Consider the following 144,179-nt stretch of genomic DNA (forward strand, 5'->3'; position numbering starts at 1 on the left):
TTCTGCACCTTTCTTGTCCTTAATCTCGATATCAAATTCTTGCAAAAGCAAGACCCACCTTAACAATCGAGGTTTTGCATCCGGCTTAGAGAAAAGATATTTTAATGCCGAATGATCAGTGAAGACAACAGTCTTTGATAGGACAAGATAAGATCGGAATTTGTCAAAGGAAAAGACGATCGCAAGGAGCTCTTTTTCTGTTGTTGTATAATTTAATTGGGCTCCTTGTAAAGTCTTGCTCGCATAATAAATGGGTTGAAAACGTTTCTCAACCCGTTGGCCCAAGACTGAACCAACCGCAAAATCCGATGCATCGCACATTAGCTCGAATGGTAAAGACCAATTTGGAGCTATAATTATTGGTGCGTTAACAAGTTTTTCCTTTAAAATTTTGAATGCCTTAGTGCATTCACTTGTGAAAACAAAGGGTGCATCTTTTTCAAGAAGTTTATTTAATGGCGTTGCGATTTTTGAAAAATCCTTAACAAACCGCCGGTAGAACCCGGCATGCCCAAGAAAACTTCTCACACCCTTTACGTTTGAAGGAGGTGGAAGGTTGGCAATGACATCAACCTTTGCTGGATCCACCTGAATACCAACACTTGAGATTTTGTGCCCTAAGACAATGCCCTCTTTAACCATAAAGTGGCATTTCTCCCAATTCAGCACTAAGTTCGACTTCTCACACCTGTTTAGCATTTTCTCCAAATTTAGAAGGCATGAATCAAAAGTGTCACCGAAGACTGAAAAGTCGTCCATGAACACTTCCATGCAATCCTCAATCATATCGTGGAAAATGGCCATCATACACCTTTGGAATGTTGCAGGAGCATTACATAGACCAAAGGGCATTCGGCGATATGAGAAGGTGCCATAGGGACACGTGAAGGTAGTCTTTTCTTGATCTTCTGGGGAGATGGGAATTTGAAAGTACCCCGAAAAACCATCTAGGAAACAATAAAAGCTATTTCCTGCAAGTCTCTCTAACATTTGATCAATAAATGGTAGAGGAAAATGGTCTTTTCTTGTGGCTTCGTTTAACTTTCGATAATCTATACAAACCCGCCACCCCGTAACAGTTCGTGTTGTGATAAGCTCGTCCTTATCATTGGTGGTAACAGTTATACCACCCTTTTTAGGAACACAATGAATCGGGCTTATCCACGGACTGTCTGAAATCGGGTAGATTAGACCCGCATCTAGCAATTTAATGATTTCCTTCTTTACAACGTCTTGCATATGAGGATTTAGTCTCCTTTGACGTTGCACCACTGGTTTGGAATTCTCTTCCATTAAGATCTTGTGCGTGCAATAAGAAGGACTAATTCCTTTTATATCATGGATTTTCCATGCAATGGCCGGTTTGTGGGCCTGTAACAAGGAAACAAGACGTTCTTTCTCATTTTGAGAGAGAAGTGAGGAAATAATTACCGGAAGTTTTGAATCTTCCTGAAGGAAAGCGTACTCAAGATGATCAGGGAGCGGTTTAAGCTCCAAAATGGGAGGTTCCTCAATTGAGGATCGACTCCGGTACTCGCTATCCTTACTCAGGGTTTCTATTTCCTCTTCAGTTGGTTCACACTCATTGGCCATCAAAAATGTGGCCATTACATCCATTTCTTCTTCGGTGAATTCATCATCTCCATTTGCCAAATCGTATACACCTGTTTCATCCGATTCGGGAGATTCCTGCAAGAACTCATAATGCGAATCTATGCCTTGCATAAAATAACAAGTATCATCCGAAGATTCGGGATATTTCAATGACTTGTCAATTGCAAAAGTCGCACTAGCTTCACCAATTCTAAGGGTCAACTGCTGGTCATAAACATCAATGACACATCGAGCAGTATTTAAAAATGGCCTACCCAAAATAATTGGTATTCTCTCATCAACTTCCATGTCTAAAACCACAAAGTCAGCCGGGAAAATCAGATTCCCGGTCTTAACTAACAAATTCTCTATTATTCCTCGAGGGAATTTTATAGAGCGATCGGCTAGTTGAATAGCCATTCGTGTGGTTTTGAGTTCTCCAGGGTTTAATTTAAGGTAAATTGAATAGGGCATTAAATTGATACTAGCCCCCAAATCGGCTAATGCCCTCATGCAATCAAGGTCACCCATTAGACATGGAATAGTAAAACTACCCGGATCTTGAAGCTTTTCAGGAAGTGTGTTAGACACCAGCGCGGAACATCTAGCATTTAAAGTGACTGATGAAACGCTTTCCATCTTCTTTCGGTTAGTAAGTAAGTCTTTTAGGAACTTAGCATACTTTGGCATTCCTGAGATAACATCAATAAAAGGCATGTTTATGTTTATCTGTTTAAACATATCTAGAAATTTTAGCCTTTCGGCTTCCAGCCTTTCTTGTTGTTGTTTTCTTGGGAATGGGAGCGGTGGTTGATATGGTTTCTCTACGGGTTTTTCCAGTACTTCCTTTTCAACCACTTATTCCGGCTCCTTAACCGGTTCATCGTTTTGGTTCAACGGAACGCTAAAATCAGAATTTTCGGGCATTTGTGGAGCATCATACGCCAAACCACTCCGTGTGGTGATAACATTGGCGTGCTCATTTCTGGGGTTCTTGCTGGTATCGCCCGGTAAACTACCGGGTTTTCTCTCACTCAGTAAATTGGCTAAACCACTCATTTGTTTTTCCAAATTTTGGATTGATGCTTGTTGGTTACGAAACTGATGTTCGTTTTTCTCGTTGGTTTGATTAATGTTGGTGACAAGCTGAGTTTGTGATGCTATTAACTTTTCCAACATATTCTCTAAATTTGACTTTTTCTCCTCCTGTTGGGGTTTTTGATAATAACCCGGAGTTTGTTGTTGGAACCCACTACTTGACCCTTGTTGAAAATTAGAATTTTGACCTTGAGGGTTGTAGGGGTTGTTAAAGTTACGGTTAAATTGGGCTCTACCCTGAAACTGGTTATTATTTCTTTGGCTTACAAAAGCCACTTCTTCTTTTTGAGCCATGGTTAACCCGGCATCACAATCTTTACCTAAGTGTAGACCACCACAGTATTCACAACCTACTTTCATACTGTGGATTTCTTTGGTGATTTTGTCCATGTTTCGGACAACACCGTCAATTTTTACACCTAGGGAGCTGAAATCATCATAAGCACCGGCGCTTTGGACTTGAGCATTTCAAGTAATTGGGCGTTCTTGATGCCACTCATGAGAATAATCGGCTAATTTCTCGATTATCTCATAAGCCTCTTGCTCGGTTTTGTCCATAATTGAACCTCCGGATGCTTGATCAATGGAAATTCGGGTTGCAACTTCGCAACCCTTATAGAAGATTTGAACCTGTTGAAAGGTATCCAAACCATGGTTTGGACAACCTCTAAGCATTTTGGAAAATCTATTCCATGCTTCGTACAAGGTTTCCATAGGCTTTTGACAGAACTGGGTAATCTCCTGTTGGAGTCTCGCTGACTTAGATGCTGGAAAATATTTCTTAAGAAATTTTTCCATCATACTATCCCATGTTCTTATCGTAGCCTCGGCTAATGAATCTAACCAACTTCTTGCTTCCCCGTGGAGTGTCCACGGGAAAAGTCTTAGAAATATATCCTGGTCAGTTTCTGGTTTTAATTTGAAAAGAAGACATATCTCTTCAAAGAGACGAATATGTTCGTTTGCGTCTTCATTAGGACCGCCACTAAATTGACACCTATTATTAATCATTTGAAGAATAGGTCCTTTAATTTCAAAATTTACCTCACCCGTGAGTGGAGTAATAGCACTACCTTGTCCGGTTCGCGTCGCTTTCATCCTGTCTGCCATTGATTGTCTTGGTACCAACGGTCTTTCTCCTTCCATTTCAAAATTTGGTGGTTGAACTGGTTTACCAAAGTCTGAATATCTAGGCTTGGTGGTACTTGATTCTGAATCAAAAGTTTCCTGCTTTGATGAAGATTCAAAAATATCAAGCACTTCTTTTGGAATTCTACCAAGCTTTCTATCCGGTTTTGTCAATGGTGTAAATAATGGAGATTCTGAACTTCGGGTATGTGGCATATGCAACCTATAATCTGCCAATCACACAACTAACAAAAACTATCACACATACCGATTCTACAAAATTAAAAATCAAAGACTATTAATAATTTAAAATAATTAAGAAACTACTTAATCACAAATTAGTTAATAATCCTATTTTGACACAAAACTGTCCCCGGCAGCGGCGCCAAAAACTTGATTTGCGAAATCGTGTCTATAATTTATCTTATGGAAAATACCGGTTTTAAAGATTGCTACACACTAACGGGCAGTGTACCCGATCGTGTAGTAGTATAGATAATGGTAAAATCCGTGTATCGTTCCAAGGACAGTATATCAGTCAAACTAGAAGTAGCAACTATATTATGATTAACTAAGTTAATTAAAGTAAAAAGTACAAGTTTTATGTTTTGTGGCTGTTTTAACGATTTAGCCAAATCAAAGAAGGTTAAATGTAAAAATAATATTTTTAGTCTTTTGGTTTATAAGATGCAAATAAATGCAAATAAAGCAATAAAGATAGTTTTGAATTAAATCAAAGAGATGAAATGTTCATCTAGATATTTTACCCTCGGTATTGGATGTAAATTAGATATTAAGCCCTGATTGAATAATTATGTGTGTAGTTATCTAATAGGTTTTACTAAGAGTTCTCTCGGATAAACACTCAAATACAATAACAAGCTCAAGGGTTCCCTTTTCACTATAGTTCTTGTATTTGTAATCAAATAACTATAAGCATGCTAATCACCTAAATCGACTCGCCAAGAGTTCTCTTTAGCAAGTACTCAAACTAGAATTACTAAGCGAGGGTTCCCTATAACTTAGACCTTTTCGTTTGTGACTAGTTGATCAACAAGATTAAAGACTTGAATAACAATTGCCTTTGCGTTCGCTCTACACAATTCATTCCTATTTTGTCTAACTGTTTTAATCTAGTTTACCCCCTTGGTCCGGTTTAGCAAACAATCAATCTAAGACAAGTTGATTGTAAATCAATATGATACATTAACAAGAGTTCTCTTTATCAACAACATATCAATTAACTAGATACAAATGGTTCTAACAACAATAAGCATGGTTCTCTATTCAAGCTTCAATCTAACACACATAATACATTCAATCAATAAGATTACATCCAATACCTTGGTTATTAATCTAGACAAACATTAATGAAACTAGCCAATAATCATTGTAACAGACAACAATTCACTCAAATTATAAACTGAAATCATTTCTGAGAACAAGTATATAACCTACAAGAACAAGAGTTCTTGGATGAAGAAGATGTTGATGGATGATGCTTTGATCTTTGGCCTCTTCAAAGAGGTTGGAATTCTCCAAATAGCTCTTCAAAATCGTCCCTGAAACTCTCTGTACGTAACTCTAATGAAACAGTCCCAAAAACTGACATTTTAAGGTGGAGAAATTAGGTAAAAAGCAGAAAGTTCGGTCACACCTACTTTGGGACGGCGTCCTAAAAGGCAGGACGGCGTCCCAGTTTATAGACCAAGACGGCGTCTTCCTTTGTGGGACGGCGTCTCCATATGAAGACCAGGACGGCGTCTTCCTTTGTGGGACGGCGTCCTGGATGTATTTTGGGCACTGTTTCGTTTTATTTTTAATATTAGTTCATTTGGACGAACTTTTATATAACGGAAGCCTTGTTTTATCATTTTAGAGTGCTATCTTGATACTAACTCGTATCGGGATCAACCGATGTCATAAATCATCGAAATTCTTTGCAAACTACTCTTCCGATACAAATTCGCGCATCTTGACATATCCCTTGTAGATCATCTTCATTATCTTCGAATATAGAGCATTTTTAGTGATATTGCGATAGATATATATGATGTAATTGAGCAATATCAACCCCGAAAACTCCGAAACACATACGCCAGTTTTTAGGACTAGCTGGTTACTACAGAAGGTTCATCCAAGATTTTTCCTGAATAGCAAAACCCTTGACTGCATTAACGCATAAAGGGAATAAATTTGAATGGAATGATGAACAAGAGAAAGCGTTTCAGTTATTGAAGAAAAAGCTAACTACGGCACCTATATTGTCATTGCCTGAAGGGAATGATGATTTTGTGATTTATTGTGACACATCAAAGCAAGGTCTCGGTTGTGTATTAATGCAACGAACGAAGGTGATTGCTTATGCGTCTAGACAATTGAAGATTCACGAACAAAATTATACGACGCATGATTTGGAATTAGGCGCGGTTGTTTTTGCATTAAAGACTTGGAGGCACTACTTATATGGGGTCAAAAGTATTATATATACCGACCACAAAAGTCTTCAACACATATTTAATCAGAAACAACTGAATATGAGGCAGCGTAGGTGGATTGAATTATTGAATGATTACGACTTTGAGATTCGTTACCACCCGGGGAAGGCAAATGTGGTAGCCGATGCCTTGAGCAGGAAGGACAGAGAACCCATTCGAGTAAAATCTATGAATATAATGATTCATAATAACATTACTACTCAAATAAAGGAGGCGCAACAAGGAGTTTTAAAAGAGGGAAATTTAAAGGATGAAATACCCAAAGGATCGGAGAAGCATCTTAATATTCGGGAAGACGGAACCCGGTATAGGGCTGAAAGGATTTGGGTACCAAAATTTGGAGATATGAGAGAAATGGTACTTAGAGAAGCTCATAAAACCAGATACTCAATACATCCTGGAACGGGGAAGATGTACAAGGATCTCAAGAAACATTTTTGGTGGCCGGGTATGAAAGCCGATGTTGCTAAATACGTAGGAGAATGTTTGACGTGTTCTAAGGTCAAAGCTGAGCATCAGAAACCATCAGGTCTACTTCAAAAACCCGAAATCCCAGAATGGAAATGGGAAAACATTACCATGGATTTCATCACTAAATTGCCAAGGACTGCAAGTGGTTTTGATACTATTTGGGTAATAGTTGATCGTCTCACCAAATCAGCACACTTCCTGCCAATAAGAGAAGATGACAAGATGGAGAAGTTAGCACGACTGTATTTGAAGGAAGTCGTCTCCAGACATGGAATACCAATCTCTATTATCTCTGATAGGGATGGCAGATTTATTTCAAGATTCTGGCAGACATTACAGCAAGCATTAGAAACTCGTCTAGACATGAGTACTGCCTATCATCCACAAACTGATGGGCAGAGCGAAAGGACGATACAAACGCTTGAAGACATGCTACGAGCATGTGTTATTGATTTCGGAAATAGTTGGGATCGACATGTACCGTTAGCAGAATTTTCCTACAACAACAGCTACCATTCAAGCATTGAGATGGCGCCGTTTGAAGCACTTTATGGTAGAAAGTGCAGGTCTCCGATTTGTTGGAGTGAAGTGGGGGATAGACAGATTACGGGTCCAGAGATTATACAAGAAACTACCGAGAAGATGATCCAAATTCAACAACGGTTGAAAACCGCCCAAAGTCGACAAAAGAGCTACGCTGACATTAAAAGAAAAGATATAGAATTTGAAATTGGAGAGATGGTCATGCTTAAAGTTGCACCTTGGAAAGGCGTTGTTCGATTTGGTAAACGAGGGAAATTAAATCCAAGGTATATTGGACCATTCAAGATTATTGATCGTGTCGGACCAGTAGCTTACCGACTTGAGTTACCTCAACAACTCGCGGCTGTACATAACACTTTCCATGTCTCGAATTTGAAGAAATGTTTTGCTAAAGAAGATCTCACTATTCCGTTAGATGAAATCCAAATCAACGAAAAACTTCAATTCATCGAAGAACCCGTCGAAATAATGGATCGTGAGGTTAAAAGACTTAAGCAAAACAAGATACCAATTGTTAAGGTTCGATGGAATGCTCGTAGAGGACCCGAGTTCACCTGGGAGCGTGAAGATCAGATGAAGAAGAAATACCCGCATCTATTTCCAGAAGATTCGTCAACACCTTCAACAGCTTAAAATTTCGGGACGAAATTTATTTAACGGGTAGGTACTGTAGTGACCCGAACTTTTCCATGTTTATATATATTAATTGAGATTGATATTTACATAATTAAATGTTTCCAACATGTTAAGCAATCAGACTTGTTAAGACTTGATTAATTGAAATATGTTTCATATAGACAATTGACCACCCAAGTTGACCGGTGATTCACGAACGTTAAAACTTGTAAAAACTATACAATGACATATATATGGTTATATATATAGTTAACATGTTTTTATTATAAGTATGTATCTCATTAGGTATTTTAACAATGAGTTATATACATAAAAATGAGACTATTAATTTAAGAAACTCGAAAACGATATATATAACGATTATCGTTATAACAACGTCTTACTAGGTACATATGAATCATATTAAGATATTGATACACTTGGTTAATTATGTTAAATGATAAGTAAATATATTATTAAGTGTATTAACAATGAAATACATATGTAAAAATAAGACTACTAACTTAATGATTTCGAAACGAGACATATATGTAACGATTATCGTTGTAACGACATTTAACTGTATATACATCATACTAAGATATATTATATATCATAATATCATGATAATATAATAATTTAACATCTCATTTGTTATAATAAACAATGGGTTAACAACATTCAACAAGATCGTTAACCTAAAGGTTTCAAAACAACATTTACATGTAACGACTAACGATGACTTAACGACTCAGTTAAAATGTATATACATGTAGTGTTTTAATATGTATTCATACACTTTTGAAAGACTTCAAGACACTTATCAAAATACTTCTACTTAACAAAAATGCTTACAATTACATCCTCGTTCAGTTTCATCAACAATTTTACTCGTATGCACCCGTATTCGTACTCGTACAATACACAGCTTTTAGATGTATGTACTATTGGTATATACACTACAATGATCAGCTCTTAGCAGCCCATGTGAGTCACCTAACACATGTGGGAACCATCATTTGGCAACTAGCATGAAATATCTCATAAAATTACAAAAATATGAGTAATCATTCATGACTTATTTACATGAAAACAAAATTACATATCCTTTATATCTAATCCATACACCAACGTCCAAAAACACCTACAAACACTTTCATTCTTCAATTTTCTTCATCTAATTGATCTCTCTCAAGTTCTATCTTCAAGTTCTAAGTGTTCTTCATATATTTTACAAGTTCTAGTTACATAAAATCAAGAATACTTTCAAGTTTGCTAGCTCACTTCCAATCTTGTAAGGTGATCATCCAACCTCAAGAAATCTTTGTTTCTTACAGTAGGTTATCATTCTAATACAAGGTAATAATCATATTCAAACTTTGGTTCAATTTCTATAACTATAACAATCTTATTTCAAGTGATGATCTTATTTGAACTTGTTTTCGTGTCATGATTTTGCTTCAAGAACTTCGAGCCATCCAAGGATCCGTTTGAAATGTCCCGTTCTTATTGATTAAAAATGTTCCATATTAATTGATTTTGTTGCGAGGTTTTGACCTCTATATGAGACGTTTTTCAAAGACTGCATTCATTTTTAAAACAAACCATAACCTTTATTTCATAAATAAAGGTTTAAAAAGCTTTACGTAGATTATCAAATAATGATAATCTAAAATATCCTGTTTACACACGACCATTACATAATGGTTTATAATACAAATATGATACATCGAAATCATTTTCTTGAATGCAGTTTTTACACAATATCATACAAACATGGACTCCAAATCTTGTCCTTATTTTAGTATGCAACAGCGGAAGCTCTTAATATTCACCTGAGAATAAACATGCTTTAAACGTCAACAAAAATGTTGGTGAGTTATAGGTTTAACCTATATATATCAAATCGTAACAATAGACCACAAGATTTCATATTTCAATACACATCCCATACATAGAGATAAAAATCATTCATATGGTGAACACCTGGTAACCGACAATAACAAGATGGATATATAAGAATATCCCCATCATTCCGGGACACCCTTCGGATAAGATATAAATTTCGAAGTACTAAAGCATCCGGTACTTTGGATGGGGTTTGTTAGGCCCAATAGATCTATCTTTAGGATTCGCGTCAATTAGGGTGTCTGTTCCCTAATTCTTAGATTACCAGACTTAATAAAAAGGGGCATATTCGATTTCGATAATTCAACCATAGAATGTAGTTTCACGTACTTGTGTCTATTTTGTAAATCATTTATAAAACCTGCATGTATTCTCATCCCAAAAATATTAGATTTTAAAAGTGGGACTATAACTCACTTTCACAGATTTTTACTTCGTCGGGAAGTAAGACTTGGCCACTGTTGATTCACGAACCTATAACAATATATACATATATATTAAAGTATGTTCAAAATATATTTACAACACTTTTAATATATTTTGATGTTTTAAGTTTATTAAGTCAGCTGTCCTCGTTAGTAACCTATAACTAGTTGTCCACAGTTAGATGTACAGAAATAAATCGATAAATATTATCTTGAATCAATCCACGACCCAGTGTATACGTATCTCAGTATTGATCACAACTCAAACTATATATATTTTGGAATCAACCTCAACCCTGTATAGCTAACTCCAACATTCACATATAGAGTGTCTATGGTTGTTCCGAAATATATATAGATGTGTCGACATGATAGGTCGAAACATTGTATACGTGTCTATGGTATCTCAAGATTACATAATATACAATACAAGTTGATTAAGTTATGGTTGGAATAGATTTGTTACCAATTTTCACGTAGCTAAAATGAGAAAAATTATCCAATCTTGTTTTACCCATAACTTCTTCATTTTAAATCCGTTTTGAGTGAATCAAATTGCTATGATTTCATATTGAACTCTATTTTATGAATCTAAATAGAAAAAGTATAGGTTTATAGTCGGAAAAATAAGTTACAAGTCGTTTTTGTAAAGGTAGTCATTTCAGTCGAAAGAACGACGTCTAGATGACCATTTTAGAAAACATACTTCCACTTTGAGTTTAACCATAATTTTTGGATATAGTTTCATGTTCATAATAAAAATCATTTTCTCAGAATAACAACTTTTAAATCAAAGTTTATCATAGTTTTTAATTAACTAACCCAAAACAGCCCGCGGTGTTACTACGACGGCGTAAATCCGGTTTTACGGTGTTTTTCGTGTTTCCAGGTTTTAAATCATTAAGTTAGCATATCATATAGATATAGAACATGTGTTTAGTTGATTTTAAAAGTCAAGTTAGAAGGATTAACTTTTGTTTGCGAACAAGTTTAGAATTAACTAAACTATGTTCTAGTGATTACAAGTTTAAACCTTCGAATAAGATAGCTTTATATGTATGAATCGAATGATGTTATGAACATCATTACTACCTTAATTTCCTTGGATAAACCTACTGGAAAAGAGAAAAATGGATCTAGCTTCAATGGATCCTTGAATGGCTCGAAGTTCTTGAAGCAGAATCATGACACGAAAACAAGTTCAAGTAAGATCATCACTTGAAATAAGATTGTTATAGTTATAGAAATTGAACCAAAGTTTGAATATGATTATTACCTTGTATTAGAATGATAACCTACTGTAAGAAACAAAGATTTCTTGAGGTTGGATGATCACCTTACAAGATTGAAAGTGAGCTAGCAAACTTGAAAGTATTCTTGATTTTATGAAACTAGAACTTTTGGAATTTATGAAGAACACTTAGAACTTGAAGATAGAACTTGAGAGAGATCAATTAGATGAAGAAAATTGAAGAATGAAAGTGTTTGTAGGTGTTTTTGGTCGTTGGTGTATGGATTAGATATAAAGGATATGTAATTTTGTTTTCATGTAAATAAGTCATGAATGATTACTCATATTTTTGTAATTTTATGAGATATTTCATGCTAGTTGCCAAATGATGGTTCCCACATGTGTTAGGTGACTCACATGGGCTGCTAAGAGCTGATCATTGGAGTGTATATACCAATAGTACATACATCTAAAAGCTGTGTATTGTACGAGTACGAATACGGGTGCATACGAGTAGAGTTGTTGATGAAACTGAACGAGGATGTAATTGTAAGCATTTTTGTTAAGTAGAAGTATTTTGATAAGTGTATTGAAGTCTTTCAAAAGTGTATAAATACATATTAAAACACTACATGTATATACATTTTAACTGAGTCGTTAAGTCATCGTTAGTCGTTACATGTAAGTGTTGTTTTGAAACCTTTAGGTTAACGATCTTGTTAAATGTTGTTAACCCAATGTTTATAATATCAAATGAGATTTTAAATTATTATATTATCATGATATTATCATGTATGAATATCTCTTAATATGATATATATACATTAAATGTCTTTACAACGATAATCGTTACATATATGTCTCGTTTAAAAATCATTAAGTTAGTAGTCTTGTTTTTACATATGTAGTTCATTGTTAATATACTTTATGATATGTTTTCTTATCACAGTATCATGTTAACTATATATATATATCCATATATATGTCATCATATAGTTTTTACAAGTTTTAACGTTCGTGAATCACCGATCAACTTGGGTGGTCAATTGTCTATATGAAACATATTTCAATTAATCAAGTCTTAACAAGTTTGATTGCTTAACATGTTGGAAACATTTAATCATGTAAATATCAATCTCAATTAATATATATAAACATGGAAAAGTTCGGGTCACTACAGTACCTACCCGTTAAATAAATTTCGTCCCGAAATTTTAAGCTGTTGAAGGTGTTGACGAATCTTCTGGAAATAGATGCGGGTATTTCTTCTTCATCTGATCTTCCCGCTCCCAGGTGAACTCGGGTCCTCTACGAGCATTCCATCGAACCTTAACAATTGGTATCTTGTTTTGCTTAAGTCTTTTAACCTCACGATCCATTATTTCGACGGGTTCTTCGATGAATTGAAGTTTTTCGTTGATTTGGATTTCATCTAACGGAATAGTGAGATCTTCTTTAGCAAAACATTTCTTTAAATTCGAGACGTGGAAAGTGTTATGTACAGCCGCGAGTTGTTGAGGTAACTCTAGTCGGTAAGCTACTGGTCCGACACGATCAATAATCTTGAATGGTCCAATATACCTTGGATTTAATTTCCCTCGTTTACCAAATCGAACAACGCCTTTCCAAGGTGCAACTTTAAGCATGACCATCTCTCCAATTTCAAATTCTATATCTTTTCTTTTAATGTCAGCGTAGCTCTTTTGTCGACTTTGGGCGGTTTTCAACCGTTGTTGAATTTGGATGATCTTCTCGGTAGTTTCTTGTATAATCTCCGGACCCGTAATCTGTCTATCCCCCACTTCACTCCAACAAATCGGAGACCTGCACTTTCTACCATAAAGTGCTTCAAACGGCGCCATCTCAATGCTTGAATGGTAGCTGTTGTTGTAGGAAAATTCTGCTAACGGTAGATGTCGATCCCAACTGTTTCCGAAATCAATAACACATGCTCGTAGCATGTCTTCAAGCGTTTGTATCGTCCTTTCGCTCTGCCCATCAGTTTGTGGATGATAGGCAGTACTCATGTCTAGACGAGTTCCTAATGCTTGCTGTAATGTCTGCCAGAATCTTGAAATAAATCTGCCATCCCTATCAGAGATAATAGAGATTGGTATTCCATGTCTGGAGACGACTTCCTTCAAATACAGTCGTGCTAACTTCTCCATCTTGTCATCTTCTCTTATTGGTAGGAAGTGTGCTGATTTGGTGAGACGATCAACTATTACCCAAATAGTATCAAAACCACTTGCAGTCCTTGGCAATTTAGTGATGAAATCCATGGTAATGTTTTCCCATTTCCATTTCAGGATTTCGGGTTGTTGAAGTAGACCTGATGGTTTCTGATGCTCAGCTTTGACCTTAGAACACGTCAAACATTCTCCTACGTATTTAGCAACATCGGATTTCATACCTGGCCACCAAAAATGTTTCTTGAGATCCTTGTACATCTTCCCCGTTCCAGGATGTATTGAGTATCTGGTTTTATGAGCTTCTCTAAGTACCATTTCTCTTATATCTCCAAATTTTGGTACCCAAATCCTTTCAGCCCTATACCGGGTTCCGTCTTCCCGAATATTAAGATGCTTCTCCGATCCTTTGGGTATTTCATCCTTTAAATTTCCCTCTTTTAAAACTCCTTGTTGCGCCTCCTTTATTTGAGTAGTAATGTTATTATGAATCATTATATTCATAGATTTTACTCGAATGGGTTCTCTGTCCTTCCTGCTCAAGGCATCGGCTACCACATTTGCCTTCCCCGGGTGGTAACGAATCTCAAAGTCGTAATCATTCAATAATTCAATCCACCTACGCTGCCTCATATTCAGTTGTTTCTGATTAAATATGTGTTGAAGACTTTTGTGGTCGGTATATATAATACTTTTGACCCCATATAAGTAGTGCCTCCAAGTCTTTAATGCAAAAACAACCGCGCCTAATTCCAAATCATGCGTCGTATAATTTTGTTCGTGAATCTTCAATTGTCTAGACGCATAAGCAATCACCTTCGTTCGTTGCATTAATACACAACCTAGACCTTGCTTTGATGCATCACAATAAATCACAAAATCATCATTCCCTTCAGGCAATGACAATATAGGTGCCGTAGTTAGCTTTTTCTTCAATAACTGAAACGCTTTCTCTTGTTCATCATTCCATTCAAATTTCTTCCCTTTATGCGTTAATGCAGTCAAGGGTTTTGCTATTCTGGAAAAGTCTTGGATGAACCTTCTGTAGTAACCAGCTAGTCCTAAAAACTGGCGTATGTGTTTCGGAGTTTTCGGGGTTTCCCACTTTTCAACAGTTTCTATCTTTGCCGGATCCACCTTAATACCTTCGTTGTTCACTATGTGACCGAGGAATTGAACTTCTTCCAACCAAAATGCACACTTTGAAAACTTAGCGTACAATTCTTCCTTCCTCAATACTTCTAACACCTTTCTCAAATGTTCACCGTGTTCTTGGTCATTCTTTGAGTAAATAAGTATGTCATCAATGAAAACAATGACAAACTTGTCAAGGTATGGTCCACACACTCGGTTCATAAGGTCCATGAACACAGCTGGTGCATTAGTTAAACCAAACGGCATGACCATAAACTCGTAATGACCGTAACGTGTTCTGAAAGCAGTCTTTGGAATATCATCTTCTTTCACCCGCATTTGATGATACCCGGAACGTAAGTCAATCTTTGAATAAACAGACGAGCCTTGTAGTTGATCAAATAAGTCGTCGATTCTCGGTAGTGGGTAGCGGTTCTTGATGGTAAGTTTGTTCAACTCTCGGTAGTCGATACACAACCTGAATGTACCATCTTTCTTCTTGACAAACAAAACAGGAGCTCCCCACGGTGATGTGCTTGGTCGAATGAAACCACGCTCTAAAAGTTCTTGTAATTGGCTTTGCAGTTCTTTCATCTCGCTGGGTGCGAGTCTGTAAGGAGCACGAGCTATTGGTGCAGCTCCTGGTACAAGATCTATTTGAAATTCAACGGATCGATGTGGGGGTAATCCCGGTAATTCTTTCGGAAATACATCGGGAAATTCTTTTGCAATGGGAACATCATTGATGCTCTTTTCTTCAGTTTGTACTTTCTCGACGTGTGCTAGAACAGCATAGCAACCTTTTCTTATTAGTTTTTGTGCCTTCAAATTACTAATAAGATGTAGCTTCGTGTTGCCCTTTTCTCCGTACACCATTAAGGGTTTTCCTTTTTCTCGTATAATGCGAATTGCATTTTTGTAACAAACGATCTCCGCTTTCACTTCTTTCAACCAGTCCATACCGATTATCACATCAAAACTCCCTAACTCTACTGGTATCAAATCAATCTTAAATGTTTCGCTAACCAGTTTAATTTCTCGATTCCGACATATATTATCTGCTGAAATTAATTTACCATTTGCTAATTCGAGTAAAAATTTACTATCCAAAGGCGTCAATGGACAACTTAATTTAGCACAAAAATCTCTACTCATATAGCTTCTATCCGCACCCGAATCAAATAAAACGTAAGCAGATTTATTGTCAATAAGAAACGTACCCGTAACAAGCTCCGGGTCTTCCTGTGCCTCTACTGCATTAATATTGAAAACTCTTCCACGGCCTTGTCCATTCGTGTTCTCCTGGTTCGGGCAATTTCTAATAATGTGGCCTGGTTTTCCACATTTATAACAAACTACATTGGCATAACTTGCTCCGACACTACTTGCTCCGCCATTACTCGTTCCGACACCATTTGTTCCTTTTGTTCTATTAACCCCTGGTCCATAGACCTCACACTTCGCCGCGCTATGACCATTTCTTTTACACTTGTTGCAAAATTTGGTGCAGAACCCCGAGTGATTCTTTTCACACCTTTGGCATAGCTGCTTCTGATTGTTGTTGTTGTTGTTGCGGTTATTATTGTTGTTGGGATGATTGTTGTAGTTGCTGTTGTTGTTGTTGTTGTTGTTGTTGGGCCGTTTGTTGTAGTTGCGATTGATGTTGCGATTGTTGGGATAATTGTTGCGATTGTTGGGATAATTGCTGTTGTTGTTGTATTGGTGATTCTTATCACCGTTTTCCTCCCACTTTCTTTTGACTTGCTTCACATTGGCCTCTTCAGCAGTCTGTTCTTTAATTCTTTCTTCAATCTGGTTCACTAGTTTGTGAGCCATTTTACATGCCTGTTGTATGGAGGCGGGCTCGTGTGAACTTATATCTTCTTGGATTCTTTCCGGTAATCCTTTCACAAACGCGTCGATCTTCTCTTCCTCATCTTCGAATGCTCCCGGACACAATAGGCACAATTCTGTGAATCGTCTTTCGTACGTGGTAATATCAAATCCTTGGGTTCGTAACCCTCTAAGTTCTGTCTTGAGCTTATTGACCTCGGTTCTGGGACGGTACTTCTCGTTCATCAAGTGCTTGAATGCTGACCACGGTAGTGCGTACGCATCATCTTGTCCCACTTGCTCTAGATAGGTATTCCACCATGTTAACGCAGAACCTGTGAAGGTATGCGTAGCGTACTTCACTTTGTCCTCTTCAGTACACTTACTTATGGCAAACACCGATTCAACCTTCTCGGTCCACCGTTTCAATCCGATCGGTCCTTCGGTTCCATCAAATTCCAAAGGTTTGCAGGCAGTGAATTCTTTGTAGGTGCATCCTACACGATTTCCTGTACTGCTAGATCCAAGGTTATTGTTGGTATGTAGCGCAGCCTGTACTGCGGCTATGTTTGAAGCTAGAAAAGTACGGAATTCCTCTTCATTCATATTCACGGTGTGTCGAGTAGTCGGTGCCATTTCCTTCAAAATAGTTAAATGGAACAAGTTAATCATACAGAATATTAAGAGTAGTTAATAGTATTTCGTAGCATAATATGAACTCATTTATAAAAGCTTTTTCTTCATATTAGCGTTTTATAAGTTTAAATTCGGGTAGTACCTACCCGTTAAGTTCATACTTAGTAGCTAATATACAATTCAACTACTACAATTCTATATGAAAAACTGATTGTAATAATATTTCACGTTCAAACTTTTATACAATATTTTACAAACTTACAATACCGCTTATTTTACATAAAGCATGAAATATAGCACACAATAACTTTGATACAAGATAGTTGTGAAGACAATTCTAGCTAGTACACAAGTCGTTCGGTAAAGGCAATAAAGACACGTAATTCATACGTCCAGAAACAAGTCATGCATTCTGGTTTTACTAGGACTACTTCCCATCCTTGGTCTTGTGCAACATAACCGTTATGGCCGTTGATAAGACAGCGTGTTGTAACGTCATCAAAGGGACGAGGGTTACGTAATGTCCAACAGTCCCGTAATAATCTAAAAACCTCATTTCTTACCCCAATTACCGACTCCGTCACTTGTGGAAACGTTTTGTTTAATAGTTGTAGCCCGATGTTCTTGTTCTCACTTTGGTGAGAAGCGAACATTACTAATCCGTAAGCATAACATGCTTCTTTATGTTGCATGTTAGCCGCTTTTTCTAAATCACGAAGTCCAATATTCGGATATATTGAGTCAAAATAATTTCTTAACCCGTTGCGTAAAATAGCATTTGGGTTCCCCGCAATATATGCGTCAAAGTAAACACATCGTAACTTATGGGTTTCCCAATGTGATATCCCCCATCTTTCAAACGAAAGTCTCTTATAAACCAAGACATTCTTGGAACGTTCTTCGAATGTCTTACAAACTGATCTCGCCTTAAATAGTTGTGCCGAAGAATTCTGGCCGACTCTAGACAAGATTTCATCAATCATGTCTCCGGGTAGGTCTCTTAAAATATTGGGTTGTCTATCCATTTTGTGTTTTTAAACTGTAAAATAGACAAGAGTTAGTTTCATAAAAAAATACTTATTAATACAAGCAATTTTTACATATATCATAAAGCATAAGAACACTATATTACATATATTACACCACACGAATACAACTATCTTATTCCGACTCGCTCGTTTCTTCTTCTTCGGTTTTGGTTCGTTTTGCCAAGTTTCTAGGGATATATGATGTTCCCCTAATACGAGCCGTCGTTGTCCACATTGGTTTAGAAAAACCTGGTGGTTTAGAGGTTCCCGGGTCATTGTTACAACTTAAGGACTTCGGGGGTTGACGATACATATAAAGTTCATCGGGGTTGGAATTAGATTTCTCTATTTTTATGCCCTTTCCCTTATTATTTTCTTTTGCCTTTTTAAATTCAGTTGGGGTAATTTCTATAACATCATCGGAATTCTTGTCGGAATCCGATTCATCGGAGAATTGGTAATCCTCCCAATATTTTGCTTCCTTGGCGGAAACACCATTGACCATAATTAACTTTGGTCGGTTGGTTGAGGATTTTCTTTTACTTAACCGTTTTATTATTTCCCCCACCGGTTCTATTTCTTCATCCGGTTCCGATTCTTCTTCCGATTCCGATTCTTCTTCCGGTTCCGACTCTTCTTCCGGTTCCTCTTCGGGAACTTGTGAATCAGTCCACAAATCATTCCAATTTACATTTGACTCTTCATTATTATTAGGTGAGTCAATGGGACTTGTTCTAGAGGTAGACATCTATCACATAATATCAAACACGTTAAGAGATTAATATATCACATAATATTCATATGTTAAAAATATATAGTTTCCAACAAATATGTTAAGCAATCATTTTTAGAGAAAACACGGTCGAAGTCCAGACTCACTAATGCATGCTAACAAACTCGATAAGACACACTAATGCAAATTTTCTGGTTCTCTAAGACCAACGCTCTGATACCAACTGAAATGTCCCGTTCTTATTGATTAAAAACGTTCCATATTAATTGATTTCGTTGCGAGGTTTTGACCTCTATATGAGACGTTTTTCAAAGACTGCATTCATTTTTAAAACAAACCATAACCTTTATTTCATAAATAAAGGTTTAAAAAGCTTTACGTAGATTATCAAATAATGATAATCTAAAATATCCTGTTTACACACGACCATTACATAATGGTTTATAATACAAATATGATACATCGAAATCATTTTCTTGAATGCAGTTTTTACACAATATCATACAAACATGGACTCCAAATCTTGTCCTTATTTTAGTATGCAACAGCGGAAGCTCTTAATATTCACCTGAGAATAAACATGCTTTAAACGTCAACAAAAATGTTGGTGAGTTATAGGTTTAACCTATATATATCAAATCGTAACAATAGACCACAAGATTTCATATTTCAATACACATCCCATACATAGAGATAAAAATCATTCATATGGTGAACACCTGGTAACCGACAATAACAAGATGGATATATAAGAATATCCCCATCATTCCGGGACACCCTTCGGATACGATATAAATTTCGAAGTACTAAAGCATCCGGTACTTTGGATGGGGTTTGTTAGGCCCAATAGATCTATCTTTAGGATTCGCGTCAATTAGGGTGTCTGTTCCCTAATTCTTAGATTACCAGACTTAATAAAAAGGGGCATATTCGATTTTGATAATTCAACCATAGAATGTAGTTTCACGTACTTGTGTCTATTTTGTAAATCATTTATAAAACCTGCATGTATTCTCATCCCAAAAATATTAGATTTTAAAAGTGGGACTATAACTCACTTTCACAGATTTTTACTTCGTCGGGAAGTAAGACTTGGCCACTGTTGATTCACGAACCTATAACAATATATACATATATATTAAAGTATGTTCAAAATATATTTACAACACTTTTAATATATTTTGATGTTTTAAGTTTATTAAGTCAGCTGTCCTCGTTAGTAACCTATAACTAGTTGTCCACAGTTAGATGTACAGAAATAAATCGATAAATATTATCTTGATTCAATCCACGACCCAGTGTATACGTATCTCAGTATTGATCACAACTCAAACTATATATATTTTGGAATCAACCTCAACCCTGTATAGCTAACTCCAACATTCACATATAGAGTGTCTATGGTTGTTCCGAAATATATATAGATGTGTCGACATGATAGGTCGAAATATTGTATACGTGTCTATGGTATCTCAAGATTACATAATATACAATACAAGTTGATTAAGTTATGGTTGGAATAGATTTGTTACCAATTTTCACGTAGCTAAAATGAGAAAAATTATCCAATCTTGTTTTACCCATAACTTCTTCATTTTAAATCCGTTTTGAGTGAATCAAATTGCTATGATTTCATATTGAACTCTATTTTATGAATCTAAATAGAAAAAGTATAGGTTTATAGTCGGAAAAATAAGTTACAAGTCGTTTTTGTAAAGGTAGTCATTTCAGTCGAAAGAACGACGTCTAGATGACCATTTTAGAAAACATACTTCCACTTTGAGTTTAACCATAATTTTTGGATATAGTTTCATGTTCATAATAAAAATCATTTTCTCAGAATAACAACTTTTAAATCAAAGTTTATCATAGTTTTTAATTAACTACCCCAAAACAGCCCGCGGTGTTACTACGACGGCGTAAATCCGGTTTTACGGTATTTTTCGTGTTTCCAGGTTTTAAATCATTAAGTTAGCATATCATATAGATATAGAACATGTGTTTAGTTGATTTTAAAAGTCAAGTTAGAAGGATTAACTTTTGTTTGCGAACAAGTTTAGAATTAACTAAACTATGTTCTAGTGATTACAAGTTTAAACCTTCGAATAAGATAGCTTTATATGTATGAATCGAATGATGTTATGAACATCATTACTACCTTAATTTCCTTGGATAAACCTACTGGAAAAGAGAAAAATGGATCTAGCTTCAATGGATCCTTGGATGGCTCGAAGTTCTTGAAGCAGAATCATGACACGAAAACAAGTTCAAGTAAGATCATCACTTGAAATAAGATTGTTATAGTTATAGAAATTGAACCAAAGTTTGAATATGATTATTATCTTGTATTAGAATGATAACCTACTGTAAGAAACAAAGATTTCTTGAGGTTGGATGATCACCTTACAAGATTGGAAGTGAGCTAGCAAACTTGAAAGTATTCTTGATTTTATGAAACTAGAACTTTTGGAATTTATGAAGAACACTTAGAACTTGAAGATAGAACTTGAGAGAGATCAATTAGATGAAGAAAATTGAAGAATGAAAGTGTTTGTAGGTGTTTTTGGTCGTTGGTGTATGGATTAGATATAAAGGATATGTAATTTTGTTTTCATGTAAATAAGTCATGAATGATTACTCATATTTTTGTAATTTTATGAGATATTTCATGCTAGTTGCCAAATGATGGTTCCCACATGTGTTAGGTGACTCACATGGGCTGCTAAGAGCTGATCATTAGAGTGTATATACCAATAGTACATACATCTAAAAGCTGTGTATTGTACGAGTACGAATACGGGTGCATACGAGTAGAATTGTTGATGAAACTGAACGAGGATGTAATTGTAAGCATTTTTGTTAAGTAGAAGTATTTTGATAAGTGTATTGAAGTCTTTCAAAAGTGTATAAATACATATTAAAACACTACATGTATATACATTTTAACTGAGTCGTTAAGTCATCGTTAGTCGTTACATGTAAGTGTTGTTTTGAAACCTTTAGGTTAACGATCTTGTTAAATGTTGTTAACCCAATGTTTATAATATCAAATGAGATTTTAAATTATTATATTATCATGATATTATCATGTATGAATATCTCTTAATATGATATATATACATTAAATGTCTTTACAACGATAATCGTTACATATATGTCTCGTTTAAAAATCATTAAGTTAGTAGTCTTGTTTTTACATATGTAGTTCATTGTTAATATACTTTATGATATGTTTTCTTATCATAGTATCATGTTAACTATATATATATATCCATATATATGTCATCATATAGTTTTTACAAGTTTTAACGTTCGTGAATCACCGATCAACTTGGGTGGTCAATTGTCTATATGAAACATATTTCAATTAATCAAGTCTTAACAAGTTTGATTGCTTAACATGTTGGAAACATTTAATCATGTAAATATCAATCTCAATTAATATATATAAACATGGAAAAGTTCGGGTCACTACACCGTTGAAGCTAGATCCATTTTTCTATTTTCCAGTAGGTTTATCCAAGGAACTTAAGGTAGTAATGATGTTCATAACATCATTCGATTCATACATATAAAGCTATCTTATTCGAAGGTTTAAACTTGTAATCACTAGAACAAAGTTTAGTTAATTCTAAACTTGTTCGCAAACAAAAGTTAATCCTTCTAACTTGACTTTTAAAATCAATTAAACACATGTTCTATATCTATATGATATGCTAACTTAATGATTTAAAACCTGGAAACACGAAAAACACCGTAAAACCGGATTTACGCCGTCGTAGTAACACCGCGGGCTGTTTTGGGTTAGTTAATTAAAAACTATGATAAACTTTGATTTAAAAGTTGTTATTCTGAGAAGATGATTTTTATTATGAACATGAAACTATATCCAAAAATTATGGTTAAACTCAAAGTGGAAGTATGTTTTCTAAAATGGTCATCTAGACGTCGTTCTTTCGACTGAAATGACTACCTTTACAAAAACGACTTGTAACTTATTTTTCCGACTATAAACCTATACTTTTTCTGTTTAGATTCATAAAATAGAGTTCAATATGAAACCATAGCAATTTGATTCACTCAAAACGGATTTAAAATGAAGAAGTTATGGGTAAAACAAGATTGGATAATTTTTCTCATTTTAGCTACGTGAAAATTGGTAACAAATCTATTCCAACCATAACTTAATCAACTTGTATTGTATATTATGTAATCTTGAGATACCATAGACACGTATACAATGTTTCGACCTATCATGTCGACACATCTATATATATTTTGGAACAACCATAGACACTCTATATGTGAATGTTGGAGTTAGCTATACAGGGTTGAGGTTGATTCCAAAATATATATAGTTTGAGTTGTGATCAATACTGAGATACGTATACACTGGGTCGTGGATTGATTCAAGATAATATTTATCGATTTATTTCTGTACATCTAACTGTGGACAACTAGTTGTAGGTTACTAACGAGGACAGCTGACTTAATAAACTTAAAACATCAAAATATATTAAAAGTGTTGTAAATATATTTTGAACATACTTTGATATATATGTATATATTGTTATAGGTTCGTGAATCAACCAGTGGCCAAGTCTTACTTCCCGACGAAGTAAAAATCTGTGAAAGTGAGTTACAGTCCCACTTTTAAAATCTAATATTTTTGGGATGAGAATACATGCAGGTTTTATAAATGATTTACAAAATAGACACAAGTACGTGAAACTACATTCTATGGTTGAATTATCGAAATCGAATATGCCCCTTTTTATTAAGTCTGGTAATCTAAGAATTAGGGAACAGACACCCTAATTGACGCGAATCCTAAAGATAGATCTATCGGGCCCAACAAGCCCCATCCAAAGTACCGGATGCTTTAGTACTTCGAAATATATATCATATCCGAAGGGTGTCCCGGAATGATGGGGATATTCTTATATATGCATCTTGTTAATGTCGGTTACCAGGTGTTCACCATATGAATGACTTTTATCTCTATGTATGGGATGTGTATTGAAATATGAAATCTTGTGGTCTATTATTATGATTTGATATATATATATATATATAGGTTAAACCTATAACTCACCAACATTTTTGTTGACGTTTTAAGCATGTTTATTCTCAGGTGATTATTAAGAGCTTCCGCTGTCGCATACTTAAATAAGGACGAGATTTGGAGTCCATGTTTGTATGATATTGTGTAAAAACTGCATTCAAGAAACTTATTTTGTTGTAACATATTTGTATTGTAAACCATTATGTAATGGTCGTGTGTAAACAGGATATTTTAGATTATCATTATTTGATAATCTACGTAAAGCTTTTTAAACCTTTATTGATGAAATAATGGTTATGGTTTGTTTTAAAATGAATGCAGTCTTTGAAAAACGTCTCATATAGAGGTCAAAACCTCGCAACGAAATCAATTAATATGGAACGTTTTTAATCAATAAGAACGGGACATTTCAGATTGAGCAGAAGAAGTTTGGTTTTAAGAAGGGTAAAGGCAAGAGTACATTTGATCCAAAGAAAGCTAAATGTTTCAAGTGTGGTAAGGTAGGTCATATAGCTGCTGATTGCTGGTCCAAGAATGAAGGAGGTTCAAATTTCAACAAACCTGTTGACAAAGCAAGAAAGTACAAGAAGATGAAAAGTGAAGCAGAAAAGTTGAAGAATAAAGAACAGGAGAAAGCATTGTACACAGAAGCATGGGAAGATGAAGATTCATCATCTGATGATGAAGAGGATAAGTGTCTGATGGCTATAATTGAAAAGGATAGTGGTTCTAGCAAGTTTGAGGAAGATTTGAAAGCTATTGAGAAGATGGATAAAGACTCTACTTGTAATAAAGGTTCTGCCTATAAGGTACAAAACTTTGTAAACTATCTTGATAATGAAAAAGTGAGAATGTTTCAGTATTTATTGCTTGATTTCAATTGGTGCTTAGAGGATAGTGACAGGTTAAGAACACAGATCTTTGAGCTTAAGAACACCATCAAAGATAAAGATGCTGAAATTAAAGTATTAAAAGAATGTGAGGTAAAACTTGACACATATAAAATGGCATATTCAGAAGAAACTAAAAGGTTAAATACTGAATTAGGAAGATCAATTAAAAAGGCAAACCATTATGAAAATATTTGCAAATCTTGGTGTGTTTCTTCCAAAAAGAATTCTGATGCTATTGCTAAACAAATTCCAAATGATGTCAAAGCTATACTTGGTGAAAACTACACATTAGATAATAATGTGGAAGTTGATCCTATTATATTTAAGCCTGACATTTTACCAAATACTTTTGTAAAATTTGATGGTGAGAAAAAGATTTTAACTAATGCTTTTGTAAGATCATCTGAGTTTGTAAAATCATTAGAACCTGTTAAACCTTCAGAGACTATAATTTTAGACTGCAGAAATCCATCAGAGTCTGAACTATTGAAACCTTCAGACTCTAACAGTTTAGTCTCTAAAAGTGAAAGTGTATGTTCTGACCTAGTATCTTACACCCAAGAATCAAGTAGCATAAGTGATACTGAATCATCTTCTGATAGTGACACTTGTCCAGATCCTAAATGGTCAACTAAAAGAAAGTCAGAGTCAAAACAAGCTAAGACTATAAAAAAACTGAAAAGGAGAATTTCAAAGCTTAATGAAAGATTAAAGGGTCATGAAAAATTCTCAAAATCATCTTGTTTTCCTGAAAATTTTAAAAAGGTATGGAAACCTAAAGTTTGTGAAAATAAAGGTGTTTTAAAAACAGTTGTGGATAAGTTGATCTGGATTGGTAATAAAGCTTTTGTCTGGAGGGTTAAATGCACTCCATCTGAACCCACTACAAAGTGGGTTCCCCCTAAGATTTAATCATTTTTCTTTTGCTTGTGTCTTGTGTAGCAGGGTAATAAGTGGTATTTAGACAGTGGTTGCTCAAGACACATGACTGGAGGCAAAGAGCATCTTGTAGGGTTTGTAGAAGAAAAAGGTCCTTCTGTGAGATATGGTGATAATTCAGTTGCAAAGACTATTGGTTATGGTACTGTTATTGCTGGAAGTGTTTCATTCAAGAAAGTTGCTTTGGTTGAAGGGTTAAAGCATAATATGCTAAGTGTAAGTCAGATTGCTGATGAAGATTGTGAAATCAGAATAAGAAAGAAAGCTGGAATTATTTATGATCCAAAAGGAAGACCAACTCTTGTTGCCTGGAGATTCCAAAATGTGTATATGCTGGATTTGGATTCTGTTGATTCTGAAATTGAAACATGCTTGTATTCTCAAACTGTTCCAGAAATTAATTGGCTTTGGCATAAAAGGTTATCTCATCTGAATTTTAAAAATATTAATGAGCTTTCCAAAAAGAAGCTTGTTAGAGGTTTGCCTCAGCAACCTTTCAAGAAAGATAAATCTTGTTCTGCTTGCATAATGGGTAAACAAACCAAAACAAAGTTTCCCTCAAAATCCCTAGCCACTATTAGTGATCCACTTCATATGCTTCATATGGATCTATTTGGTTCAATGAACACTAGTAGTCTAGGTGGGAAAAGATATACTTTGGTTGTTGTTGATGAGTATTCTAGGTTTATCTGAGTTATCTTTTTAGCTGCAAAAAGTGATGCTCCTGAAGAAATCATTAATTTAATCAAGAAAGAGCAGGTTCAAAAAGGTGTTCTTGTTAAACAATTGAGAAGTGATCATGGCACTGAGTTCAAGAATGTTACTCTAATTGAATTTTGTGAAGAGTCTGGAATTGGTCAAAATTTCTCTGCTGTTAGAACTCCACAACAAAATGGAGTTGCTGAACGAAGAAATAGAACACTTATTGAAGCAGCCAGAACCATGTTATGCCAATCAAATATTGCACTCAGATTCTGGGCAGAAGCTGTCAATACAGCTTGTTATACTCAAAACAGGTCATTAATTGTGAAGAGGCATGGCAAAACTTCCTATGAATTGTATTATAAAAAGGTGCCTACTATTCATTACTTTCATGTATTTTGATGTAAGTGCTATATTTTGAATCAAAGGGATCAGCTTGAGAAGATGAGGCCAAAATCTCATGAAGGTGTGTTCATTGGTTATTCTTCTATTTCTAAAGCTTATAGAGTGTATAATAAGAGGAGAATGAAGATTGAAGAATCCATTAACGTTTCTTTTGATGAAAGTCCCATTGAAATGGATCAATCATCTAGTTCTGAGCATTCTGCACTTGGTGAATTGTCTAATTTAATTTCTGGAAACAGTGTTCAGACTCTAGATTCAGAGTCTGAGACAGATGAATTTAATTTGTCTGGATTGAAAAATTCTACAGATAATGCTCTCACTGAAGAAGTTCAACAAGAAGATGAGACAAGTGTTACTCATGAAGATGATCAACCTTCTAATACTACTTTGAATCCTGTTGTTCCTATCAGAAAATCTTCTAGAAATATTGTTATTCTAAAGCATCTTGAAGATTATGTTGTAGATCCTACTGGTTTACCTAAAACTGGTTCTTCATCTCAGACACCTGTGTCTGATTTTGCAATTGCTAATTATTGTTTCTTCTCAAATTTTCTTTCACTCATTGAACCCAAAGAAGTAGATGAAGCATTGGCTGACAATGATTGGGTTGAAGCTATGACTGAAGAATTGACTGAGTTTGAAAGAAATGATGTGTGGGAATTGGTTCCAAAACCTGAAGGTAAAACTGCAATTGGTACTAAATGGGTTTACAGAAACAAGGTTGATAAAGATGGTATTGTGGTTAGAAATAAAGCAAGACTAGTGGCTCAAGGGTACAGACAAGAAGAAGGTATAGATTATGATGAGACCTTTGCTCCTGTTGCTAGAATTGAAGCAATCAGATTGTTTCTAGCATATGCTTCAGATAAAGATTTTGTGGTGTTTCAAATGGATGTAAAGAGTGCTTTTCTGAATGGTATATTGCAAGAAGAGGTGTATGTAAAGCAACCTCCTGGTTTCAAAAATAAGAAGTTTCCCAAGCATGTCTACAGATTGAAGAAAGCACTGTATGGTCTGAAACAAGCTCCCAGAGCCTGGTATGATACTTTGTCAACATTTCTTTTGGAAAAGAAATTTTCTAGAGGAGCTATTGACAAAACTTTATTCATCAAAAAGGAGAAAGGTGATGTGTTACTGGTTCAAATTTATGTTGATGACATTATTTTTGGGTCTACTAATCCAATTTTGAGAAAATGGTTTTCAGATATAATGTCTAAAGAATATAGGATGAGTAACTTGTGTACTTTAAACTATTTTCTTGGGCTACAAATTAAGCAGAGTCAAGAGGGTATTTTTATTAACCAAAGTAATTATGTTTCTGATATGCTTACCAAATATGGTTTTAAAAATTGTTCCTCTTTAAGAACCCCAATGAGTATTTCTGAAAAAACTTGATAAAGATGAATCTGGAAAACCAACTTGTCAATCAACCTATAGAGGTATGATTGGATCTTTGTTATACTTAACTGCTAGTAGACCTGATATAATGTTTGCTACATGTATGTGTGCACGTTATCAGTCAGATCCTAAAGAGTCTCATTATAAGGCTGTGAAAAGAATTTTTAGGTACCTGAAAGGTACTCCTAACCTGGGTCTTTGGTATGCTAAAGACTCAGGGTTTGATCTAATTGGTTACACAGATGCAGACTATGCAGGTTGTAAGTTAGACAGAAAAAGCACATCTGGTGGTTGTCAATTGTTAGGTGGTAAATTGGTGAGTTGGTCAAGTAAAAAGCAAAATTCAGTGGCCACTTCAACAGCAGAAGCTGAATATGTAGCTGCAGGGAGCTGTTGTGCTCAATTGCTTTGGATGCAACATCAACTATTGGATTTTGGATTAACTTTAACCAAAACTCCAATCATGTGTGATAATGAAAGTGCTATTGCTATTACTGAAAATCCAGTGTTTCATTCCAGGACTAAGCATATAGAGATCAGGCATCATTTTATAAGAGATTGTGTTGAGAAAGGCAAAGTGGTGTTAAAACACATTGGCACAAAAGATCAACTGGCAGATATTTTTACTAAGGCACTTCCTGAAGAGAGGCATTTTTATCTTCTTGAAAAACTTGGTATGCTAAATCCTTCAACAGAAATGTTGACAAGTGAAGATACTCTCTAATTATGTTGTTGTAAAAAAAAAAAAAAAAAAAAAAAAAAGGTAGAGTCTGATTTCCAGAGTCAGGATGACGTCATGTTTTCCAGAGTCTAAGGTTATTTACTTTCTTTTGTATTTTTGTGTATTTTTATTTTGTTTTAAAAAGAAAAAGGATTATTTTAAAAGGGGTAAACGGTAAATAAGTTGGAGGGTTAAAAGTAACTTTTTGAAATCTTGTTAGGATATAAATATCCCTCCATCTCTCTTCATCGATTTCAATTTTAAAACCCTAAATCCCTTTTACGTTCTTAACTTCAAAATTCCCTCAATTTTACTGCAATTTTCTTCGATCAAGCACAATGGCACGCACAAAGTATATTCCTTTTGTTCTAGTACCCACTCCAAACATGATCCGAGCTGTGGAGATTAAAGCCAACAAAGATGTTATGGTATCAGCGAATAATCGAGTTGCTTGCGACACTATTCCAGAGAATTTTGTGAATGAGGGCTATGAAGAGTTGATTGAGTTCATGCATAATCATCCACTAAGGGAAGCTTTCTTCAAAACGACCACAATGTATCCTGAATTGTTAGCTGAGTTTTGGTACACCTGTGTTGGTAATAGGGAGGCAAGAACGCTTACAGGGACATACAGGAATGGTAACAACACTCTTGTCCTTACTGAAAATCATCTAAGGTTAGCTTTAAACTTACCAATGCAAAACGATTATGTTAGAACAACTTCTAAATCAGTTGCTAGGTTAAGCTTTAATATGGTTGGTCAACAATTGACCGATTCAACTGTTAAAACAAATATGTTTTCACCTCGTTGGATGTTTTTATTGTCTAATGTTGTAAGGAGTTTGAGTTTCAAAAGTGGTAGTTTGACTGAAATCAATGATTTTGAGGCTTTCTTGTTTCATGCAATTGTTACTGGGAGGAATATAGATTTTGCCAGGTTGTATTTCAATGAGATGTTGTTGCTAGCTGAAAGAACACCAAGAGATCATAATGTTCCATTCATAAGGATTTTAAGTTTGATGATAGAACAGGCTATGACTCCTAATTTGTATGATGGGTTAAGGGTGTTCAGGGTTTATGAATTTACAGCTGTTCCTGAGTGTAGTACAAGGATGTTTCATAATCACATCAACAACAATGAAATTGGACTTACTCCAGCTATGCTTCAGTGGATCAACAATGGTCAACCAGCTCAACCTGGTCAACCAGATCAACCTTTAGATCATGAGCAATCAGGGTCTGAAGGGGAATCACATGCAGGGTCTGATCATCCAGGATCTGCAGGTGATCAAAACATTGATCAACCACTTATAGAATCTGATCATTCTGATTTTGCCCCCAGTTACTCCACCACACAATGTTCAACAAACAGAGCAGGCAGAAGGGATGGATGAGGAAATCCCACTCAATTCAAACCCACCTTCTCCCACTGCTCAAGAACAAAATTCTTCATTAAACAACCTTGTGAGCTCACCAGCTCATACTGAGAATATTCACATGTCTGCAAACCTAGTTGTTCCAGCACCCATAGATGCACATCAAACATCTATGAGGCAAGGTGCTGCAAGTACAACTCCACCACCTCTGCTAGAGGTTGGTGAGGGGAGTACTTTAACCCAGCCTGAACCTACTAGGATAGTGAGCTTGGATAACCTCATTACAGTTACTGAGCCAACCCCCTCAGATAACTTAACTCAAGTCCCAATCCTGGACTTATCAAACCAAACTCAAGACCAATCTATGGCTAAACCTACCTCAGACATTAGTCTGCCACCTCTCTCTCAAAATGTCCAATCCTTACACATTCTTGCACAGGCTGCCAATGCTTCATTCAGATCACAGGATGAAGTACAGGCCTCAAAAGCTTCTTTGTCCAAGGATCACCCTACTTCACAACAGGAAGGTGTTGAGGACATACAACCTTTATCAATCACAACTGGTTCTACATTGCAGGCTGAGGCACCAGTCACAGAGGTTGGCCTATCTCAGGCTTTGACTTCTATGGCTAAGAAGTTTGATGACAAGCTTCTGGGTGTGCAGTCCCAAGTTGATAAACTCCATTCTAATTTGGTTTCTCATGATGAGGTGTTGGAGGTTAGGAGGTTGGTTGGGAATGTGCAGGGTTCTGGTGATGTAGCAAGTTTAACAGTTATTGGTGATAGGTTGAGTATTTTGGAGAACAAGATGCAAGGTGTTGAAGAAGTTAAAGAATGTTTTGCTGGTTTTGCCTCAGATATCAAGTCTCTTAAGGATGATCAAGCTGAAATTTGGAGGTTCTTATCTGCTCTCTCTCATGATGATGTCAAAGAGGGGGAGAAGAGAAAGAGGTCATCAGCTGAAGGTGTTGAGGGGGAGTCTTCCAAAAGGGCTCATATTGAGGGGGAGTTACAGGTTGAGGGGGAGAGTAATGATGGTGAAAGAATGGAAACTGAAACTGAGGTGATTGTTAATCAAAATCAAGTTGAAACTGGAGTTGTTGAACCTGTTGTTGATGTTTCAATGGTTGATGTTGGAGTTATTGCTAGAGATGTTGGTGTTCAAGTTTCTCAAATTCATGATCAAGCAGTTGTTGCATGTGTGAATCAAACAGGTACAGATGTTGGTACAAGTGGTGGTGTTGTTCAACCAAGTGATGATATACAGGTGAATGTTCAAGAGGGTGGTGATGGCAATGATCAAGAAAATGTTGTTATGGTTGCAGCTGCTCAAGACAAATTGAGGTTTTTAATGAACAAAAGATTCAGGTTTAAGAGGTATGAAGGAGATGTAGTTAATGTTGAGATTGTGAAGTCAGAAACTGAGGTGAATTTGTTGTTGACTATGACTCATATGTCTGATAAAAGAATAAAGGTGAAAGTGAGTCATATTATGAGACTTGGTTTTTGTGAGTGGAGAGGTTTGGCAGTTTGTATACAAAGATGTGAAGGAGATAAGGAGATTGTTGATGAAGTGTTCAAGAAAGTGTGTAATTTAGTTCATCTTGTTTTTGAAGAAGGATTTATCAGCTTGAAGGATTATGAGGTTTTCTGTGGTATGTTTAATTTGGAGATGAAAGAAAGAAGGTTTAGAGGTCATGTTGGGAGATACTCTGTTCCAGAACATTTGCAGTTTATTGATGAAAGCTATGTTGAGTATTTGGATGCCTTAATGATCAAAACGACTGGAAATCTAAGAATGCTGATTAGAGTGGATCAGTTTGAAGGTGCAGATATTAATTTGTTGCTTGGATTGTTGACCAGGTGCACAACTGAACAGACTCATCCTTTTAGAGTTAAGTTGTTGAAACACTTGCAGGGTAAGTTGCCCATGTTGAAGAAAATGAGATATATGAAGAGCAAGTGTAAGTTGATTGAGAAGGAGCTTACAAAACTGAAGGAGTAGAAGAACAGGTAGTTTTGACATCATCAGATAGGGGGAGATTGTTGGAAAATGATCTGATGAGTCAAAATGTTTTTGCAGGAGTTTAGAGTCTGAATGTTAGAGTCTGGAGTTGCAGAATCTGTTGTGGTCAACGGTTTAATTACTTGATAATGAAGCTATGGGAATTCTGGAGATCTGGATAAATATTTAGAAGATCACGTTTTGATTTGATATTATCTCTAGAAGATAAACACTGATTTGTTTAGAATATTAATAAGTTTAAGTTTATCTTTTCCTATTTTCTAGTCAAGTAGTTTTGGAAACCAAATCATAAAGATTTGGTTTATCTTGTATAAATAGGGGTACGATGATTCTGTATTTTGTATCTTTTGAAGCACGAATACTTTTCTCTCTTATTCTATCAATTCGTGTTCTCTCAATTTCATGTTCATATAATTCTTATTTATTGTTTATTGAGAGTCTTGTGTTCATAATCAAGTTATTGTGAACTAATACCTGCAAATATAGACAACTCTAAAAATTAATTGTAACAAACAAACTGAAAGTAAACCCTAACCTTTCACCATGTCGATCGCCTCTAACGTCCAAAATCATCGATCGACCAGACGACCGAGTGAAACTTACTTTATCGTGTTGTAAAAAATGGATATAAGTTAAATGAAAACCTTAGCCCGTCCAAGACCAAATGTAGAAATCAAAACCTTTCCTCCATTTACAACATCTATGAACCTGAAACGATAAAATATAAAAATTAATAAAGTTGCTAAACATCAGTGTTTTCGAACATGATGGAATGTTGGTGATAATATGAACTAAGCCATGAGAAGTTTCCAAGATATGGTACTTCAAATACACACCAAAATTTTTATAACTAAATATTAATCAAAACCTACATAATATAGTTCTCGAAACGTAAAACTGTTAGAAAATAAAATAAATAAAAACCATCAACGGCTATAACTCCCAACGGCTCTTTAGGACCAACTAGCCGTTAGTTTTTTGTTTATAAATAGATTAGTATCTCATTGTAAAAACTAATTCAGCTTGTATCAATATAGTTCAATCAATACAAACGATCAATTCTTACAAGTTTTACATATCAATTCTTCAATTGTAACATGGTATCAGAGCTTTGGTGTTGATCTTGGATCAAAACACAAACTTAGCTTCATCATTTACCGATTTTTAGGCTGCCATGTCAAGAATTGATGGTAGCCCAGAAATACAGAAGCAGAAAATAAGCTTCTTGAATCAAGTTGCCATATCAAGAGATGATGGTAGCTCAATTAATCAAACACAGTGCAATGATTTCAAAATACAAAATATGAAATCTGAACAATTAAGGTTGAGCAAAAAATTACTTACCTTAGCGTTCTCTGTCAACCACCACCGGTCACCATCAGAATTGCAGAATTCAAAGCTTACCAAGAAGGTGCAAGGCTGAAGATGGCAAAGATGGGGACAACAGCGGCGGCCGGAGACAATAAAGCAGCTGAGGTGGCGACGACGGCCGGCGGCCACCATGAGGTTACCGACAACGGCGTCTTCAAACTCTCCCAAAATTCAAAAAAAGGTACTTCGAACTTTAAATCCTTGGATCAATCGTACAAATCGACCAAATGGGTGAGGGTGAAACCCTCAAACCCTAAGGTTGCATATAATTGCTATGAATCGGGTAGAGCTAGAACCCGAAACTTGAAATCGATAGATGAGGAAGCAACATTGATAAACCATAATCGCTTCAATTGTCTTGAAGAAATAATTGATAATAGGAATTTAGACCCAATTTCTGGATCTTCCAAAAAAGCAATCGATGATATAGATGATATGGTTGATAGGATGAACTGTAAACGGGTTGGGAAAATAAAAAAGTAATAAAGCAAAAACCTTATCACATGGCATTTCATCAGATGACCTTTCAAGAAATAAAGAGTTAAAAAATCACTTGTTGAATTTTTTGACTTTGATTATTTACTTAATAAAGATTCTCTTAAAAAATCAATTTGTCAAAAATCTTTAAATCATTTAAATAAATCTTCTCAAATTGGAAAAGCAAATGCAATTTCAAACATAAAAAGTAGTGAATGGATATTTGACTGTGGTGCTACAGACACCATGACATTTAAAAAATCTGATTTTTGCTATAACTCAAAACCTTGAAAAAATCAAATTCAGACGGCCAATGGTGGGGTGGTTCAAGTCAAAGGGGGAGGTACTATTGAAATTTCCCCAACCATTAAGCTATCAAACTGCCTATATATTCCAGATCTGTCCCATAAACTATTATCTGTTAGCCACGTTACAAATGAACTAAATTGCACTGTATTACTACACCCAACGTTCTGCATATTGCAAGATATTAGAACCGGGGTGATTATTGGACGTGGCACCGAACGGGGTGGGTTATACTATGTGGACGAAGTAACCCAACAAGGTACCGTGATGCTTGCACACGGAACACATGATAGGGAGGCTTGGCTATGGCATAGAAGGTTAGGTCACCCTTCCGCAAGTTATTTAAATCTTCTTTTTCCAAAATTATTTCCACCAAATACCGTTTTAACTTGCGAGACTTGTATTTTGGCAAAAAGTCGTAAAAATACTTTTAAACCTAGTAAAACAAGGAAAAATATTCCGTTTTCATTAATTCACTCTGATGTGTGGGGTCCTTCTCCAATTAATGGGGGCAAAAACCTTCGCTATTTTTTACTTTTTATTGATGATTGTACACGCATGACCTATACTTATTTTTTAACAAATAAATCGGAAGTGTTTGAAAAATTCTCTACATTTTATACTATGATTCAAACTCAATATAAAAGAAACGTACAAGTTTTAAGATCAGACAATGGAGGAGAATTTGTAAACACCTCTATGAAACAATTTTGTCAAGAAAAAGGAATTATTCATCAAACTTCGTGTGCTCACACCCCTGAACAAAATGGAGTTGCCGAGAGGAAAAATTGTATTATTTTAGAAATAACGCGGGCTCTCCTAATAGAATCAAATGTCCCGAGAAGTTTTTGGCCGGAAGCACTTGCCACAGAAACTTACCTTATAAATCGACTTCCGACCAAAATTCTTGATCTCCAAACTCCACTTCAAGCACTTTCCAAATTTCATGAACTCCCGTCTAATCTTACTATCAAACCTAGAATATTTGGGTGTTCTGTCTTCGTTCACATACCTAAACAAGAACGAACTAAACTTGACCCATGTGCTAAAAAATGTGTTTTTGTTGGGTATGGGGTAAACCAAAAAGGGTATAGATGCTACAGCCCGAAAAGACGTCACATATTCACTACAATGAATTGTGACTTTCTTGAGACTGAATATTATTATGGTCCACAACACACAAGTGAGGGGGAGATTGAAACTAATGACACTGTGAGTTGGTTAGAAAGGATTCCCTCATCAGAAGAAATAAATCACACTATCAACACATCACAAGATGTTGAAACCGAGAATCCAGCACACAACGAACCAAAATGTTCAAGTCAAACTGAATCGACTCAACAAACTCAAATTCCCGATGAACCAAAAAGTTCAAATCATGAATCGACTCAACAAATTCCCGACAAACCACAAAGTTCAACTCATGAATCGACTCAACAAATTCCCGACGAACCACAAAGTTCAACTCATGAATCGACTCAACAAATTCTCGAAGAACCACAAAGAAGTTCAAGTCAGGAATCAAGTCAACAAATTCTAGATGAACCAGCTGCAAGTCAAAATGAAGGTTATGTACTTCCTCCAAGAGCTAACAAGGGAGTTCCACCTAAAAGATATGATCCCGAGAAAGAAGCTCTTAGATCAAGATATCCGATGGCAAATATAGCAAAAGGAAATTTATCAGAAGAAGCAAAGAAATTCAATTCTGCGATATACTCTGAAGAAATACCAACTTCCGTAGAACAAGCGCTGAAATCAAAATACTGGAGAAATGCAATGAAAGTTGAAATGGAAGCTTTGAAGAAAAGTGATACATGGGAAAAATGTATTCTTCCCCACGAGAAGAAGCCAGTAGGATGTCGCTGGGTGTTTACAATAAAACACAAATCAGATGGCACAATTGAAAGATATAAAGCCCGGCTAGTTGCCAAGGGATATACTCAGACTTATGGGATAGACTATTCCGAGACTTTTTCACCGGTGGCTAAAATTGACACCATTAGAGTTCTCTTCTCTGTTGCCGCAAATAAAGGATGGCCCCTTCACCAATTTGATGTGAAAAATGCTTTTCTACATGGCGAACTTAAGGAAGAGGTTTATATGCAAGCTCCACCAGGATTCTCAGAAAACTTCAAAAACAGGGAAGTTTGTCGCCTTAAAAAATCTTTATATGGGCTAAAACAATCCCCTCGGGCTTGGTTTGGGAAATTTACCTTAGCAATGAAAAAATATGGCTATAAACAAAGTAATTCAGAGCACACACTATTTTTTAAACAAAGAAACCAACTGATAACTTGTTTGATTATTTATGTCGATGACATGATCATTACAGGAAATGACAGAGATGAATTTTTTAACTTAAAAACATACTTATCAAATGAATTTGAAATGAAAGATTTGGGAAGACTAAAATACTTCTTAGGGATTGAAGTTTTACGGTATCAACAAGGAATATTTATATGTCAAAAGAAATATGTGCTTGATTTACTTGCTGAAACAAGGATGATCGACTGCAAACCAGCTGAGACCCCTGCAATTCCAAACCAGAAGTTGTTTATCGAAGAAGGAGCTGAACTTGCAAATAAAGAACAATACCAAAGGATCGTTGGAAAGCTTATCTACCTTGCTCATACTCATCCAGATATCTCGTATCCAGTAGGAGTCGTCAGCCAGTTTATGCATCATCCTCAAGTACATCACATGGAAGCTGTGTGGAGAATCATCAGATACCTCAAAAGAACAGCTGGACATGGAGTTGTATTCAAAAACAACGGACTCCTTAAAACTTAGATATATACAGATGCAAGCTGGGGAGGTGAAAAAGGAGACAGAAAATCCACATCAGGGTATTTTTCCTCTGTTGGCGGGAACCTGGTTACATGGAAAAGTAAAAAACAAAAGGTTATAGCTCTTTCAAGTGCTGAAGCTGAATTCAGAGGAATAGCACGAGGAGTACAAGAAGCGTTATGGATTCGAAAGCTACTAACGGAGATCGGATTCCCACCAGAAGACACTAGTCAGATTTTTTGCGACAATGAAGCAGCAATTGCTATTTCAGAAAACCCAGTTCAACATGATCGGACAAAACATGTTGAAATCGACAGACACTTCATAAAGGAAAAACTCGAAGCCGAAATTATCTCTCTCCCATTTGTTAGATCTGAAGACCAATTAGCAGATATACTCACAAAGGCGGTCAACGGAAGAATTTTCAGTGAAGTCTTAGTCAAGTTGAATATCGGGAATCCCACTATTCAACTTGAGGGGGAGTGTTAGAAAATAAAATAAATAAAACCCATCAACGGCTATAACTCCCAACGGCTCTTTAGGACCAACTAGCCGTTAGTTTTTTGTTTATAAATAGATTAGCATCTCATTGTAAAAACTAATTCGGCTTGTATCAATATAGTTCAATCAATACAAACGATCAATTCTTACAAGTTTTACATATCAATTCTTCAATTGTAACAAAAACATCAGAAGTTAGGTTGAAAAAATGAGAAAACATAAAATCTCACTATGAATTCACACAACATTCAGTTACATAATTGAACAATTAATTTACCACTCAAATAGCATATCCTCACTTAGTCGTATATATAACATTAGTTTTAGCCAAAATTTCTTTTATAGCTTTGATTCTTATCACAAACATTTAAGAATACCAATTCCTATTTACACCAACTTTGAGATACCGGGTCAAAAAACATACTGTGTACTCGTTTAAGCACTTCAAGAACTGATGCAAAAGCACCATCATTTTCGCTTTCATCACTTCTCAATTCAGAAAGAGATTTAATCTTGTAGTCAAATTGTTTACAACCAGAGGCGAAAAAAAGATATCTTTCCATTAAGATCAAACTATCCTTGTGCTTCATCCATACATAAGTATTTATGATGTCAAAATTCAAATTGCTTACCTGTTCAATATCATCAAGGATCAGAATAACACTTTCTTCACTTTCTTGCCCCAGTAGCACATCAAGACCCTTCTGATGTTTTGTGGTGCAATCACGTTGTGCAATAACCTTAGAGTCAAAGTAAACCTTACCAGGATCGAGCAGATTTGCCATTTCTGATGCATAAGCACGCTCACCCATAGTGTAAATGTACATTTCATACACTTTACTTGCTTCTTTCAGGAAAGTGTGAACAAAAGGCCTCAACTTAGTTACCATGTGCATGAATGGCAATTTGAAAAGACCACCTCTCAATGCATCTGTCATTACAAATTATGAGTTACACACATAGTTAATATGATGTTACCCATTCTTGATGCAGATACGGGCCAGCTGGGCTATTTGGAAAGTGGGCTGTAGATGGGGCCTCTCACTTTGAATGTTTATTTCTAATACTTGGATGTGGACCGATTTAATTTGAGATGGGAATTGAAGACTTAACAGCTCGTGGAAATACCAAGTGTTGAAGTTTTTTATTAAGTTATCATTAAATAAGAGAGTTGTTTCAAATTCCAAGTTTATCTTTTATTTGTCTTCTTTTAAAATATCTATATATATTCTTGTAAGCTGTTACAATGGCAGTACTTTTTGTTTTTGAAGTTATCCTAAAATAAAGATTGAACCGTGAAGGTTTCATCAACATTAAACCGAGAAGGTTGAACACTCTATCTTTCGTTATTTGTTTAGCCTCGATCATATACTAGTCGTATAACTGAGAAGGTTGTACATTATTTGGTATCAGATTCCAGGATGGCTGAACATATTTATCAAGGAAGAACAAGAGGTGTAGGCAGTAGTAGAAATGCCAACAGAGGCAACTACATCGATCCCCGTGATGAAGAAATTGCTCTTCTTCAGCGACGACTTGCTAAACTTGAACGCCATCACAACAGAAAGTACACCAACTCCAAATGGACAGCTGATCGCGATGATCATTATAACCCATTTGGTCAGCAGCATCATGGATATCATAGGGAATATCGAGATGATCCCTTGCGTAATATATAGGGATGAAAGTCGAGGTCCCCATGTTCACCGGAGAGGCACATCCTGATGACTTTCTTGATTGGTTGAGTACGGTGGAGCGTGTGTTTGATGTAGAGGATCTTCCGGAGAACTTGAAGGTGAAGCTTGTTGCCCTCAAACTCAGGAAACACGCTTCACTTTGGTGGGACCGTGTTAAGAAACAACGGGATCTTTCCCGCAAATCTAAAGTAGCAACATGGGAGAAGATGAAGAGGCTCATGAAGGATAAATTTTTACCCGAGAATCATCGACAATAAGCCTTTATCGAGTATCATAAATTGCATCAGTAATCTATGAGCATAGAGGAGCTTATTCACGAGTTTGATAAATTACGTATGCAGTGCGATGTGAATGCAGCAGAAGAGCATATTATAGCGCGATTCTTAGGCGCCCTTAAACCTGAAATTGCTGATATGGTATGTTTACAACCCCATTGGACTTATACTGACGTTTGTAGGCTTGCTTTGAAGGTGGAAAGGGAACAACATAAAGGAAAGACTAGCGTTCCTTTAGTGCGAAACGCAACCCCGCCAAAGTCCACTTTTTCGCCTACGTATAAGGGAAAAGGGGAAACCCATACACTGACTCCACAGAAAAACACAAATCCGAAGTGTTATAGGTGTCAAAAAATGGGGCATTATGCACGTGAATGCCCGAATAAACGCACCATTACCGTATGGGAAGAAACTGATGCACCCCATTATGATTCTGATGATGATAAAAGGTATACGCAAAACTCAAAAAACATTGAGCAGGAGGAAGTTGTGTATGCCAAAAAAGGAGATGCACTGGTTATCCGCAGATCTCTTAACAGTTCAAACATTACTCCAACTGATGATTATTCATGGCTGCGTAACAATATTTTCAATACCAATGTTACATCAACGGGTAAGGCGTGTTCAATGGTTATCGATGGTGGAAGTTGTGCTAATGTTGTGTCTAAAAAGATGGTAGAAGAATTAGACCTTCAAGCTGAGGACCGAAACACGTACAATTTCTACACGGATGGGGTTAACATTACCCTTGCTCCCATAGACACACACAAAACAGCAAAAAAAGAGCCAAATATTTTCCTTAACCGTACTGTTTTTGATTTTGGGTTTGCGTATAGAGCTAGTCAGGTGGCGTTCGACTTATTGTCACAGCCTATAAAGACCGCAAAGACCGCGGGTCCGCAAGATGGGGTTAATATTTTTTTGGTACCACTCGATACCCGAAAGAAAGAGCTGAACGATTCAACATTGCTCCTCAATCACACTGCTTTCCAGCTCCCTACAAAGTCCAGTTCACGAACCTTTGCACATGTCATTGAAGAAACTAATGACGACAATTCACACAACCCACAACAAGTACTCCCATTATTACCCGAATTTTATGATGTGTTACCAGATGCTATTCCACCAGGATTACCACCAAAGCGCGAAATACAACATTGTGTTACACCCCTGGACATGTTACCATATCCTAATAATTGCACAGGTCCCACTGATGGGGTTGCTCAAGCAGGTGAAATCAAGTCCCTACACAAGCAGGTACATGGTCGTGTTGAAGCTCAATATGTCAGGTACAAACAGCGGGTTGATAAGCGGCGAAAGAATGTTGTATATCAGGAAGGTGACCTTGTTTGGATACATTTGAGGAAGGAAAGGTTCCCTGGGGGTCGTTATGGTAAGCTTAACCCGCGTACCGACGGTCCGTTTCGAGTGTTGAAACGCATCAATGACAATGCCTATAAAATTGATCTTCAGGGTCACTACAACGTCTCCGCTACCTTTCATGTGGCAGACCTCTCTCCATACGTTCATGACATCGATGACTTTGACTTGAGGTCGAGTCTCTCCAAAGGGGGAGGGGATGATGCAGATACGGGCCAGCTGGGCTGTTTGGAAAGTGGGCTGCAGATGGGGCCTCTCAGTTTGAATGTTTATTTCTAAGACTTGGATGTGGACCAATTTAATTTAAGATGGGAATTGAAGACTTAACAGCTCGTGGGAATACCTAGTGTTGAAGTTTTTTATTAAGTTATCATTAAATAAGAGAGTTGTTTCAAATTCCTAGTTTATCTTTTATTTGTCTTCTTTTAAAATATCTATATATATTCTTGTAAGCTGTTACAATGGCAGTACTTTTTGTTTTTGAAGTTATCCTGAAATAAAGATTGAACCGTGAAGGTTTCATCAACATTAAACCGAGAAGGTTTAACACTCTATCTTTCGTTATTTGTTTACCCTCGATCATATACTAGTCGTATAACTGAGAAGGTTGTACATTACTTTCTACAAAAAATAATCTAAAACACACTTTATCTTTACCTTGAGAAGGATCGTCAGGGTTCATCAGATATTGTTCTTCTTGCGTGATATCTAATATCCTAGTTGAATTTAGTAATGTGTGGTCTAAGTCAAGTACGAAAATAAGTTTTTTATGACGCATCAAATTCTTTAGATCGTTCTCACGCAGTCGATATATCTCCTCATCAGCAAGCCTCAGATCCTGCAACATCACAAGATTCCTTGATAACACAATTTCTAGAACTTATGTATGATTTAAGGATAAAAATATATAAGAGGAGATATTTTTGTTTATATAAAAAATGATAACCTTGTGATATATATACCCAAATGCGACACCTGACTGACTGTCCGCTTTCTCTCCACACTTTAAGCACATTCCTCCAATAAAACCAGGATGTGAGCACATATTCACATTCATTGATGCTTCTGATCAAGAAGATTAACAGGAACTTCAAAATTTGCAGATCAAGATGATATTACAGCCTAAAGTGGATTAAGTTCTACAGATTTCAGGACATACCCTAAGTAGTGGGGTATTTTATATGCTTCTCAGTATATTTTTTTTTATTTCTTAAAAAGACTTGGTATAGTCTTATTTTCTGGAAACCATAATACATACTAACGAATAGAATAAAAGCATCACCTATAACTTCCACTTGTTCAATATGAGATGTTGAACCACTTGATTCTTCTGTACTTCCCAATACGCTGATCTTCCTCCTCTTCGTGCTGTGAAAGATCAAACCATTTAAACACGGACAAAATGACCCGCAATTGATTGCTCGTGCGAGTGATGAAGAACATTAGCAACAACTATTTAGGCGGGTTTCGACCCAATATAAACAACATCAAACATCAATTCATACACTAAATCAACACATACAATCATGTAATCACATTATGATAAGTCTACATTATAATTTCAATCAATAACGTCACTCAAATGCGTGCAAAACAAGACATACACGTTAAAACTCCTTTTTCTGACCAAAATAAAGTGTTATCCAGCTTCTTAAAAGTTTAACATTGAAAAGTACTCTTCAATACGATTCCAACGATATTTGATTCATCAAAAACGGAGTTACGGTTTGAAAGTTACGCCCTTTTCAATTTTACCAAACGCTGACCAGTGCTCACTCGCGCGGATAAGGCCTCACTCATGCGAGTGAGTCCTCAACCGCATGGTTGAGCCTCAAATGCGTGGTCACTTGTGCGAGTGACTTGTCACTCGTGTGGGAGCTGAAGAACAGCTCCAGCACGCTGTTTTTCGCGTTTTTGACCCCCTAAATCTTGTTTTTTCCAAGTTCTAACACCAAAGCCACTTGAAAAATATCATATAAACTATATAGCAACTATTTCTAATATCAATTAAGCATAACAAACACAATTTATCAAGATTCAAGCTCAAAATTACATAAAACCCATTTTACACCCCAAACCCAATTTCTATGAATTAAACCATGAATTCAAGCACACAAACCTGGATAGATGCTTACAAAGATGATATAATTCAGTTCCTATAACTTCACAAATCAATTTCAAGCTTGGATCAATTTAGGGTTTGAGATGGTGTAGAGTTTAGGTACGTACTTGTTGGGAAAAGTCTAGAAAATGGGTGAAAGAAGCAAATACATACACTCTTATGTGTTAAAATATAATATCCCATAATACACGGGTATTTATCAGTTATCTAATATCTTTCATACCTCGTTAGAAGGCCCTAACGGAGTCCAAATTAAACAAATGAACCTGTTCTGTGACCCTTGTCACAAACTGGTCTTAACCAAATACACAATTAATTATAAACATACAATTATTAAAATCACTAATTACGCCCCTACCCAAGGGTACAATGGTCATTTCAACTAGGCCCAAAATGCGGATGTTACACACGTAACTGGCATCACATAGCTAGTCATAATGATTGTAACCGTGAAGAAACACTAGCCGGACCTTTTCGGGTAGACTGAAAGCACCGTGACGCCTTAGCCGGACCATCTCCCAGTTCAGCATTCCAAACCGACATATGGCCACCTTCCCGGGTCGAACATGCCATCCCGGAAGAAGTGCGCCGTCCAGGAACATACACCTCATCCCGGAGCGAGCATGCAAGCAAGTTGCATGCCACGTTAACCCGCGAATATAGGAAAGTTTGTTGGGATCTGTTATTCCCATGAAAATGACAGGTGCCACGTCACCCCTCGGAATTAGCAAAGTTCGTTATAACCATGAAAGGGACATGTGTCACGTCACCATTCCCTCATAAACATCTACAAATATGTGAGCAAGATCACCAATCACACAACACTGGATGCATTAACGTTACTCTGCCCAAATCAATTACGGTAGCGCTACTCCAGTCGTTAACTCAGTTTCGATCGGTGCACCGACCACCATCGGAATTAATCTTCGCCTTAAGATATTAACTTATTCGATCACAATCGAATAAGGTTAATTTGATCGATTGTTTTACGCCCTTGGAATCCATATTTCAAATCGGGGTTCGCACAATTATTGGAGTTAAAACATTCGATCTACTCTTTTCCCAAATCAAGCATTCAAACCCGAAATCTATTCATACTAGACGATTTTGGTTTGATCAGGCCTCAATATTTAGTTGCAAATTTATGTAATATTCCTTTGTCATTCTTTGATTTATTTTTTTTAAAAGGCAAACATACACACACACACACACACACACACACCCACCCCATTAACACGAATATTTACAACCACGAATATGTCCCAAGTGGGACTCGAACCCTCAACCTCTTGGTTGGAGGGCCACCACGATACCGCTGGGCCAAATGCCCTTTGGTCATTCTTCGATTTATTTAATCATCTATTACTTGAATAGAATTAATTTGGCGTTATTAATTAGGTTTGAGAAATAAATTTAGCAAAGGAAATGAGGATGAATGAAGTATTAGCAAATAACTAGTTGTGGAACCCTCGCTTCGCACCGGGAGCTCCGTTTTGAATGCGAGTTAAAAAAAAGTCTTACTGGTTGGCTTAGGGCGGTCGAACTTTTCCAGATCTATTTTGTAAAAAAGAATTTTTTTCGACATCTAACATTGAAGGGTTGTTCCTTTTGTAAAAGTTGCTTCTTTGGCCTTTTTTTTGTTTTTTAAAGTTAGTTGATCTATTTTGTAAAAAAGAATATTTTTCGACATATTTTGGTAGCATTGACGGTTTGTTCCTTGTATGAAAGTTGCATCTTTTATCGTTGAGGAAGGAAAAAAAAAAAGGTAGTTGATTTTTTTGTAAAAAAGAATTTTTTTCGACATCTTTTGGTAACATTGAAGGGTTGGTTCTTTTACGAAAGTTGCTTCTTTTATCGTTAGAGACAAAAAAAAAAGTGAAATGATGAAAATACTCCTGATTACTATTGATGAATAGTGCTACATGATTTTGTGTTTTAGATAGTAATAGTAAAGTAACAGTAATAGTAATAGTAATAGTAATTCAATTGAATGGTTGGATTAACATCTAAACATATCATCAAGGGCTAAGACTCATTATGCTTTGCTAATATTGATTTTGTTTCAATATGTAAATAATAAATATGTTGTAAATTTAGTAGTTAAATATGGATGGTAATTAGTCAAATATGGATAGTAAAATTTGTACTATATATATGTGCATAATGTAAGTTACAAAAACACACATATACATTAAATACATCACACCTCTTCAACCTCTTTCTCTCCTATATCTTCTACAACACATCTCTCTTTTATTGGTTCTTTCAATTTGAATATATTGAACCAGGCCACTAAAGGTAGTTATAAGCCTACTGAAATATAACACGTTATCAGCACGAAGTGCTCCGTATAATCAAGGTTTATCTAAGCAAGCACACGTCACTAATCAAGGTAAGAAATTATCTAACTTTTATTAACTTCACTAACATTTATATTTATGTTATTTAAGTTATATATGGTTGGTTATACCGCCTGAATTATATTTCTGTAATCTAACTTTTATTAACTTCACTAACATTTATATTTATGTTATTTAAGTTATATATGGTCGGTTATACCGCCTGAATTATATTTTCTGTAATCTAACTCTTATTAACTTCACTAACATTTATATTTATGTTAATAAGACCTCATGATTGTACGCAACACGTCATTTGACAACACGGTACTTTATGTACGCAACACGTCATTTGACAACACGGTACCATGGGTCGAGATTAATTCCGATCAATACGAATACGATGGGGCCTTTATATGTTATCTAACATTTATGATTACTTATGCAATTAATCATTATTTATTTCATGCATACTAATGTTTATTCTTAAAAGTAAATCTTAAAAGTTAAAATAAGAAAAAATAGTTTGTATTTTTATTAAAAGTAAATCTTAAAAGTTAAAATAAGAAAAAATAGTTTGTATTTTTATTAAAAGTAAATCTTAAAAGTTAAAATAAGAAAAAGTAGTTTGTATTTTTATTAAAAGTAAATCTTAAAAGTTAAAATAAGAAAAGTAGTTTGTATTTTTATTAAAAGTAAATCTTAAAAGTTAAAATAAGAAAAAGTAGTTTGTATTTTTATTAAAAGTAAATCTTAAAAGTTAAAATAAGAAAAAAAAATCTTGTCCTTTATATTACTCATACGCGTTTTGATATAGTGACTTTATTCGTTAACGTCAACTAACGACGTTACAACGGTCATATATACATAACGGTTGTTAACGTCAACTGACTACGTTACAACAACTATATTTTTCAAATATAAAATAAACATCTCCGTTTTCACATTTTCACAAATCAATCTTCATTTTTCAGATTACTACTCTCAAAAAGTTTTTGTAAAAATGATTCACACAAGGATGATTTTTCCTATTGTATTGGTCATATTAACTATCATCATTGTTGCTAATATACCACCGGGTGAACCTATATTCTATCCTGCCCTTGTGGTTTTATTATTTGTAATCATACCATTATTCTGTTGTTTGCTACTTATGAATTTAAAATGATTCTAATTTCATTTTATTATTTGTCTATGAATAGAAGTTGATTATGATTATGATTTATGTTATTCATCTTTTTGATAATAGAAAATGTCGAATTTGAAAAGGCTTAAATTTGCTCATTTAGAACAAGTGGGAACAACTACTTAACATTGGTTATGAATGTAGAAAAACATCTCGAATCAAACGGTATTTTAGAAACCCTGAATGAAATAACAATTATTCCGAACAAGAGAAAGCAATAGTAAGTATTTTTCTTAGCAAACATATTGACGAGTCCTTAGAATCTACATATTATATGATCGAAAATCCAAGTGTATTATGGAAAATACTCAAAGATAGATACGATATTAATTATCAAAAAAAATAAAAAAAATAATAATAACGGTGATCCATGAAAGAATAAAATTAAAGATATTAGTAGACGCTCTTATAAGAATTCCGGAGATTCTTATTAATGATCTAGTAACGTGGATCATCAGTCTAGTATTTCTTGAATACATGAACATCTTGTTTAGCTCTACAAATAAGTCCCAAAAGAAAAGAAAACGAGAGTGAATCTGTTGACAAATCTTGATTAAATTAACCCTGAGCTACCTTGAGACTTGAATGGTTTGAATTTTTTAAGATGCCTAGTTTTTTTTATGTATCGCTCATAAATAAATGGTTTTAGACCATAACGCATATGTTTTATTAAGTGTTATCTTTTATGTACTTCAGATTATAACTTGTTTGCAGGTAATATAATTTGATTATCTTGCTGAAATATAACTCATTATTTGATTATCTTATTTGAAGTTTTAGTATGAATCCTGCTGAAATACAACATCAATTAAATGGTAAAGACCTATGTATTGCAGATAGTAGTAACATACACACTATGATCAAATCTAAGAAATATATCATTGATTTAAATCAAATGAAGGAATTATAAATACTATATCAGCTCTTGCAAACTTGATATAAGGAACGAAAAAGGCAAAATTTCATATTACCAAATGGTACGAATTTTTTGGTAAACAATGTCTTGTTTTCTCCCAAATCAAAGAGAAATTTGTTAAGTTTCTCTGATATATATCATAATGGATATGATTATCAGTCAATGATAATCGAAAATGAGAAATATCTATGTAGCACCGAAAAGCGCATATGATAAAAAGCGCATATGATGAAAAGCGCAGCGCATAGGATTAAAAGCGCATATGATGAAAAGCGCAACGCATATGATTAAAAGCGCATATGATAAAAAACGCATATGATGAAAAGCGCAGCGCATATAATTAAAAGCGCATATAATGAAAAGTGCATATGACGAAAAGCGCAGCACATATGATTAAAAGCGCATATGGTGAAAATGATATATGATGAAAAGCACATATAGTGATTAATGAAAAGCACATATAGTGATTAACGAAAAACACATATGGTGATTAATGAAAAGCACATATGGCGATTAATGAAAAGCACATTGAGAAATAATCACCAATGTTTCTTGAAAGAATTCAAGGGTATATATATGGACCAATTCATCCATCATGTGGACCATTTTTCTAATAGACGCATCTAACGCATGGTCTCATGTTTGTGTGTTATCAAGCCGTAATATGGCATTTACAAAGTTTCTTGCACAAATTATTAAATTAAGAACACATTATTCTGATTACACCATTAAAAGGATGAGACTTGATAATGCTGGTGAGTTAACATCTCAAGCTTTTAATGATTATTATATGTCTACAAGGATTGTTGTTGAACATCCAGTTGCTCATGTGCATACACAAAATTGGTTTAGCTGAATCAATAGATAAACGCTTATAGCTAATAAGTAGACAATTAGAAATGAGTACAAAACTCTCAATATTTATATGGGGACATGTAAATTTACATGATGTGACATTAATTCGCATTAAATCAAGTGCAAGTTATAAATATTCTCCATTACCAACTTAATTTTAGTGGAGACCGAATATTTTCCATCTTAGAATATTTGGTTGTGAAGTGTATTTTTAATTGAACAATCACAACAAATGGTTCCTCAAAGAAGGATTGAAATATATGTTAGATATGAAACATCTTCAATCATAAGATATATTGAACCCATGACGGGTGATGTGTTTACAGCAAGTTTTGTCGATTGTCACTTTAATGAAACATTGTTCCCTATATTAGGGGGAGAAATGAAATATAAATAAAATGATGTTTCATGGTGTGAACATCAATTAAGGAATATTGATCATCGCACAAAAGAATGCGAAAAGAAAGTTCAAATATAATGCATATGCAAGAACTTGCAAATTAATTACTTTATGCATTTAAAGATACAAAAAATAAGTGACTAAATCATATATACCAGCAGTAAATGCTTCAGCTAGAATTGAAATTACAAAAGTTGGCAATAATGTCACTTCTGAGTCTTTGCTACGGCAGAAACGTGGGAGACCAATTGGTTCCAAAGATAAAAATACTCGAAAAAGAAAATCAGCTGATAATGAGGTAAAAGAAAGTGTTCAAGAAGAACCACAAATCAATACTCCTTCTGCAGAGGATATTGATAAATGTAAATACATAAATTACAATAAATTATGCAATATTATGAAACTGAAATGAAATAAAAAATCTTGATGAAATATTTTCATATAATGTTACAATGACATCATGAATAAAGATGATGATCTGGAACCAAAATCTGTCATTGAATATCAAAATAGACGTGATTGAACTCAACGGAAAGGAGCAATACGAGCTGAATTAGAATCGCTCAATAAAAGAAAAGTTTTTGGATCAATCGTTATCACTTTTAAAGATGTGAAACAATGGGATACAAATGAATTTTTATCCGAAAAGAAATGTGCAAATGAAGTTACAAGGCAAAACTTGACTTGTAACTCAAGATTTCCCACAAAGACCAGAAATGAATTAGGAGAAAAATTATCCTCCTATAATGAATACAATTACTTATTAGATACTTAATCAACCTGGTAGTTATTTAAATGCATCTCATGGATGTTGTTACTACTTATCTGTATGGATCACTTAATAATGATATATGAATATACCTGAAGGGTTAAGGTATCATAAGCATCTAATGCAAAACCCAATGAAATATATTCCATTAAATCACAAAGATTTCTAAATGGGTTTATACAATCGGGACGTATGTGGTATAATCGATTAAATTACTACTTGATAAGAAAAGGGTATACATATAAACTTATTTGCACGTGTGTTTTATAAAAACAATGTTCGGATATGTGATCATAGCTGTTTATATCAATTATCTTAAATAAAGAAATCTATGAAGCCATTCAACTTCTAAAGAAAGATTTTAAAATAAAAATAAAAATCAAGTATTACGTTGATTTACGTATTGAGCATATAACTAATGACTTACTTATACATCAAACAACTTATACCGAAAAGATTTTAAAATATTTTAATATGGACAAGACAAAAACCATTAAGTACTCATATGGTTGTTAGATCTTAATATTGATACTAATCCATTTCATCCTCTAGAAGATCATGAAGATCTTCTTGGTTCAGAAGTTCCATATTTTAGTGCAATTGGGGCTCTTATGTATCTTACAAATTATACAAGATCTGACATTTCTTTTGCAGTTAATTTGTTGACAAGGTTCAGCTCAGCCCCTACCAAAAGACATTGGAATGGGATCAAACAAATAGTTTGATACCTTCGGGGAACTACTGATTTACAATTATTTTATTCTAACAACTCGAAACAAGATTTGTTTGGTTATACAGATGCAGATTATTTATCTGATCTACATAAAGCTAAATCTCAAACTGGATATGTATTCCTAAATGGAGGCACCACAATATCATGACGTTCTCAAAACAAACACTTGTTGCAACATCATCAAATCATGCCGAAGTGATTGCGTTACATGAAGCTACTCGGGAATGATTTTAGTTAAGATCAATGATACAAATCATTATTGATTCTTGTGGACTAGAACGCTATAAAAGCCCAACAACTATCTATGAAGATAATACAGCTTACATAGTACAAATGAAAGAAGAGTATCAAAAATGACAGAACAAAACATAAATGCTGACGAGGCGCTAAAGCTATAAACGGTCTTAACGGTCATAAGTTTGATGGAAAAGAATGGTATATTGGTAAGGCTCAGAAAAAGACTGAAAGGGAATAGGAATTGAAACAACAGTTTGAGCAAACCATGAAGGAGACTGTAGACAAATCACATGGGTCAAACTTGTACATAAAAGATTTAGATGATACAGTTTCAGATGAAAACCTCAGATTCTTCTCATATACTCAAGATCTCGTAAAAGACAACCAGATTAAAATGAGATACGTTCAATCAACAACTCTGCTGATCTTTATACCAAAGCACTGTTAATCGCCGTTTTCAAAACATACGTTCACAATATTGGCATGAGGCAAGTTCAAAAGATGTGACGACTCAGCGTTGTCTACTTGAGGGGGAGTCAACTCTATGCTGCACTCTTTTTCCCTTAGCTAAAGTTTTATCCCACTGGGTTTTCTTTAGCAAGGTTTTTAACGAGGCAGTATTAATTGCTCTTTAAAAAATTACTATCCAAGGGGGAGTGTTGTAAATTTAGTAGTTAAATATGGATGTTAATTAGTCAAATATGGATAGTAAAATTTGTACTATATATATGTGCATAATGTAAGTTACAAAAACACACATATACATTAAATACATCACACCTCTTCAACCTCTTTCTCTCCTATATCTTCTACAACACATCTCTCTTTTATTGGTTCTTTCAATTTGAATATATTGAACCAGACCACTAAAGGTAGTTATAAGCCTACTGAAATATAACAAAATAATAATTAAAAGAGAAGAGAAGAGATATATTAAAAATTAAAAAGTTAATGTTAGTCAATATCCGAGTTCTTCCCAAGTCGTCGAAAATTCCTCAAAAAGTTTCGGCCGAGTTCTCGTGGAGTTGCTAGTTTTACAACCTTCACCAAGACCCTTAAATCCCTAAATCTACTTGTTCACTCATTTTAAATTTTCGTTACATATTCCTTCAATCAATTTTTACTCTCAAGTGAATAGTGATACATGATTTTGTCTTTTATATCATTATCATGTATCCTTATCCTTACGTACGTATATGGATTACACTATCTTATTCATATCATCAGCCATACTTGTCGTCATCATTATCTAATTATTTTTTCTGTGCTTTTACTAATTAACATAAGAATTACTGTAATTAATTTTGCCATTCAAAATCGAATTTAACAACATCCGGTTCAATCAACATAGAACTTCAAACTTGGTCAAGAGAGTAGCCAGAAGGTATGAAACATTAACCGACTGCTGGAGAACTTGAAATCACCGCCGTCATTTTTTGTCGGATAAACATCAATTCAGTTTTTTTTTGGACGGCGACACCAATTCGGGTACTTTGTAAAAGAAACGATCCTTTGGAAAGCAATTTAACGGATCAACCAACCTTTGACGGAACAAACGCCCTACCCTTCTTCGGAAATCTAGCATAGATTCTTCTCAATCACACCCACTCCCGCCCCTTTATCAAAACAAAGTCCCTCGCCTGAGAAAACAATGGAAACCACATCTGGAACCGGTCCACCAGGCTCAACTGGTCCAACTGAGACTGAAGTAAGTGTATCCCTTGAACCGGAACCAAACCCAACAGAATCAAAGCCCGGTCCAACACTATTAACGGGCCCAGAATCGGAGAAAGAGCTCATTAACAGACCAGGTTCTGTTAAATTTGAGGCTTAAGTTAAACTTGAGTTACTTTAGGAAGGAAGGGAAGGTGATTCTTACAAACTTGTTTTTGTCCATCTACCCCATTTTATATAAATTGAGTATTATACCCCTCAAATTAATTTACCGTATATCCGTCTAACTATTACGGAGTACTTACGTACGGCGTTATACCTAATAAATAAATCATTCTATCTACCCCAAATTAAAACCCTATCAGCTTCATCATTGTTTTAAATCAAAACCATTCATCCTTCTTCAGCGGTAGACCAAAAAGCTTCATCCCAAAACCTTAACCCCAATCGTTCATCTTTTAAACGTTTCCAACCCAGGTATAGATTTCTCTTTCGCTCTACAACTGTCAACCGCCCCTTCTTGTTCTTGCTTTGTTTGATTTCTACGGTTACATTGTTGAAAAATAAAATAAAAAATCAACATACAGAGCTGCGCTGTTATTTTGGGATTCAACTCATGAACACTTTAAAGTTACAAACACTTGAAGATTCAATACTAGGGTTTCTGGAAAATACTAATGAACAATTAGTGGATTCCGGTGTGTTCGCTGCTCAACGTGGATTCAGCCACGACGAAATTGTGAGTGTAATCCAGAGCCTCATTGGCTCTGAATTCGTTGTTGCTCAGGTCCGTTTTTATTCTACCTAGTACCTACTGATTTTACTGATAAAATTAAGATCATTAATTTGAACTGAAAATGTACAATTATTTGATTATCCATCCATACATTATACATATACATGCGTTTTTTATATAGCCTATTAGTAGAATAGAGAGATGGCAATTAACAGCTGAAGGCAAAACCTATGCCTCTAATGGATCTCCAGAATTTCAACTATATTCAGCTATTCCATCAGAGGGTATTTCATGTGCAGTACTGAAGGTAAAACAATTATTATTATTATTTTTTATCTGCAATAGTATGCAAATATACTCAATAATAAATTGTTTCTTTAATTATGCAGACAAAATTGGGGGACTTGGTTTTTAAAATAGGTTGGCAGCAAGCGATAAAAAATAAATGGGTGGAGATGGGGAAGCCACAAGTCTCTAGAAAGGTAAACTTTGTTGCGTAATACAGTAGTATTAATTAAGACTTGAATACTCAAACACATAGATTTATGCGTCGTTAAGTTAGTTTTCTTATTGACATAGTAAAAACTACATCTGAAAATTTTGACTTGATGTAGGTTGATCATGTTGAAGATACTGTGAAGGCCATGCTTTTAAAGATAGATGATGGAGAGGTAATTAACACAATGTCCATTCTGCAAAAATAGAACATGCATTTTTTTATTATCTATGTTAAGTCACATATGTTAACTCTTCCTGAAGATTATGTTGAACGGGTCAGACATATTCATGAGTCTGGAGGTTATGGTTCAAGAGGGTATGCATATGCTCTTTTTATAGCACTTGTGCCCTTATATGTTGTATTTTTTTAGCCCCCATATATAATAAAATATAATATATGTATTATTATGGTTATGATTTGTTTCTTCCTAAAGGTTGTAGAACATGTGTATTGTATCTGTAGGTATGGATATGACTGGAAAAGAGAGGAAGCAAACAAAAACCTGTTAAGAACTCATACAACTGCTGTGTCCTCAAGGATGCTGTATGCTCTTGCAAAGGTTTTAATATTTTCCGGTTCTTGTTTAATTAATATCATGTATTGTTTAGGTGATAAAGGATTATATATTAACTATCCTGTGTATGAACATGTTAATGGTTGTACTTAGCAGAAACATTTTGAAGCCAAAAAATACTACAGCATCGACCGCGTTTTTCGAAACGAGGCAGTTGATAGGACTCACCTTGCTGAGTTTCATCAAGTAGAAGGTATTATTGAATATAGCTCGTGGTTGTATGAATTACATTACATTTCACATTTCAGTGTTGTAACTAATATTATGATTGATGATTCATTACTATTGTTTTAGGGCTAATATGTGATCGTGGACTTGGTCTTGGGGACCTGAAGGGTGTGCTGGGTGATTTCTTCTCTCGTTTAGGTGAAGTATTATATAGTTTTATTCTAATACGTACATTGAATTAACAATAATACATTGATCATAAATCATAGATAAATATGCCGTATTTTGTTCCTGCAGGAATGTCTAAGTTGCGTTTCAAGCCTGCTTATAACCCCTACACCGAACCCAGCATGGAGATTTTTGGGTAAGACTTGATTAGAAGTTTTTTAATTGTGAAAGTATGTTTAACGTTCGTTAAATAATGTATTTTTTTTATGTTGGGGCAGTTATCATGAAGGCTTAAAGAAATGGGTTGAAGTAGGAAATTCTGGGATGTTCAGACCTGAAATGTTACTTCCTATGGGACTTCCTGATGATGTCAGCGTTATTGCATGGGGACTTTCCCTTGAACGGTACTACGTGAAAACCTTTTTTTTTTTTTTTTTTTTGGTAATTTAAAAGAGGAACTTATCTTATACTCGATTTCAATAAAGGTCTTCAACCTGTTTAACTGTAAAACTTTTAGTTAGACTTTTTGGCTCAACCCATTTGGTCTGTTAAAGATAAAACTTTATGTAAATGACCAGTTTGATAGGTAAATGTGTGCAAATAGCAACCAGGCAAGTTTTTTAACTACCGAGTTTGATCGGTTGCTATATATTTAGAATGTTAAGTGCATGTTTCAATAACCATATGTTTAGGTTTTATGATTCAAATGGCAATAATTGTTTCCAAATAGTCCAACTGTACAACAGTATATTAAAATCAATCTGTTTTCACTCCAGGCCAACTATGATTCTCTATGGCATCAACAATATCAGAGATCTCTTTGGGCACAAGGCATGCGCACTTTTTAAAACCATCTAAGTACCTTGTTTTCGGTCATCATAATTCAAAACGTGTAATGTGATTATTCTATTCTGTACGTTATTTTTTGCAGGCGGATCTCCAGCTCATCAAGAGCAATGGCATATGCCTTATTGGTCTATGATAGAGAACATGCCAATAATAATGAGGCCAAGCCCAATACATGGTCAATTTCTTTATATATTAGCGGTGTTAGTCAGTTAGGGATCATTCAGATTCTATGCATGAGTTTTGGCATCTGCTATTGTAGTTTGGGGCGGGCAGGAAGATAGCTTTATGTTTCTTCTCTGAATTAGAGCAGGCAGAGGATTAGATCCTTCTGATTATTGTTACCTTTCCAATATTAATATTTAATATAAAGTATAATACTACAACTTAATTTCAGAGTTTGAACCACCATTTCGTTAAATAACAATTCAGAGTTTGAATGATTGTCTCCATTAGTGCATTATATGGAGTTATCAACCATTTCAACAATCGGAAGCCTGAAATACCAACTATATAATCTCTCGTATATTTCATTTTTTGCCCGTTCAATCTCTCGTCTTTTTTGCATTTTTGAAAAATATACTGAACTTTTATGGATCTGTTCATCGGTCATATGTCCAGGGCAGCCGCCAAATACATCCAGAAACCTTAAATCAGGATCGACAATCGCTTGCAAAGTCATGCTTTGATTATTCTCTTTGTCACACCAATAATTGGTTGACCGGTCAACGGATGGGTGAGGCATCAAAACATGAGTGGTGTCAATATCACTACAACAATTTGGGAGGCACCCGATCTTTTCAAATTTACATTTGGGAGCCCGGATATAGATGGGCGAGTATAAAAATCTATCTATAGTTTCTATTAAAATTCTAAAATGATGATGTCATTATTAGACTAATTCCTTTATTAAAAAAATCAAAAAATAAAAGAAAAAAATCTAAGCAGGGTGAATGATGTCATTAATTTAAATAATTTTGAATTAAAATTAAATTTTATTAATTAATTATTATTATTAAATCTTATTAATAATTATTTAATTATTAAAATTAAATAATTTTGAATAATTTTTAATTAATTATTTTGAATTGAGTACAAGAAGTTATAAAAGTAGGTAGACGGAAATCGATTCTATATTTATATTTTAATTTATACTTTTAGTTTATAATATAACAACCAATATTATCTCTTATGATTGGATGTTGATTGTTTAATACGCATTTTAGGTGTTTGATGATATGTTAAGCTGACGAGTTTTTTAGTCGGACTCTGTGATTCCACGTGTCATTAAACTAAATGACTTTAACATTTACATTCATTTAACACCTAAAACATATAATTAAACTGTTTCGTTTAAACGAACCCGTGATTCCACGGGTCATTTCACTAGTTTAATATATTTTTCATTATCAAGCATGGGTAAACACTAAAAAAAAACCTTATTTTTTGGTTAAAAAAAAAAAGAAAAAAAAATTAGTGTAAAATTATTTTTCCCGTTAAATTGTGATACCCTATATTCCGCCCCTGGGGCTAGTCCTTTTGATATCAAGGTGTCTACTAAGCGTTTGTTTATTTGAACAACTGTGGTTTGGTTTAGGCCGAGTGAACTTCCAACCACTTTTAACGATTCACCTGATCCTAACCTTGTTAGAACACTGGCAATCATATCATGTAGGCTCAATGGGTTTCCATTTAGGTCAATGAAGCTTGACCTTTTGGTTATCATTGAACGAGAGAACGGATACTTACAACGTTTTTATTGACATCTTAAACATGGGCTCAAATGTTTGTGATTCTGGGGATTCTTTTAAACTCCTGTGAATAATACAAGTCAAACATACATGATTCTGATTAAGGTTTATTGTTATCTTAATTATCTTTATCTACACCATAAAATGAAAAGATCTAGTGCGTTTTGACTTTAACGTTGACTTAAACAAATTAACGATGAACTTTCTAATGGAACTGAGCTCACATACTAGTCACAGTATAAATACAAATGTACCTAACTTTTTTTTTTTTTTTAATCGATTTATGGTGGCGTTTGTACAGTCAGAAATAGTTGAGTTTTGACTTCAAAAGTCAAACCCAGTACTGGATATCATCAGTAGCACAAGTAATGACTAGATTCAAGACAACACAAACTAATGTCGTTGGATATTAACACTTCAAACATAAAGCATTGCACTTTTTGAAAATTTGTGATCATGAAGGTGAAATGTCCCGTTCTTATTGATTAAAAACGTTCCATATTAATTGATTTCGTTACGAGGTTTTGACCTCTATATGAGACGTTTTTCAAAGACTGCATTCATTTTAAAATAAACCATAACCTTTATTTCATCAATAAAGGTTTAAAAGCTTTACGTAGATTATCAAATAATGATAATCTAAAATATCCTGTTTACACACGACCATTACATAATGGTTTACAATACAAATATGTTACAACAAAATAAGTTTCTTGAATGCAGTTTTTACACAATATCATACAAGCATGGACTCCAAATCTCGTCCTTATTTAAGTATGCGACAGCGGAAGCTCTTAATAATCACCTGAGAATAAACATGCTTAAAACGTCAACAAAAATGTTGGTGAGTTATAGGTTTAACCTATATATATCAAATCATAATAATAGACCACAAGATTTCATATTTCAATACACATCCCATACATAGAGATAAAAATCATTCATATGGTGAACACCTGGTAACCGACATTAACAAGATGCATATATAAGAATATCCCCATCATTCCGGGACACCCTTCGGATATGATATAAATTTCGAAGTACTAAAGCATCCGGTACTTTGGATGGGGTTTGTTAGGCCCAATAGATCTATCTTTAGGATTTGCGTCAATTAGGGTGTCTGTTCCCTAATTCTTAGATTACCAGACTTAATAAAAAGGGGCATATTCGATTTCGATAATTCAACCATAGAATGTAGTTTCACGTACTTGTGTCCATTTTGTAAATCATTTATAAAACCTGCATGTATTCTCATCCCAAAAATATTAGATTTTAAAAGTGGGACTATAACTCACTTTCACAGATTTTTACTTCGTCGGGAAGTAAGACTTGGCCACTGGTTGATTCACGAACCTATAACAATATATACATATATATCAAAGTATGTTCAAAATATATTTACAACACTTTTAATATATTTTGATATTTTAAGTTTATTAAGTCAGCTGTCCTCGTTAGTAACCTACAACTAGTTGTCCACAGTTAGATGTACAGAAATAAATCGATAAATATTATTTTGAATCAATCCACGACCCAGTGTATACGTATCTCAGTATTGATCACAACTCAAACTATATATATTTTGGAATCAACCTCAACCCTGTATAGCTAACTCCAACATTCACATATAGAGTGTCTATGGTTGTTCCGAAATATATATAGATGTGTCGACATGATAGGTCGAAACATTGTATACGTGTCTATGGTATCTCAAGATTACATAATATACAATACAAGTTGATTAAGTTATGGTTGGAATAGATTTGTTACCAATTTTCACGTAGCTAAAATGAGAAAAATTATCCAATCTTGTTTTACCCATAACTTCTTCATTTTAAATCCGTTTTGAGTGAATCAAATTGCTATGGTTTTATATTGAACTCTATTTTATGAATCTAAACAGAAAAAGTATAGGTTTATAGTCGGAAAAATAAGTTACAAGTCGTTTTTGTAAAGGTAGTCATTTCAGTCGAAAGAACGACGTCTAGATGACCATTTTAGAAAACATACTTCCACTTTGAGTTTAACCATAAGTTTTGGATATAGTTTCATGTTCATAATAACAATCATTTTCTCAGAATAACAACTTTTAAATCAAAGTTTATCATAGTTTTTAATTAACTAACCCAAAACAGCCCGCGGTGTTACTACGACGGCGTAAATCCGGTTTTACGGTGTTTTTCGTGTTTTCAGGTTTTAAATCATTAAGTTAGCATATCATATAGATATAGAACATGTGTTTAGTTGATTTCAAAAGTCAAGTTAGAAGGATTAACTTTTGTTTGCGAACAAGTTTAGAATTAACTAAACTATGTTCTAGTGATTACAAGTTTAAACCTTCGAATAAGATAGCTTTATATGTATGAATCGAATGATGTTATGAACATCATTACTACCTTAAGTTCCTTGGATAAACCTACTGGAAAAGAGAAAAATGGATCTAGCTTCAACGGATCCTTGGATGGCTCGAAGTTCTTGAGGCAGAATCATAACACGAAAACAAGTTCAAGTAAGATCATCACTTGAAATAAGATTGTTATAGTTATAGAAATTGAACCAAAGTTTGAATATGATTATTACCTTGTATTAGAATGATAACCTATTGTAAGAAACAAAGATTTCTTGAGGTTGGATGATCACCTTACAAGATTGGAAGTGAGCTAGCAAACTTGAAAGTATTCTTGATTTTATGTAACTAGAACTTGTAGAATATATGAAGAACACTTAGAACTTGAAGATAGAACTTGAGAGAGATCAATTAGATGAAGAAAATTGAAGAATGAAAGTGTTTGTAGGTGTTTTTGGTCGTTGGTGTATGGATTAGATATAAAGGATATGTAATTTTGTTTTCATGTAAATAAGTCATGAATGATTACTCATATTTTTGTAATTTTATGAGATATTTCATGCTAGTTGCCAAATGATGGTTCCCACATGTGTTAGGTGACTCACATGGGCTGCTAAGAGCTGATCATTGGAGTGTATATACCAATAGTACATACATCTAAAAGCTGTGTATTGTACGAGTACGAATACGGGTGCATACGAGTAGAATTGTTGATGAAACTGAACGATGATGTAATTGTAAGCATTTTTGTTAAGTAGAAGTATTTTGATAAGTGTATTGAAGTCTTTAAAAAGTGTATAAATACATATTAAAACACTACATGTATATACATTTTAACTGAGTCGTTAAGTCATCGTTAGTCGTTACATGTAAGTGTTGTTGTGAAACCTTTAGGTTAACGATCTTGTTAAATGTTGTTAACCCAATGTTTATAATATCAAATGAGATTTTAAATTATTATATTATCATGATATTATCATGTATGAATATCTCTTAATATGATATATATACATTAAATGTCTTTACAACGATAATCGTTACATATATGTCTCGTTTAAAAATCATTAAGTTAGTAGTCTTGTTTTTACATATGTAGTTCATTGTTAATATACTTAATGATATGTTTACTTATCATAGTATCATGTTAACTATATATATATCCATATATATGTCATCATATAGTTTTTACAAGTTTTAACGTTCGTGAATCACCGGTCAACTTGGGTGGTCAATTGTCTATATAAAACATATTTCAATTAATCAAGTCTTAACAAGTTTGATTGCTTAACATGTTGGAAACATTTAATCATGTAAATATCAATCTCAATTAATATATATAAACATGGAAAAGTTCGGGTCACTACAGAAGGACCCTAAATCAGCATAGTTCTAACGCTGAAGGAAGTTCTTATTGACTTCTCGTCGTTCATATTGACGAAGAGGTATCTACAAAGTTACAAAACAAATCTTTGAAAAAACAGAGGTACAAATGTGGTAATAAGTCATGGATGATGTGGTCAAGTAAAACAGACCATCTATTTGCAAAAGTCACCTAAGACTAATATGTGGTTTCAGGATTTTCAGATTCATTTAGCAACCATTTTGGCCCATGTATAAAGAAGGCTACAAGTATTAATGAACGTGAGATATCATTGAATTCAACACTAAGAAAATGTGAATACAATACCGAACATCGTATTTAGCACGATTTATCCACCATAATCACTCATTCTTGCAAAATGATTTCCTTTTATTTATTGAACTGAACCCTAACAGCATTTTGTAATTACAAAATTAAGGCCGTCCAAAACAGCAAATAGAACAAGCCAAAAAAAAAATCAGTCAATGTCTAACAAATTTATGTAAAGTTATATTAAAAATTCAATACCACAGATTAATATACCCCAAAAGTATCTGAATCGATCTCATACATAATCCACAAAGCTAAAATCCTCAGTTGAATAATGTTGATCATCAGTGTTTTGATCATCTAGGGTTCCAAACTTCTGCTTGAATGTATCTTATTTTTGTAACGACATCAAATGCCTCTATATATACAAATACATATATTCACGATTACACTTATACGTCAATTTCATAAAAATGTAAAAAATAAAAATAAATAATTTGATTCTTGGCGTTTCTAACGATCGAAAGGTGTTTAATTGAAATCGTTACCTGTAAAGCATCCGCCGAAACTAGTAAAGAGTAATTAATCAGAAATTACTTGTAGTTCAACATCTTCTTCACATCAAAATCACGTGGTCTCATTTTCCCTGATTACTGTGAACCCAAAACCCTAATTTTCCTTTCACAGTTTTCCTAAATTTTGTGTTAGTGTCACAAGCTCTAAAGTTTTACTACTTTTCATTTCAGCCCTCGAAACTTTTCTTTTTCTATTTTTCTCCACAATGGTTTAAAACCCGGGTCAACAAATATATACATCACACATATAAAGTTAACTAAGGTTGTTTTTAAGGGGTGTTTGTTTTTGCGATTAGAACTGATTTTTTAATTATCACGTTTATCAAAACACAAAAAATCTCATTTTATTGTTTGGGAAAGATATGTTAAAAATTGATTTTTTGCGATTTTAGGTCTCTAAATCGTGATTTCCTTGCAGTAGGTGATGAGGTACTGCCTACAAAACGCAGTTCCCCAAAATATTTCACACCAATAAACATTACTATTTTACCCTTTTTATACTTTTTACAAAATCATCTCTCTTTAACCCTACTTTTATTTCTTCTTTATTCCTACAATTTACTGCACTAATTGCTTTTTGTGATTTTGTCTACGGCTTAACGTATTTCTTATGCCCTTTTTTGCTTTCTGTCTACTACAAATTCAGCATACACATTAGACAATTTCTTATATTAATGATGTGACCATTCATTTTTATTCATTCTTGTGCATTATAGTAATTAATAATTTATATATACTTTGATGTATGTACTCCTACCTATGCCTATGTTATATGTTGACTATCATTTACGGAGTAATATTATTTTTATGTTATAATTATAATGGTAGACGGAGTATTACGAGTACGATCTTTATCAATTACGAAGTAGTTGATTACAAAATAAATACAGTATCATGATAAATGTGTTGAAGAATGTATACAAGTATCTCATGTGTTATATAATTTATTTATTAATGTTTAGAATTTGGTGTAGTATATCTCGATCTATTTTATATTTGATAATAGTTTTTACATTTTATGAAAAAATTATTATTAAATCATTGTATATTATTTGTAAAAGGAATGTCTTTATTGGTAACTTTGCATGTTAGATTATCAAATAATATGATTTTCCCAAACACTTAGAAAACTGATTATCTGATTATTGCGATATCAAACAGCATAATTAAATCCAAACACTATTAACTAAAATCACGTTTTGATACAGCTGATTATCTGATTCTGATTATTTAAGACGCATAATCAATTTTCAAAACGCAAATCCAAACACCCCATAACTCTAGCAGCAAATGATACACTTTGAGTGATGTGGAAAGATCATGAACCGAAGCTAAATTAAGAATCTTCTATTCTATCTTATAAAAGAGAGTTTACGCTGAGGTCATCGACTGCTTCCAAGAGTTGTAACATATGCTTATAAAGTTGTAACATGTCTCTAATAGATAATTTAATGATGTCATGCTTTTAATAATTAACAACAATAAAAGTTAATCATATCAATAATAATAATAATAATAATAATAATAATAATAATAATAATAATAATAATAATAATAATCATACCTATTTAGAGCTGTACGTTCTTAATGGTGACTCATTAGATCCATAATTACATCCGAAGAAAATATATGTGCAATTATATTTTCATAAAGATTGTAATTAAAAAAAAATTTTCTTTCGTACAAACTGTTAATGATGAAAATATTTTAACGGGTAGGTAGTACTCGAGGAATATTTAGATTTTACATTAATAAGTTACACTGTACATTCTTCGAATCTGATTCAACGGTCATTTACTATCCTACTTACAACCACCGATATACATATCCGTTCACCACAGAACAATCATTTCCATTCAAATCTCATATTTGGATTTTGATCTATCAGAATCCAACAAGTGGCATAACGAAGAAAACATTGGATAAAATAAAAAGTGTTAGAAACAAACAAATTAACTATTATTGGATTCTGATAGATCAAAATCCAAATATGAGATTTGAATGAAAATGATTGTTCTGTGGTGAACGGATATGTATATCGGTGGTTGTAAGTAGGATAGTAAATGACCGTTGAATCAGATTCGAAGAATGTACAGTGTAACTTATTAATGTAAAATCTAAATATTCCTCGAGTACTACCTACCCGTTAAAATATTTTCATCATTAACAGTTTGTACGAAAGAATTTTTTTTTTAATTACAATCTTTATGAAAATATAATTGCACATATATTTTCTTCGGATGTAATTATGTCTCTAAAAGATAATTTAATGATGTCATGCTTTTAATAATTTAATTTAATTTAATAATAATAAAGATTTAAAATTTAAAACAATTCCAAATTATTAAGGAAGCTTACACAGTACGGTTTTATTTACACATGATACGGCCTTTCTTCTCTTACCGATTTTTCCTTTCACTACGTTCCTAATTTGAATTTTTCCATTCACTGCGTTCCTAATTTGAAATCTGGAATTGATTTCAATATTGCCTCTTCATTTACCAGATCTATCAGTATGTGTACTCTTCGATTTCATCTTGGGATCTATCTCAATCTCATTATTTGTAACCTTTTCTCAATTTATGAAACTCGTGCTGAAGAATCTTCCTAAATCAATGTTTCGATTATGAAACTTTGATTTTTTTTTCCTTGATTTTTCATATGTATATGTAGAGGTAGTGATGGTTATGGCAAAGAAAGCGACGACGGAAAATGTAAGTTTTCTTTTCTTCAGTAAATCATCATTTTGTTACAATCTGTTACAGTTTGCTCGCTAGGGTTTTTCATTTGTTAGCTTTTTGAATATACTTTGATGACGATCACATCACATGTGTATATAAAATTAAGAGTTTAAGGCTGTTGATATAATTATAAATCGTGATTAATTGTGACTTGGAAGATGAAGAATTTACAGATGTTGCATCCATAAGGTTAGTAGCACTATGTCTAGGGTTTTCTTACAAGTATGTAAAGTTTGGGAATGTAGTGGTAGTAACCATTGCACTATTGTTTTATATATGCATATGAAGTGTTTGATGAAATGACCAAAAGAATAACTTTAACTTACATTCATTGTGATTTTTCGTTTTCAGCAGATGAAGTTAAACCAATCAGTTGTATTCATTGGTAATCTATATAACTTACAACGTACATAATTGTTTTTGAAGAAATAAAGATCATAAATTGATGTTTTTTTAATATGATATGATGCAAGGTGCTGATAGTTTGTTGGCCTACAATTAGAGTTTTCGCAAGAACATTCGGTCTACAAATTCTAAGAACAATGATCACATTGACGAAAAGCGGTGAGTCCTTTTTTTCCTTTTATGGCACTTGTCTCCAATCGTATTCATTCAAGCTTCTTTGTATAAACAAAGTCTTCTATAGACTGTTTACCATGAGAGTTAATGACTTCTTTCTATGAATGGGTTTTGATATTATAGGAGTTGGGCAAACGTATACCCTTTCCATTGGCATGTTTATAAGATTTTTCATGATAAAAGAGATTTGGTGGAAGATGTCATTGCAACAAAACTATATTCTGCTTACATATGATGATAAGGACTGGATGCTTGTGGGAGATGTTTCGTGGGAGTAAGTACATAATTGTATTGTTCACTTAGCATGTTGTTACATACTATTATTGTTGTGACATTTATTAAGGCACCCAACTCAAGTAGTTAGCTCATTATTATGTGTGTTAAGGTTTCTAAACTTAGCAAGCTTTGATACAAGAACATCTCACTTGAGCGTCATAGAATTGGGCCGTTTATATATTCGAAATGTGAGTTAAGTTGTTTTAGTTTCAATCTGTGATCAGAAGTTTTGTGGCCAATGCTAAATGAGTATGTTTTGAGTTTGTGGAATGGTCTACTACATATAGTTAATGCAATTGTCAATCAGCCCTTGTACTTCTTAAGTTTCTTAGCCCATGTTCAAAATTGTTAATTAAGGTTGCACCTATTTTTTTGTCTCATATTTTGAGATGTTGAAATAGTTGGTTCAAGTATTAGTGTTATGTTTGGATTTGTTTTGAATTAACATCACTGATTTGGTTCAAGTATTAGGGTTCTGTTTTCATTTGTAATTAAATATTCATCAAGTAACTTGTGTTAGTTATATTTGTGTTCTGTCACCCAAACACTTCAAAGTTTAGATTTTGATGTCTGAGTATTATTTGAAATCAAGTTATTGTTTGTTTTAGTTTATGATACTTGAACGTTTGATCATTCTGTAAGTGCTTTCAAGAGTTCATTGTGGTGCTAATTTGTTTGCAGTTATAACGGACTTTTGACAAAGAAGATATGAAGCTAGAATGTCGAAAGGATATTTAAACCATCTGATAGGAGCAAAAAATAACTGCAGTAATTTTGGAGTTCCTAATGGATGCTAACATGCACTTAAGTGTAAGATTATTAAGTGATGTTTCTGTGTTTCCCACATCGGTTGGAGAGGCAAAAACAAACGCCCATATATGTGGCTTGATACCTCTTCCTCACAGGACGCGTTTTAAACCCGTGAGGGCAGTTGAGTCGCTGGTGGTTCGCTGTTCCCAAAGTGGACAATATTCTGTGGTGGTCCTGGCTTCTGTCTCCGTTGCCATCAACATATGTTGGAGTGTTTGTACTTCATCCGATTTACCTTTGTAATTTCTTATTTGTTTTTCATATGCAGGTTAACAAGCTTGGCCGAGGAATTAACCACTGAAAAGTTTAAATACGTATAAGCAATTTGGCAGACTTCTCATTTTTCACCTCTCAAATACTCCCTATAATGCATAGGTCGATGTTATATAACCATATTTGAAATTTCATATATAGCTTTAAGTAGCAATTTGTATAATGCATCTAAATTCCATAGTTTACCTCTCAAATACTTCATATAATGCACATAGATTCTATTTATAAGTATATAATGCTTAGCAATCTGGAGCCATTTATGGTTATTTTGTGCATATAGATTCAGTTAGATGTGGTTTTTAGTTTTGAAGTCATTTTTTTTATGTCTTTTTAACTAACCCGTGAATTCACGGGTCTTTAAACTAGTAGTGTTAAATTTGTGACGTGTGATGTGATAAAATATGATTGTTAGTTTAGTAGAAAAATATAAGTTAATAATATACATAAATATATGTCAAAATCTTATTGGTCAAAATAAAAACAAACACCTCCTTTTTTTCGGTCAAGAGTGAGATGGTGACGCTGCATTAGGGCGTCACTTTTCCTTCAAATGAATCCATGTCATCTAACGCCTAAATTTCACGCCGCTTTAATTCTAGTCTAAATTAATATAACCATAGTTAATTATTAACTAGTTTATAAGCTCGAGAGATCATCAGTGAATATAAAACTGAATATAAGTTTAAAATATATATGTATATGAATAAACATATAAAAGTAGTAAAATTATGAGATTTGGTCATACATATCAAAATTTTATAAAAGTATGTGTAAATTAAAGTATGTAAATAGTGAGACCAAGCTGTAATACATAGAGTTAAAATTACTTTAAAAGTAACAAAATATTTTAAATAACTAGTAAACAGAATGAAATGTCATGGTAATTATATAAACTAGGAAGTGGCCGTTGGCCCACTTCGTTGGACCAGAAAATTTGAGCCTACTAAACGAAGTTTGTTTAAAAAAAAAAAAAATTACTGTAGCGGGTATTATAGTGGGTACTGTTCATTCGTTTATATATATTGTAAATGTAAATGATTCAGCACATAGCAAGTATTTTCATTTTAAGATATTTATTAATGGTGGAAATGTTTAGTAGGAAAGTATCATTTTGGAGGGAAGAAAAGTAAACTTTTGACCCATATATTCATTGATGAATATATTTTAATAATATAATAATAATATTAATATTTAATATACATCATTATTCAATAGACAAAATTGACTATTTTGTCCATGTGTTTTTTGCTTTTTGTCCGTTTCGTTCTTGTATTTTATTTTCTGCATTTTTCATCCTTAAAAGCATTTTAAAGTCCTAATTTCATCCCTTACCCTAATGAAGGTTAACTGAGTCCGTTAAAACTATTCACATGGACTATCTATGTAATCTTTAACTAATTAAATTACAAAAATCAATTAAATTACAAATAATTTTTTTTTTTTTTTTGAAAAGCAAAATATATTATTATTAATGGAATATTTAATTACAAGATCCTATACTCATCTATACAATGAAATGGAGATACATGTTGTGGGGAACTAAATTATGAGGGTAGCCGTCGGATACCATAAAGACTAGCGAGGGCATAAGAACTTGAAAAAACAAGCCGGGGTAGAGAGAGGGACAGTGACGATCAAGCGCCAACAAAGTTACTACAGACTAACCCGATTAATCGAACCCTCAGTAGAAGATATAGTATTCGAGGGCTACGCTTGAGAGTAGGAGCGTATCAACCGATGCCGACACGATGTGGGGGATCCGCCACAAAGAATGAAGGATTGATGAGCCATTGGTGCCATATGATAGGTTTCTTTTTACTCAATCTTTTGGAGATCCAGCTAAAACTTTGAGATTGAATTTCGGAGAGGATCGATGCAATGGACCAGACTTTTTTGGAGAATACTTTTGCGTTCCTATGTTTCCATAACATGTAACATGTAATCCATTTGGTTGCTTGCCATATTGAAGAGCCGAGATTGTTGTGTGTGAAAGTTTGCTTATTGATGATAGCGTCATTAAGGTTTGAAATTAGTGAGTGGTCTTGGTTCCACCAATCTAGTACGTGTTTCCATATTTGGGCCGATTTTGGACAAAGAACAAGAGAATGCTCAATGGTTTCTATGTCCGATTCGCATAAAGGGCAAAGGATGGAGTCGAGATCAATACCACGTTTGTCTAATTCGAATCTAGTAGGTATCTTTTTTTGAAATGCTCGCCATATGAAAATGAAGACTTTTTGTGGTAGTAGATTGTTGCGGGGAATCGTCATGTTGAGGGTATTACCACCAAGCTTAAGGGAGTTTATCAAGTGTGCCATAGATTTGGTGGTGTAAGTGCCCGAAGGGTCGAGAGAACATTTCCAAGAGTCGGGTTTTTCGGACAATGTCACGGAGGAAATTATATTGTTTAGTTCAGTTAATTCATTGAGAACACGGCCGTATGGAGATCGTGACCAGCACCAATTACCGAGTGAAAGTCCATTATTTTGCGTGATTCTTTCAGCGACTGTTGCTTCTTTATTGGACTCGAGCATGTATAACCTGTGGAAAAGTGTGCTGAAACGTTCCGACCCAAACCAAATGTCATTCCAAAATTTAATAGAGTCACCATTTCCGAGGCATTTTGTGATGGCAGTAGAGAAGGAAGTCCCGCATTTGTTCGCAACCTTGCCAGCTTTGATGATTTCTTTCCAAACTGTGCGACCTGAAATATTCCTGCAAGAAACGTCAAATTCCAACCCCCCCTTTCCCGTATATACTTGTGATAATTTTAACCCAAAGCGCATTTTCCTCGTTTTTAAAACGCCACCACCATTTGCATAGTAGTGAGATATTTTTGCTAAATAGGGAACCCACGTTTAACCCACCGTTTTCGTAAGGAAGTAGAATTTGATCCCATTTTACCCAATTAATTTTGTTTTCAGAGGATGTCCCACCCCAAAAGAATTTGCGTCTTTTGGCCTCAAGGAGATTAAGGATGGAGGTAGGTGCATGGAAGAGAGAGAAGTAGTAGAGCGGTATACTACTTAGTATGGATTTAATGAGGGTGAGCCGACCTCCGAAAGATACGGTTTTGGCAGCCCAATCGGAAAGCCTTTTATCAAACTTTTCCACAATAGGATGCCAAGATGAAGGGTGTGATGAGGGGATACCGATAGGAAGGCCGAGATATGTGAAGGGAGTGATACCGGTAGAACAGTTAATGTAGTTTGCCATTTCTTCGGTTTCGGGAGGGGAAGTTCCGATACCGAAAAGTTTACTTTTTCGGAAATTGACTTTGAGTCCAGAGATTTTCTCGAAGCATTTAAGGAGTTTGGAAATGTTTTTGGCGTTCCTTTTACTCCATTCCCCGAAAAAGATGGTGTCGTCAGCATACTGTAGGTGGGTGACCGTGACGTTGTCATTCCCTACATTGATACCATGAATATGGCCATTAGAAAGTGCCCGTTTAGTAAGAATGTTGAGTCCTTCCGCGACGATGAAAAAGAGAAAAGGTGAGATGGGATCACCTTGGCGAATGCCCCTTTCAGGGGAGAATTCCATTGTGGGAGAGCCATTAACAAGGATGGAAATGGATGAGGACGAAAGGCACGCACGAATGAGATTAATCCATTTCGGACCAAATCCCATGTAGTGCATGGTATTAAACAGAAAGTTCCATTCGATGCAGTCAAAAGCTTTTTCAAAATCAACTTTAAAAATCAGACCTTTGCATTTTTTTCGTTTAAGTTCGTCGATAATTTCGTTTGCAATAAGAACGCTGTCTAGGATGTTGCGACCTTTGAGGAAGGCTGTTTGTTCTACCCCAATGACCTTGTGGATGACTTTGGCGAGGCGATTAGAGAGGATTTTGGTTAGAATTTTATAATAACTGCCAATAAGACAAACAGGACGGTATTCGTTCAAACTGATGGGATTAGGTTTTTTGGGTATGAGGGTGAAGAAAGATGCATTGCAGCCTTTGGAGATTTCGGAGTTGGTCCAAAACCATTCGAGTGCTTTAATGAGATCGTGTTTAATAAGGTCCCAGTATTTCTTAAAGAATTTCATATTAAAGCCGTCGGGACCGGGCGCCTTAGAGCTATCACAATTGGAGAGTGCGTCCCAGATTTCTTTTTCGTTGAGTTCAGATTCGAGTATGAGATTATCCTGGGGGGAGATGTATTGAAGGTGGGGAGCATTATCGAAGGGGCAATGGTTATTAAGGTTATTGGATTTGAAGAGGTTTTTGTAGTAGAGGTATGTTTCTTGTTTTATGACGTTGGGGTCTTCGATCCAGGATCCGTTAATGGCTATGCCGTGTATGTTGTTTTTACTTGTGCGTTTTTTAATGTAATTATGGAAGTATTTTGAGTTTTCATCGCCTTCGAGGGCCCATTTAATTCTTGATTTTTGTTTTAGCATGTTGGTTTTAGTTTTTTCTTTTTCGAGGTGAGAGAATTTTTCATTTAACCAATTATTTTTCTCTGTTTCGGACAAAGGTCTAGATTCAGCAATGGCTTCCCATTCGTTGATTGCATTAAGGTGATCTTGGATTTGGGAGTCGATGTTATCAAGTTGTGTACTATGTTTTTTGAGTTCCATTTTTACATTTTTGAGTTTGTTACGAAATACACAGTCAGGGCGGTTTTCAGTCGTTGGGAGTGACCATGCCCGAGTAATGACGGAATCAGCATCTTTAAGGTCGAGCCATGTGTTAAAAACGCGAATAGGTTTAGGTCCGGAGTCAGCAAAGGTATTCCTAAGGAGTATGGGGCAGTGGTCCGAGAGGTCACGGTCAAGAGTTTTGGAGGAGATGTTAGGCCACAGTTTGAGGATTTCATCGGAGACAAGGAATCTGTCTAGTTTACTAAACTTCATTCTTTTTATACAGATTCGAGTGAATTTTTTTCCGCCGAGTGGCAGATCAATGAGACCGGAATTGCTAATGAAATTGTTAAAGTTATTAGCCCAATGTTGATTAAATTCACAGTTCATGCGTTCAGAAGTATTTCTGACTTCATTAAAATCACCGAAGATGATGAATGGGAACGTGAGAGAGTTTACGAGAGAGGATAGTTCTGACCATAGTCTGATTTTCTTGGATGGGGAATGTGGGCCGTAGACGTTGATAAGAGCGATCTTTGAGTCATACCCCGCCCATGACCCGCATATAGCAAGGAAAAATTCTCCCTCGATAGCATAATCGAAGGAGAATATATTACAATCCCATATCGTAATGATACCCCCTGAAGCACCAACCGAATCTTTTTGTACGAATTTGAAATCCGAGTTTCCCCAGAATGATTCAATGATATTATCTTGGGTTTGTTCGCATTTAGTTTCTTGTAGCCCTAGAATTGTGGGTTTCTCTTTATTACAAATACGCTGTAGCCAACTGATTTTACCCATTTGCCCAATACCCCGGATATTAAGAGAGATCGTACACATTTATAACAAAAAATTATGAACGAGGAGTAAGGAACGAGATTACCTTGAGTTCCAACGGATACCGATGCTTTGCCCGAATTCGTTTGTGTCGAGGCTAGCGTCTCTTGAGGAACCTGCTGAGGCTTTGGTGTTGATACGCCTAGAAGTGTTCTCCGAGCTGTGGGTTGGAGTTTTGCCGCGATTCGATAATTGAGAAAACCTTAATTTTTGTCCACTCCTGGCTAGGTGTTTGATATAGAGCATGTTCGATCTAGGACGAGTTTTTGGATTAGGATGAGGGGCCACAGGTGGGATATGGTTCGAGGTGTTCTTCTTAAGGATATCGTCTTTGATACATCTTTTGAAAGGGTGATCTTTATCTTTTGGGATCAAGATGGATTTTGCACGTGCAGTGGATTTTTGTTTCGTTTTGGTTCTGGCTTTGCCAATGGAGAGTAATTCGTCTAGGTTAAATGGATCAGAGGATTGTGTAGGAGGTGGGTCAGGCATGAGGTTCACAGGCGAGATGTGCTGATGCTGTTTCGGGGAGTTATGATCGTTTGTAATTGATTCAGGGTTAGGAGTGTCTGGATAAGGTGGGTCGATAGTGCTCGGGATGGTGGGAATAACAGGGATGTGGTTTGATGGGCTATTGTTATTGGGGTGTGGGGTGTTGGGCTGAGAGGTGGATAAATTGGGCTCAATAGGATCTGATAGAGTGGGTTTAAAGCAATTAATTGGGCATGGCGTTGCCTGGGCTATGGTTGGATCAGAGTTAATTGGGTTATCAGTAGGGTAAGATGATGACTCGGGTACTGTGGAGTCGCGGGTATTAATGGTATCATTAATGTCATCGTGGGTAGCGGCATATGAGGGGACAGAGACGTTAGGGCAGTTAATGTGGGGAGTTGGGGAGTTAATGTTGAAATTGCAGGTATCCATGCGTTTCGAAGGTTGGGGAGAAGGTGTATTTTCCGGTAAAATGTCACCGGACTTTAGATCAAAGTTGTTTCCAGGATGAGGTGTTTCGTGATTATGTACCGAGGGATCAAAGTGAGGAATATCATCGACTGGATCATCATCATCCATATTCGAATCCTCCTCAGAAATCGGTTCGTTAATATCTGATCCATTATCCGAATTGGATTCGTAAGGCAAGTCATCGTGATAGTTAAACATCGAGAAGTTTTGCACTTCTTTAACAAAAGTCGAGACATGCTTGGATTCGTCATGGATAATAATAGCTTGCCCGTCAATATGTTTGAAGTCCGTAGTTTTAATGATAACCGAGCCGTGAGATAGATCTTGGTTACAGTCGTTGGTAATAGAGCAATTAAAGGTTTCGACGACCTGACCCCAATTACAAGCAATATCACGGAATGTAGACTCCAACCAACATGTGATCGGGACACCGAAAATATTAATATAAGCTAGCCGGCCAGAATTGGAGTATTCTTCCGGGTCCCAGGGGGTAATATCATCTAGCCAATTCCATAATGGGTGCCTCGGGTTATTAAGCATATCGAGGGCCGGGCGTTTATCCTCGTACACAAGCATAATATCATGGCCCCCGAGATATTTGATAGTGAAACCGTCAAGGTTTTCGCTTTGACAAATCTCGTGGAAATATTCAAGATATTCTAGGTCCTTGACTTTACCAATAACCGCGTGGCCCAAAAGATCGATAAGAGGTTCGTTGTGGTTTACCTTAATTGCAGGGATTTTGGATGTAGCCGACTTTTTATTGGTGGTTGCTTCCTTGTAACTACGATCGTCGGTGGTATTGAAAGCGTACGGTTTTGATTGCCGTGGAGTTACAGGTTTGGCGGTATGTTTATGGTTAGTTTTTGTGTTGGCATTAGGGTTATTATCCCATGCCTTGTAGACTTTGAGAAGGAAATCACCAACAACAACGAGACTTAGACGTCTTGCAAGCGAATCCTTGTGATACTCAGGCACATCTATAAACCGAACAAAACCGAATTTTTTGCCACTTTTGAGGGTTTTTTTTTGGGATGTAGACTTCATGTATGTTGCCATATTGCTTAAAGATATTCCAGAAGTCAACCGAGGTCCAATTATCGGGAAAGTTATGAAACATGTACGAGGTGATACGGGTCTTATCAATGGGTTTCAATGATGGTGCCGTGTTGGTATTAGGTTTGCCGTGTTGTTTGATGAGGTTAATAGCGGCTTCCCTCTGTTTGAAGTGGTTGTATATTAGGTTAGAGGAAGAGTTTAATTTGGTAATGTTGGGTTTCGAATTGTGAGGGCTGGAGTTGTTGGAAGATTTAGATGGTGGTTTTCGATTATTTCTATCAACGGTAACCCAGATGCCCTCATTGACAGGGCGGTAATGGATGTGATTGGAGGTGGTGCCGGAGGTGTTCGACCGGCGGCCATTGGTATTAGGTGTGAAAGGAGATGTGTGGAATGGATACATGGTGGAGTGTAGATCGACAATAGGAAAGGAAAACAGAAAATAAAAACAGAACAATAAGAGAAAAAAAACAGTAAATTAGTTACCGGAATAGGTTGCCGGCGGTGAAGACAATAGATGGGAGAGAAGAGAGCGCATTTTACTAGTTATATTACCGTATGCTTATGATATTGTAAGTGAACTCATCTCTTCCGCAAAATTCTTGTTATCGAAGTATTAAAAATATGTAACTTTCGTAATAAATTAATTTGATCGAACAACAAATAAAGGGATACAACAACTATCAATAGCTTATGATATACAAGGATAAAAAACATAAAATAATATAAACCTAAGACAATGAAATTAGGTGTAATTGTGTAAACCATACGTGATTACGTTCGGCTAACAATTTGTGATCCTGTCAGCAGGAAGTTTGTTTACGTTGGTTCTTTTAATTATACGAACAAACATTGCAAAAATTTACATACATATGATTATATGAACAAACCAAAATATATATCTCGTTCAATCGCTTACATAACATTTGAAAACATGTTCATTAGAATTCATCTGTTTGTTTACTACCCCTTAATAGTTTGATCTACATCTATGTAAATTTGTACTGTATATCTCATTTTTATCTAATCTAAATTCAATAACATGTATTTTAGAGATGGTCTTAATGTAAATTTGTAAACCTTATATGAGTTGTTCATCTGTCATAACTAAGCATCACATTTTGGTCGTTTCGTAAGCTTTAATATGTACATGTGTGTATATATATGTTGATTAGAGTTCGAGTAGGTTTGTGATGCAGCGGAGGTGTACAAAATATACTATTATTGTTTATTACGAAATACGACGAAATATTACACAAGTTTTATATATTTATTTACAAATGGAATATACCTAAACCTTGCTACAACACTATAGGCAGTGTACCTAATCGTAGAGTAGTATAGTTTTTAGTAAGTCCGGTTCGTTCCACAAGGAGACGGCTTATTTTACACTATATTTTAAACAACTAAATTTGTACAAAATATATATAATTATATATAATAATATAAAAAGGGAGGTTTTACCGTTTAATGACTGATTTGTCGATTTTATATTTTAAGCGAAGCGTAAAGTAAATGACGATATTTAACTAACGATAAAATAAATAACAATAATTAAAATGACAATAAATAAAAGTACGAGAAAATATAAAATAAAATATATTATGCTTATTTAAACTTCCGTACTCATGATGTTTGACGTTTTGATTTTAATTTATTACCCTGGGTTAATTGTCCTTTGTCCTGGATTATTTGATAAGTCCATCTGGTTTTGTCCATAATAGTCCATCAGTCATAATTATAAAGTGCGAGGGTCTTCGCCAAATTAACCTTATACCCGAAGTCAAATATTCCAACTAATTAGTGATTTAAACCGTAATAAGGTTTTAATACATTGTTAATGATTACACCAGGTTATCGACTGCGTGTAACCCAAGGTTTTAATACTTTATTAACAATTACACCAATTTCCCTTGAATGTAATCCACCCCTGTTTTAATGAGTCCATTGACTATTAATCCATTCCCGTGTCCGGTCAAATGAATAATTATTAGTATTTATAAATATCCCGCCCACCATACCCAGTCAAGCGTATGTGGTTATATATAAATACGTCAAATTATAAATCTCTACATTAAATTAACAAGATATCATTTAGTTAATCAAATATAAAGTCCATTAATAGCCCATAGTCTAATTTTCACAAGTGTCGGTCTTTTGTCCAAACCCCAATTATGGTCCAAAGCCCAATAACCCCGTCTTAATATTTAGTCCAACATCACGATTTCTTCGGCTCAAATAAGCATAATAATAAGTTTTAAACCCCAATTATGGTCCAAAGCCCAATGATGAGTTTTAAACGTGGGCTGCTCGGTTTTATTATAATATATAATATAATATATATAATTTTATATAATTATATATATATATATATATTATATTATATTTTTGTGCATAATTGACTTGTAATTTTAGGCCCGTTGACTCGCGCATTAATGCTCGCTTTATGTCTCGGTTCCGGATTTTCGAATGTCCTTTCGTACGCGTAGATATTTTGTATTTTGCGTTTCGCAATTTGTAATTTTCACAAAAAATTATTTTCCTTAACTCCCAAAATTCGCGCAAGTCTTTAACTCACTTTTAATGGCACTTTTGAGTGCACTATGACTTTAGTGGCACTTTTCTAGCTTTAGTGGCACTTTTTCTTCAATTCTTTAATCTTCGTGCTTCGTCTTCACATTTATTTATTTAAACGATTACAACTTAAAAATAGAATAATTATAACTAAAAACTTTACATATTGGGATGATATTGTGACTAAATATATGTTCATTTGGAGCACTATCAAATATCCCCACACTTAAACGTTGCTTGTCCTCAAGCAATACAGAACTTGAAATTAAATCACACTTCACTTGAATCACTTTTTTTTTATTCTCACACTTTATACATCAGTGATTTTAATACGGCGGTATAAACAATGATAGTAACGATGTGGTTTACAATCCCACGTGACTATGAAAATTTAGATCCTTTAAAGAAATTGGATCTTTATGAAAACATTTGATCTTTTTGAAAATGCATGCTAGCTTTTACCCTAGATAAGTTTTCCGGAATAACCCTTCACCGGTGTTTGCAAAGTATTTTTGTGGGTTTTGTGGGTTTCAGATTTGAAAATTTTAGCTCAAAACTTTGCGATTTTGTGTCACCCACTTGCTAACCTTGTATTAGGAAAGCAACACGTCTAGTATAGTTGCTCCGTATATTACCTTTCGGTAAACTACCGTCCGGTTGTAAAGGAAAGCGTTGAACAAGCAACTGTTAAGGCAATGTCTAATGACATGCAGATGTTCATGGTCTACAACGTGTCGGATGCAATTACTATCCTTTGTAGGAGAAATAGTAAAGATTACCCTATAATTTTTCGGTCTGGCACAAGGTCCTGTCTTTGACCATGCTATGCAACCACCGTTCTTATGGTTGACACCCGATTTGGTTCAGGTGACCTAATGAATTCCAGGTGAATTCTTAGGATTTTACGTTCAATGGTAATGAACGCATTGAAAATGGGCTTTTAGAAAACAAATCGGTTTTAATTAGATCAAAATATTTTCTCGTTCAAGCTCGAGTTTAGATATCATTGAATTCCATGAGTTTGTAATTCTCAATCTTTAAGGTCAATCTCAAGGATTGAGTAATATCAGGCTTAAATGCTGATTTTTAATCTTTTAGGAGATTATCCTTTCTAAAGGTCTGATTCATTAGTCTTATCAAGCTAATTTGCACGGCGTCCTCCCCATTTTACGAGATAGATCCTCTCATGGATAGGATAAGTCTGACCACATGGCGACCCTGTTTGATGTTGAGGTCCGTGGATTTCCAGTTGATTTTCGAGAAAACTATTCAAGGTTTTTCGTAGACTCTACAACTGGTCTGGATGACAACTTCCTGACCTAAATCAAGAAGCGCATTTCTTTTTCGGAAGACTTTACTTCTTTTTAATGATGGAATTGATTCATCGTGTAGATCCATCTTTCTTTCATCTTTATTACAATAAATCGGGTAAAACAGTTAATTTAGTCCAAGACAAAAGCACCTGCAATAAACTTCACAGAAACATGTGATAGATACTTTTTAATTGAATAACTTGGTACATTCTCCCCACACTTGGCTTTTTCTTTGCCTTTTTATTCTCCTTTATTCCATTTTAAATGAATTCAAGCATTTTATGTTGTTTCTCAATTTATGTCCTTTCCGAGGTAACAATAATTTCGGTATTATCACCTAGTTTTATCGTTCATAAATATGTATAAACATAATTTTGAATTCATTTAGTTGAAAATTTTTCAAATTTTCACAAAATTTGGCAATTAAACCAAGTGTAAACACGAGAGAATTTATAACCCTTCCCCACACTTGAGATCATGCAATGCCATCATTTGCATGAAATCAGACTATAATTATAAATTCGTGGGGGGTGATTAGTGTAGAAAAGTGATTAAAAATACCCAGTTTGTAATTACAAAGCTCGTCGAATAATAGATGACGTCCCATCGTTCATTACTTTCGTTATTTTATCACACGTGTTTTTCTTCAAAAATGGTTTCTTTTCTAAAATGTTTGCTAAACTTTGAAAATGCGTCTTTTACCCTAATTTATCATACATTTTTATTAACGAGTTATGCACTAACCCGAACCCCTAATTTAACGTTGAGTGGGGTTAGACTTCCCCACACTTAGTTGATGACATGTGAAGTCGGTAGAATAAGTTTCACGAATTAAAATAGTGAGCCTGTTATTTACATCTCGGGTGGTGTATAATATATCAATGGGGTTAAAGTTTAGACCCACCCGATTGTCACTACTTAATTCTTTTTTAAGTGTAACTTTTAGTAAATGGATATGTCTCTTTTCTGGTTCTTGGTCAAATGGATCGATATACACCGACATACATGTAGTGACCCGAACTTTTCCATGTTTATATATATTAATTGAGATTGTTATTTACATGATTAAATGTTTCCAACATGTTAAGTAATCAAACTTGTTAAGACTTGATTAATTGAAATATGTTTCATATAGACAATTGACCACCCAAGTTGACCGGTGATTCACGAACGTTAAAACTTGTAAAAACTATATGATGACATATATATGGATATATATATATATATAGTTAACATGATACTATGATAAGTAAACATATCATTAAGTATATTAACAATGAACTACATATGTAAAAACAAGACTACTAACTTAATGATTTTTAAACGAGACATATATGTAACGATTATCGTTGTAAAGACATTTAATGTATATATATCATATTAAGAGATATTCATACATGATAATATCATGATAATATAATAATTTAAAATCTCATTTGATATTATAAACATTGGGTTAACAACATTTAACAAGATCGTTAACCTAAAGGTTTCAAAACAACACTTACATGTAACGACTAACGATGACTTAACGACTCAGTTAAAATGTATATACATGTAGTGTTTTAATATGTATTTATACACTTTTGAAAGACTTCAATACACTTATAAAAATACTTCTACTTAACAAAAATGCTTACAATTACATCCTCGTTCAGTTTCATCAACAATTCTACTCGTATGCACCCGTATTCGTACTCGTACAATACACAGCTTTTAGATGTATGTACTATTGGTATATACACTCCAATGATCAGCTCTTAGCAGCCCATGTGAGTCACCTAACACATGTGAGAACCATCATTTGGCAACTAGCATGAAATATCTCATAAAATTACAAAAATATGAGTAATCATTCATGACTTATTTACATGAAAACAAAATTACATATCCTTTATATCTAATCCATACACCAATGACCAAAAACACCTACAAACACTTTCATTCTTCAATTTTCTTCATCTAATTGATCTCTCTCAAGTTCTATCTTCAAGTTCTAAGTGTTCTTCATATATTCTACAAGTTCTAGTTACATAAAATCAAGAATACTTTCAAGTTTGCTAGCTCACTTCCAATCTTGTAAGGTGATCATCCAACCTCAAGAAATCTTTGTTTCTTACAATAGGTTATCATTCTAATACAAGGTAATAATCATATTCAAACTTTGGTTCAATTTCTATAACTATAACAATCTTATTTCAAGTGATGATCTTACTTGAACTTGTTTTCGTGTCATGATTCTGCCTCAAGAACTTCGAGCCATCCAAGGATCCGTTGAAGCTAGATCCATTTTTCTCTTTTCCAGTAGGTTTATCCAAGGAACTTAAGGTAGTAATGATGTTCATAACATCATTCGATTCATACATATAAAGCTATCTTATTCGAAGGTTTAAACTTGTAATCACTAGAACATAGTTTAGTTAATTCTAAACTTGTTCGCAAACAAAAGTTAATCCTTCTAACTTGACTTTTAAAATCAACTAAACACATGTTCTATATCTATATGATATGCTAACTTAATGATTTAAAACCTGGAAACACGAAAAATGTAGCGACCCGACCAAATCATGTTTGACGGTGCCGTCTACTTAGGTCCCGTTACGTGGTCATAAGTCTTTAAGACAAAGTTTGACCAAAATATGTCGCCTTCATTTCAAAATAAAGATTGTTCCCAAAGTTTACAAGAATTGTTCAACCAATAGTTAAGTTACAACGTTATAATACGAATGAAATCTAGGCGACACGGTTTAAAGTAAAGTCAAAAGACGCTCCATGAAATGCACATATACTCGACATCCAATGCAAGTATCAAATAATGAGCGGAAGCATGTATCATGTATCGTTCAAGGACCTGAGAAAAACATAGAAATCTGTCAACGAAAACGTTGGTGAAATCATAGGTTTAAGTAAGTAAGTACAAGTGAACCACAAGATTTGCATCAATGAAATAATAGTAATACATTCCAAAAGTTTGTTTCACGAGCACCCAATTATCAATGCTTAACATTTCCTTCCATTGAACCCCATCATTTAGTGCTAGAACATACACTGTTTCTCGAAAATATATTTCATTCGTAAACGGTAGCGAACCGTTTGAATGAGGGTTTGTCAAACCCATATGGATCCATACAACATAAGTTCTCGCTTACACCCGGCAAGTGTAACTAATGATAATCGAATTGAGGATTTTGTTCTAAACTCGTATGTAGAATGTTTGTTTTCCTGTACTTGTGTTCACTTAGTTCAAAAGAATCGTTTATGTTTTCTCATCCCAAATATAAGTTCAAAAAGAGTAAAAGTGGGACTATGATCTCACCTTGAGTGCACGAGTAGTAAAGTACTTCGACAAGTAAACGTGTGCAAAGAACAATGCTAGTCTTGACCTAAACAAATAGGTCGTATCAATAACGGTAAACACGATAGGTCAAAGATGTTCAATTAGTCCTATGGCTCGTTACGACTCAATAATGTAGCATGTGAGTCAAGTTGTCATGTTTCATGCAAGGTACAAGTATAAAAACATGTTAGAACGATTGCACAATTATTTGGTTAAGTTTGATTAAAAGTCAACTTGGTCGGGTCAAAGTCAACAGAAAAGTCAACGGGGTCGGGTTGGATATCCGACAATTTTTCTAAGTTATATAATCATATATGAGCATGTTGGCCAAGTTTCATGTTAATCGGAGGTCCGTAGCACAGCAAACATTTTCATGTCAAATGACCAAGTGAACAGCCAGTTTTAGCACAATGGGACGGCGTCCCAAATAGCTAGACGGCGTCCCAAATTGAAGAGTGGGACGGCGTCCTAATTGGCTAGACGGCGTCCCAAATTGAAGAGTGGGACGGCGTCTTGAGTTTCTGGACGGCGTCCCAAATGCCTTCCAGGCCCTGTTTGCTGAATTTCTCAATTGCACGAACCAAAACACAAACCAACACATTTTACAAACCGCAAACAATTAGAACATGTATTTTATATCATCGGAAAGCTCTTTCGACAAGGAACGCAACTAAGCACTTTTCATCAAGCAAAAACATCATATACTATAACCGAAATCCCGTCAAGCGATCAATAGAGGTTTATTTTCAAGTTTCAAGTTTATCAATTTTAATTTAAGTTTCGGGAATCCAATTTATACATATGATATGCCGTTTTGAAGGTAATTAAGCATACAACACAACCTAACACTTACAACTAACATTCCATGTCATTCAAATCATTAAAAGTCCATTTTAAGTTCATGAAACCTTAATCTAAATTCACCAAATTTCATAATCAAGTTTAGGAGGTTTCATTAATCAAACTATACATCATAATGAAGCTAGTAACACTAGAAACACAATTAAAACATGATCTCTTAGCATCAAACAACATATGAACACTCAAATTTCAAGATTAAGCATGTCATCTTTCAATATGAACTAGTTACATCAAAATATCAAAAACGAGCATACAAATCACATAAACAAACTAGACTCGAGCCATAGACACTAATTAACAACCTTATAACTTAAAAATCTCAAGAACACAAGAATTAGTGATTTTAGAAAGTTACCCAAAATTGATGAAATCGGTATGGAAACGAAGAGGAGATCACGAGGAGTTCAAATATGCAATTTGTTTTGATCGAATCCTTCTTGAACGAATTTGGATGATGATTGAAGGTTTGAGGGTTTTGAGAGAAAAAGGTGAAGTATTATTTGGGAGGTGATAAAATGAATGGAGAGGAAAGAGTTGACTAGTTGACCTAGTCATCTCTTTCTCCATTTGGCAACTTTAGTCCCTCAACTTAGGAAACGGGTACGGGAATTACCTAAACGAGATAATTCAAACGCGTATTAACGAGATGTGTTATAAACATATAACGGATCTTAAATAGTTAAACGGAAAAGTAAATGGAAAAAGGCGGGATGTTACATTACCTACTCCTTAAAAGAAATTTCGTCCCGAAATTTAAGTAGGCGTAGTAGTCGTTGTTTCTTTCTCGAGATCTTGCGTTTCTGAATTCACAAATAGATGAGGATACTTCCTTCGCATTTGATCTTGTCTTTCCCAAGTAAACTCGGGTCCCCTTTTGGCGTTCCAACGGACTTTAACAATCGGGATTCGGCTTTGTTTCAAAGTCTTGACGGAGGTGTCCACAATTTCAACCGGTTCCTCCACGAAATGAAGTTTGTCATCAATGGTAAGCTCCTCGAGAGGAATGACGATATCGGGTTCGGCAAGACACTTTTTCAAGTTGGATACATGGAAAGTAGGATGAACGGAGTTCAATTGAGGCGGAAGATCTAAACGATAAGCAACGGTTCCAATACGCTCCAAGATTTCGAAAGGACCAATATACCGCGGATTTAGCTTCCCGCGTTTCCCAAAACGGATTACACCCTTCCAAGGTGCGACTTTTAACATTACTCGGTCACCGACTTGAAATTCAAGATCGTTGCGTCGTTTGTCGGTATAGCTCTTTTGACGACTTCGGGCCGTCCTAAGCCTATCTCGGATTTGAACGATTTTCTCGGTGGTTTCGTGAATGAGTTCGGGTCCGGTGATTTGCACGTCGCCTACCTCGGCCCAACAAAGAGGTGAACGACATTTGCGGCCATATAGCGCTTCAAAGGGTGCGGCTTTAATACTCGCGTGATAACTATTGTTGTAAGAGAACTCGGCGAGAGGTAAGTGCTTGTCCCAAGCTTTCCCGAAATCAACCACGCAAGCTCGTAACATGTCCTCTAAGGTTTGAATTGTTCGTTCGCTCTGTCCATCGGTTTGAGGATGATATGCGGTGCTCATGTCTAAACGCGTTCCCAACGCTTCTTGCAATGTACGCCAAAATCTAGAAACGAAACGGCCATCTCGGTCGGAGATAATCGATAAAGGTACACCGTGTCGGGCTACGACCTCCTTAATGTAAAGTTGCGCAAGTTTCTCCATTTTGTCCGTTTCTTTCATGGCAAGGAAGTGTGCGGATTTGGTGAGACGGTCAACAATAACCCAAATGGTATCATAACCGCCCGTCGTTTTTGGTAGCTTGGTGATAAAATCCATCGTTATCCTTTCCCACTTCCATTGCGGAATCTCGGGTTGTCGAAGTAGTCCGGACGGTCTTTGGTGTTCGGCTTTGACTTTGGAACATGTCAAACACTTGGAAACATAAGTAGCTACGTCCCTTTTGATGTTCGGCCACCAATATAGCTGTTTAAGGTCGTGGTACATCTTATTGGCACCGGGGTGAATCGAGTATCGTGACTTATGGGCTTCATCTAAAATAAGGCTTCGTAGGTCCCCATAACTAGGCACCCAAATTCTTCCGGCGAAATATCGGAGTCCGGTTTCTTTAACTTCGAATCGAGAGGTGAGGACGTTCAAGTGTTCGAGAGAGATGTTTTCATCCTTGAGAGCCTCATCTTGGGCTACCCAAATTTGGCTATTAAGGTTGGTATGAATGGTGATGTTTAAAGCTCGGACACGGAGAGGCACCGCTCTTTCTTTTCGACTTAAGGCATTGGCTACTACATTTGCCTTCCCGGGATGGTAACGAAGCTCGCAATCGTAATCGTTCAAAGTTTCAATCCACCGTCGTTGTCTCATGTTTAGTTGCTTTTGATCGAAAATGTGTTGAAGGCTTTTGTGATCGGTGAAGATAGTACTCTTGGTTCCATAAAGATAGTGTCTCCACATTTTAAGTGCAAAGACAACGGCTCCGAGTTCGAGATCATGTGTCGTATAGTTTCGTTCATGAATTTTGAGTTGTCGAGAAACATAAGCAATGACTTTCGCTCGTTGCATCAATACACACCCAAAACCATGTTTTGAGGCATCGCAATATACAACGAAGTCATCATTGCCTTCGGGAAGTGACAAGATAGGAGCGGTGGTTAGCTTCGTTTTCAAGATTTGGAATGCGGATTCATGTTCGGTCGCCCAAATGAATTTCTTTCCCTTGTGAGTCAATGCGGTTAGAGGACGTGCAACCAAAGAGAAATTTTCGATGAATCTACGATAGTACCCGGCGAGACCCAAAAATTGACGAATGTGAGTAGGAGTAGTAGGAGTCTCCCATTTGCTAATGGCTTCGATTTTCGTTGGATCGACTTTAATACCTTGGTCACTTACAACATGACCAAGAAATTGAACTTCCTTTAACCAAAATTCACACTTGGAGAATTTGGCATAGAGTTGTTCTTGTCTTAAAAGTTCAAGCACAAGTCGGAGATGTTGTTCGTGCTCTTCTTCATTTTTAGAATAGATCAATATGTCATCGATGAACACAATAACGAATTTATCGAGATACGGTTTGCACACGCAGTTCATAAGATCCATGAACACCGCCGGTGCGTTAGTGAGACCAAATGGCATGACAAGGAATTCATAACTACCGTAACGAGTCCGGAAAGCGGTTTTGGAGACATCTTCCCCCTTAACCCTCAATTGATGATAACCCGAGCGGAGATCGATTTTCGAATATACACAAGACCCTTGTAGTTGATCAAAGAGGTCATCGATGCGAGGAATAGGATATCGGTTCTTAACCGTCAATTTATTTAGTTCACGATAATCAATGCACATTCGTAGGGATCCGTCTTTCTTTTTAACAAATAAAATCGGAGCGCCCCAAGGTGAATGGCTAGGTTGGATAAAACCTCGATCAAGTAGTTCTTGGATTTGACTTTGCAATTCTTGCATTTCAGATGGAGCGAGTCTATATGGTGCACGTGCTACGGGTGCGGCTCCCGGAATAAGATCGATTTGGAATTCAACCGGTCGATGAGGCGGAAGACCCGGCAATTCGTCGGGAAATACATCGGAATAGTCACTAACAATTGGCACATCATCGATGTGCTTCTCATCGGACTCGACTTTCTTAACGTGAGCAAGGATCGCAAAACAACCCTTACGGAGTAGTTTTCTAACTTTAACACACGAAACGAGGTTGAGTCTGGTGCAACTCTTATCGCCATAAACAATCAAAGGATCACCATTCTCGATAGGAATTCGGATTGCGTTAAGATCACAAAGAATGTGAGATTTCGTTTTGACTAACCAATTCATACCGATTATTACATCAAAGCTTCCTAGTTCCATGGGTATCAAGTCAATTTCAAATTCCCTACCCAAAATGTTTATCGTACACCCCCGGTAATATGTGTCGGCACTTAATAGTTTTCCGTTAGCCACTTCAATGGTATAAGTGGTATCTAATGGAAGAGGTGGAGTGCTAAAAGAAGGAGTCAAAGTCTTGGATACAAAGCATTTATCGGCACCTGAATCGAATAAGCAAGAGACATAAGAATTGTTGAGAAGAAACGTACCCGTGACTAGTTCAGTGTCATCCCGGGCTTCCTCGGTGTTGATGTTGAAAGCTCGGCCGCGCGTATTGGTGTTATCTTTCCTTTTCGGGCATGCATTTCTATAATGACCCGTTTGACCACATTCGTAACAAGTGCCCGTCTTTGGTGCATTGGGCCACTTTCGAGCAACGGGAGTGGCACTTTTACAATCGTTGGCCTTATGACCAACTCCTTGGCACCGGTGGCAAATTAACTTGCCACATTCACCAAAGTGATGTTTGTTGCATTTGTTGCAAAGAGGTAGATTCCCGGCATAACCCTTCTTGCCGTCGGAAGTGAAAGATTTCTTGGCAAAGTTGTTGTTGCTTGATTGGGAGGGTTCCCACTTTCTTTTGTTGCCGCCCGATTTATCCTCGGCCTTAGGTGCCGGAACTACGATTTCTTCAACCGTTTCAATTAGTTGGCGAGCCATGTTCATAGCGGCTTGATGAGTAGTGGGTTTGGATGACATCACCCCTTGTTTGATGCTTTTTGGAAGACCGAGCATGTAGAGCTCAATCCTTTGAGATTCGGGGTTAACAAGATTAGGACACATCAAGGATAGTTCGGCGAAGCGTTGATTATAAGCTTTAAGATCGTTTCCGACCGCTTTCAAAGCTCTTAGTTCTTCCTCAAGCTTTCGAGTTTCTTCGCGCGGAAAATATTCAACAATCATCTTTTCCTTTAGATCGGCCCAAGAGAGGGCATGAGCTTCATCGGTACCCACCGATTGAACATAGGTGTTCCACCATGTTAGAGCAATTCCGGAGAAAGTGTGAGTGGAGTATTTGACCTTGTCTTGGTCCCGACAACCGCTTATGCTAAAGACGGCTTCCGTTTGCTCAAACCATCGGGTGAGCACGACCGGTCCCCCGGTTCCATCAAAAGTGTGAGGTTTGCACCCCATGAAAGCTTTATAGGAGCATCCCTCGTTTGAGTTTCCGGCTCCATTGTTGTTGTTGTTGTTGTTGTTGTTGTTGTTGTTGTTGTTGTGGTTGTTATTATTATTGTTGTTGGATGAGTGACCGGCCATGGCCGCATCTACGGCGGTAGCTATCATCCGTTCGAGAGCTTGTTCGGGAGTTTCATTGCGGCGTACACGGCGAGGGGCCATTGTTCCTTCAAGACACAAGAATATCATTGATTAGTATTCTCAATAATACTAACCGTGATATAGAATAAAGATAAAGAGAAGTTTTTCCTCGACTCGCCTTAAATTCTTTATGTCATAATGTCGGAACGTTCATATGAGTCACCGTAATATAATCCCGGAAATTATATTACCCTGATTCATATGTGCATTCGACATCATTTCATATAGTCAAGGTGGCGCGTCAATCAAATTAAACAACGTGAGGTTAAGATGAGCTAAGAGTAGATATGAGTAGAAGCGTTCGAGTATAAATGCACAAGTAGTCAAGTAATTCCTACTTCAAGTCTATATGCCGGTTGTAGTCTAGACTCACCAATGTACCCTATGACTCGAGGTTGACACCAATGAACTCTAAATCCCTACAACCAATGCTCTGATACCATCTGTAGCGACCCGACCAAATCATGTTTGACGGTGCCGTCTACTTAGGTCCCGTTACGTGGTCATAAGTCTTTAAGACAAAGTTTGACCAAAATATGTCGCCTTCATTTCAAAATAAAGATTGTTCCCAAAGTTTACAAGAATTGTTCAACCAATAGTTAAGTTACAACGTTATAATACGAATGAAATCTAGGCGACACGGTTTAAAGTAAAGTCAAAAGACGCTCCATGAAATGCACATATACTCGACATCCAATGCAAGTATCAAATAATGAGCGGAAGCATGTATCATGTATCGTTCAAGGACCTGAGAAAAACATAGAAATCTGTCAACGAAAACGTTGGTGAAATCATAGGTTTAAGTAAGTAAGTACAAGTGAACCACAAGATTTGCATCAATGAAATAATAGTAATACATTCCAAAAGTTTGTTTCACGAGCACCCAATTATCAATGCTTAACATTTCCTTCCATTGAACCCCATCATTTAGTGCTAGAACATACACTGTTTCTCGAAAATATATTTCATTCGTAAACGGTAGCGAACCGTTTGAATGAGGGTTTGTCAAACCCATATGGATCCATACAACATAAGTTCTCGCTTACACCCGGCAAGTGTAACTAATGATAATCGAATTGAGGATTTTGTTCTAAACTCGTATGTAGAATGTTTGTTTTCCTGTACTTGTGTTCACTTAGTTCAAAAGAATCGTTTATGTTTTCTCATCCCAAATATAAGTTCAAAAAGAGTAAAAGTGGGACTATGATCTCACCTTGAGTGCACGAGTAGTAAAGTACTTCGACAAGTAAACGTGTGCAAAGAACAATGCTAGTCTTGACCTAAACAAATAGGTCGTATCAATAACGGTAAACACGATAGGTCAAAGATGTTCAATTAGTCCTATGGCTCGTTACGACTCAATAATGTAGCATGTGAGTCAAGTTGTCATGTTTCATGCAAGGTACAAGTATAAAAACATGTTAGAACGATTGCACAATTATTTGGTTAAGTTTGATTAAAAGTCAACTTGGTCGGGTCAAAGTCAACAGAAAAGTCAACGGGGTCGGGTTGGATATCCGACAATTTTTCTAAGTTATATAATCATATATGAGCATGTTGGCCAAGTTTCATGTTAATCGGAGGTCCGTAGCACAGCAAACATTTTCATGTCAAATGACCAAGTGAACAGCCAGTTTTAGCACAATGGGACGGCGTCCCAAATAGCTAGACGGCGTCCCAAATTGAAGAGTGGGACGGCGTCCTAATTGGCTAGACGGCGTCCCAAATTGAAGAGTGGGACGGCGTCTTGAGTTTCTGGACGGCGTCCCAAATGCCTTCCAGGCCCTGTTTGCTGAATTTCTCAATTGCACGAACCAAAACACAAACCAACACATTTTACAAACCGCAAACAATTAGAACATGTATTTTATATCATCGGAAAGCTCTTTCGACAAGGAACGCAACTAAGCACTTTTCATCAAGCAAAAACATCATATACTATAACCGAAATCCCGTCAAGCGATCAATAGAGGTTTATTTTCAAGTTTCAAGTTTATCAATTTTAATTTAAGTTTCGGGAATCCAATTTATACATATGATATGCCGTTTTGAAGGTAATTAAGCATACAACACAACCTAACACTTACAACTAACATTCCATGTCATTCAAATCATTAAAAGTCCATTTTAAGTTCATGAAACCTTAATCTAAATTCACCAAATTTCATAATCAAGTTTAGGAGGTTTCATTAATCAAACTATACATCATAATGAAGCTAGTAACACTAGAAACACAATTAAAACATGATCTCTTAGCATCAAACAACATATGAACACTCAAATTTCAAGATTAAGCATGTCATCTTTCAATATGAACTAGTTACATCAAAATATCAAAAACGAGCATACAAATCACATAAACAAACTAGACTCGAGCCATAGACACTAATTAACAACCTTATAACTTAAAAATCTCAAGAACACAAGAATTAGTGATTTTAGAAAGTTAGCCAAAATTGATGAAATCGGTATGGAAACGAAGAGGAGATCACGAGGAGTTCAAATATGCAATTTGTTTTGATCGAATCCTTCTTGAACAAATTTGGATGATGATTGAAGGTTTGAGGGTTTTGAGAGAAAAAGGTGAAGTATTATTTGGGAGGTGATAAAATGAATGGAGAGGAAAGAGTTGACTAGTTGACCTAGTCATCTCTTTCTCCATTTGGCAACTTTAGTCCCTCAACTTAGGAAACGGGTACGGGAATTACCTAAACGAGATAATTCAAACGCGTATTAACGAGATGTGTTATAAACATATAACGGATCTTAAATAGTTAAACGGAAAAGTAAATGGAAAAAGGCGGGATGTTACATTACCTACTCCTTAAAAGAAATTTCGTCCCGAAATTTAAGTAGGCGTAGTAGTCGTTGTTTCTTTCTCGAGATCTTGCGTTTCTGAATTCACAAATAGATGAGGATACTTCCTTCGCATTTGATCTTGTCTTTCCCAAGTAAACTCGGGTCCCCTTTTGGCGTTCCAACGGACTTTAACAATCGGGATTCGGCTTTGTTTCAAAGTCTTGACGGAGGTGTCCACAATTTCAACCGGTTCCTCCACGAAATGAAGTTTGTCATCAATGGTAAGCTCCTCGAGAGGAATGACGATATCGGGTTCGGCAAGACACTTTTTCAAGTTGGATACATGGAAAGTAGGATGAACGGAGTTCAATTGAGGCGGAAGATCTAAACGATAAGCAACGGTTCCAATACGCTCCAAGATTTCGAAAGGACCAATATACCGCGGATTTAGCTTCCCGCGTTTCCCAAAACGGATTACACCCTTCCAAGGTGCGACTTTTAACATTACTCGGTCACCGACTTGAAATTCAAGATCGTTGCGTCGTTTGTCGGTATAGCTCTTTTGACGACTTCGGGCCGTCCTAAGCCTATCTCGGATTTGAACGATTTTCTCGGTGGTTTCGTGAATGAGTTCGGGTCCGGTGATTTGCACGTCGCCTACCTCGGCCCAACAAAGAGGTGAACGACATTTGCGGCCATATAGCGCTTCAAAGGGTGCGGCTTTAATACTCGCGTGATAACTATTGTTGTAAGAGAACTCGGCGAGAGGTAAGTGCTTGTCCCAAGCTTTCCCGAAATCAACCACGCAAGCTCGTAACATGTCCTCTAAGGTTTGAATTGTTCGTTCGCTCTGTCCATCGGTTTGAGGATGATATGCGGTGCTCATGTCTAAACGCGTTCCCAACGCTTCTTGCAATGTACGCCAAAATCTAGAAACGAAACGGCCATCTCGGTCGGAGATAATCGATAAAGGTACACCGTGTCGGGCTACGACCTCCTTAATGTAAAGTTGCGCAAGTTTCTCCATTTTGTCCGTTTCTTTCATGGCAAGGAAGTGTGCGGATTTGGTGAGACGGTCAACAATAACCCAAATGGTATCATAACCGCCCGTCGTTTTTGGTAGCTTGGTGATAAAATCCATCGTTATCCTTTCCCACTGAGATACGTATACACTGGGTCGTGGATTGATTCCAAATGGTATCCCAAATGGTATACAATGTTTCGACCTATCATGTCGACACATCTATATATATTTTGGAACAACCATAGACACTCTATATGTGAATGTTGGAGTTAGCTATACAGGGTTGAGGTTGATTCCAAAATATATATAGTTTGAGTTGTGATCAATACTGAGATACGTATACACTGGGTCGTGGATTGATTCAAGATAATATTTATCGATTTATTTCTGTACATCTAACTGTGGACAACTAGTTGTAGGTTACTAACGAGGACAGCTGACTTAATAAACTTAAAACATCAAAATATATTAAAAGTGTTGTAAATATATTTTGAACATACTTTGATATATATGTATATATTGTTATAGGTTCGTGAATCAACCAGTGGCCAAGTCTTACTTCCCGACGAAGTAAAAATCTGTGAAAGTGAGTTATAGTCCCACTTTTAAAATCTAATATTTTTGGGATGAGAATACATGCAGGTTTTATAAATGATTTACAAAATAGACACAAGTACGTGAAACTACATTCTATGGTTGAATTATCGAAATCGAATATGCCCCTTTTTATTAAGTCTGGTAATCTAAGAATTAGGGAACAGACAACCTAATTGACGCGAATTCTAAAGATAGATCTATTGGGCCTAACAAACCCCATCCAAATTACCGGATGCTTTAGTACTTCGAAATTTATATCATATCCGAAGGGTGTCCCGGAATGATGGGGATATTCTTATATATGCATCTTGTTAATGTCGGTTACCAGGTGTTCACCATATGAATGATTTTTATCTCTATGTATGGGATGTGTATTGAAATATGAAATCTTGTAGTCTATTATTATGATTTGATATATATAGGTTAAACCTATAACTCACCAACATTTTTGTTGACGTTTTAAGCATGTTTATTCTCAGGTGATTATTAAGAGCTTCCACTGTCGCATACTTAAATAAGGACGAGATTTGGAGTCCATGCTTGTATGATATTGTGTAAAAACTGCATTCAAGAAACTTATTTTGTTGTAACATATTTGTATTGTAAACCATTATGTAATGGTCGTGTGTAAACAGGATATTTTAGATTATCATTATTTGATAATCTACGTAAAGCTTTTTAAACCTTTATTGATGAAATAAAGGTTATGGTTTGTTTTAAAAATGAATGCAGTCTTTGAAAAACGTCTCATATAGAGGTCAAAACCTCGCAACGAAATCAATTAATATGGAACGTTTTTAATCAATAAGAACGGGACATTTCAGTTGGTATCCGAGCGTTGGTCTTAGAGAACCAGAATTTTGCATTAGTGTGTCTTATCGAGTTTGTTAGGATGCATTAGTGAGTCTGGTCTTCGACCGTGTTTACTTGAAAAATGATTGCTTAACAAATTTTGTTGGAAACTATATATTTTTAACATGTGAATATTATGTGATATATTAATCTCTTAACGCGTTTGATATTATGTGATAGATGTCTACCTCTAGAACAAGTCCCATTGACTCACCTAATAATAATGAAGAGTCAAATGTAAATTGGAATGATTCGTGGATTCGTGGACTGATTCACAAGTTCCCGAAGAGGAACCGGAAGAAGAGTCGGAACCGGAAGAAAAATCGGAACCGGAAGAAGAATCGGAACTGGATGAAGAAATCGAACCGGTGGGGGAAATAATAAAACGGTTAAGTAAAAGAAAATCCTCAACCAACCGACCAAGGTTAATTATGGTCAATGGTGTTTCCGCCAAGGAAGCAAAATATTGGGAGGATTACCAATTCTCCGATGAATCGGATTCCGACGAGAATTCCGATGATGTTATAGAAATTACCCCAACTGAATTTAAAAAGGCAAAAGAAAATAATAAGGGAAAGGGCATAAAAATAGAGAAATCTAATTCCAACCCCGATGAACTTTATATGTATCGTCAACCCCCGAAGTCCTTAAGTTGTAACAATGACCCGGGAACCTCTAAACCACCAGGTTTTTCTAAACCAATGTGGAAAACGACGGCTCGTATTAGGGGAACATCATATATCCCTAGAAACTTGGCAAAACGAACCAAAACCGAAGAAGAAGAAACAAGCGAGTCGGAATAAGATAGTTGTATTCGTGTGGTGTAATATATGTAATATAGTGTGCTTATGCTTTATGATATATGTAAAAATTGCTTGTATTAATAAGTATTTTTTTAATGAATCTAACTCTTGTCTATTTTACAGTATAAAAACACAAAATGGATAGACAACCCAATATTTTAAGAGACCTACCCGGAGACATGATTGATGAAATCTTGTCTAGAGTCGGTCAGAATTATTCGGCACAACTATTTAAGGCGAGATCAGTTTGTAAGACATTCGAAGAACGTTCCAAGAATGCCTTGGTTTATAAAAGGCTTTCGTTCGAAAGATGGGGGATATCACATTGGGAAATCCATAAGTTACGATGTGTTTACTTTGACGCATATATTGCGGGGAACCCAAATGCTATTTTACGCAATGGGTTAAGAAATTATTTTGACTCAATATATCCGAATATTGGACTTCGTGATTTAGAAAAAGCGGCTAACATGCAACATAAAGAAGCATGTTATGCTTACGGATTAGTAATGTTCGCTTCTTACCAAAGTGAGAACAAGAACATCGGGCTACAACTATTAAACAAAACGTTCCCACAAGTGACGGAGTCGGTAATTGGGGTAAGAAATGAGGTTTTTAGATTGTTACGGGACTGTTGGACATTACGTAACCCTCGTCCCTTTGACGACGTTACAACACGCTGTCTTATCAACGGCCATAACGGTTATGTTCCACAAGACTAAGGATGGGAAGTAATCCTAGTAAAACCAGAATGCATGACTTGTTTCTGGATGTATGAATTACGTGTCTTTATTGCCTTTGCTGAACGACTTGTGTACTAGCTAGAATTATCTTCACAACCATCTTGTATCAAATTTATTGTGTGCTATATTTCATGCTATATGTAAAATAAGCGGTATTGTAAGTTTGTAAAATATTGTGTAAAAGTTTGAACACAAAATATTATTATAATCAGTTTTTCATATAGAATTATAGTAGTTGAATTGTATATTAGCTACTAAGTATGAACTTAACGGGTAGGTACTACCCGAATTTAAACTTATAAAACGCTAATATGAAGAAAAAGCTTTTATAAATGAGTTCATATTATGCTACGAAATACTATTAACTACTCTTAATATTCTGTATGATTAACTTGTTCCATTTGACTATTTTGAAGGAAATGGCACCGACTACTCGACACACCGTGAATATGAATGAAGAGGAATTCCGTACTTTTCTAGCTTCAAACATAGCCGCAGTACAGGCTGCGCTACATACAAACAATAACCTTGGATCTAGCAGTACAGGAAATCGTGTAGGATGCACCTACAAAGAATTCACTGCCTGCAAACCTTTGGAATTTGATGGAACCGAAGGACCGATCGGATTGAAACGGTGGACCGAGAAGGTCGAATCGGTGTTTGCCATAAGTAAGTGTACTGAAGAGGACAAAGTGAAGTACGCTACGCATACCTTCACAGGTTCTGCGTTAACATGGTGGAATACCTATCTAGAGCAAGTGGGACAAGACGATGCGTACGCACTACCGTGGTCAGGATTCAAGCACTTGATGAACGAGAAGTACCGTCCCAGAACCGAGGTCAATAAGCTCAAGACAGAACTTAGAGGGTTACGAACCCAAGGATTTGATATTACCACGTACGAAAGACGATTCACAGAATTGTGCCTATTGTGTCCGGGAGCATTCGAAGATGAGGAAGAGAAGATCGACGCGTTTGTGAAAGGATTACCGGAAAGAATCCAAGAAGATATAAGTTCACACGAGCCCGCCTCCATACAACAGGCATGTAGAATGGCTCACAAACTAGTGAACCAGATTGAAGAAAGAATTAAAGAACAGACTGCTGAAGAGGCCAATGTGAAGCTAGTCAAAAGAAAGTGGGAGGAAAATGGTGATAAGAATCACCAATACAACAACAACAGCAATTACAACAATAATCGCAACAATTATCCCAACAATCGCAACATCAATCGCAACTACAACAAACGGCCCAACAACAACAACAACAACAACAACAACAACAACAACAACAACAACAACAACAACAACAACAACAGCAACTACAACAATCATCCCAACAACAATAATAACCGCAACAACAACAACAATCAGAAGCAGCTATGCCAAAGGTGTGAAAAGTATCACTCGGGGTTCTGCACCAAATTTTGCAACAAGTGTAAAAGAAATGGTCATAGCGTGGTGAAGTGTGAGGTCTACGGACCAGGGATTAATAGAACGAAAGGAACAAATGGTGTCAGAACGAGTAATGGCGGAGCAAGTAGTGTCGGAGCAAGTTATACCAATGTAGTTTGTTATAAATGTGGAAAACCGGGCCACATTATTAGAAATTGCCCGAACCAGGAGAACACGAATGGACAAGGCCGCGGAAGAGTTTTCAATATTAATGCGGCAGAGGCACAGGAAGACCCGGAGCTTGTTACGGGTACGTTTCTTATTGACAATAAATCTGCTTACTTTTCGGGTGCGGATAGAAGCTATATGAGTAGAGATTTTTGTGCTAAATTAAGTTGTCCATTGACGCCTTTGGATAGTAAATTTTTACTCGAATTAGCAAATGGTAAATTAATTTCAGCAGATAATATATGTCGGAATCGAGAAATTAAACTGGTTAGCGAAACATTTAAGATTGATTTGATACCAGTAGAGTTAGGGAGTTTTGATGTGATAATCAGTATGGACTGGTTGAAAGAAGTGAAAGCAGAGATCGTTTGTTACAAAAAATGCAATTCGCATTATACGAGAAAAAGGAAAACCCTTAATGGTGTACGGAGAAAAGGGCAACACGAAGCTACATCTTATTAGTAATTTGAAGGCACAAAAACTAATAAGAAAAGGTTGCTATGCTGTTCTAGCACACGTCGAGAAAGTACAAACTGGAGAAAAGAGCATCAATGATGTTCTCATTGCAAAAGAATTTCCTGATGTATTTCCGAAAGAATTACCAGGATTACCCCCACATCGATCCGTTGAATTTCAAATAGATCTTGTACTAGGAGCTGCACCAATAGCTTGTGCTCCTTACAGACTCGCACCCAGCGAGATGAAAGAACTGCAAAGCCAATTACAAGAACTTTTAGAGCGTGGTTTCATTCGACCAAGCACATCACCGTGGGGAGCTCCTGTTTTGTTTGTCAAGAAGAAAGATGGTACATTCAGGTTGTGTATCGACTACCGAGAGTTGAACAAACTTACCATCAAGAACCGCTACCCACTACCGAGAATCGATGACTTATTTGATCAACTACAAGGCTCGTCTGTTTATTCAAAGATTGACTTACGTTCCGGGTATCATCAAATGCGGGTGAAAGAAGATGATATTCCAAAGACTGCTTTCAGAACACGTTACGGTCATTACGAGTTTATGGTCATGCCGTTTGGTTTAACTAATGCACCAGATGTGTTCATGGACCTTATGAACCGAGTGTGTGGACCATACCTTGACAAGTTTGTCATTGTTTTCATTGATGACATACTTATTTACTCAAAGAATGACCAAGAACACGGTGAACATTTGAGAAAGGTGTTAGAAGTATTGAGGAAGGAAGAATTGTACGCTAAGTTTTCAAAGTGTGCATTTTAGTTGGAAGAAGTTCAATTCCTCGGTCACATAGTGAACAAAGAAGGTATTAAGGTGGATCCGGCAAAGATAGAAACTGTTGAAAAGTGGGAAACCCCGAAAACTCCAAAACACATACGCCAGTTTTTAGGACTAGCTGGTTACTACAGAAGGTTCATCCAAGACTTTTCCAGAATAGCAAAACCCTTGACTGCATTAACGCATAAAGGGAAGAAATTTGAATGGAATGATGAACAAGAGAAAGCGTTTCAGTTATTGAAGAAAAAGCTAACTACGGCACCTATATTGTCATTGCCTGAAGGGAATGATGAATTTGTGATTTATTGTGACGCATCAAAGCAAGGTCTCGGTTGTGTATTAATGCAACGAACGAAGGTGATTGCTTATGCGTCTAGACAATTGAAGATTCACGAACAAAATTATAAGACGCATGATTTGGAATTAGGCGCGGTTGTTTTTGCATTAAAGACTTGGAGGCACTACTTATATGGGGTCAAAAGTATTATATATACCGACCACAAAAGTCTTCAACACATATTTAATCAGAAACAACTGAATATGAGGCAGCGTAGGTGGATTGAATTATTGAATGATTACGACTTTGAGATTCGTTACCACCCGGGGAAGGCAAATGTGGTAGCCGATGCCTTGAGCAGGAAGGACAGAGAACCCATTCGAGTAAAATCTATGAATATAATGATTCATAATAACCTTACTACTCAAATAAAGGAGGCGCAACAAGGAGTTTTAAAAGAGGGAAATTTAAAGGATGAAATACCCAAAGGATCGGAGAAGCATCTTAATATTCGGGAAGACGGAACCCGGTATAGGGCTGAAAGGATTTGGGTACCAAAATTTGGAGATATGAGAGAAATGGTACTTAGAGAAGCTCATAAAACCAGATACTCAATACATCCTGGAACGGGGAAGATGTACAAGGATCTCAAGAAACATTTTTGGTGGCCGGGTATGAAAGCCGATGTTGCTAAATACGTAGGAGAATGTTTGACTTGTTCTAAGGTCAAAGCTGAGCATCAGAAACCATCAGGTCTACTTCAACAACCCGAAATCCCAGAATGAAAATGGGAAAACATTACCATGGATTTCATCACTAAATTGCCAAGGACTGCAAGTGGTTTTGATACTATTTGGGTAATAGTTGATCGTCTCACCAAATCAGCACATTTCCTGCCAATAAGAGAAGATGACAAGATGAAGAAGTTAGCACGACTGTATTTGAAGGAAGTCGTCTCCAGACATGGAATACCAATCTCTATTATCTCTGATAGGGATGGCAGATTTATTTCAAGATTCTGGCAGACATTACAGCAAGCATTAGGAACTCGTCTAGACATGAGTACTGCCTATCATCCACAAACTGATGGGCAGAGTGAAAGGACGATACAAACGCTTGAAGACATGCTACGAGCATGTGTTATTGATTTCGGAAACAGTTGGGATCGACATCTACCGTTAGCAGAATTTTCCTACAACAACAGCTACCATTCAAGCATTGAGATGGCGCCGTTTGAAGCACTTTATGGTAGAAAGTGCAGGTCTCCGATTTGTTGGAGTGAAGTGGGGGATAGACAGATTACGGGTCCGGAGATTATACAAGAAACTACCGAGAAGATCATCCAAATTCAACAACGGTTGAAAACCGCCCAAAGTCGACAAAAGAGCTACGCTGACATTAAAAGAAAAGATATAGAATTTGAAATTGGAGAGATGGTCATGCTTTAAGTTGCACCTTGGAAAGGCGTTGTTCGATTTGGTAAACGAGGGAAATTAAATCCAAGGTATATTGGACCATTCAAGATTATTGATCGTGTCGGACCAGTAGCTTACCGACTTGAGTTACCTCAAAAACTCGCGGCTGTACATAACACTTTCCACGTCTCGAATTTGAAGAAATGTTTTGCTAAAGAAGATCTCACTATTCCGTTAGATGAAATCCAAATCAACGAAAAACTTCAATTCATCGAAGAACCCGTCGAAATAATGGATCGTGAGGTTAAAAGACTTAAGCAAAACAAGATACCAATTGTTAAGGTTCGATGAAATGCTCGTAGAGGACCCGAGTTCACCTGGGAGCGTGAAGATCAGATGAAGAAGAAATACCCGCATCTATTTCCAGAAGATTCGTCAACACCTTCAACAGCTTAAAATTTCGGGACGAAATTTATTTAACGGGTAGGTACTGTAGTGACCCGAACTTTTCCATGTTTATATATATTAATTGAGATTGATATTTACATGATTAAATGTTTCCAACATGTTAAGCAATCAAACTTGTTAAGACTTGATTAATTGAAATATGTTTCATATAGACAATTGACCACCCAAGTTGACCGGTGATTCACGAACGTTAAAACTTGTAAAAACTATATGATGACATATATATGGATATATATATAGTTAACATGATACTATGATAAGTAAAAATATCATTAAGTATATTAACAATGAACTACATATGTAAAAACAAGACTACTAACTTAATGATTTTTAAACGAGACATATATGTAACGATTATCGTTGTAAAGACATTTAATGTATATATATATATCATATTAAGAGATATTCATACATGATAATATCATGATAATTTAATAATTTAAAATCTCATTTGATATTATAAACATTGGGTTAACAACATTTAACAAGATCGTTAACCTAAAGGTTTCAAAACAATACTTACATGTAACGACTAACGATGACTTAACGACTCAGTTAAAATGTATATACATGTAGTGTTTTAATATGTATTTATACACTTTTGAAAGACTTCAATACACTTATCAAAATACTTCTACTTAACAAAAATGCTTACAATTACATCCTCGTTCAGTTTCATCAACAATTCTACTCGTATGCACCCGTATTCGTACTCGTACAATACACAGCTTTTAGATGTATGTACTATTGGTATATACACTCCAATGATCAGCTCTTAGCAGCCCATGTGAGTCACCTAACACATGTGGGAACCATCATTTGGCAACTAGCATGAAATATCTCATAAAATTACAAAAATATGAGTAATCATTCATGACTTATTTACATGAAAACAAAATTACATATCCTTTATATCTAATCCATACACCAACGACCAAAAACACCTACAAACACTTTCATTCTTCAATTTTATTCATCTAATTGATCTCTCTCAAGTTCTATCTTCAATTTCTAAGTGTTCTTCATAAATTCTACAAGTTCTAGTTACATAAAATCAAAAATACTTTCAAGTTTGCTAGCTCACTTCCAATCTTGTAAGGTGATCATCCAACCTCAAGAAATCTTTGTTTATTACAGTAGGTTATCATTCTAATACAAAGTAATAATCATATTCAAACTTTGGTTCAATTTCTATAACTATAACAATCTTATTTCAAGTGATGATCTTACTTGAACTTGTTTTCGTGTCATGATTCTGCTTCAAGAACTTCGAGCCATCTAAGGATCCGTTGAAGCTAGATCCATTTTTCTCTTTTACAGTAGGTTTATCCAAGGAACTTAAGATAGTAATGATGTTCATAACATCATTCGATTCATACATATAAAGCTATCTTATTCGAAGGTTTAAACTTGTAATCACTAGAACATAGTTTAGTTAATTCTAAACTTGTTCGCAAACAAAAGTTAATCCTTCTAACTTGACTTTTAAAATCAACTAAACACATGTTCTATATCTATATGATATGCTAACTTAATGATTTAAAACCTGGAAACACGAAAAACACCGTAAAACCGGATTTACGCCGTCGTAGTAACACCGCGGGCTGTTTTGGGTTAGTTAATTAAAAACTATGATAAACTTTGATTTAAAATTTGTTATTCTGAGAAAATTATTTTTATTATGAACATGAAACTATATCCAAAAATTATGGTTAAACTCAAAGTGGAAGTATGTTTTCTAAAATGGTCATCTAGACGTCGTTCTTTCGACTGAAATGACTACCTTTACAAAAACGACTTGTAACTTATTTTTCCGACTATAAACCTATACTTTTTCTGTTTAGATTCATAAAATAGATTTCAATATGAAACCATAGCAATTTGATTCACTCAAAACGGATTTAAAATGAAGAAGTTATGGGTAAAACAAGATTGGATAATTTTTCTCATTTTAGCTACGTGAAAATTGGTAACAAATCTATTCCAACCATAACTTAATCAACTTGTATTGTATATTATGTAATCTTGAGATACCATAGACACGTATACAATGTTTCGACCTATCATGTCGACACATCTATATATATTTCGGAACAACCATAGACACTCTATATGTGAATGTTGGAGTTAGCTATACAGGGTTGAGGTTGATTCCAAAATATATATAGTTTGAGTTGTGATCAATACTGAGATACGTATACACTGGATCGTGGATTGATTCAAGATAATATTTATCGATTTATTTCTGTACATCTAACTGTGGACAACTAGTTGTAGGTTACTAACGAGGACAGCTGACTTAATAAACTTAAAATATCAAAATATATTAAAAGTGTTGTAAATATATTTTGAACATACTTTGATATATATGTATATATTGTTATAGGTTCGTGAATCAACCAGTGGCCAAGTCTTACTTCCCGACGAAGTAAAAATCTGTGAAAGTGAGTTATAGTCCCACTTTTAAAATCTAATATTTTTGGGATGAGAATACATGCAGGTTTTATAAATGATTTACAAAATAGACACAAGTACGTGAAACTACATTCTATGGTTGAATTATCGAAATCGAATATGCCCCTTTTTATTAAGTCTGGTAATCTAAGAATTAGGGAACAGACACCTTAATTGACGCGAATCCTAAAGATAGATCTATCGGGCCCAACAAGCCCCATCCAAAGTACCGGATGCTTTAGTACTTCGAAATTTATATCATATCCGAAGGGTGTCCCGGAATGATGGGGATATTCTTATATATGCATCTTGTTAATGTCGGTTACCAGGTGTTCACCATATGAATGATTTTTATCTCTATGTATGGGATGTGTATTGAAATATGAAATCTTGTGGTCTATTATTATGATTTGATATATATAGGTTAAACCTATAACTCACCAACATTTTTGTTGACGTTTTAAGCATGTTTATTATCAGGTGATTATTAAGAGCTTCCGCTGTCGCATACTTAAATAAGGACGAGATTTGGAGTCCATGCTTGTATGATATTGTGTAAAAACTGCATTCAAGAAACTTATTTTGTTGTAACATATTTGTATTGTAAACCATTATGTAATGGTCGTGTGTAAACAGGATATTTTAGATTATCATTATTTGATAATCTATGTAAAGCTTTTTAAACCTTTATTGATGAAATAAAGGTTATGGTTTGTTTTAAAAATGAATGCAGTCTTTGAAAAACGTCTCATATAGAGGTCAAAACCTCGCAACGAAATCAATTAATATGGAACGTTTTTAATCAATAAGAACGAGACATTTCCATACATACTTCTATAGGGTGGACAATTCCTAACTTTTCTTTCCGTTCATTCTCGGGATCAAAGGTTTCACCTCTATTACCCAATTGGGTGAAATCCGAGGTGTCGATATCTATTACAGCTCGTAGTTCATCTTCGATAGATGACTCGTCAATTGAGAATATTGGGTTGGAAAGTTGTGGAATGGTGAATTTCGGGATCGAAGCAAATTCTTCTTCATTAATGGTTCTTATCGGTCCCACCACTTTGGTCTCGGGAGTAAAATTTTCAACGTTATCGTTTTCTCAAGAGTACCAATTTGTCACCCTTACTTCTTCTTCATCCATTGATGGATCGATGATTTCGTCGGTAGAGGCTAATGTGTCGATATGTTGTGAAATTGGTAAAACTGAATATAAAGTATCATCGCGATAATTGGTGATTTCGGAGCTTTCGAATTCATCAAAATTCGATGATATGAGATTTTCTTGTACATGACTCCTCAGATCAACAAGTGTGTAGTCTGATAGAGTTTCAGCCTGCCAATTTGCAAACTCTCTTATCTGTTCATTTTGAGCGTCAAATTCTTCGAGTTTGATTTTCATATAATCTAAAAAAATTTCAGACACATAATTTTCCTCGTCCTCTGGTTGTTGAGTCTGGATATATTCTTGGGAATAATCCCAATTTGAATTGTATTCCTCATAATCATTCCATTCAGGCTCTATGGGTACATAATTTTCCATAGGAACATAATAATAACATTCCCATGTTGAGTGATAATCTCCACAGATTTCACAACCAGTTATTGTTTCGTCATTCGTGATCCAAGATTGACCGAATGAATTTTCATCAACACTTGTTTGAGAGTATTGATTTAATTGATTTCGCATGTCAGAAAGAGTTTTTAACATATTCTCGAAATTTTCCATAATGCACTTTTTACCAAATTTTAGCTACAATGTGGTGCATTTACTAATTATCCTATTAGTTATAAAACTAAAAATTATATAAGTTATCAAATTAATAGACTTTTCTTCTTTTGTCCACGTTTCGAATAGCCAATAGATGCAGCAGGTAGCCAGGAACCTTTAAATCGGAAGCCCACAACTCGCCACTAACAAATCTAACTATTACTACGAACCAGAAAATTGGTGTCTATCAATTTAATTGCTTAAAATAATTTTTCGTCGAAATTTAAAGAAAATAAAGAAAATTCTATGTCCTAAAAACTAGAGTGAAAATGAAAAAATACGTCGAAAAATAAGAAGTCGAAAAACAAACGTCGAAAAACAAAAAGTCGAAAAATAAAAATAAGAAAGTAAAGCGTCGAAACTTAACAGTCTAAAAACTAAAAATTAAAACTTGCGTCTAAAAGTATTTCAGCTTAAAAGAAATTTTATATCCAAAACGGCAATAACTTAATTAGGCACTCGAATCTAAAAACTGTGTCGCAAAATTCTAAAGCGCCTAAATCTTAATCTAAGGAAAAAGTACTTAAGGGATTTTATGAAATGTCCCGTTCTTATTGATTAAAAACGTTCCATATTAATTGATTTCGTTGCGAGGTTTTGACCTCTATATGAGACGTTTTTCAAAGACTGCATTCATTTTTAAAACAAACCATAACCTTTATTTCATAAATAAAGGTTTAAAAAGCTTTACGTAGATTATCAAATAATGATAATCTAAAATATCCTGTTTACACACGACCATTACATAATGGTTTACAATACAAATATGTTACATCGAAATCAGTTTCTTGAATGCAGTTTTTACACAATAACATACAAACATGGACTCCAAATCTTGTCCTTATTTTAGTATGCAACAGCGGAAGCTCTTAATATTCACCTGAGAATAAACATGCTTTAAACGTCAACAAAAATGTTGGTGAGTTATAGGTTTAACCTATATATATCAAATTGTAACAATAGACCACAAGATTTCATATTTCAATACACATCCCATACATAGAGATAAAAATCATTCATATGGTGAACACCTGGTAACCGACAATAACAAGATGCATATATAAGAATATCCCCATCATTCCGGGACACCCTTCGGATATGATATAAATTTCGAAGTACTAAAGCATCCGGTACTTTGGATGGGGTTTGTTAGGCCCAATAGATCTATCTTTAGGATTCGCGTCAATTAGGGTGTCTGTTCCCTAATTCTTAGATTACCAGACTTAATAAAAAGGGGCATATTCGATTTCGATAATTCAACCATAGAATGTAGTTTCACGTACTTGTGTCTATTTTGTAAATCATTTATAAAACCTGCATGTATTCTCATCCCAAAAATATTAGATTTTAAAAGTGGGACTATAACTCACTTTCACAGATTTTTACTTCGTCGGGAAGTAAGACTTGGCCACTGGTTGATTCACGAACCTATAACAATATATACATATATATCAAAGTATGTTCAAGATATATTTAAATATATTTACAACACTTTTAATATATTTTGATGTTTTAAGTTTATTAAGTCAGCTGTCCTCGTTAGTAACCTACAACTAGTTGTCCACAGTTAGATGTACAGAAATAAATCGATAAATATTATCTTGAATCAATCCACGACCCAGTGTATACGTATCTCAGTATTGATCACAACTCAAACTATATATATTTTGGAATCAACCTCAACCCTGTATAGCTAACTCCAACATTCACATATAGAGTGTCTATGGTTGTTCCGAAATATATATAGATGTGTCGACATGATAGGTCGAAACATTGTATACGTGTCTATGGTATCTCAAGATTACATAATATACAATACAAGTTGATTAAGTTATGGTTGGAATAGATTTGTTACCAATTTTCACGTAGCTAAAATGAGAAAAATTATCCAATCTTGTTTTACCCATAACTTCTTCATTTTAAATCCGTTTTGAGTGAATCAAATTGCTATGGTTTCATATTGAACTCTATTTTATGAATCTAAACAAAAAAAGTATAGGTTTCTAGTCGGAAAAATAAGTTACAAGTCGTTTTTGTAAAGGTAGTCATTTCAGTCGAAAGAACGACGTCTAGATGACCATTTTAGAAAACATACTTCCACTTTGAGTTTAACCATAATTTTTGGATATAGTTTCATGTTCATAATAAAAATCATTTTCTCAGAATAACAACTTTTAAATCAAAGTTTATCATAGTTTTTAATTAACTAACCCAAAACAGCCCGCGGTGTTACTACGACGGCGTAAATCCGGTTTTACGGTGTTTTTCGTGTTTCCAGGTTTTAAATCATTAAGTTAGCATATCATATAGATATAGAACATGTGTTTAGTTGATTTTAAAAGTCAAGTTAGAAGGATTAACTTTTGTTTGCGAACAAGTTTAGAATTAACTAAACTATGTTCTAGTGATTACAAGTTTAAACCTTCGAATAAGATAGCTTTATATGTATGAATCGAATGATGTTATGAACATCATTACTACCTTAAGTTCCTTGGATGAACCTACTGGAAAAGAGAAAAATGGATCTAGCTTCAATGGATCCTTGGATGGCTCAAAGTTCTTGAAGCAAAATCATGACACGAAAACAAGTTCAAGTAAGATCATCACTTGAAATAAGATTGTTATAGTTATAGAAATTGAACCAAAGTTTGAATATGATTATTACCTTGTATTAGAATGATAACCTACTGTAAGAAACAAAGATTTCTTGAGGTTGGATGATCACCTTACAAGATTGGAAGTGAGCTAGCAAACTTGAAAGTATTCTTGATTTTATGAAACTAGAACTTTTGGAATTTATGAAGAACACTTAGAACTTGAAGATAGAACTTGAGAGAGTTCAATTAGATGAAGAAAATTGAAGAATGAAAGTGTTTGTAGGTGTTTTTGGTCGTTGGTGTATGGATTAGATATAAAGGATATGTAATTTTGTTTTCATGTAAATAAGTCATGAATGATTACTCATATTTTTGTAATCTTATGAGATATTTCATGCTAGTTGCCAAATGATGGTTCCCACATGTGTTAGGTGACTCACATGGGCTGCTAAGAGCTGATCATTGGAGTGTATATACCAATAGTACATACATCTAAAAGCTGTGTATTGTACGAGTACGAATACGGGTGCATACGAGTAGAATTGTTGATGAAACTGAACGAGAATGTAATTGTAAGCATTTTTGTTAAGTAGAAGTATTTTGATAAGTGTATTGAAGTCTTTCAAAAGTGTATAAATACATATTAAAACACTACATGTATATACATTTTAACTGAGTCGTTAAGTCATCGTTAGTCGTTACATGTAAGTGTTGTTTTGAAACCTTTAGGTTAACGATCTTGTTAAATGTTGTTAACCCAATGTTTATAATAACAAAAGAGATTTTAAATTATTATATTATCATGATATTATGATGTACGAATATCTCTTAATATGATATATATACATTAAATGTCGTTACAACGATAAACGTTACATATATGTCTCGTTTCAAAATCATTAAGTTAGTAGTCTTGTTTTTACATATGTAGTTCATTGTTAATATAATTAATGATATGTTTACTTATCATAATATCATGTTAACTATATATATAACCATATATATGTCATCATATAGTTTTTTTACAAGTTTTAACGTTCGTGAATCACCGGTCAACTTGGGTGGTCAATTGTCTATATGAAACCTATTTCAATTAATCAAGTCTTAACAAGTTTGATTGCTTAACATGTTGGAAACATTTAATCATGTAAACATCAATCTAAATTAATATATATAAACATGGAAAAGTTCGGGTCACTACAGTACCTACCCGTTAAATAAATTTCGTCCCGAAATTTTAAGCTGTTGAAGGTGTTGACGAATCTTCTGGAAATAGATGCGGGTATTTCTTCTTCATCTGATCTTCACGCTCCCAGGTGAACTCGGGTCCTCTACGAGCATTCCATCGAACCTTAACAATTGGTATCTTGTTTTGCTTAAGTCTTTTAACCTCACGATCCATTATTTCGACGGGTTCTTCGATGAATTGAAGTTTTTCGTTGATTTGGATTTCATCTAACGGAATAGTGAGATCTTCTTTAGCAAAACATTTCTTTAAATTCGAGACGTGGAAAGTGTTATGTACAGCCGCGAGTTGTTGAGGTAACTCTAGTCGGTAAGCTACTGGTCCGACACGATCAATAATCTTGAATGGTCCAATATACCTTGGATTTAATTTCCCTCGTTTACCAAATCGAACAACGCCTTTCCAAGGTGCAACTTTAAGCATGACCATCTCTCCAATTTCAAATTCTATATCTTTTCTTTTAATGTCAGCGTAGCTCTTTTGTCGACTTTGGGCGGTTTTCAACCGTTGTTGAATTTGGATGATCTTCTCGGTAGTTTCTTGTATAATCTCCGGACCCGTAATCTGTCTATCCCCCACTTCACTCCAACAAATCGGAGACCTGCACTTTCTACCATAAAGTGCTTCAAACGGCGCCATCTCAATGCTTGAATGGTAGCTGTTGTTGTAGGAAAATTCTGCTAACGGTAGATGTCGATCCCAACTGTTTCCGAAATCAATAACACATGCTCGTAGCATGTCTTCAAGCGTTTGTATCATCCTTTCGCTCTGCCCATCAGTTTGTGGATGATAGGCAGTACTCATGTCTAGACGAGTTCCTAATGCTTGCTGTAATGTCTGCCAGAATCTTGAAATAAATCTGCCATCCCTATCAGAGATAATAGAGATTGGTATTCCATGTCTGGAGACGACTTCCTTCAAATACAGTCGTGCTAACTTCTCCATCTTGTCATCTTCTCTTATTGGCAGGAAGTGTGCTGATTTGGTGAGACGATCAACTATTACCCAAATAGTATCAAAACCACTTGCAGTCCTTGGCAATTTAGTGATGAAATCCATGGTAATGTTTTCCCATTTCCATTCCGGGATTTCGGGTTGTTGAAGTAGACCTGATGGTTTCTGATGCTCAGCTTTGACCTTAGAACACGTCAAACATTCTCCTACGTATTTAGCAACATCGGCTTTCATACCCGGCCACCAAAAATGTTTCTTGAGATCCTTGTACATCTTCCCCGTTCCAGGATGTATTGAGTATCTGGTTTTATGAGCTTCTCTAAGTACCATTTCTCTCATATCTCCAAATTTTGGTACCCAAATCCTTTCAGCCCTATACCGGGTTCCGTCTTCCCGAATATTAAGATGCTGTTCTGATCCTTTGGGTATTTCATCCTTTAAATTTCCTTCTTTTAAAACTCCTTGTTGCGCCTCCTTTATTTGAGTAGTAAGGTTATTATGAATCATTATATTCATAGATTTTACTCGAATGGGTTCTCTGTCCTTCCTGCTCAAGGCATCGGCTACCACATTTGCCTTCCCCGGGTGGTAACGAATCTCAAAGTCGTAATCATTCAACAATTCAATCCACCTACGCTGCCTCATATTCAGTTGTTTCTGATTAAATATGTGTTGAAGACTTTTGTGGTCGGTATATATAATACTTTTGACCCCATATAAGTAGTGCCTCCAAGTCTTTAATGCAAAAACAACCGCGCCTAATTCCAAATCATGCGTCGTATAATTTTGCTCGTGAATCTTTAATTGTCTAGACGCATAAGCAATCACCTTCGTTCGTTGCATTAATACACAACCGAGACCTTGCTTTGATGCGTCACAATAAATCACAAAATCATCATTCCCTTCAGGCAATGACAATATAGGTGCCGTAGTTAGCTTTTTCTTCAATAACTGAAACGCTTTCTCTTGTTCATCCTTCCATTCAAATTTCTTCCCTTTATGCGTTAATGCAGTCAAGGGTTTTGCTACCCTGGAAAAGTCTTGGATGAACCTTCTGTAGTAACCAGCTAGTCCTAAAAATTGGCGTATGTGTTTCGGAGTTTTCGGGGTTTCCCACTTTTCAACAGTTTCTATCTTTGCCGGATCCACTTTAATACCTTCTTTGTTCACTATGTGACCGAGGAATTGAACTTCTTCCAACCAAAATGCACACTTTGAAAACTTAGCATACAATTCTTCCTTCCTCAATACTTCTAACACCTTTCTCAAATGTTCACCGTGTTCTTGGTCATTCTTTGAGTAAATAAGTATGTCATCAATGAAAACAATGACAAACTTGTCAAGGTATGGTCCACACACTCGGTTCATAAGGTCCATGAACACAGCTGGTGCATTAGTTAAACCAAACGGCATGACCATAAACTCGTAATGACCGTAACGTGTTCTGAAAGCAGTCTTTGGAATATCATCTTCTTTCACCCGCATTTGATGATACCCGGAACGTAAGTCAATCTTTGAATAAACAGACGAGCCTTGTAGTTGATCAAATAAGTCGTCGATTCTCGGTAGGGGATAGCGGTTCTTGATGGTAAGTTTGTTCAACTCTCGGTAGTCGATACACAACCTGAATGTACCATCTTTCTTCTTGACAAACAAAACAGGAGCTCCCCACGGTGATGTGCTTGGTCGAATGAAACCATGCTCTAAAAGTTCTTGTAATTGGCTTTGCAGTTCTTTCATCTCACTGGGTGCGAGTCTGTAAGGAGCACGAGCTATTGGTGCAGCTCCTGGTACAAGATCTATTTGAAATTCAACGGATCGCTGTGGGGGTAATCCCGGTAATTCTTTCGGAAATACATCGGGAAATTCTTTTGCAATGGGAACATCATTGATGCTCTTTTCTTCAGTTTGTACTTTCTCGACGTGTGCTAGAACAGCATAGCAACCTTTTCTTATTAGTTTTTGTGCCTTCAAATTACTAATAAGATGTAGCTTCGTGTTGCCCTTTTCTCCGTACACCATTAAGGGTTTTCCTTTTTCTCGTATAATGCGAATTGCATTTTTGTAACAAACGATCTCTGCTTTCACTTCTTTCAACCAGTCCATACCGATTATCACATCAAAACTCCCTAACTCTACTGGTATCAAATCAATCTTAAATGTTTCGCTAACCAGTTTAATTTCTCGATTCCGACATATATTATCTGCTGAAATTAATTTACCATTTGCTAATTCGAGTAAAAATTTACTATCCAAAGGCGTCAATGGACAACTTAATTTAGCACAAAAATCTCTACTCATATAGCTTCTATCCGCACCCGAATCAAATAAAACGTAAGCAGATTTATTGTCAATAAGAAACGTACCCGTAACAAGCTCCGGGTCTTCCTGTGCCTCTACCGCATTAATATTGAAAACTCTTCCACGGCCTTGTCCATTCGTGTTCTCCTGGTTCGGGCAATTTCTAATAATGTGGCCTGGTTTTCCACATTTATAACAAACTACATTGGCATAACTTGCTCCGACACTACTTGCTCCGCCATTACTCGTTCCGACACCATTTGTTCCTTTCGTTCTATTAACCCCTGGTCCGTAGACCTCACACTTCGCCGCGCTATGACCATTTCTTTTACACTTGTTGCAAAATTTGGTGCAGAACCCCGAGTGATTCTTTTCACACCTTTGGCATAGTTGCTTCTGATTGTTGTTGTTGTTGCGATTATTATTGTTGTTGGGATGATTGTTGTAGTTGCTGTTGTTGTTGTTGTTGTTGTTGTTATTGGGCCGTTTGTTGTAGTTGCGATTGATGTTGCGATTGTTGGGATAATTGTTGCGATTATTGTTGTAATTGCTGTTGTTGTTGTATTGGTGATTCTTATCACCGTTTTCCTCCCACTTTCTTTTGACTTGCTTCACATTGGCCTCTTCAGCAGTCTGTTCTTTAATTCTTTCTTCAATCTGGTTCACTAGTTTGTGAGCCATTCTACATGCCTGTTGTATGGAGGCGGGCTCGTGTGAACTTATATCTTCTTGGATTCTTTCCGGTAATCCTTTCACAAACGCGTCGATCTTCTCTTCCTCATCTTCGAATGCTCCCGGACACAATAGGCACAATTCTGTGAATCGTCTTTCGTACGTGGTAATATCAAATCCTTGGGTTCGTAACCCTCTAAGTTCTGTCTTGAGCTTATTGACCTCGGTTCTGGGACGGTACTTCTCGTTCATCAAGTGCTTGAATGCTGACCACGGTAGTGCGTACGCATCATCTTGTCCCACTTGCTCTAGATAGGTATTCCACCATGTTAACGCAGAACCTGTGAAGGTATGCGTAGCGTACTTCACTTTGTCCTCTTCAGTACACTTACTTATGGCAAACACCGATTCAACCTTCTTGGTCCACCGTTTCAATCCGATCGGTCCTTCGGTTCCATCAAATTCCAAAGGTTTGCAGGCAGTGAATTCTTTGTAGGTGCATCCTACACGATTTCCTGTACTGCTAGATCCAAGGTTATTGTTGGTATGTAGCGCAGCCTGTACTGCGGCTATGTTTGAAGCTAGAAAAGTACGGAATTCCTCTTCATTCATATTCACGGTGTGTCGAGTAGTCGGTGCCATTTCCTTCAAAATAGTTAAATGGAACAAGTTAATCATACAGAATATTAAGAGTAGTTAATAGTATTTCGTAGCATAATATGAACTCATTTATAAAAGCTTTTTCTTCATATTAGCGTTTTATAAGTTTAAATTCGGGTAGTACCTACCCGTTAAGTTCATACTTAGTAGCTAATATACAATTCAACTACTACAATTCTATATGAAAAACTGATTATAATAATATTTCGCGTTCAAACTTTTATACAATATTTTACAAACTTACAATACCGCTTATTTTACATAAAGCATGAAATATAGCACACAATAACTTTGATACAAGATACTTGTGAAGACAATTCTAGCTAGTACACAAGTCGTTCAGCAAAGGCAATAAAGACACGTAATTCATACGTCCAGAAACAAGTCATGCATTCTGGTTTTACTAGGACTACTTCCCATCCTTGGTCTTGTGCAACATAACCGTTATGGCCGTTGATAAGACAGCGTGTTGTAACGTCGTCAAAGGGACGAGGGTTACGTAATGTCCAACAGTCTCGTAATAACCTAAAAACCTCATTTCTTACCCCAATTACCGACTCCGTCACTTGTGGGAATGTTTTGTTTAATAGTTGTAGCCCGATGTTCTTGTTCTCACTTTGGTGAGAAGCGAACATTACTAATCCGTAAGCATAACATGCTTCTTTATGTTGCATGTTAGCCGCTTTTTCTAAATCACGAAGTCCAATATTCGGATATATTGAGTCAAAATAATTTCTTAACCCGTTGCGTAAAATAGCATTTGGGTTCCCCGCAATATATGCGTCAAAGTAAACACATCGTAACTTATGGGTTTCCCAATGTGATATCCCCCATCTTTCAAACGAAAGTCTCTTATAAACCAAGACATTCTTGGAACGTTCTTCGAATGTCTTACAAACTGATCTCGCCTTAAATAGTTGTGCCGAAGAATTCTGGCCGACTCTAGACAAGATTTCATCAATCATGTCTCCGGGTAGGTCTCTTAAAATATTGGGTTGTCTATCCATTTTGTGTTTTTAAACTGTAAAATAGACAAGAGTTAGATTCATAAAAAAAATACTTACTAATACAAGCAATTTTTACATATATCATAAAGCATAAGAACACTATATTCCATATATTACACCACACGAATACAACTATCTTATTCCGACTCGCTCGTTTCTTCTTCTTCGGTTTTGGTTCGTTTTGCCAAGTTTCTAGGGATATATGATGTTCCCCTAATACGAGCCGTCGTTGTCCACATTGGTTTAGAAAAACCTGGTGGTTTAGAGGTTCCCGGGTCATTGTTACAACTTAAGGACTTCGGGGGTTGACGATACATATAAAGTTCATCGGGGTTGGAATTAGATTTCTCTATTTTTATGCCCTTTCTCTTATTATTTTCTTTTGCCTTTTTAAATTCAGTTGGGGTAATTTCTATAACATCATCGGAATTCTCGTCGGAATCCGATTCATCGGAGAATTGGTAATCCTCCCAATATTTTGCTTCCTTGGCGGAAACACCATTGACCATAATTAACTTTGGTCGGTTGGTTGAGGATTTTCTTTTACTTAACCGTTTTATTATTTCCCCCACCGGTTCTATTTCTTCATCCGGTTCCGATTCTTCTTCCGGTTCCGATTCTTCTTCCGGTTCCGACTCTTCTTCCGGTTCCTCTTCGGGAACTTGTGAATCAGTCCACAAATCATTCCAATTTACATTTGACTCTTCATTATTATTAGGTGAGTCAATGGGACTTGTTCTAGAGGTAGACATCTATCACATAATATCAAACACGTTAAGAGATTAATATATCACATAATATTCATATGTTAAAAATATATAGTTTCCAACAAAAATGTTAAGCAATCATTTTTAAAGAAAACACGGTCGAAGTCCAGACTCACTAATGCATCCTAACAAACTCAATAAGACACACTAATGCAAATTTTCTGGTTCTCTAAGACCAACGCTCGGATACCAACTGAAATGTCCCGTTCTTATTGATTAAAAACGTTCCATATTAATTGATTTCGTTGCGAGGTTTTGACCTCTATATGAGACGTTTTTCAAAGACTGCATTCATTTTTAAAACAAACCATAACCTTTATTTCATAAATAAAGGTTTAAAAAGCTTTACGTAGATTATCAAATAATGATAATCTAAAATATCCTGTTTACACACGACCATTACATAATGGTTTACAATACAAATATGTTACATCGAAATCAGTTTCTTGAATGCAGTTTTTACACAATAACATACAAACATGGACTCCAAATCTTGTCCTTATTTTAGTATGCAACAGCGGAAGCTCTTAATATTCACCTGAGAATAAACATGCTTTAAACGTCAACAAAAATGTTGGTGAGTTATAGGTTTAACCTATATATATCAAATTGTAACAATAGACCACAAGATTTCATATTTCAATACACATCCCATACATAGAGATAAAAATCATTCATATGGTGAACACCTGGTAACCGACAATAACAAGATGCATATATAAGAATATCCCCATCATTCCGGGACACCCTTCGGATATGATATAAATTTCGAAGTACTAAAGCATCCGGTACTTTGGATGGGGTTTGTTAGGCCCAATAGATCTATCTTTAGGATTCGCGTCAATTAGGGTGTCTGTTCCCTAATTCTTAGATTACCAGACTTAATAAAAAGGGGCATATTCAATTTCGATAATTCAACCATAGAATGTAGTTTCACGTACTTGTGTCTATTTTGTAAATCATTTATAAAACCTGCATGTATTCTCATCCCAAAAATATTAGATTTTAAAAGTGGGACTATAACTCACTTTCACAGATTTTTACTTCGTCGGGAAGTAAGACTTGGCCACTGGTTGATTCACGAACCTATAACAATATATACATATATATCAAAGTATGTTCAAGATATATTTAAATATATTTACAACACTTTTAATATATTTTGATGTTTTAAGTTTATTAAGTCAGCTGTCCTCGTTAGTAACCTACAACTAGTTGTCCACAGTTAGATGTACAGAAATAAATCGATAAATATTATCTTGAATCAATCCACGACCCAGTGTATACGTATCTCAGTATTGATCACAACTCAAACTATATATATTTTGGAATCAACCTCAACCCTGTATAGCTAACTCCAACATTCACATATAGAGTGTCTATGGTTGTTCCGAAATATATATAGATGTGTCGACATGATAGGTCGAAACATTGTATACGTGTCTATGGTATCTCAAGATTACATAATATACAATACAAGTTGATTAAGTTATGGTTGGAATAGATTTGTTACCAATTTTCACGTAGCTAAAATGAGAAAAATTATCCAATCTTGTTTTACCCATAACTTCTTCATTTTAAATCCGTTTTGAGTGAATCAAATTGCTATGGTTTCATATTGAACTCTATTTTATGAATCTAAACAAAAAAAGTATAGGTTTCTAGTCGGAAAAATAAGTTACAAGTCGTTTTTGTAAAGGTAGTCATTTCAGTCGAAAGAACGACGTCTAGATGACCATTTTAGAAAACATACTTCCACTTTGAGTTTAACCATAATTTTTGGATATAGTTTCATGTTCATAATAAAAATCATTTTCTCAGAATAACAACTTTTAAATCAAAGTTTATCATAGTTTTTAATTAACTAACCCAAAACAGCCCGCGGTGTTACTACGACGGCGTAAATCCGGTTTTACGGTGTTTTTCGTGTTTCCAGGTTTTAAATCATTAAGTTAGCATATCATATAGATATAGAACATGTGTTTAGTTGATTTTAAAAGTCAAGTTAGAAGGATTAACTTTTGTTTGCGAACAAGTTTAGAATTAACTAAACTATGTTCTAGTGATTACAAGTTTAAACCTTCGAATAAGATAGCTTTATATGTATGAATCGAATGATGTTATGAACATCATTACTACCTTAAGTTCCTTGGATGAACCTACTGGAAAAGAGAAAAATGGATCTAGCTTCAATGGATCCTTGGATGGCTCAAAGTTCTTGAAGCAAAATCATGACACGAAAACAAGTTCAAGTAAGATCATCACTTGAAATAAGATTGTTATAGTTATAGAAATTGAACCAAAGTTTGAATATGATTATTACCTTGTATTAGAATGATAACCTACTGTAAGAAACAAAGATTTCTTGAGGTTGGATGATCACCTTACAAGATTGGAAGTGAGCTAGCAAACTTGAAAGTATTCTTGATTTTAGGAAACTAGAACTTTTGGAATTTATGAAGAACACTTAGAACTTGAAGATAGAACTTGAGAGAGTTCAATTAGATGAAGAAAATTGAAGAATGAAAGTGTTTGTAGGTGTTTTTGGTCGTTGGTGTATGGATTAGATATAAAGGATATGTAATTTTGTTTTCATGTAAATAAGTCATGAATGATTACTCATATTTTTGTAATCTTATGAGATATTTCATGCTAGTTGCCAAATGATGGTTCCCACATGTGTTAGGTGACTCACATGGGCTGCTAAGAGCTGATCATTGGAGTGTATATACCAATAGTACATACATCTAAAAGCTGTGTATTGTACGAGTACGAATACGGGTGCATACGAGTAGAATTGTTGATGAAACTGAACGAGAATGTAATTGTAAGCATTTTTGTTAAGTAGAAGTATTTTGATAAGTGTATTGAAGTCTTTCAAAAGTGTATAAATACATATTAAAACACTACATGTATATACATTTTAACTGAGTCGTTAAGTCATCGTTAGTCGTTACATGTAAGTGTTGTTTTGAAACCTTTAGGTTAACGATCTTGTTAAATGTTGTTAACCCAATGTTTATAATAACAAAAGAGATTTTAAATTATTATATTATCATGATATTATGATGTACGAATATCTCTTAATATGATATATATACATTAAATGTCGTTACAACGATAAACGTTACATATATGTCTCGTTTCAAAATCATTAAGTTAGTAGTCTTGTTTTTACATATGTAGTTCATTGTTAATATAATTAATGATATGTTTACTTATCATAATATCATGTTAACTATATATATAACCATATATATGTCATCATATAGTTTTTTTACAAGTTTTAACGTTCGTGAATCACCGGTCAACTTGGGTGGTCAATTGTCTATATGAAACCTATTTCAATTAATCAAGTCTTAACAAGTTTGATTGCTTAACATGTTGGAAACATTTAATCATGTAAACATCAATCTAAATTAATATATATAAACATGGAAAAGTTCGGGTCACTACATTTTACGGCAAAGTCTAAAAACTAGAAATATAAAAATAACTACGGCAAAATACTAAGTTTAAAACTAATTACGAACGACAAATATTAAAAACTATGAATTTAAATGAATAAAAAGATACAAAATATAAAAAGAAAACTAAAGTAAAAAAATACAAATTTATAAAAATATTATTTTTATATTATTTATATAAATGCATTAATATAAATATGTAAATAATAATAATTAAAACTTAAAATACAAATTATATTAAAACTGTATAATAATTAAACCCTAATAATAATAATAATAATAAATATAAAATTAAAACCCTACTTCGTAATAATTGCGGACGAGGATCAGCCTGTCAGACCATTCATGTGACCGCATGAATATATAGTGTTGGGCTCATGCGATCGCATGGCCCAGCAAAACAGAATTGATACGGGCTTCTTAAACTGACTCAGCCCAACTTAATTATATTTTTTTCTGATTTTAAATTATAGAAAATATTTATATAATAAAAAAAACTTATATTTTAAAAACTAAAATAGAAATAGAAATACTTTATAATTGTATATATTTTAAACAAACTCTTAAAAAATATAATTTTTTTTCTTTTTAATGTTTTATATATTTTTTTCTTCTTTTTTTATTAATTATATTTTTACAAATGTAAAAAAAAATATATAGCGTTTCGCGAGTCCCCGGCAGCGGCGCCAAAAACTTGGTGATGCAGTGGAGGTGTACGAAATATTGATAATGCTAAAAACAAACATATATTTCATAGCATTATCCTTCAAGAAAGACAAGCTTTTAGTTGCAATTGTTCAATTTACAAGTGATATTCGTTTAAATAATAAAAGGTGAAGACAAAAGACAGATTCGACGAATTGAAGACGCAAATGACCAAAAAGCTAAAAAGTACAAAGTACAATTCAAGTGGTTCAAATTATTGATGAGAAACGTCTAAAAATTACATGAGTACAAGCCGTGAAACGCAAAGTACAAGATATTAAATCGTACGAAAAGGCGTTCGAAAATCCGGAACTGAGACATGAACCAACTTTCAGTGTGCGACGCAACGGACCAAAAATTACAAGTCAACTATGCACAAGAATATAATATAATATATAATTAATTATATATATTATTATATATTATATTTATAAACAGCCCACGTTTAACTCAAAGAGATGAGCTGGAATCCATACCTTCGCACTCGCGGAGATGTGATGAAGAAAACCTCCGCACTCGCGGAGCTCAACAGTTCAAAGTGGGCCTATAAAAGGCAGCGCATTCTGATCGATTCATTACACCTTTTTCATTTTTATCTCCTTCACTCTCTCAATATATATTTATATTTATTTTATAATTATAATTTTAATATTAAGTTAATAATAATAAGGTTATAGTGGCGAATGTTTTAAGTTTGTAAGTCGAAATTCTGTCCGTGTAACACTACGCGATTAATACTCATTGTAAGTTATGTTCAACCTTTTTAAATTAATGTCTCGTAGCTAAATTATTATTATGCTTATTTAAGCCGAAGTAATCGTGATGTTGGGCTAAATATTAAAGACGGGGTTATTGGGCTTTGTACTATAATTGGGGTTTGGACAAAAGACCGACACTTGTGGAAATTGGACTATGGGCTATTAATGGCCTTTATATTTGTTTAATTGAATGATAGTTCGTTAATTTACTATAGAGATTTACAATTTGAGGTAATTATAAATAACCACATACACTCGATCGGACATGATGGACGGGATATTTATAAATACTAATAATCGTTCATTTAACCGGACACGGGGATGGATTAACAGTTAATGGACTAATTAAAACAGGGGTGGATTACATACAAGGACACTTGGTGTAATTGTTAATAAAGTATTAAAACCTTGGATTACACACAGTCGATAACCTGGTGTAATCATTAACAATGTATTAAAACCTTATTACAGTTTAAGTCTCCAATTAGTTGGAATATTTGACTTCGGGTATAAGGATAATTTGACGAGGACACTCGCACTTTATATTTATGACTGATGGACTGTTATGGACAAAAACCAGATGGACATATCGAATAATCCAGGACAAAGGACAATTAACCCATGGTAATAAATTAAAAATCAACACGCCAAACATCATGATTACGGAAGTTTAAATAAGCATAATTCCTTTATTTTATATCTCATCGCACCTTTAATTATCGTACTTTTAATTATCGCAATTTTATTTATCGTCATTTTATTTATCGCACTTTTAATTATCGCAATTTTATTATCGTCATTTACTTTACGCTTTAAATTAAGTCATTTGTATATTTAATATTTTACATTAGGTTTTAATTGCGACTTAAACATAAAATCGACAAACCGGTCATTAAACGGTAAAAACCTCATTTTATAATAATAATAATAATACTACTTATATATATATATATATATATATATATATATATATATATATATATATATATATATATATATATATATATATATATATATATATACAAATATAGTTTAAAATAAATATAGCGTTAAATTTAGTTGTATCCCTGTGGAACGAACCGGACTTACTAAAAACTACACTACTCTACGATTAGGTACACTGCCTATAAGTGTTGTAGCAAGGTTTAGGTATATCCCATTCTATAAATAAATAAATAACTTGTGTAAAATTGTATCGTATTTAATAGTATTTCGCAATAAAAATATAACTATTTCGTATACACCTCGCATAACATCAAGTATTTTTGGCGCCGCTGCCGGGGAGCACTAAAACGCCGAAGCGAAATGCCATATAAAAAAAATATTTTTATTAAGTTTTAATCTATTTTTGTAAAAATATAAGTTTTAAATATTAAAAACAAAAATATAAAAACATAAAAAAAGAAAAGAAAAGAAAATCTACATCTATATTTTTAAGTTTATTAAAAAGTTTATATTTTTATTTATTGTGAAAAGTTGTAAAAAAAATTAATAAGTAATTTTTAATATAAGTTTTATTTAAAAAAATAGAAAAAAAATTAAAAGTAAAAAAAAAACATTGAAACTGCACGAATTTGAACCTGCAGCTCGTTTGCATCAGCATCCTCCGCACTCGCGGAGTTTTTGGGCAGAAGACATCCGCACTCGCGGAGCCGTCTGACATCTGCAACCTTGTACGCATTAATTACAGATTAGGGTTTAATTTAATTATTATTATTATTATTATTATTAATTAACCTAATTAGGGTTTATATTTAATACTAATTAGTTATAGTTTAATTAAAGTTGTATTTTAAATTTTAAATGTTAATTAGTTTTATAAATTTATAAAATTAATACTTTTATACAATAATATAAAAATAATATTTTTATAAAAATTGTATTTTTATAACTTTAAGTTTTATTTTTATATTTTGTATCTTTTTATTTCGTTTAATCGTAATTTGTATATTTATCGTTCGTAATTAGTTTTAAACTTAGTATTTTGCCGTAGTAATTTATATTTCTAGATTTCTAAGCTTTGCTGTAAAATCCCTTAAGTGCTTTTTCTTTAGATTAAGATTTAGGCGCTTTAGAATTTTACGACGTCGTTTATCGCTTTATTTTTAAATAAGTTTTAGTGCCTTTTTAAGTTATTGCCGTTTTGGATATAGAATTCCTTTTAAGCTTTAATTCCTTTAGACGCAATTTTTAATATTTAGTTTTTAGACTTTTAAGTTTCGACGCTTTATTTTCTTATTTTTATTTTTCGACTGTTTGTTTTTCGACGATAATTTTTCGACCTTTTATTTTTCGACGCAATCTTTTTATTTTTCATTTCGACGCTCTAGTTTTTAGGACATAAAATTTTCTTTATCTTCTTTAAACTTCGACGGAAAATTATTTTAAGTGGTTAAATTGATAGACATCCAACATTTTCTGATTCGTAGTAATAGTTGGATTTGTTAGTGGCGAGTTGTGGGCTTCCGATTTAAAGGGTCCTGGCTACCTGCTGCATCTATTGGCTATTCGAAACGTGGGCAAAATCAAAAAAGTCTATTAATTTGATAGCTTTAATAATTTTTATTTTTATAACTAATAGGATATTCAGTGAATGCACCGAGCAAAACGTTCACCACCTTTCATACGTTCACCACCTGTAACTCGATCAAGACATCTAGCCAATATTGTCGCCATTGATTTTTCTTTAGAATCGTCATCTAGTCGACCAAGTACTCCAATTCAAATTTCCAATAATCCATTTTTTGTACCCGACCTCACAATTTAGAATTCGGAGGATATTCAGGGACAATTCAGAGATCCTGAACCACTAATCATTCCTTCTGAACCACAAATCACTCATCCAGAGATTGTCAAGGAAGAAACCATTAAATCAGAATCCTCTAGTGATTCAGATTCAACAAATTCAATCATGGAAAATCTGGAACCTCTAAGTATGGAAGATCGAATGAGAGCTAAACGCACTGGCCAAGGTCACGCAATTACTCAACCAGATATAAATGCACCAGATTATGAAATCAAAGGACAAATCCTACACATGGTAACTAATCAATGTCAATTTAGTGGTGCGCCGAAGGAAGATCCAAACGAACATCTTCGAACCTTTAATATGATTTGTACTCTATTAAAAATCAGAAAAGTTGAGGATGAACAGATCTATCTCATGTTATTTCCCTGGACTTTAAAGGGAGAAGCCAAAGATTGGTTAGAATCATTACCTGAAGGGGCGATTGATACATGGGATGTCTTAGTTGAAAAATTTCTTAAACAATTCTTTCCGGCATCTAAAGCCGTGAGACTTCAAGGAGAAATTGTTACGTTTACACAAAAGCCAAATTAAACTCTATATGAGGCGTGGACAAGATTCGGAAAGTTGTTGAGAGGATGTCCTCAACATAGTTTAGACACTTATCAAATAGTACAAATATTCTACCAAGGATGCGATATTACTACACGAAAAGACATCGACATAGCAGCTGGTGGTTCCATTATAAAGAAAACCGCAACTGAAGCTTACAAAATTATTGATAACACTGCTTCCCACTCACATGAGTGGCATCAATAAAAAGACATCGTTAGATCATCTAAAGCGGCTAGAGCTGATTATAGCCATGACTTTGATTTCATTTCTGCAAAGTTAGATGCTTTCGAGAGACGAATGGAAAAGATGACTAAAGATATTCACGCAATACGAATTAGTTGTGAGCAGTGTGGAGGACCACATTTGACAAAAGAATGTCTCAGTATTGAACAAACAATGGAACAAAGAGAGAATGTTTCATACATGAACCAAAGGCCTGGACATAATTATCAGAATAATTATCAACCGCCAAGACCAAACTATAATCAAAATCATAATTATAACCAAAATGTTCCATACAACAACCAATAAGGTCCTAGCAATCAACAAGTATCTTATAATACTTACAATCAGCAAAGACCTATTTTTCCAAATAAACCACCACAAACCGATGATAAAAATCCAAATTTAGAAGACATGATGTCGAAGCTAGTTGAATCTCAAACGCAGTTTTTCACATCTCAGAAACAAACCAATGAACAAAATGCTCAAGCATTTAGAAATCAACAAGCTTCTATTCAAAATCTGGAACAAGAAGTAAGTAACCTAGCAAGGTTGATAGGTGAAAGAAAACCGGGAAGTTTACCTAGCGATACAAATGCTAACCCCGGAATGAAACAGCTAAAGCCATTACCACAAGAAGTGGTATTACACTTAAACCACCAGAAATACCTGTAATTTCTGAGGACTCTATCCCTACTCCACAAGAACCACAATCTGATCAAGAAAAGGAAAAAGAACTGGTAGTTGAAAAGGTTAATGAAGATACCACAGTTAAGGTAAAACCTTATGTTAAACCATACCAACCACCGCTTCCTTACCCAAGTAAAATGAGAAAAGAAAGACTTAAAGCCGAGCAATCCAAATTCTTGGATATGTTTAAACAAATAAATGTAAATCTTCCTTTCATTGATGTGATTTCAGGAATGCCTAGGTATGCCAAATTCTTGAAAGATCTAATCACAAATAGAAAGAAAATGGAAGAACTCTCGGCTGTTACAATGAATACTAATTGTTTTGCAGTGCTATTGAATAAGCTACCAGAAAAACTTTTAGATCCAGGAAGTTTCACAATTCTATGTTTTCTGGGTAGTCTTAGTTCAATAGAAGCATTGGCAGATTTAGATGCTAGTATAAATTTAATGCCGTATTCATTTTACGCTAAACTAGACCTTAGAGAATTGAAACCAACACGAATAAGTATACTACTAGCAGATCGATCAGTAAAATATCCTAGAGGGATAATGGAAAACATGCTAGTTAAAGTTGGTACTTTAGTATTTCCAGTAGATTTTGTTATTCTGGACATGGAAGAAGATTCTCGAGTTCCACTCATATTAGGAAGACCATTCTTAAACACGGCTAAAGCAATAATAGACGTGTTAGGTAAGAAACTGACCCTAAGTATAGAGGATGAGAGTGTTACCTTTTCTGTTGATAGAGCCATGCAACAACCGCAATCTGCAGATGATACATGTTATTATATACAAACTATAGATTCACATGCAGAATTGTTAGAAGAATTTCCAGAATTACAAGGAACGAGAAAATGTTCTTTAGGAGAAGGAACTGAACCAATTGATGAAGCTGAAATGTTAGCTACACTTATGGCTAAAGAATATGAACCAACAACAGAAGAACTTCAAATGCTAAAAGAGGAAGACAGATATCGATACAAATCATCGATAGAAGAACCACTGACATTAGAGTTAAAGCCACTTCCAAACCATTTGGAATACGCTTATTTAGATGGTGAATCTGATTTACCTGTAAAAATATCGTCTTCTCTTACGAAAAATGAAAAATCTCAACTCATTTCTGTGCTAAAAGCTCATAAACCAGCTATTGCATGGAAGATTCATGACATTAAAGGAATAAGTCCTTCGTATTGCATACATAAAATCCTTATGGAAGAAGGTCATAAAACATATGTGCAACGTCAACGAAGACTAAATCCAAATATGCAAGATGTTGTTAAGAAAGAAATTATTAAACTGCTAGATGCAGGTTTAATTTATCCAATATCTGATAGTCCATGGGTAAGCCCAGTTCAATGCGTACCTAAGAAGGGTGGCATGACTGTCATCACAAATGAAAAAAATGAGCTTATTCCTACTAGGACTGTAACAGGATGGCGTGTTTGTATTGATTATAGAAAATTAAATGACGCCACCAGAAAAGATCACTTTCCTTTACCTTTCATTGATCAAATGTTGGAAAGGTTAGCCGGAAACAGTTACTATTGTTTTCTTGACGGTTTCTCCGGATACTTTCAAATTCCAATCGCACCCGAGGAGCAAGATAAAACCACCTTCACGTGCCCTTATGGTACTTTTGCTTACAAACGCATGCCATTTGGACTTTGTAACGCCCCTGCAACCTTTCAAAGGTGCATGATGGTGATTTTTCACGACATGATAGAAGAATGCATGGAAGTTTTTATGGATGAATTTTCAGTCTTCTGTGATACTTTTGAAACATGTCTAGTTAATCTTGAACGAATGCTTATTATATGCGAGCAATCAAATCTAGTTCTTAATTGGGAGAAATGCCATTTCATGGTTAAAGAAGGCATCGTTCTTGGTCATAAAATTTCAAAGGAAGGAATTGAAGTGGATAGAGCTAAAGTAGATGTAATTGCTAAACTTTCACATCCCACCAATGTTGGAGGAGTTAGGAGTTTTCTAGGGCATGCCGGTTTTTACCGACGTTTCATAAAATATTTTTCTAAAATTGCCACTCCTATGAATAAACTCCTTGAAAAAGATGCTCCATTCATATTTTCGGATGAATGCATCAAATATTTTAATATTCTTAAAGAAAAACTCACTAATGCGCCGATCATGATAACTCCAAATTGGAATCTAGCATTTGAACTCATGTGCGATGCAAGTGATTTTGCAATGGGAGCCGTTTTAGGACAAAGGATTGAAAAACGATTTCAACCTATTTATTACGCTAGTAAGACATTGCAAGGAGCACAAAAGAATTACACAACTACTGAAAAATAACTTCTTGCTATTGTCTTTGCTTTTGACAAATTTCGTTCATATCTCGTTCTAGCTAAAACGGTGGTCTATTCCGACCATTCTGCTCTTAGATACCTATTTTCAAAACAAGAAGCCAAACCACGATTAATCCGTTGGATCTTACTCTTACAAGAGTTCGGTATTGAAATCCGAGATAAAAAGGGAGCAGAAAATCTAGCCGCTGATCATCTTTCTCGTCTTGAAAATCCCGAATTAGAAGTTCTAAATGAATCGGCCATACAAGATAACTTTCCTGATGAATATCTATTGAAGATCGATTATAATGAAATTCCATGGTTTGCAGACTATGCAAACTACTTAGTATGTGGATTCCTTGAAAAAGGATTGTCATACCAAAAACGAAAGAAATTCTTTAGTGATATAAAACACTATTTTTGGGAAGATCCACATTTGTTTAAAAGTTGTCCCGATGGAATAATCCGCCGATGTGTATTCGGGGATGAAGCTAGTCAAATCTTAAACCATTGTCACACAGGACCAACAGGAGGGCATTATGGGCCTCAACTTACCGCAAGGAAAGTCTATGACGGTAGATTCTATTGGCCTACAATTTTCAAAGACGCGCACCTTCTTTGTAAATCCTGTAATGCTTGTCAAAGGGCCGAAAAAATAAGTCAACATGATGAAATGCCACAAAATGTCATTCAAGTATGTGAAGTATTTGACGTTTGGGGTATTGACTTTATGGGTCCATTTTCAAAATCTCATAATAATCTCTACATTCTCGTTGCCATTGATTATGTATCTAAATGGGCGGTGTGACGACCCGTCCTAATCCATCCGGACGAAGTCCATATCGTTTACAAACGGTTCACAATAGTTGGTTTCATCGCGAGGTACTTGATCTCTATATGATACATTTTACAAACATTGCATTCGTTTTTAAAAGACAACTTGCTTTACATCGAAAGTTGATGGCATGCATACCATTTCATAATATATCCAACTATAATTGACTTATTAATCATCTTGATGAACTCGACGACTCGAATGCAACGTCTTTTGAAATATGTCATGAATGACTCCAAGTAATGTCTCTAAAATGAGCAAATGCACAGCGAAAGATTTCTTTCATACCTGAGAATAAACATGCTTTCAAGTGTCAACCAAAAGGTTGGTGAGTTCATTAGTTTAACAAAAATAACCATTTCCATCAATTTAATAGACCACAAGATTTTCATTTTCAGTTCTCATAAATAAACGTCCCATGCATAGAGACGAAAATATCATTCATATGGATTGAACACCTGGTAACCGCCATTCACAATATGCATATAAGAATATCCCCATCATTCCAGGATCCTCCTTCGGACATGATATAAATTTCGAAGTACTAAAGCATCCGGTACTTTGGATGGGGCTTGTTGGGCCCGATAGATCTATCTTTAGAGTTCGCGTCAATTTGGGTGTCTGTTCCCTAATTCTTAAATTACCAGACTTAATAAAAAGGGGCATATTCGATTTCGATCATTCAACCATATAATGTAGTTTCGATTACTTGTGTCTATTTCGTAAAACATTTATAAAAGCGCATGTATTCTCAGTCTCAAAAATATATATTGCAAAAGCATTTAAAAAGGGAATAATGAAACTCACCATAATGTATTTTGTAGTAAAAATACATATGACGTCATTGAACAAAAGTAGGGTTGGCCTCGGATTCACGAACCTATATCATTTGTATATTTATTAATATACATAGTTGTAATCGAATAAATATATTTATTAGTTATATCCTTTTTATATTAATAGTATATATATATATATATATATATATATATATATATATATATATATATATATATATATATATATATGTTTCATATATTCATTTTGTATATAAAGATATTAATTTTTGTTATGTTATATGTATTAAATATATCCTTATATATTTATATATATATATTATTTGTTTGTTAAAGATAATAATAATAATAGTTTTATCATAATTTTAAAATGACAAAAATAATAATAATGTTAATACTTAATATTACTACTAAAGGTAATAATGTTAATAATAATTTTATTAATGATAAAAATAATGATATTTATAATAATACTTGTGAAAATATTAATTTTATTATTAATGAAAGTTATAATACCGATTTTTAATAATTTACATAATAATACTCGTGATAATACAAATAATAATACTTATGTTAATATTATCGGTTCTATTATTTATAAAAAGGTGCTAATACTAATATTTACAAAAATGATAATAGTTTGTATTATAAATCTATCCATGATAATAATATTATAGTTTTGAATCTAATAAAAATATCATAATTAATACTATTAATAATAATAATAATAATAATAATAATAATAATAATAATAATAATAATAATAATAATAATACTTATAGTTATAATGTTAACAACAATTATGGTACTTGTAATAATAATTATACTACTAATTAATACTAATTCTTACAATAATAATAATCATAATGATAACAATATTAATTATATTTATAATAATAATAACATTAATAATAATCATAATAATTACTAGTAATAATAATAATAATAATAATAATAATAATAATAATAATAATAATAATAATAATAATAATAATAAAAGAAAAGGGCTACCTTCAAGAAAAATCGCCCAAAAATATACTGCCTCGCTGGGGACTCGAACCCCGGACCTCTCGAATACCCGTCACTCTTCTTAACCATTGAACCATGGCCCGTTTATCTATTTTAATACCCTCCTGATTATTTATAACCTATATTCTGTTTATTTCCTTTTCTTCTTCAATAATTCAACAAATTAACCAGGGATCGAATAACCTTAATAGCTTTTAAACACAATAGTTTAGGATTTGAACTTGATACAGAAAACGTTAATGAGTATCAAATTTAATTAAAACCAATTTTTTTAAATAGCAAAAAGCTGTAACAGACAGAAAAAGAAAAAAAACGCGTATGAACCTAGAATCCAATTCAAGATTTTTGGGCGTTTGAGACTGATGTTATAACATAAAAAAGTTTGTAAACCTCCCCTTGAAACTTTCTGTACCCGTAATTAAACTTGAAATATAAAAACAATGTCCAATTTTGTAATGAACACATATTTTGACTTGTTGACTCAAAACTTTGACTCAGAAATTTGTAATTGTTAAGAGGAATTGGAGGCCCAAAGTTTGCAGATAGTTTGAGTGGATTAATCCTAACAAAACTGTATTATTACATTTGGAAAATTTATACGAATTTGAGATTTGAGTAAAAAGTTACACGAACAGAGAAAATAACCTGGGTTTCGTTCAGTTTCTGTCTTCAATTCAAATTTTAGTGTAATATATATATATATAATGTGTTTTAAGGAGTATTGCAGTATCAACCTTGATCATAATTGATTCTCTAAAAAGATCTCTAACAGACTCTAGACAATAATCGACAGAGAAAACAAAAATAAATAAAAAATAATACTAAAGTTTGATCTGATTGCTAACAGATTTTGTTATCTTGTGTTTAACTTGGTATCCAATTGTACTGATAATAATAAATTACTTTTAGTTTGAGAAAAAGAAAATGCAACTGAATCCCTTTTACATACTGTATTTATGTACGTATAATGTATTTATATTTTTATATACCTGTACACATATATGTAATCTATACGTATTTGTATATATTTTGTATATCTGATTGTATATCAGTATTTATATATCTATACTTATATCTTTATTTTTAACTCCTTTTATTTCCATTATATATATATTTATAAGTCATAATTAATCTTATTAATTATTACTAATGGTAATGATAATAATATTAATAAGAATAAATGAGTAATAATAATATTAACATAACAATTACAGTTTTTAACTTGTAATTTCATCTAATATTCTAATCTTACATATTATTACCTATGTAACATTTACTAAATATATTTTATATATTATATAATAACACATAATGATATTTTATACAATTTAATATATTTCAATGTACATACAATCCATATATATGGATGAAAATCATATATACATATATATTTAGATTTATTTTAATAACAACATTATTATCTTGTATTTTATTTTACTTAATTAGTTCCAGCAATTAGATTGTATACTATTATTTTAAATTATTATATTTTTATTTATTTATGTGTATATATATATACATATTTAATTACAAGTAATTGTTCGTGAATCGTCGAGCATAGTCAAAGGGTACCTGATTACATAAATATAGTTTCATTAGTTTTGAGACTCAATATAATATATTTTGCTAATCGTGTCGAATCCATATAAAGATCAAGTTTAAATTTGGTCGGAAATTCCCGGGTCACTACAGTACCTACCCGTTAAAGAAATTTTGTCCCGAAATTTGAGTGAGGTGGTCATGGTTGTAACATCCCGCCTTTTTCCATTTTCTTTTCCGTTATACTAATTTAAACTCCGTTATATGTTTATAACATCTCCCGTTAATACGCGTTTTAAAATATTCCGTTTAGGTAATTTTCGCACCCGATTACAAACTCGAGGGACTAAAATTGACACGGGACAAACTAGTTGACTAGGTCACCTAGTCCACCCCAATCACCACCATTCAACCATCTCCATCTCTCTCTCTTTCTCTCTAGCAAGAACACACACACAATTTCCAAATTCATTCAATCATCATCTAAATTCGATCTAGGAGGCTTACAACAAAATAAATTACATATTCGTGATCCTCTCTTCATCCTCTTCATTTTGGTACCAACTTCATATTGTTTGGGTAACATTTCTAAAACTATAGATTTCTCTAAATTCGTGTTTTTGACTTGAAATGGTGTTAGTTAGTGTCTATGGCTCATTGTGATGTCGTGTGTGTAATTTATATGCTCGATCTCGTTGTTTTAGTGTAACTAGCATGAACTTGAATTTTGGTGTGTTGTTCTTGAATTTTGGATGATCATATGTTGTTAGATGTTAAAAGTTCATGTTCTAATTGTGTTCCTAGTATCACTAGTTTCAATTTGATGTGTAGGTTGCTTTAGAAAAGTTCATGAACTCGATTTATGATTTTGGTGAATTTGGGTTAGGGTTTGATGAACTTGAAATGGACTTTTGATGCATTGAATGCCATGGATTATGGTTGGTAAGTGTTTAGTTAGATTGTATGCTTGATTACCTTCGAAACGGCATATCATTCATGTAAATTGGTTGCCCGAATCATTGAATTGCATTTATGAACTTGTATGCGATTAATGTTGAGCATTAGATGCGGTTTTGGTTGTTATAATAGGTAGATTGATTGATGAAATGTGTTTAGTTGTCTTCCTCGTCAAATTACCTTCCCAACGGTATAAAATACTTGAATTGATTGTTTGCGGATCATAAATTGTGTTTATTTGGTTTTTGGTTCGTGCACTTAGGAGTTCTGCATCAGACTTGAAATCCAACCTGGACGCCGTCCAGATACTTGGACGCCGTCCCAGTATTCAAATGTGGACGCCGTCCAGAAAGTCTGGACGCCGTCCCAGCCTTCAAAGCTGGACGCCGTCCAGAAAATCTGGACGCCGTCCAGATGCACTGGCAGGCTACTGTCCTCGTTGGTCATTTTACGGAAAATGTTTGCTATGCTATGGACCTCCGATTCACATGTAACTTGTTCTAACATGCTTATATATGATTAAAAACCTCAGAAAAATAGTTCGGGACCCGACCCGAACGTGTTGACTTTTTCGTTGACTTTGACCGACCAAAGTTTGACTTATTGTCAAACTTAGCCAAATGATTATGCAACATTCCTAACTTGTTTCTATACTTGTATCTTGCATGAAACTTGACAAATTGATTCACATGCTACGTAATCGAGTCGTAACGAGCCATAGGACTAATTGAACATCTTTGACCTTTTGTGTTTACCGTTGTTGATACGACCTATTTGTTTAGGTCAAGACTAGCATTGTTCTTTGCACACGTTTACTTGTTGAAGTACTTTACTACTCGTGTACTCAAGGTGAGATCATAGTCCCACTTTTACTCTTTTTGAACTTACATTTGGGATGAGAAAACATAAACATTTCTTTTACTAAGTGAACACAAGTACAGGAAAACAAACATTCTACATACGAGTTTAGAACAAAATCCTCAATTCGATTATCATTAGTTACACTTGCCGGGTGTAAGCGAGAACTTATGTTGTATGGATCCATATGGGTTTGACAAACCCTCATTCAAATGGTTCGCTACCGTTTACGAATGAAATATATTTTCGAGAAACAGTGTATGTTCTAGCACTAAGTGATGGGGTTCAATGGAAGGAATGTTAAGCATTGATAATTGGGTGCTCGTGAAACAAACTTTTGGAATGTATTACTATTATCTCATTGTTGCAAATCTTGTGGTTCACTTGTACTTACTTACTCAAACCTATGATTTCACCAACGTTTTCGTTGACAGATTTCTATGTTTTTCTCAGGTCCTTGAACGATACATTATACATGCTTCCGCTCATTATTTTGATACTTGCATTGGATGTCGAGTATATATGCATACATGGAGCGTCTTTTGGCTACTTTTAAATTGTGTCGCATAAGTTTCACTTGTACTTATAACTTTGTAACGTAACTTGTGGTGAAACTATTCTTGTAAACTTTGAACAATCTTTACATTTGAAATGAATGCGACATATCTTTTGGTCAAACGTTGTTTTAAAGACTTATGACCACGTAACGGGACCTAAGTAGACGGCGCCGTCAAACAATGATTTGGTCGGGTCGCTACAGATGGTATCAAAGCGTTGGTTGTAGGGATTTAGAGTTCATTGGTGTCAACCTCGAGTCATAGGGTACATTGGTGAGTCTAGACTACAACCGGCATATAGACTTGAAGTAGGAATTACTTGACTATTTGTGCATTTATACTCGAACGCTTCTACTCATATCTACTCTTAGTTCATCTTAATCTCACGTTGTTTAATTTGATTGACACGCCACCTTGACTATATGAAATGATGTCGAATGCACATATGAATCAGGGTAATATAATTTCCGGGATTATATTACGGTGACTCATATGAACGTTCCGACATTATGACATAAAGAATTTAAGGCGAGTCGAGGAAAAACTTCTCTTTATCTTTATTCTATATCACGGTTAGTATTATTGAGAATACTAATCAATGATATTCTTGTGTCTTGAAGGAACAATGGCTCCTCGTCGTGTACGCCGTAATGAAACTCCCGAACAAGCTCTCGAACGGATGATAGCTACCACCGTAGATGCAGCCATGGCCGGTCACTCATCCAACAACAACAACAATAATAACAACAACCACAACAACAACAACAATGGAGCCGGTAACTCAAACGAGGGATGCTCCTATAAAGCTTTCATGGGGTGCAAACCTCACACTTTCGATGGAACCGGGGGACCGGTCGTGCTCACCCGATGGTTTGAGCAAACGGAAACCGTCTTTAGCATAAGCGGTTGTCGGGACCAAGACAAGGTCAAATACTCCACTCACACCTTCGCCGGTGTCGCTCTTACATGGTGGAATACTTATGTACAATCGGTGGGTACCGATGAAGCTCACGCCCTCTCTTGGGCCGACTTGAGGGAAAAGATGATTGTCGAATATTTCCCTCGTGAAGAAACCCGAAGGCTCGAACAAGAGCTAAGAACTTTAAAGGCGATCGGAAATGATCTCAAGGCTTATAATCAATGATTTTCCGAACTAGCCTTGATGTGCCCAAATCTTGTGAACCCCGAAGCTTTAAGGGTTGAACTTTACATGGATGGTCTTCCAAAGAGTATCAAACACGGAGTAATGTCATCCAAACCCACTAATCATCAAGAAGCTTTGAACATGGCCCGCAAATTGATAGAAACGGTTGACGAAATCGTAGTACCGGCACCTAAAGCCGAGGACAAGTCGGGTAACAACAAAAGAAAATGGGAAGCTCCCCAATCAAGCAATAATAACTTTGCCAAGAAATCTTTCACCTCCGACGGCAAGAAGGGTTATGCCGGAAATCTACCTCTTTGCAACAAATGCAACAAACATCACTTTGGCGAATGTAGTAAGCTAATTTGCCATCGATGCCAAGGAATTGGTCATAAGGCCAACGATTGTAAAAGTGCCACTCCCGTCGCTCGAAAATGGCCCAATGCACCAAAGACGGGCACTTGTTACGAATGTGGCCAAACGGGTCATTATAGGAATGCATGCCCAAAGAAGAAAGATAACCCCAACACGCGCGGCCGAGCTTTCAACATCAACACCGAGGAAGCCCGAGATGATAATGAATTAGTCGCGGGTACGTTTCTTCTCAACAACACTTATGTTACTTGTTTATTCGATTCGGGTGCCGATAAGAGTTTTGTATCCAAGACTTTGACTCATTCTTTTAATACTCCACCACGTCCACTAGATACCACTTATACCATTGAAGTGGCCAACGGAAAACTATTGAGTGCCGACACATATTACCGGGGGTGTACGTTAAACATTTTGGGTAATGAGTTTGAAATCGACTTGATACCCATGGAACTAGGTAGCTTCGATGTAATAATCGGTATGAATTGGCTAGCCAAAACGAAGTCTCACATCCTTTGTGATCTTAACGCAATCCGAATCCCTATCGAGAATGGTGAACCTTTGATCGTCTATGGCGATAAGAGTTGCACCGGACTCAACCTCGTTTCGTATATTAAAGTTAGAAAACTACTCCGTAAAGGTTGTTTTGCGATCCTTGCTCACGTTGAGAAAGTCGAGTCCGATGAGAAGCACATCGATGATGTGCCAATTGTTAGTGACTATTCCGATGTATTTCCCGACGAATTGCCGGGTCTTCCACCTCATCGACCGGTTGAATTCCAAATCGATCTTATTCCGGGAGCCGCACCCGTAGCACGTGCACCATATAGACTCGCTCCATCCGAAATGCAAGAATTGCAAAGTCAAATCCAAGAACTACTTGATCGTGGTTTTATCCAACCTAGCCATTCACCTTGGGGCGCTCCGATTTTGTTTTTTAAAAAGAAAGACGGATCCCTACGAATGTGCATTGACTATCGTGAACTAAACAAATTGACGGTTAAGAACCGATATCCTCTTCCTCGCATCGATGACCTCTTTGATCAACTACAAGGGTCTTGTGTATATTCGAAAATCGATCTCCGCTCGGGTTATCATCAATTGAGGGTTAAGGGGGAAGATGTCTCCAAAACCGCTTTCCGAACTCGTTATGGTAGTTATGAATTCCTTGTCATGCCATTTGGTCTCACTAACGCACCGGCGGTGTTCATGGATCTTATGAACCGCGTGTGCAAACCGTATCTCGATAAATTCGTTATTGTGTTCATCGATGACATATTGATCTATTCTAAAAATGAAGAAGAGCACGAAGAACATCTTCGACTTGTGCTTGAACTCTTGAGACAAGAACGACTTTATGCCAAATTCTCCAAGTGTGAATTTTGGTTGAAGGAAGTTCAATTTCTTAGTCATGTTGTAAGTGATCAAGGTATTAAAGTCGATCCCACGAAAATCGAAGCCATTAGTAAATGGGAGACTCCTACTACTCCTACTCACATTCGTCAATTCTTGGGTCTCGCCGGGTACTATCGTAGATTCATCGAAAACTTCTCTTTGGTTGCACTTCCTCTAACCGCATTAACTCACAAGGGAAAGAAATTCATTTGGGCGACCGAACATGAATCCGCATTCCAAATCTTGAAAACGAAGCTAACCACCGCTCCTATCTTGTCACTTCCCGAAGGCAATGATGACTTTGTTGTATATTGCGATGCCTCGAAACATGGTTTTGGGTGTGTATTAATGCAACGAACGAAAGTCATTGCTTATGCTTCTCGACAACTCAAAATTCATGAACGAAACTACACGACGCATGATCTCGAACTCGGAGCCGTTGTCTTTGCACTTAAAATGTGGAGACACTATCTTTATGGAACCAAAAGTACTATCTTTACCGACCACAAAAGTCTCCAACACATTTTCGATCAAAAGCAACTAAACATGAGACAACGAAGGTGGATTGAAACCTTAAACGATTACGATTGCGAGCTTCGTTACCATCCCGGGAAGGCAAATGTAGTAGCCGATGCCTTAAGTCGAAAAGAAAGAGCGGTGCCTCTTCGTGTTCGAGCCTTAAACATCACCATCCACACAAACCTTAATAGCCAAATTTGGGTAGCCCAAGATGAGGCTCTCAAGGATGAAAACATCTCTCTCGAACACTTGAACGTCCTCACCTCTCGATTCGAAGTTAAAGAAACCGGACTCCGATATTTCGCCGGAAGAATTTGGGTACCTAGTTATGGGGACTTGCGAAGCCTTATTTTAGACGAAGCCCATAAGTCAAGGTATTCGATTCACCCCGGTGCCAATAAGATGTACCACGACCTCAAAGAACAATATTGGTGGCCGAACATTAAAAGGGACGTCGCTACTTATGTTGGAAAGTGCCTAACTTGCTCCAAAGTCAAAGCCGAACATCAAAGACCGTCCGGACTACTTCAACAACCCAAAATCCCGCAATGGAAATGGGAAAGGATAACGATGGATTTTATCACCAAACTACCAAAGACGGTTGGCGGTTATGATACTATTTGGGTCATTGTTGACCGACTCACCAAATCCGCGCACTTCCTAGCCATGAAGGAAACCAACAACATGGAGAAACTCTCACAACTCTACATCAAAGAAATCGTAGCCCGACACGGTGTACCCTTATCGATTATCTCCGACCGAGATGGCCGTTTTGTTTCTAGATTTTGGCGTACTTTGCAAGAAGCATTGGGAACGCGTTTAGACATGAGCACCGCATATCATCCACAAACCGACGGACAAAGCGAACGCACAATTCAAACCTTGGAAGACATGCTACGAGCTTACGTGGTTGATTTCGGAAAAGCTTGGGACAAGCACTTACCTCTCGCCGAGTTCTCTTACAATAATAGTTATTACGCGAGTATTAAAGCCGCACCTTTTGAAGCGCTATATGGCCGAAAATGTCGTTCACCTCTTTGTTGGGCCGAGGTAGGCGACGTGCAAATCACCGGACCCGAACTCATTCACGAAACCACCGAGAAAATCGTTCAAATCCGAGATAGGCTTAGGACGGCCCGAAGTCGTCAAAAGAGCTATACCGACAAACGACGCAACGATCTTGAATTTCAAGTCGGTGACCGAGTAATGTTAAAAGTCGCACCTTGGAAAGGTGTAATCCGCTTTGGGAAACGCGGGAAGCTAAATTCGCGGTATATTGGTCCTTTCGAAATCTTGGAGCGTGTTGGAACCGTTGCTTATCGTTTAGATCTTCCGCCTCAACTGAGTTCCGTTCATCCTACTTTCCATATATCTAACTTGAAAAAGTGTTTAGCCAAACCCGAACTCGTCATCCCTCTCGAGGAGCTTACTATCGATGACAAACTTCATTTTGTGGAGGAACCGGTTGAAATTGTGGACACCTCCATCAAAATGTTAAAACAAAGTCGAATTCCAATTGTCAAGGTCCGTTAGAATGCCAAAAGGGGACCCGAGTTTACTTGGGAAAGACAAGATCAAATGCAAAGGAAGTATCCTCATCTATTCGTGAATTCGGAAACGCAAGATTTCGAGGAAGAAACAACGACTACTACGCCTACTTAAATTTCGGGACGAAATTTCTTTTAAGGAGTAGGTAATGTAACATCCCGCCTTTTTCCATTTTCTTTTCCGTTATACTAATTTAAACTCCGTTATATGTTTATAACATCTCCCGTTAATACGCGTTTTAAAATATTCCGTTTAGGTAATTTTCGCACCCGACTACAAACTCGAGGGACTAAAATTGACACGGGGCAAACTAGTTGACTAGGTCACCTAGTCCACCCGAATCACCACCATTCAACCATCTCCATCTCTCTCTCTTTCTCTCTAGCAAGAACACACACACAATTTCCAAATTCATTCAATCATCATCTAAATTCGATCTAGGAGGCTTACAACAAAATAAATTACATATTCGTGATCCTCTCTTCATCCTCTTCATTTTGGTACCAACTTCATCTCGTTTGGGTAACATTTCTAAAACTCTAGATTTCTCTAAATTCGTGTTTTTGACTTGAAATGGTGTTAGTTAGTGTCTATGGCTCATTGCGATGTCGTGTGTGTAATTTATATGCTCGATCTCGTTGTTTTAGTGTAACTAGCATGAACTTGAATTTTGGTGTGTTGTTCTTGAATTTTGGATGATCATATGTTGTTAGATGTTAAAAGTTCATGTTCTAATTGTGTTCCTAGTATCACTAGCTTCAATTTGATGTGTAGGTTGCTTTAGAAAAGTTCATGAACTCGATTTATGATTTTGGTGAATTTGGGTTAGGGTTTGATGAACTTGAAATGGACTTTTGATGCATTGAATGCCATGGATTATGGTTGGTAAGTGTTTAGTTAGATTGTATGCTTGATTACCTTCGAAACGGCATATCATTCATGTAAATTGGTTGCCCGAATCATTGAATTGCATTTATGAACTTGTATGCGATTAATGTTGAGCATTAGATGCGGTTTTGGTTGTTATAATAGGTAGATTGATTGATGAAATGTGTTTAGTTGTCTTCCTCGTCAAATTACCTTCCCAACGGTATAAAATACTTGAATTGATTGTTTGCGGATCATAAATTGTGTTTATTTGGTTTTTGGTTCGTGCACTTAGGAGTTCTGCATCAGACTTGAAATCCAACCTGGACGCCGTCCAGATACTTGGACGCCGTCCCAGTATTCAAATGTGGACGCCGTCCAGAAAGTCTGGACGCCGTCCCAGCCTTCAAAGCTGGACGCCGTCCAGAAAATCTGGACGCCGTCCAGATGCACTGGCAGGCTACTGTCCTCGTTGGTCATTTTACGGAAAATGTTTGCTATGCTATGGACCTCCGATTCACATGTAACTTGTTCTAACATGCTTATATATGATTAAAAACCTCAGAAAAATAGTTCGGGACCCGACCCGAACGTGTTGACTTTTTCGTTGACTTTGACCGACCAAAGTTTGACTTATTGTCAAACTTAGCCAAATGATTATGCAACATTCCTAACTTGTTTCTATACTTGTATCTTGCATGAAACTTGACAAATTGATTCACATGCTACGTAATCGAGTCGTAACGAGCCATAGGACTAATTGAACATCTTTGACCTTTTGTGTTTACCGTTGTTGATACGACCTATTTGTTTAGGTCAAGACTAGCATTGTTCTTTGCACACGTTTACTTGTTGAAGTACTTTACTACTCGTGCACTCAAGGTGAGATCATAGTCCCACTTTTACTCTTTTTGAACTTACATTTGGGATGAGAAAACATAAACATTTCTTTTACTAAGTGAACACAAGTACAGGAAAACAAACATTCTACATACGAGTTTAGAACAAAATCCTCAATTCGATTATCATTAGTTACACTTGCCGGGTGTAAGCGAGAACTTATGTTGTATGGATCCATATGGGTTTGACAAACCCTCATTCAAACGGTTCGCTACCGTTTACGAATGAAATATATTTTCGAGAAACAGTGTATGTTCTAGCACTAAGTGATGGGGTTCAATGGAAGGAATGTTAAGCATTGATAATTGGGTGCTCGTGAAACAAACTTTTGGAATGTATTACTATTATCTCATTGTTGCAAATCTTGTGGTTCACTTGTACTTACTTACTCAAACCTATGATTTCACCAACGTTTTCGTTGACAGATTTCTATGTTTTTCTCAGGTCCTTGAACGATACATTATACATGCTTCCGCTCATTATTTTGATACTTGCATTGGATGTCGAGTATATATGCATACATGGAGCGTCTTTTGGCTACTTTTAAATTGTGTCGCATAAGTTTCACTTGTACTTATAACTTTGTAACGTAACTTGTGGTGAAACTATTCTTGTAAACTTTGAACAATCTTTACATTTGAAATGAATGCGACATATCTTTTGGTCAAACGTTGTTTTAAAGACTTATGACCACGTAACGGGACCTAAGTAGACGGCGCCGTCAAACAATGATTTGGTCGGGTCGCTACAGATGGTATCAAAGCGTTGGTTGTAGGGATTTAGAGTTCATTGGTGTCAACCTCGAGTCATAGGGTACATTGGTGAGTCTAGACTACAACCGGCATATAGACTTGAAGTAGGAATTACTTGACTATTTGTGCATTTATACTCGAACGCTTCTACTCATATCTACTCTTAGTTCATCTTAATCTCACGTTGTTTAATTTGATTGACACGCCACCTTGACTATATGAAATGATGTCGAATGCACATATGAATCAGGGTAATATAATTTCCGGGATTATATTACGGTGACTCATATGAACGTTCCGACATTATGACATAAAGAATTTAAGGCGAGTCGAGGAAAAACTTCTCTTTATCTTTATTCTATATCACGGTTAGTATTATTGAGAATACTAATCAATGATATTCTTGTGTCTTGAAGGAACAATGGCTCCTCGTCGTGTACGCCGCAATGAAACTCCCGAACAAGCTCTCGAATGGATGATAGCTACCGCCGTAGATGCAGCCATGGCCGGTCACTCATCCAACAACAACAACAATAATAACAACAACCACAACAACAACAACAATGGAGCCGGTAACTCAAACGAGGGATGCTCCTATAAAGCTTTCATGGGGTGCAAACCTCACACTTTCGATGGAACCGGGGGACCGGTCGTGCTCACCCGATGGTTTGAGCAAACGGAAACCGTCTTTAGCATAAGCGGTTGTCGGGACCAAGACAAGGTCAAATACTCCACTCACACCTTCGCCGGTGTCGCTCTTACATGGTGGAATACTTATGTACAATTGGTGGGTACCGATGAAGCTCACACCCTCTCTTGGGCCGACTTGAGGGAAAAGATGATTGTCGAATATTTCCCTCGTGAAGAAACCCGAAGGCTCGAACAAGAGCTAAGAACTTTAAAGGCGATCGGAAATGATCTCAAGGCTTATAATCAATGATTTTCCGAACTAGCCTTGATGTGCCCAAATCTTGTGAACCCCGAAGCTTTAAGGGTTGAACTTTACATGGATGGTCTTCCAAAGAGTATCAAACACAGAGTAATGTCATCCAAACCCACTAATCATCAAGAAGCTTTGAACATGGCCCGCAAATTGATAGAAACGGTTGACGAAATCGTAGTACCGGCACCTAAAGCCGAGGACAAGTCGGGTAACAACAAAAGAAAATGGGAAGCTCCCCAATCAAGCAATAATAACTTTGCCAAGAAATCTTTCACCTCCGACGGCAAGAAGGGTTATGCCGGAAATCTACCTCTTTGCAACAAATGCAACAAACATCACTTTGGCGAATGTAGTAAGCTAATTTGCCATCGATGCCAAGGAATTGGTCATAAGGCCAATGATTGTAAAAGTGCCACTCCCGTCGCTCGAAAATGGCCCAATGCACCAAAGACGGGCACTTGTTACGAATGTGGCCAAACGGGTCATTATAGGAATGCATGCCCAAAGAAGAAAGATAACCCCAACACGCGCGGCCGAGCTTTCAACATCAACACCGAGGAAGCCCGAGATGATAATGAATTAGTCGCGGGTACGTTTCTTCTCAACAACACTTATGTTACTTGTTTATTCGATTCGGGTGCCGATAAGAGTTTTGTATCCAAGACTTTGACTCATTCTTTTAATACTCCACCACGTCCACTAGATACCACTTATACCATTGAAGTGGCCAACGGAAAACTATTGAGTGCCGACACATATTACCGGGGGTGTACGTTAAACATTTTGGGTAATGAGTTTGAAATCGACTTGATACCCATGGAACTAGGTAGCTTCGATGTAATAATCGGTATGAATTGGCTAGCCAAAACGAAGTCTCACATCCTTTGTGATCTTAACGCAATCCGAATCCCTATCGAGAATGGTGAACCTTTGATCGTCTATGGCGATAAGAGTTGCACCGGACTCAACCTCGTTTCGTATATTAAAGTTAGAAAACTACTCCGTAAAGGTTGTTTTGCGATCCTTGCTCACGTTGAGAAAGTCGAGTCCGATGAGAAGCACATCGATGATGTGCCAATTGTTAGTGACTATTCCGATGTATTTCCCGACGAATTGCCGGGTCTTCCACCTCATCGACCGGTTGAATTCCAAATCGATCTTATTCCGGGAGCCGCACCCGTAGCACGTGCACCATATAGACTCGCTCCATCCGAAATGCAAGAATTGCAAAGTCAAATCCAAGAACTACTTGATCGTGGTTTTATCCAACCTAGCCATTCACCTTGGGGCGCTCCGATTTTGTTTTTTAAAAAGAAAGACGGATCCCTACGAATGTGCATTGACTATCGTGAACTAAACAAATTGACGGTTAAGAACCGATATCCTCTTCCTCGCATCGATGACCTCTTTGATCAACTACAAGGGTCTTGTGTATATTCGAAAATCGATCTCCGCTCGGGTTATCATCAATTGAGGGTTAAGGGGGAAGATGTCTCCAAAACCGCTTTCCGAACTCGTTATGGTAGTTATGAATTCCTTGTCATGCCATTTGGTCTCACTAACGCACCGGCGGTGTTCATGGATCTTATGAACCGCGTGTGCAAACCGTATCTCGATAAATTCGTTATTGTGTTCATCGATGACATATTGATCTATTCTAAAAATGAAGAAGAGCACGAAGAACATCTTCGACTTGTGCTTGAACTCTTGAGACAAGAACGACTTTATGCCAAATTCTCCAAGTGTGAATTTTGGTTGAAGGAAGTTCAATTTCTTAGTCATGTTGTAAGTGATCAAGGTATTAAAGTCGATCCCACGAAAATCGAAGCCATTAGTAAATGGGAGACTCCTACTACTCCTACTCACATTCGTCAATTCTTGGGTCTCGCCGGGTACTATCGTAGATTCATCGAAAACTTCTCTTTGGTTGCACTTCCTCTAACCGCATTAACTCACAAGGGAAAGAAATTCATTTGGGCGACCGAACATGAATCCGCATTCCAAATCTTGAAAACGAAGCTAACCACCGCTCCTATCTTGTCACTTCCCGAAGGCAATGATGACTTTGTTGTATATTGCGATGCCTCGAAACATGGTTTTGGGTGTGTATTAATGCAACGAACGAAAGTCATTGCTTATGCTTCTCGACAACTCAAAATTCATGAACGAAACTACACGACGCATGATCTCGAACTCGGAGCCGTTGTCTTTGCACTTAAAATGTGGAGACACTATCTTTATGGAACCAAAAGTACTATCTTTACCGACCACAAAAGTCTCCAACACATTTTCGATCAAAAGCAACTAAACATGAGACAACGAAGGTGGATTGAAACCTTAAACGATTACGATTGCGAGCTTCGTTACCATCCCGGGAAGGCAAATGTAGTAGCCGATGCCTTAAGTCGAAAAGAAAGAGCGGTGCCTCTTCGTGTCCGAGCCTTAAACATCACCATCCACACAAACCTTAATAGCCAAATTTGGGTAGCCCAAGATGAGGCTCTCAAGGATGAAAACATCTCTCTTGAACACTTGAACGTCCTCACCTCTCGATTCGAAGTTAAAGAAACCGGACTCCGATATTTCGCCGGAAGAATTTGGGTACCTAGTTATGGGGACTTGCGAAGCCTTATTTTAGACGAAGCCCATAAGTCAAGGTATTCGATTCACCCCGGTGCCAATAAGATGTACCACGACCTCAAAGAACAATATTGGTGGCCGAACATTAAAAGGGACGTCGCTACTTATGTTGGAAAGTGCCTAACTTGCTCCAAAGTCAAAGCCGAACATCAAAGACCGTTCGGACTACTTCAACAACCCAAAATCCCGCAATGGAAATGGGAAAGGATAACGATGGATTTTATCACCAAACTACCAAAGACGGTTGGCGGTTATGATACTATTTGGGTCATTGTTGACCGACTCACCAAATCCGCGCACTTCCTAGCCATGAAGGAAACCGACAACATGGAGAAACTCTCACAACTCTACATCAAAGAAATCGTAGCCCGACACGGTGTACCCTTATCGATTATCTCCGACCGAGATGGCCGTTTTGTTTCTAGATTTTGGCGTACTTTGCAAGAAGCATTGGGAACGCGTTTAGACATGAGCACCGCATATCATCCACAAACCGACGGACAAAGCGAACGCACAATTCAAACCTTGGAAGACATGCTACGAGCTTACGTGGTTGATTTCGGAAAAGCTTGGGACAAGCACTTACCTCTCGCCGAGTTCTCTTACAATAATAGTTATTACGCGAGTATTAAAGCCGCACCTTTTGAAGCGCTATATGGCCGAAAATGTCGTTCACCTCTTTGTTGGGCCGAGGTAGGCGACGTGCAAATCACCGGACCCGAACTCATTCACGAAACCACCGAGAAAATCGTTCAAATCCGAGATAGGCTTAGGACGGCCCGAAGTCGTCAAAAGAGCTATACCGACAAACGACGCAACGATCTTGAATTTCAAGTCGGTGACCGAGTAATGTTAAAAGTCACACCTTGGAAAGGTGTAATCCGCTTTGGGAAACGCGGAAAGCTAAATTCGCGGTATATTGGTCCTTTCGAAATCTTGGAGCGTGTTGGAACCGTTGCTTATCGTTTAGATCTTCCGCCTCAACTGAGTTCCGTTCATCCTACTTTCCATATATCTAACTTGAAAAAGTGTTTAGCCAAACCCGAACTCGTCATCCCTCTCGAGGAGCTTACTATCGATGACAAACTTCATTTTGTGGAGGAACCGGTTGAAATTGTGGACACCTCCATCAAAACGTTAAAACAAAGTCGAATTCCAATTGTCAAGGTCCGTTAGAATGCCAAAAGGGGACCCGAGTTTACTTGGGAAAGACAAGATCAAATGCAAAGGAAGTATCCTCATCTATTCGTGAATTCGGAAACGCAAGATTTCGAGGAAGAAACAACGACTACTACGCCTACTTAAATTTCGGGACGAAATTTCTTTTAAGGAGTAGGTAATGTAACATCCCGCCTTTTTCCATTTTCTTTTCCGTTATACTAATTT

General features: G+C 35.5%; 4 protein-coding genes across 7 annotated transcripts; 2 read left to right on the plus strand and 2 right to left on the minus strand.

Moving 5' to 3' along the window:
• Nucleotides 1–38,413: 38,413 nt before the first annotated feature.
• Nucleotides 38,414–44,047, minus strand: LOC139899809 (RNA polymerase II C-terminal domain phosphatase-like 4). Its single transcript, XM_071882644.1, has 5 exons — nucleotides 43,953–44,047; nucleotides 42,665–42,750; nucleotides 42,329–42,444; nucleotides 42,040–42,220; nucleotides 38,414–38,961 (listed from the first exon to the last, which is right to left on the minus strand). The coding sequence occupies exons 1-5, from the start codon at nucleotides 44,045–44,047 to the stop codon at nucleotides 38,414–38,416; spliced, it is 1,026 nt and encodes a 341-aa protein (XP_071738745.1).
• An 8,954-nt stretch (nucleotides 44,048–53,001) lies between these two features.
• LOC139899810 (phenylalanine--tRNA ligase alpha subunit, cytoplasmic-like) lies at nucleotides 53,002–55,740 on the plus strand. The gene is made up of 12 exons (XM_071882645.1): nucleotides 53,002–53,400; nucleotides 53,531–53,656; nucleotides 53,739–53,831; nucleotides 53,964–54,020; nucleotides 54,084–54,163; nucleotides 54,311–54,407; nucleotides 54,519–54,615; nucleotides 54,717–54,788; nucleotides 54,888–54,954; nucleotides 55,037–55,162; nucleotides 55,535–55,589; nucleotides 55,690–55,740. The coding sequence occupies exons 1-12, from the start codon at nucleotides 53,230–53,232 to the stop codon at nucleotides 55,738–55,740; spliced, it is 1,092 nt and encodes a 363-aa protein (XP_071738746.1). The 5' UTR covers nucleotides 53,002–53,229.
• An 8,681-nt stretch (nucleotides 55,741–64,421) lies between these two features.
• LOC139899608 (uncharacterized) lies at nucleotides 64,422–66,259 on the plus strand. 4 transcript variants are annotated; one of them, XR_011777604.1, is made up of 5 exons: nucleotides 64,422–64,621; nucleotides 65,003–65,033; nucleotides 65,122–65,212; nucleotides 65,351–65,501; nucleotides 66,185–66,259. XR_011777604.1 is itself a non-coding variant. In XM_071882427.1 (5 exons), exons 1-5 carry the CDS (start codon nucleotides 64,589–64,591, stop codon nucleotides 66,213–66,215), a joined length of 330 nt encoding a protein of 109 aa, XP_071738528.1. In that variant the 5' UTR covers nucleotides 64,422–64,588; the 3' UTR covers nucleotides 66,216–66,259. The 4 variants fall into 4 exon arrangements, 2 of the variants coding, with proteins under 2 accessions (XP_071738528.1, XP_071738529.1); XM_071882427.1 differs by having other exon boundaries at nucleotides 65,000–65,033; nucleotides 65,132–65,212; XM_071882428.1 differs by lacking the exon at nucleotides 65,003–65,033.
• A 2,057-nt stretch (nucleotides 66,260–68,316) lies between these two features.
• On the minus strand, nucleotides 68,317–69,120 carry LOC139899811 (uncharacterized). The gene has a single exon (XM_071882646.1). The coding sequence runs from the start codon at nucleotides 69,118–69,120 to the stop codon at nucleotides 68,317–68,319; it is 804 nt and encodes a 267-aa protein (XP_071738747.1).
• Between the last annotated feature and the right edge of the window lie 75,059 nt (nucleotides 69,121–144,179).

Source organism: Rutidosis leptorrhynchoides, chromosome 3 (assembly GCF_046630445.1).
Source record: "Rutidosis leptorrhynchoides isolate AG116_Rl617_1_P2 chromosome 3, CSIRO_AGI_Rlap_v1, whole genome shotgun sequence".
Classification (NCBI taxonomy): domain Eukaryota; kingdom Viridiplantae; phylum Streptophyta; class Magnoliopsida; order Asterales; family Asteraceae; genus Rutidosis; species Rutidosis leptorrhynchoides.

Bases quoted from the DNA above. Each gene is read 5' to 3' on its own strand.
- LOC139899809 (XM_071882644.1), bottom strand. From the start codon at position 44,047: ATGTCGGTTTGGAATGCTGAACTGGGAGATGGTCCGGCTAAGGCGTCA. The intron at 42,445-42,664 runs GTGATGCTTTTA...CTTGATCAGAAG, and splicing joins TGAACAAGTGGAAGTTATAG to CATCAATGAATGTGAATATG. The intron at 42,221-42,328 runs GTTATCATTTTT...GTGATGTTGCAG, and splicing joins TTGGGTATATATATCACAAG to GATCTGAGGCTTGCTGATGA.
- LOC139899810 (XM_071882645.1), top strand. From the start codon at position 53,230: ATGAACACTTTAAAGTTACAAACACTTGAAGATTCAATACTAGGGTTT. The intron at 54,616-54,716 runs GTATTATTGAAT...CTATTGTTTTAG, and splicing joins TGAGTTTCATCAAGTAGAAG to GGCTAATATGTGATCGTGGA. The intron at 54,789-54,887 runs GTGAAGTATTAT...TTGTTCCTGCAG, and splicing joins TGATTTCTTCTCTCGTTTAG to GAATGTCTAAGTTGCGTTTC.
- LOC139899608 (XM_071882427.1), top strand. From the start codon at position 64,589: ATGGTTATGGCAAAGAAAGCGACGACGGAAAAT. The intron at 64,622-64,999 runs GTAAGTTTTCTT...TTTCGTTTTCAG, and splicing joins AGAAAGCGACGACGGAAAAT to CAGATGAAGTTAAACCAATC. The intron at 65,213-65,350 runs GTGAGTCCTTTT...TTGATATTATAG, and splicing joins GATCACATTGACGAAAAGCG to GAGTTGGGCAAACGTATACC.
- LOC139899811 (XM_071882646.1), bottom strand. From the start codon at position 69,120: ATGCTCGAGTCCAATAAAGAAGCAACAGTCGCTGAAAGAATCACGCAA.